General features: G+C 39.4%; 1 long non-coding RNA gene across 3 annotated transcripts; it reads left to right on the top strand.

The window, feature by feature from the left end:
* The first annotated feature begins 13,465 nt into the window (after window positions 1–13,465).
* On the top strand, window positions 13,466–103,654 carry LOC110211726 (uncharacterized). 3 transcript variants are annotated; one of them, XR_013484831.1, is made up of 3 exons: window positions 13,466–13,721; window positions 99,348–99,427; window positions 102,132–103,654. It is a non-coding gene; the product is annotated as an uncharacterized LOC110211726 (long non-coding RNA). The 3 variants fall into 3 exon arrangements; XR_002325482.2 differs by lacking the exon at window positions 13,466–13,721 and adding an exon at window positions 93,500–94,220; XR_013484830.1 differs by having other exon boundaries at window positions 99,348–103,654.
* The last annotated feature ends 40,525 nt before the right edge of the window (window positions 103,655–144,179 follow it).

Here is a 144,179-nt window from a genome sequence, read left to right on the forward strand (position 1 = left end):
ACCCCTTGCTCTTGCCATGTAACCAGCCCATCTTTGTCTTTTTTGATCTTTTGCTGTTGTTGTTCAGTCATTTCAGTCATTGTGACCCCATTTGGGGTTTTCTTGGCAAAAATACTGGAGTAGCTTGACATTTCTTTCTCCAGCTCATTTTACAAATGAGGAAACTGAGGCAAACAGAGTTAAGTAACTTGTCTAGGGTCACATAGCTAGTGTCTGATGTCTGACTCCAGGCCCAGCATTATATCCACTGTGCCATGTAGGTGCCTTATTTTTTTATCTTACAGGTCTTTGATGACATCCTTGATCAGAAAAAGACTTGATTTGCTGGACTGAAGCACCATTCCTGGAGCTAGACATGCACTCTGCCTCCTTGCTTTGGGAAGTGTGCCTTGAAAGATGCTCCAGCCCCATAAATCAGAGGTTGTCTGATAACTCTTGGTGCACTCTGATTCTTCCTCATAGAAATAACAACAACAATAAAATAACACCTTTTGTACAGAACTTCATGGCTTACAAAGCCTTTTCATATCCATAATCTTATCTGATCCTGGTGAGGAAGGTAGACAAGGGCTATTACCCCTATTTTACAGATAAGGATACTCACCTGAGAGAGATGAATGTTTGAGGGGATGTGATTTGCTCAACACCCCACAGTGAATTGTTAGAATCAGGACTAGAACTCAGATTTTCTAAGCCCTGGGCTTGGTCTAGGCCTCCTTTCACTGTATGACATTCATCACTTGTGTATTGTTTTATATATGTCTGTGTATACATATATACACGCACATAGCTGTGTGTATATATACGTGTACATGATCACATACATGTATGTTCAATTATATTGTGTATGTTTATTTGTGTATTTGTACAGTTATCTCTTCCACATTGCAACTTTCCCCGTTGTAATTTTGATATATCATGGATTGCCATAAAAAATAAAATGAGAATTTTGGGGGAGTTTTGCAGATGACAATGAAGGCTAAGAAATGACAAGAATATGCTTAGAAACTCAGAAATGCATAAAATATATGTATAGTATTATAAAATATTAACATATTTTATCTTTTAATACCATAATAATTCAGATTTTGTCTGTGATATAAAAAGAGGGCCAAAATATTTTATGCCAGTTTTCCAGATTGTGGGGGCACCATGTCCCTAACCTCTGTGGTGTGGAGGGGATAACTGTACATATCTATCTATCTATCTATCTATCTATCTATCTATCTATCTATATGTATATGTATATGTATATGTATATGTATATGTATATGTATATGTATATGTATATGTATATGTATATGTATATGTATATGTATGTATGTATATATATATATATGTATATATATATATATATATATATATATATTTAACTACATACACACACACACACACACATATAACCTGGAAGGTCATTGGCTCAATCTGATTCGATTGCTTAATTTCTCCTAAAGAGGCCTGGAAAGTTTAGTAAGGCTGGAGGTTTATGAGATATGTCTATACATCATGCAATAATAAAATTATCTTAAATTTCATAATACTTCACCTTTTTTAATGGTGTCATTTTCACATCCATTTTCCTATCACACATCCCAAGGAGTATGGAGGTTTAATCACTGTAGACTGGCTCTGAGGTTAGACTGTGCTGGGCTGGGTCTATCAACAAACCATAACTTTTAGGTGAAAGGAGTAAGTGTTTCCCTGGTGAGAACTAGAAACTGCTTCCTTTTTGCTTGCTTACGTTGTAGGTGGGGATAGCTAATGAATATTTTAAAGGAAAGATTCTAATTGGTTCAATTTTCCTATTCCTATTCCTATCCTTATGCCAGTGTTCACTTTATACATGGTCAAAGTAGGCAGTTAGCCTATGAGTTGGGCTATCAAGTGTGCCAGAAAGCACCGCCAGTCCTAAAACATCTCACTCCACCAGCCTGTTCCAGGGCCTGACATTCCTCCTAGAACAACAGAATCTTAGGACGCTGGGTGCTAGATGTATAGTCAGAAAATCTTAGAATCGTACAATCGTATGATTGTAGTATGAAAGGGGCCTCAGAAGCCATTTAGTGTAATCTCCCTCCAGTACATTTGGTCTAACTATTTAGTCCAGCCACTTAGCCTAACCTCCCCACGGAACTCTGAAAAGTAGTCATCTGGCCTTGGCTTATATTCTTACCAAGGACGGAACAATTCACTACCTAATCAAGCATCCTGTTACATTTTGGAAAATTCTTTTTTTGAATAAAAGGATTGCAGGAATGTATATTGAAATTTGAGTCTAGTGGAGGAATAGAACTGAAGACAAATTTCAGTTATTTCACAGTTTTGGCTAAAGCCTAGGCATGAGAGCTATGAGTGCTCCTTGAATAGCTGAAGGAATATGTGGTGCTCATGGCTGAACCATGACAATATAACAAAACATAACATAACGTAACATAACACAACATAATATAATATAATGTAATATAATATATGTATGATATAGTGTAATGTTGAAGTTAATTTATAGTTTTAATGTTATGCCAATCAAACCCATCAAAGAGGTGCTTTACAGAACCGGGTAAAATACCAACATTCATTTGGAGAAACAAAAGATCTAGAATAGCAAAGGAAATAATGAAAAGAGGTAGGAATGAGGAGGAGTAGTATTTCCAGTCTGTAAACTATATTTTAAGCAAGAGGCATTAAAGACATTTGGTATTGGTTAAAAAAATAGAGAACTTGGGTCAATGGGATTGATTAGCAGGGAAAATCAGAAACAATAGAACCTAAAAATCTATGGTTCTATTAACCTGAAAGTATAAATTACTAAGGAAAGAAGTCTATTTTGTTAGAACTGCTGGGGAAAATGGAAAGCAATGTGGCAGAAATTAGACTTAGACCAATATCTTATACCATATTCCCCAATAAATTCGGGATAGATACATGACCTTAACAACTATCATAAAAAAATTTAGAAGAGAAGCAGGTCTTATACCTTTCACGGATATGGGTAGGAGATGCACTCTTAACCAAACAAGAAATAGAGGGAATCACCAAAGATAAATAACTCTAATTGCACAAAACTGAAAAGCTTCTGTACAAATAGAATGAATACATCTAGGTTAAGAAGAGAAGTGGTTGAATGGGGGAAAAATCTTTCTATCAAATTTCTAAGTAAGGGTTTGGTATCAAAGAAAGACGATACAAACACATGTTTGTGTGTGTGTGTGTGTGTGTGTGTATACTGCACATGTATTTTATATATATATGATTATGCACATGCATTATATATACATTCAAACATAAAACCAAAAGTCTGGAATGTACTCCCTCCTCACTTCTACCTCTGCCTCGAGTTTTTGGAGGGACATCAGCTGTGTCTTATTTCACTCATTACTTGAATCTCCAGATGTCTCCTCTGGGGGCCATCTAGAGATGGTGCAGTGGATGGAGTGCTGGGCCTGGAGTTAGGAAGACCTGAGTTCAAATCCTACCCCAGAGACTTATTACCTCCATGATCCCGGGTAGGTTGCTTAACCCTGTTTGTTTCAGTTTCCTTGTCTATAAAATGAACTGGAGAAGGAAATGGCTAACCACTTCAGTATCTTTGCCAAGTGAACCCCAAATGGGGTCACAAAGAGTCAGATACAACTGAAATGACTGAAACAACAAAAATTACTCTTTTACCTCCTCCTAGACAAATGCCTTTTCACCCAGGAGATACCTAAAGTCCCACTCTCATGTAATCTGATTACTTGCCTGGACTGCTTTTTCCAGAGGAGCCCCAGCCTTGACACACTTCACCCACAGCTCAACTCTCTGGACTTTTCAGCTTCCTCTTTGATAGCTCCCTTGACCCAATATGGCGACATTCCATTCCATTCCTGCTCCCTTTCATAGGTTGTCTTCCACCATTAGAATGTATGCTTCTTGAGGGTAGGGACTGTTTTTCTTGCTTGTATTTGTAATCCTAGTGCTTAGTGCACCATTTGGTATGTAAGTGATTAATAAATGCCTCATATATCTATCTTAGAATCTCGTTTCCTTCAAAGTTTAGCTCAAGCATTAACTTTTATCTAGAGCCTTTCTTTTTCCCTCCAGCTACTAGTGCCTTTTCCCCTCCCTATCCAAATTACCTTGTATTTATTTTGTGTATGAACATATGCATGCATTCTCTTCCTTGAATGAATATAAGCTCCTCAAGAACAGGGACACTTTTCCCAGAACTTAGCACATTACCTGAAATATATTCAGTGCTTAATAAAGATTAAATAAGACAGTTTCTGCCATGGCGGATCTCACAGTTTTGCATAGAATCCATTGTTCAGGGAAGAGACAAATGTCCTAGAACAGTCCTAAGCATACAGTAAGCAATCAGTACTTGTTGGTGTTGACCAACTGATGGATTATTCACAATAACTCTCTAGCCTAACACTTAGGCACCTATAATAATGGAACTGTTTCTCCTCTTCTCCTGACCATCTCAGCTGACAAAAAAAGTAACTTGCCCTCTTCTGGACTCCAAAAGTGTGTGTTCTTCTGGAAGAATGAGGGCTGGAATTTTATCCATATGGATTGTATAGGATTGGCTATCATTGGGAAATTGTCCTGCTTTCCCCCAAAGATGCTGAGCTCAGGAGAGGGAAGGAGAGAGAACTTGGTCATATATTGTCAAAGTAGCTGCTTTTGAGTTTCAAAGTGATGACAGCTGCTTTTGTCAGGGACTAAACATGAGCTGGCATTCCCAGTTGTAATGTGAAACCACAGGCGATATGGATCTAACACATGGCATCTTGCAGAATTCTGGGGGTATTTCTCCAAGGAGGGCAATTGGAAATATGGTTTGTGTTAGAGGACCCTTGTAAATTACAGCCCCAATCTTGAGTGTATACAGAAGTACCATAATATTGTGTGTGGGGATGTGGAATGAGCCGAGAGTTCAAAAACAAGAAAAGAAAAGAGCATGTTTGGGAGCCTGGAACATCTGGATGGGATTGGGGAAGGGTCTGGGGGTCTGGGAAGAGCTTTTGATGAATAAACTTGCTGATTTCATAGGGAGGCAAGAGTAGGGTCAACTACCCAATATAAGGTTAGTTAAAGACGGGAACCAGGAATCTTAACGATGACCCCATTTAGTCAGGGCAGCAGAACCAGCTGAAGCATCAGGTAAGTGGGGAATGGAAACTGATCCCTATTTACCTTTTTTTAAAAAACATTTTAAATGGTTAAATTGAACTGAATTAAATTAAATACTTATTATTAAGCCCCTAACAAGGTCTACCCTAAGTAGGCCTGTCCTGAGACTGTCCTGGGAGAGCTCACTGGAGAGAAGGACATGTACCGGTGATAGAAGAGAGAATAACATGACAGAAAGAAGAGGTATTCAAGCAAAGTGCTAGGAGAAATTTGAGGAAGGAGAGAGGACTTCCACAGATTGAGATGGATACAAGTTAGGGATGGTGGTGGATGAAGCAAGGCATTTTATGCATGGAGGATGTTGTAAGCAAAGGCATGGACACCAAAGAGGGAAGAAACAAGAATGAGAGACTGACCACAGTCCAGATTGACTGGGGCATAGAATTTGTGAAGGGGAATAATAGGAGATAAGAATGGAAAGACAGGCTGGAACCAGAATGGAAGGTGTTGAATGCCAGAGTTCAGAACCTTATGCTATTTGCTAGGCAATGGAGAACCACAGGAGGTTTTGGAGTGGAGGAGTGATATTCCTTCCCCATGCGATCCCTCCTTTTCCATTGTCCCCCAACGTCCCTTGCATTTACTTTCCTCTCTCTTTCCTCACTGCTAAAATGACCCTTCGGCCTTACCCCACCTTCATCTCCTATCTACTTATTCAATCTTCTCCTGCCTCTCATCAACACTCGTATATAGCCAAATTCCAGTCCCACCATCACTTTGAAGCTTTCTCTGATCACGATGGCCAAAATGATCTCTGCTTCTTCTAAATCAAAGCTTCAATTGGCTTGTATCACTATTTATCTTTCCAATACACAGCCTGTCTCCCTGGCCAGACTGTAAGTTCCTTGGAGTCAGGAACTGTGTGTGTCTTGCGCTCGTTTCAACAAGTTTTTTTTTTTCCTGGAGCAGGTGCATAGGTGCTCAATAAGTGTCTGTTGGTTATTTGGTAAGAGAGACTATTGGCGGAAGATTCTAGGAAGCTCCCTTTTTAGCCTCCCACTGGGTTTCAAAGGATGGGTCAGAGGTTAGTACTCACTTAAATGTCGGAATCCTGAATTCTATTTTTATCTCCATCACCAACCCAAAGAAGATTTCTGTCTTTCCCTGACCTTGAGATCCTATAATTCACATTGACCTAGTTCTCATAGATGTTGGAGAAGTCCTGTTGGGATAGGCAAAGCGTGATTCTTTAACAAAAGGGAAGCTAGGTGCTGGTTTCCCAGCATAGTTTCTGTTCCAGCAAACCATAACAATGGAAAGTCTCAAGCAACCAAGAAACAGCACCCTTATGGGAGAGAGGGCCAAAGACCTATGGGGGTAGAAAAGAAAGGGGCCTCTACTCAAACCTGATAAGCCTTTACCATCTGATGTTTTCACCTTATCTCTCCAGTATCTACCACATTTTACAGCATGAACACCTCCCAGATCTGATGGTTTTGATCTTTCCTAACCTGTTCACAAATGTGTGTATTTCATAACAGGCCTTGCACTGATGATAAGAATCGGGCAGAGTCTCGTCTGCGAAGTATCTTGCAAACAATTCAAAGGCAAGCTACATAGTGAGTGTGAGAAGACCCTCACCGCAGGCAGCCTTATGAGCAGACCAAGATTTGACGTTACTCATATCTTCCAGTACCTGCCTAAGTTCAAACAGGAAACCTGGTTTTTCCTCTAATGTCAACAACTTTTTTTTTCTCTTTATTTCAAGGGCTTTCTTGAGAGGTGATCTTCTCATCAGTGAAAGTCCTGTCCACCTGCTCACCTATGTCACTGGCACTATGGCTGGCAGCTGTGTTTGAGGCTCCAAGTACTAGAAGTCATCACTTCTGCTCAGGGGCATTCATTCTATAGTGCTTGGCACCTGAAAGGGCTCAAGGAAGGAACATGGGTTTCTTTATTCAGCCTTGACAGACCTGTTTTCACATTTAATCTCTTTAAAATCATCTCCTTTATGGTGCTCAGGATAAATGCCATCCCTGCCATGCAATTAGGACTCTGAAGAGCTAAAAGTCAAGTGTACTCTCTGCAGCTTAGATGTTAATACTAGCTTATGTGTGTACAAGGATTGTAGTGGTAGAGTAAGTTCCCTGAGGTTAGGGTCTGGGTTTTTGCTTTGTTTTTATGTTGGTTTGTTTTTGTATATCCCCAGTATTTAGCACTGTGACTTACTCTTTCAATATTCAAATGCTCCAATGAGTCTGTGATCTCATTCATGTTGATTTTCTCTCTATTGAGATAGATTCAGACTGAACCATTCCTCTCCACCTTATGCCTCTCTTGTCCTTGTTCTCCCGTAAGTTTGACTCTTGAGGTCTCTTCATTGTGTTGGACACTTCCCTCACTTTTTTCGATATTAAGATACCAGTACAGCCAATGGGCTTATTCCTCGATCTCTCTATGTGAGCAGCCCATCTTTTTTCACTCATGTATTTCTTTGAAGACATTGTTTATTCCATTTTTCTTTCATATTTCCTTATTTATAAGCAGAGGGCTTATTCCCAACCTCTCCACTGCCCTTTGGGTGATTCTCATTTTCATTTCTTTGGTTTGTAGTGTTTCAGGACTCCTAGCCATACAAAGACTTTCACACAGGAGGCTCATTGAGTTGAATGCTTGGTTTCCAAAATACTTTCATGTACATTATCTCATGTGACCTTTACAAGAGCCCTTGGAGGGAGTGAAGGCAGAGATTGTTATCCCCATTTTACAAAAAAGGAAATAGTCCCAAAGAGACAGAAAGGAGAAATAACTTGACTATGGTCTTCTAGTAAGAGCAGGGACTCAGATCTCTTGATTTTCAGCCTACGACTCTTTCTCTGAAATTCCAGCAGCTCACCAGCTTTGTGGTGACATCGGATGGGATAACATTCCCCATTTCTTCTCTCTAGGCAAAGACAAGAGATGTCTATTTTAACTAAGAAGTCAAACCTACCTCCTTGACCTGGGCCTTAGTTTCCTCATTTATAACAGAGTGTGTTTGATCAAATAATATCTAAAGTGCTCTGACTTTCTATGTTTCTCAAGTCTGAGATCCTGGATTGGCTGTTCAGACAAAATCTGAAGCAATGGAGTGTTTGTTGGGAAAAGTTTGGCTGTAGTCAGAGGAATGATATGGAATCTGCTCACCATGACTGGCTGTTGAGGAATCCTCTCTTTGTGCAACTAGGGTGGTTTGAAGGAGTCGGAGGGGGAAAAGGTAGAAGAACGGGAGAAAGAAATACACAGATACACATGGGAGGCCTCCGAGTCACTTTTATCTTGCTGTGTTCTTCTGTAATTAGGCTCTCCTCTGCTCCTGTAATTAGGGGGCAAAGCAGATGGGAAATGTCTGCTTTTTGTGGAATATTCTCTTGAAGTTCCAAAGACCATTTTTTGCTTCTCAGACTTCACTGGGGGCCCTACCCTGGTGAGAAGAAAAAAAGTGGGACCCAGGGATCTGAGGAGATCTTGAGAATCACTTTGTGATCTGTTTCAGAAAGTTTTCCCTGCTCCACTTGAGAACTGGGCCCTCTTCTTTAACTCTGGCTCCTCTACCAAAGGAGCATTGTTCTGAGCAGTTCATAAAGCTGCCTCTGTGGAAGGAGCCCAGCCTGGGCGGGAGAACTTTAAAGAGTAAAATCTCATTTATTTGGACCCTAGTAATTCAGAATTCATGACAATTCAGATGAGGCTGAGCTGGTTTACTTTGGCTCTATGTAGGAAAGAAAGGTTAACCAAGGAATAGCAAACTAAACAATGTTTCAGGGTAGTTGTTTAATCTACTCCAGGGAGTAAACATTTTAAGAATTAGAGAACCACTCATTTACAAACAAAAAATGGATATACTAATTACAGGTCATTCTTATCTGCTCGTTAAAGCAGACCTCCCAAGGACCTATACTTGCCAAGACAAGTTAGCCTCCTGCAATTACTGTACGTACTTGAAGGTAATACAACTTCATTTCTTAAAAATAATTAGGTGATGGTCAAGCCTTATCTCTAATTCAGGCTGACCTTCCCATTCCTAATGGATATTCTTGGACTAATAGGCCTGTTCTTGAACGCAGCCCCTCAGTGACTCTTTGTCTTCTGCTTCTCAATCAGTGGACCTCCTTCCTCTGATTTATAAAGGTTTTCCTAGACAGGCTACTACCAATGGTCACTGCTTTGGAATCATCAGCTGGACTTCAGGGAACAAGAGATAGGACAGAGACAATGTGGTAGAGTATAAAGAGTGCTGAATTTGGAGATAAGACCTGGTTCCGGTTTTGTCTCTGCTACTTACTGCAGGGCCTTGCACAAACAATTTCTCCGATTTTTTCAAATGACAGAGATAGATTAAACAGTCTCTGGGTTTCTATTATATATTTTTTGAAATAGCCAGGCCTTAGGTCACCCCGTTATAAACCTGGACTTCCTATGTTCTCCTGTGTTTGCTTTTAGGGAGGTTTGCCTATAATAACAATCTTAATGATAAAGGTGATAGGATCATAGGATTTCAAACTGGAGAGTACCTGAGGGATCATCTCGCTACTGAATCACAGGATCTCTCAATTTTGGTCAGAAGAAGACTCCTCGGGGCAGCTAGGTGGTGCAGTAGATAGAGCACCAGCCCTGGAGTCAAAAGAACCTGAGTCCAAATGTGACCTCAGACCAGACACATGACACTTACTAGCTGTGTGACCCTGGGTAAGTCACTTAACCCCAACTGCCTAAGAAACAAACAGAAGAAGAAGAAGAAGAAGAAGAAGAAGAAGAAGAAGAAGAAGAAGAAGAAGAAGAAGAAGAAGAAGAAGACTCCTTGTGCATCTAGTGCAGTCTATACTCAATATGAAAGCTCTACTATAACCTAATGGCAAATAGTCATCAAGATTCTGCTTGGAGATCTCCAGTTAGAATGAAGCCATCACCTCCCAAGGAAGTCCCTTCCACTTTTGGAGAGCTCTAATTATTAGGACATTTTCCCTGCCAGCCTAACCTTGTTTCTTTGCAGCTTCCATTCTCTGCTCCTGGTTCTATCCTTTGAAACCAAACAAAACTTTGTAATCACGTATATTTACCTGGGCAGCTAGGTGGTACAATGGTTAGAGCGTCAGGCCTGGAGTCAGGATGACTCGTCTTCCTGAGCTCATATCTGACCTCAAATACTTACTAGCTGTGTGACCTTGAGCAAGTCACTTAGCCCTGTTTGCTTTAGTTTCCGCATCTGTAAAATGAGCTGGAGGAGGAAACGGCAGACCACTCCAGTATCTTTGCCAAGAAAACCCCAAATGGGTTCACAAAGGGTCAGACGTGACTTAACTGAACAAAGATTGATCTGTGTTCTTATTGTTCCCCCAGGAAAATGTAAGCTTCTTAAATGCAGGGATTCTTTCCTTTCCCAGCACCTAGTACAGTGCCTGGCATGTAGTAGGTGCTCAATAAATGCTTGCTAAATAAATTAATGAATAAATCAACAGCACTTTAAATATTTGCCCTCCCCAAATCTTCTCGTTTCCAGGCTAAACTTTCTCAGCTCCTTCAATTGCCCACTTTACAGAGAAGGAAACTGGTCTGCAAAGTAGTCAAACAGCTTGCCCAGGGTCACACAGTTAGTAAGTGACAGTGCTAGGTTTCAAAGCTAGATCCTTTAGCTCCAATTGCAAGTCCCTTTCCACTGTGCTATGTGGCAAGGCAGAGTCTTTTTTGAAGCGAGTTTCTTTCCAACGGTCTGGTTTTGGGATTCAGTGGGGCTGATGCTGAGGAGATCCTTGGGAGGCAGTGAACAGTCCGACTCGGGTTAAAAGGAAGGGGGGGAGGGGAGAGTCAGGAAGAGGTGTCTTCTGTATATTTCTTCCCTTTCCATCTGTCTCCCAGACCCAGGGCCCTTTTGCTGCCCATGCCCTCTTGTCAGGAAATAAAATTCTCTAAGAGACTCCCTCCAGGTGGGCAGGACTGAATGTGCATCCCCTTGGGGGGAGGGGGTAGAGGAAGAGTGATGTTCCTTTAAACAGAAGGAATGAGACAGTAACAGCAGGGCTCTAGGCATTATTAAACCTTTTTCTCGGCTTGGATTTATTAGCAGAATGGCAATCTCATAGGTTCTAGGACAGTTTGGGTGCAGGCCAGTTGGGAGGCAGATAGATCTTCTTTGGAAGTCCCACTCATGAGGTAATTGAATTTAGAACAATAAGGTCTAAAATCTGTGTTCCAGTTCAGCACACTTTCCCCTCTACCCTATTGCACTATACCACATCCTTCACAACTTGCTGACCCAAAGACTTACCCCATGAAGCTTAACATGAACAACCACAGTTTGGAATGTGGTTGTAACTGTTACAGAAAGCACATCACATTTCCCTTTGCTCTGTGGACCTGGCATTTGATTTCCAGAGATAAGTGGTTTTATGCAGCAGCAGTGTGGTAGTGAGATCAACCAGGAGGTGGGAAGGAGATAAATGACTTTGAGATAGGGTTTATACCTTGAAAAGGTTACAAGCCAATACCAAAGTGGAGGGAGAGTTGGTGTGCAAGTTTTTGTTCACAGATGATTGTGCACTCAATGTAGCCTCTGCTGCTGAGATGCAGCAAAGTATGGATTGATTCTCTGCCGCTTGTGCTCATTTTGACCTGACAGTCAACACCAGGAAAACATAGATCCTCTGCCAACAAGCACTGATGCATCCATATGTGGAACCATTGGTCACAGTAAATGGAGAAATTGTAAATGCTGTGGATAAGTTCACTTACTTTGGCAGTATGCTTTCCAGGGATGTCCACATGGATAATGAGGTTGATGCACACGTTGCCAGAACTAGCTCAGTGTTTGAGAGGCTCCTAAAGGAAGTATGGGAGAGGCTGCATACCATACTAAAAGTCCACAGAGCTGTTTTGCTGACCTCATTGTTGTATGCCTGTGAAACCTGGCAATATATTAGCACCATGCCAGAAAACAGAATCACTGCCGCTTGAATTGTCTTAGGAAGATTCTGAAGATTACTGGCAAGATAAGATACCAGACACTGAGGTCCTTTCTTGAGCTGAACTTGAGCATTCAAACTTTACCGTAGAGAGCCCAATTGTGATGGTTGGCCATGTAGCCAGAATGCCAAATACATGCTTACCTAAAAGACTATTTTATGGAGAACTTGCACAAGGCAGGGGTTCTCTCAGGGTTCTTAAGAAGTGGTACAAGGACATTCTCAAGGTCTCTCTGAGGAACTTTGGAATTGATTGTGAAACATGGAAGATGCTGGCACAGGACCACCCAGCATGGCATGCCCTCATCAAAGAAGGTACAGTGCTCTATGAGTAAAGCAGAATTGCATCAGCACAAAGGAAATGTGAGCTGCACATATCCAGAAACATCTCTATCCCAAATGTTCTAATGGACTACTTGTGGGCAACCTGTGGTAGAGCCTTCTGAATTCATTCTGGACCAATCAGCCACGGCCTAACACTTTGTATCCTAACTCCAACATTGTGATATCACTGGTCCTCTTTGAAAATGAAGTACAAACAACAACATTCTCACAGTTTGATTAAGAGTTACTTAGGTTGATTGAGTTCTACTTCTAGCTTTTTGGGTATGTTCATCTCTCCAGTCTATGCCATCCTTCTGACAATGCTGTGGCTCCCAGCTCCTTCCCCTCCTTAGACACTCCTCTGGGTCAAAAAAGCATTTGCCTTTATCATACAATCTTTCACTTGATTTTATTCAATAAGTCCTTACCAGATTATGAACTCTTGAACACAAGGACCTCGTCTTAATTATCCCAGGAAAGCTCTTATTCCTCAAAATATCTCCCTACCACACTGGATAGTAGACAGAATCCAGGCCTTGGAGTCAGGGACACCTAGGTTCAAATGTTAATCCAGATAACTTGTAGTTGGATGTCTTTGGGCAAGTAATTTCATTTCTCTAGGTTCAGTTTTCATCTGTAAAATGAGGGGGTTGGAGTTCATGACCTTTAAGGTCTCTTTCAACTCTAAATCTATGATCCTATACTTCCCCTCCTTACTTGAAGTTCCGTTAACTAAGAGCAAAGACTTTCAATTCAACAAATATTTACTAAGTATCTCTTAGAGAAATTTAAAATGAAAATCTCTTTTGTAAAGGCTTAACAGATGCCATTTTATCCATGAAACATTCACTGATTTCCCCACTTCCTCCAGCTGGGAATGAGCTCTCCACCCCAAATGGATGAGGTCTTTCTGTTTAACTTCTCTTATGCTTTGAAGTATAGTTATGTGTACACATGTTTTATCCCCTGTTAGATTATAAACTTCTTGAGGGCGGGGATTATATAGTTTTTTTTGTCTTGCAATTTCCCCTAGTTCTTTATAAATGTGTGTTTCACTAATAAATGAGGAGGGAAGACAATGATATTTCACCCAGAAAGGAAAATGATTTACCTGGAAGTCTTTTTGGAGAGCAAGTACAGTGGGCTAGAGTCTAGGAAGGATCCTAGATGAGGCGGGAAGGGGAAACTGAGGATGAGAAGATGGCACAGAAAGGGGAGGCTGGTGTCAATAAAGAGAAATTTTGTGACTCTGTTTGCTGAAGGTTGGCCCTGGCTGACCCCCAGGTAAGACTTTCTTCCTACCTTCCTAATTTCCTTGCTCTTTTAGCCTCCCTCCATCCCAGGTGATAGGAAATTATCTTCTAAAAGGTTACCAGGGTTTAAGAGAGGCCAACCCCTCTGCATGCACATAGAGAAGACTTCCAAGGACTAGAATGGACTTATGGGAAATGTCCAGCATTGTGTCTTCCTGGGATCTGAGGGTCAAAAAGATTTCAAGGAGGGACAATAAGATTGTCAATGCTTATCAAGGACTGGCCAAAAAGTAAATTGTTGTGCCAGCAGTATGATGGTACATTGTAGATTGGCAGTTAGAAGGAGAGAGATATAGGTGCTCCAGTAGGCATTCAGTAATGCAACACTTAGACTGGAAAAGTTCAAACAGCTTGAACTCTCTTCTAGATCCCTGTCTCCACCTGTTCAAAACTTTGAGAAGGGATGTGAAGAGGCAGTGAGGTGTTTTAACTCCTTGTTCTCTTTCCCTCTGCCTGAAGACAGTGGGCATTTATGCCAAAATTTCTCTATTCTTTAGGTTATTCATTATTCCCGATTTTTGTAGAACCTTAAAAATTGGCTTATTCAGTATAAAATTCTGAATAATCATAACTTCTTTGTGATTTATGTGTGCTTTTAATTACAAAAAAGGGGAGGCCTCGGAGGAGTGAATGGCTTGTGGGCATAAGAGTTGGGGAGTGGGGGGGGAATCAGAGATAATTCTCCCTGCACCATTACTAGGGGCTTGAGCCACATGAAAGAGACTTACAAGGTTTTTTTTTTCATAAATAACTATTATAAATCTCCTCAGTAGCGAAGAAATATTAACCACATACATTAGTTTGGCAGTGACATGGAGGGTGGATTGGAGAGGGAGAGCCTGAAATCCAAGAGGCCAGGTGCAGGCTCTTGTAGTAGTCCAGCCAACAGGTGATGAGGGCCTAACTGGGGCAGTGGACGTATGAGTCGAGGTGATAAGTGAAAGAGATGCTATGAAAGTAGAGACAACAAATCATGGGCACTAATTGGCTTTGAGGGATATAGGAAAAAGTCAGAGATGACTCTGAGGTTATGAACTTGGTGGACCAAAAGGATATTGAACTCTGACACAAACATCAGGGAAGTCTATCACCCTCCTGAGACGTATGTCTCTAGATATGATGAAAAAAACGTCTAAAGATAACCACCATCCATTCCTGAAGATATACAAAGGAATAAATTATACTACCAGAAGGACACTAGAGAGTATTTCTGAGAATCATGGAGTCCTGGGAAGAAAACTAAAGTTCTTAGGGAACAGATGATATTTTCTTCACTATTACTGATGGAGGATAAGGGCTTTAGAAGAGAAAGGTAGATTTAGGAAATAAATAGTTGATGAAAAAGATGGTAGCTGAGTATGATATTTAGATTTCTGGATGATAACATAACTATGCCCAAGACTTAAAATAGTACCATGTCTTCACAACAAATATATGATCTCTTTTCTGAACTCTTCATCAAATTTCTCATTCTGCTCAGGTGATCTGGAATCAATGCCTACAACAATATTGCCTCTGTTTCTCTCTTCTTAAGAGTCTTACCCAAATGCTTTCCACTATGATTCTTACCTTATCAGGGTTCCTAGATTTACCTACATTACTCACATCTATCCAGAGTCCATATTTCTATCATGAATCACATCACACCAAGTCTCAGTGATACCTAGAAAGTCAAATTTGGGGGCAGTTAGGTGGTGCAGTGGATAGAGCACTGGCCCTGGAGTCAGGAGGACCTGAGTTCAAATCTGGCCTCAGACCAAACACTTGACACTTACTAGCTGTATGACCCTGGGCAAGTCACTTAACCCCAATTGCCTAAAAAAAAAAAGTCAAATTTGCCTAGGACTTGCCCAAAGTTATCCAGTGAGGCAGTGATAGGGCCGGGAATAAAGCTCAGATTTCTTGAGTCAAGTCAGATTGCTTCAGTTTCCCTTGTTCTTCTCCTCTTGTGTTTCCTTAATCAGATGTAGATTTCAGCAGATTTGTGGGAAGCATCTGCCTGTTAGCCAGCTGAAGAATCCTTTGAGTTCATAGTAGGTTTTAGCTGTTTCTGGCTTGTTGGCCACTTTAATATAAATATACTGAGTCAAACTTGTTTTCATGGACGTTTATTCTCCTCACCACATCGTTCATGTGCTTTGGGGCATAATGAGTCCACTCATGGAGGTTGGAACCAAGTTGTTTATACAACGTGATTTGGAAATGCTTTGGGGTTTTCATAAATGAAAAGACCAGGAGACCACATCCCTGGGAGAACCTCTCTGAAGTTCACCAGGTTTATAGGCACAGAGGGCCTGATTGTTCCAATCCAATGTTCCCCTGGTGACTTCAGGCCACCACAAGTTCACAGAGTGGTTCACTCAACACCTTTGCTCACAGTTGCTGGTGGGGACTGGTGGTTGCAACGTGGAACTTATAAGTTTGGGTACTATGTATATGCATGTAGAGAGAAGTGGAGAATTAAGGCAATAAGATTAATAGATAACCTCTAAATAGTGCTTTTTAAAAATCTCAACCCTGTGAGGAACGCAGTAGAAGACATTATCCCATTTGGAAAATGAGGCAACTAAGTAAGATACAGAAAAGTTAAGTGAATTGCCTACAGTCACAGCTAATAAATATTAGTGAGAGGATTTGAACCTTGGCCTTCTCCACCCTTCCCCAGAAACCTCTTTATACTGGAAGATCACTCAGCTCCCAAGCTCATACCTTAGAAGTACTCTCTGCCCCTTGGGCCCCTCCCTCTCATCGAAAGGTGGAAAGCTCCTACCAGAGTCTCTATTTAAGAAAGTGCCCAGGCCATCCATCTCTTCATCTTGCACCATGCTGCACTCCTAGATTTTTCCATCGTTCCTCCATGCTAGGTACCTTGTCTCCCTGCCTTCCCTCACTCCTCAACTCTTTTCAGTTCTCTTTTAGGTGTTGTCTTCCTCATTAGAGTGTTAGGTCCTTGAGGACAGTGGAAGCAGCTGGGGAATCCTTTGAGTTGATGGTAGGTTTTAGTTGTTTCTGCTGGAAACTCGTTGGCCACTTTAAAATAAATATACAGAGTCAAGCTTGTTTTCATGAATGTTTATTTTCCTCTCCATGTTCATGTGCTATCTTTCTTTTTGCTTGTATTTACATCCCCGGCATTTAACACAGTATCTGACACACTGTTGTTATTGTTGTTCAGTTATGCCTGACTCTTTGTGACCCCATTTGGGTTTTTTTTTTGGTAGATACTGGGATATTTTGCCACTTCTGTCTCTAGCTCATTTTACAAATGAGGAAACTGAGGCAAACAGGGTTGAGTGATTTGCCTAGGTCACACAGCTAGTAAGTGTATGAAGTTAGATTTGAATTCAGGAAGATGAGTCTTCCTGACTATAGACGTGGTGCTCTATCCACTGTACCGCCTAGCTGCCCCACATCTGACACATAGTAAGTATTTAATAAACGCTTGTCTCCTTCCTTACTATAAGCTCTGGGCTATTGCTTTCTAAGAAATGTAGTCCTTTCTCATCTTGGCCACATTCCTGACGTATTTATTTAACTGCCTTTATTAGGGATGGTTGACACATAAAATGGGCTATAACTTCAATTCAATTCAACATATATTCATTAAGTTTCTACTAAGCGCAAGACATGCTAGGCACTGGGGATACAAATGTAGCCTCTTTTTATTCCCTTTGCAAGGAAATATACACTGGGGAGGAAACTTGCTGGCTAAGTTATAAATCTTCAAATTATTTTGATCCACTAATACAACTTTACTGTCCCCTTGCTTTGGAGAATTTTTTTCAAGAGGAAGGATAAGCACTGGGAAAGGGAGTGAGCTGAGGCCCAAGGTATGCAAGTTGGGAGACAGAAACAGAGACAGAGACAGACTAGAGGGTTGTAGAGATGTGGCCCAACTGGCATTTGAGAACATTGCCATGGCTGAATAAATGGCCTGAGGCTGATCATGAGAAAAATATTAGGGCAGACCCATTGTTGCTGAACTGTTCATTAAAGGGAACTGATTCCAGATGGTGAATTTTACCTGTTCTTCCTTCCCCTGTCCTTATCTGAGAAAATTTATGTTGAGTCCAAAGGTTACCTACTCTTTAAAGTTTATTTAGATTTCTGTCCAATAAGTATTAAAAATCCAGGCTAACAACATATAGTCAATCACAATTGCAAATCACAGCAATTTCTGATTTGTACATATTTAATTACTAGGAATGGTATGTGATAAATGGTTAATGACCAGCATGGCATATTAGGAGAGAGAGGGAGATAGAGACAATAGATTATCTGTTGGAAACTGATGGGATTTGTCCTGGTTGGGGTTCTAGAGCCAAGAGAAAGAGAATCTTACTGATTTATATTCCATAAATACCCAAAGTTAGGTAAAATCATGAATCTAGGTTTGTCCCTAGGCAAACAGGCAAGCTGGAAACAGTTTCTGCCTGGGACAGCAGGCTAAACTGGGTCATTTGATCTCCTGCTTTGCTCTATATCACATAGGCTTAAGGACAGTGAGGAAGAGGTAAGTCATGCTCAGTGGGAGGGGAAAGGGAGGAGTTATAAAAGACTGACTATAGCCACACTCCAAGGGTGGTAGCCACAGGGAGAGAGAGTAGGGAGTAGGAGTAAAAATCCTACATTTCCTCTCCTGCAGTCGCCTTGCAGAATCTCTTTTCACTTCAAAGAAGCATATCCTCACAGACATTGCTACATGAAAACAAAAACAAAACAACCCTTGCATTCCTGGAGATTACATTCTATAGGAAGGCTATATGAATACAGACAAGTTTAAATGAGTATGGGGAGGATGGGAGAGCAAAAGAGAGGTCAGAAAGATTTGAGGTAGGTGAAAATTCCAACAATTTTTTTTTTGGGGGGGTATTAGTCAAGGACCTTATGTAACAGGGGACATGAGCTAAACCTTAAAAGAAGATGAGAATTCTTGAAAGACAGAGATGAAGAGGGAGAGAATGCTTTCTAGGCATGATGGAGAGCCTGTGCAAATACACAGGGGGAGAATGTCCACTTTAGGGAAGAGCAAGTAAACCCTTTTGGCTGGAATATAGAGTGAGTATAGGGAAGTCATGTGAAACAATTTGGGAGAGAATTAGAGATAGATTATGAAGGGCTTTAAAAGCCTTCTTAGAGACAGTAGGAAGTCATTGCCAGTTTTTGTTCAGGGAAGTAACATAGTCAAATCTGTGCCTAAGGATGATTATTTTGGTATCTGTGCAAAGATTGAAGAAGAGAGAGACACCAAGACTAATTACCATATTCAATCAGTCAACAAGCATTTATACAGTGCCTATATGCCACGCACTGCTAGAGTTTGCCAGCAGCTGAGCTCAGTGAGAAGCAAAGCCCTGAGTGACCTGCTGGTGGATCAGTATTGAGATACTGGTTTCTGCAAACAAGAGAATCATCTATGCCTCATTCAGAGGTGAACTTGGTGGGGTAATATTCCATAGCAACCACTTTGAGTATTCTTTCCAGGGAACAAGGCATAAAGAAAAATGTACCACCAGTTCACAGGAGATGGGTTTATATTTCTGTTCCTGCTCCTATAGAAACAACAAAATTTGGTAATGGTTTGGATATATAGAGTGATTAAGAGTGAGGAGTCGATGATGACACCAAGGTTGTGGGTCTAGGGAGAATGAAAGTGTCTCGGAGAATGATTGTATCCTAAACAATAATAAAGAAGTTCAGAAGAGGGGGAGGATCTTGGGGGAAAATAAAAATTCTTTATTGGACCTATTGAGTTTAAGATGTCTATAGGATGTTTAGCTTTAGATGTCTAAGAGGCCATTGTAGACATGTAAATATAGCTCAGAAGAAAGAAGCTCTGGGAATCATCTGTATAATGGAGCCCATGGGAGCTGATAGAATCTCCAAGTGAGGTGATACTGCATAAAGTGAAAAGAGTGCCCAGAACAGAACCTTTGGGGACATACATAGTTAGTGGGCATGATATGGATGTACAACCAGTAAAGGAGACTAATAATGAGTGGTTAGAGAGGTAAGAAGAGAATAAGGAGAGGGTATTACTAGGAAAACCCAGAGGAGGGAGAGAATATCTAAGAAGCAAGTATGATGAAAATTATCAAATGTTGTAGAGAGGTCAAGGAGGATCAGGCACAGGTCTGAACCACAGGACTTGGCAGCTGATTGGGTGTATGTGTGTGTGGGGGGTGTTGTTGAAGAGGAGAAAGAGCCAAAGCTCTGTGTGAGATGGTGAATGAAGGGTCCCATGCTATGATCTTAAGCCTCAATGAGATTAATTGACTTCTTCCTCTTGGAACTAGTTCTGAAGACTTTTGCCCTTTACCCCCTAGGCTTTTTTATTTTCTTACTAAATTCCTCTGACTGTGTTCTCTGAAAATGTAACTGAGACATTTTCACCTCTGTATATCCCTGGGTCCTTGAGCTGGACTGGATCTCTAAATTTAGATAGGTACCACACCTGGACGTGACTTATATGTCCCCCTTTATCTTCTACTCCAACTGTATGGTGGCCATTTCAAGTATTCCTTGCCCTCTTTCCATTTTCCTCATCTCCACACAAATAAGATCACAAGAATGTATTTGCTATGGTTTATTTACAAGAGAAAAGACAATATACAAATTTGAAAATGATACAGCAGGGTAAGGGAATTAGAAGTGTGTGTAAAGAAATCTCCCCAGTCCTAGACTACATGGCACCAAACAATGCTGTCTAACTAAATCCTTAAGTTCCCCAGATCTAGAATGGGTAGCAGTAGAGCATGCTGACTGTTCACTCTTTAGAGTAGGAGACTCACAGCCTACTCCTTGGGCTCCATGAGAATGGTGGCATTCTCACTTCTACAACCACACACCCACCTCCCCTCGGCCCCCATCACCACTATATTGAATTTTGTATTTGCCCATCTGGGCTGCCTAGATTGAGTGAGCCCATTGGTCCATTCTCCAAATCACTTTTATTCAATCAAGTAGACTTCTGTTTGCATGGCAAGCTTTCAGTGCTCCACCCAAGTTTTCCTTACTGCAGGCCTGGTACTCTATCCTCTGTGCCACCTAGATGTAAACCTGAAACAGAAGTGAGGAAAGTACTTTCGCGATGGCAGCAAGAGAAGATGAAAGGGGTTGTCACTAAGGTTTCCTGGCCAAAGAACTTAAAGTATGAGGTTCTGTAGTGTAAACCAAATTCCTAGATGCTCGTGTGAACAGTAGATAGAGTGCTAGATTTGGAATCAGGAAGACCTGAGTTTGAATCCTGACTCAGACGCTAGCTGTGTGACTTTGGGTAAATCTGACCTCTCACTTGCAAATTCCTTATCTGTAAAATGTTGATAATTATAACACCACTTCCCAAGGGTTGTTGTGAGGATCAAATGAGAAAATACATATGAAGTGCTTTGCAAATCTTAAAGTAGTATATAAATGTTAACTGTTATTCAGAACTGTTTGTATATAAATGTTAAGGGCACAGTCTCAGGTTGCTTTTTCTCACCCATTTTCCAAAGCTGAGGCTATGTTGAGTCTATGAAGAGAAGGAAGAAAATTGTGTCTTCAAATTTTGATTTTTGAGAGTTTCTCGTCCCTCCTTGGCTGACTTGCTCTGCAGAATTTTAGACCATAGGATTCTACCTATCTTTACTCTTGCTAGGCCCAACTTTCCTTTCCTTCTCTATCACATATTCTGAAATGGAATGGTCCCTTCTTGAAGTTCACATTATAGAAAATGTGAACTAATGTTTCTTTGTTCTCCCAATGATCCTTCCCAAGGAATCCACGCAGTATACTGGAGTCCTCCCTCTAGGGCCCTCAACATCATCTTCTTTTTGGTAGTAATAAACTTTGTGGGTTTTTTCCTCGACATTTGGTACCTTTGACTCCTTCAGATACTTTGAGAATTGTCCCCAAACACCCTCAAAATCATGTCACCTCCAGTACTTACCTCTTCTGGGTATACTTGGTCTGGTCTAGCTTTTTATATCTTTATACTTCTTTTAAAAAAAAGCTTGATATTTATATTTTTATATATATATATATATATATATATACACACACACACACACACACACACACACACACACACATATATATATATATATAATATATATATATATATATATATATATTACTGGGACTTCCCAACAGGTAGGTATGTAGATAGGTAGATAGAAGGATAAATGGATGGATGGATAGAGAGATAGACAGACAGATGGATGGACAGACTGATGGACAGATAGATTAGATAGATAGATAGATAGATAGATAGATAGATAGATAGATAGAGCATTTATTAAGCACGCTCCTTGTGCTGGAGATACAAAAAACCAAGAAAAAATGATACCTACTCTGAAGGAGCTTACAATCTAATAGGAGAAGACAAGATATAAAAGAGAACTAGAAGGAGAAGATAGAATCCCTACACAGTATTGAGGCAGTTCCTAGCAGGTATTCACAAATTACTGAGTCCTCCTCAGAGTAGCATCATCCCCAGGGGACAGGTAGCTGGTGTGGAGATGGAGCAGGCCCAAGGTTACTGCACAGTAGAATGCTCTCATAAAAAAAAGCTGAGCAGAAGAAACCAACGCAGCAGTCTGATAGCATTTAGTCCCCATCTTCAGCTGCTTCTTTACAAAGAGGATGGAAGCGTCAGTCCTCTGCAATCAAAATTGGTCATTACTTGACTCTGAATTGTAATATTTTTAGTACTGTTTTCTCTATATTATTTTCATCATTGTGTACATTGTTCTTTTGGTTCTGCTTTCTTTGCTCCACATCAGTCCATACAAGTTTTCCCAAGTTTCTCCATCTTCCTAATATTCCGTTTCTTTTTCTTCTTGTAGCACATAAAGGTCTATTATATTAGACCCCTGATGTGGCAGCACCCATGTTACTTATGGAGAAAAGAATTCATTGTTAATTTACATCATTTGTCTGTTCGCTTCCTCCTACTACTTTCATCCTTAAATGCTCTTGTGATGATTTGGCTTTACATACCTCACCCAAACTTTCCGCAAGCTTACTTTTCTCTCCATAGCTTTCTGATCTTTTATGAAGTGATGCTTCTCATAATCTTTTTTTAGGTCTTCATTCTTCTCAACTTGTCTGTTGCATTTGACACTGTTGTTTAAAAAATATCAAAAATTTAAAAATCCATGATTTAGGTTTAAATCTTTCAGAAATGGTTTTATTTATGTATAGTGTTGTAATATTAATCTCTATCCAAGCCATTTCTAGGTTGGAGAGAGACATGTCTAAACTGGCCTAGTCTTCTACATTCAACAATAATGGTGTCTAAACTACACATAAGAATCCCTGTGGGCCGTATATTGACTTATACAGCCACATATGTTTCAATAATTATTTTTATTAATACACACAAATCAAATATGAACTCTGGTTCAGGCACACAGACTGGAGTGTTAGGGGGTACATGTGGCCCGCTGGGGATGTTTGACTCCTCTGCCCTACAGCCTCTCTGTCCCAAGATCATGGGGAAAGTCACTTAACCTTGGTCTGACTCAATTTCCTCATCTGTAAAATGGGGATAATAGCATCTACCTCTCAGGTTTATTGTTGAGTATTACATGAGATAATATTCGTAAAGTCCTTAATATAGTTTCAGCACTTGATAGGCACTATATTAATGTTTATTCTCATTTCTTCTAGCAAACACTTCTTTCTGGATTTTTGTGACACTGTACTCTCCTGTTTTTCCTCCTACCTGGCTAACTGCTGCTTTCCTGGTCCATTATCTACATTATGCCCCCTAACTGCCAGGGTTCCCCAAGGTCCTGTCCTGGGGCCTCTTCTTTTTTTTCCTTTTATAATTTCTCTTGGTAATCTCTTCAGGTCTGATGGGTTTAATCATCTACTCTATGCAGATGACTCACAGATCTATATATCCCCAGTCTCTTCCCTGAACTTCAGTCTTGAATCACCAATTGCCTATTAGACAAACTGGCTGTCCCAGAGACATCCGAAACTCAAGATGTCCAAAACTGAACTGATTATCTTTTCCCCTAAATCTTTCCTTTTTCTAGACTTTTCTGCTTCTGTCAAAGCCACCACCTTCCTTCTACTCTTCCAGGTTAATAACCTCAGAATTGTCCTTAATTTTTCACTTTCTCTTATCTGGAGGTGTGTTGGTTTCACAACTGAGTTCTTTGGGGGGAGGTATGTACACACTTTTAAGTTTAATCTGCATTATTAATACTTTCTTAAGTCTAGATAATAAAAAAATTAAATTAAGCCCTGATTTGTAGCAATTGCTGATATCTAAGGTGTAAATGCTCACACTAAAAATTTAACAAAGCAAGCCAATTTTTTAAAATTTTTTTAGGCAATTAAGTGATTTGCCCAGGATCACACAGCTAGTAAGTGTCATGTGTCTGAGGCCAGACTTGAACTCAGCTCCTCCTGACTCGAAGGCCAGAGCTCTATCCACTGTGCCACCTAGCTGCCCCCACCACAGAGACATTTAATAAATACTTGTTAATTAATTGATTTCCCTATCCTCCTTCATGAGATTTTTGCAAATGAGTTTATATCCTAAATTATTTTTTCCTTTGCTACCATCTCTCTCCACCTGGCATGAAAATCAAATGTTTGCTGGCTAAAGGTGGTTGTTTCTGGCCTCCTTTGGCTTTTTTGGCAGAACTGCTTTCAGCTTCTAATGGTGATAGTCTGTGTCTAGCCCTTTAAAGTGCATTGCAAACAGCAAATACTTAATGAATGCCTTTTCATTCATTCAATTATCCATTTCTTATTTTTCCATCTCAATAGCTTATTTAAATAGATGTGGTTGAGCTGCTTTTTTAGTAGCATGTTGTTTTCTTCTCATTTTCATTCTTCTAATTTGATATTTGATTTTAATTCTTGCTATAAAAAGTAGATGATCTGACTATACACAGAAAAATGATTTGGACATAGAATCTTGCATTGATGACTGGTTGTTTTCCATCCAGCATGGCATAGTGTATAGAGACCTGACTCATGAGCTAGGAAGACCTGGTCCAAGATCCAATTCTAATACATACTGGCAATCTGACCCTGGACAAGCCATTTAAATTCTCAGTATCCTAATCAATTCTTTAACACTATAAATTGCAGAGGAGGTGGAGACAAAATAGTGGATAAAAAGCAGCTACTCACCTGATCTCTCCTCAAAACCCCTCTAAACACCTTTAAATAATGCCATGAAACAATTTCTGGAGTGGCAGAACCCACAAAAGGATAGGGTGAAATAATTTTCTAGCCAAAGACAACTTAGAAGGTTGATAGGAAAGGTCTGTCTCATTAGTGTGAGAGTGGAACACAGTCCAGTGCAGGCTGCTCCAGCACAGACCAGGCCCCAGCAAACCAGAAACAGACCTTGGGAGCCATTGAATTTTCAGTGACAGTGGCTGCTTTCAGAGTTCTCAGCCCATAGATTGTGAGGGGGTAGAACAACTGATCAGAAGGGGTTTGCAGGGGTCTCTTTGCTAGCACTAAGGTGGGATTCTGTTGCTTTGCCCATAGTCAGATCTAGATCACAGTCCTGGTTGGTAGTCCCAGGGTGAGGAAGAGCACTAACTCACCAGAGCTTGTGGGCCGTAGTGGAACATGGACCCTTGTCATAGTTTCAGGGCAGAAAAGAGTGCTTGTGGTCACTCACAGATCAGAGTACAGACCAGGAGAGTAGTAAACAACTCTCTTTAGAGATCATACCACCTTGGAAGAACTGAAAACTTGTAAGTCCTTCGAAGTATCTCTGAAAACAACTGCACAAAAACCCTGAAGCTTGGGACAGTGCACCCTCCACCCTGGAGGCAGAGCCCTACTTCAACAAAGAGTTAAAAGTCAAGAAATAGACTAGAAAAAAAATGAGCAAACAATACATAAAAGATTCTGACCATAGAAAGTTACTATGATGACAAGGAAGATCAAAACACCACAAAGAAGAAGATAACAAAGTTAAAGCTCCTATATCCAAAGCCTCCAGAAAAAATATGAATTGGTCTCAGGCCATAGAAGGGCTCAAAAAAGATTTTGGAAATCAAATAACAGAGGTAGAGGAGAAATTGGGAAGAGAAATGAAAGTGTTGCAAGGAAAATAATGACAAATAAGTCAATAGCTTGGTATAGGAGAGGCACATACACACAAATACTGAAGAAAATAACACCTTAAAAAAAAAGTCTAGGCCAAATGGTAAAAGAGGCATAAAAAATTAATGAGGAGAAGAATGCATTGAAAAGCCAAATTGGCCAAATGGAAAAAGAGGCACAAAAATTCACTGAAGAAAAACAATTCCTTAAAAAATTAGAATTGGCCAACTGGAAAAGGAGGCACAGAAGCTCACCAAAGAAAATAATTCTTCAAAAATTTTAATTGAGCAAATGGAAGCTAAGGACTTCATGAGAAATCAAGAAACAATAAAAGCCAAAAATATGAAAAAATAGAAGACAATGTAAAATATCTCATCAGAAAAATAACTGACTTAGAAAATAGATCCAGGAGAGATAATCTCAAAATTATTGGACTAACTGAAAGCCATGATCAAAAAAAAGAGCCTAGATACCATCTTTCAAGAAATTATCAAGGAAAACTGATATTTTAGAAGGTTCCCAAACTAATATGACCTACTGCCCTTTTAAAAAAATTACTCAGCAGCCCCATGGAAATCTACTTTCTTTAACCCTTTAACTTTTTTTTTTTAATTTGTGTCATTTCAGAGCAGCTAGGTGGCACAGTGGATAAAGCACTGGCCCTAGAGTCAGGAGGACCTGAGTTCAAATCTGGCCTCAGATACATAACACTCACTAGCTCTGTGACTCTGGGCAAGTCACTTAACCCCAATTGCCCTCACCAAAAAAAAAAAAAGAAAAGGAAGAAATTTGTGTCATTTCAAAAAATATAATTTTTTTTTAAAAAAAATGATGCATCTGATGTTTAATAACTTATTGTAAATTTGTGGGGTGTTTTTTTTCCTGCATTGAAATTTTGGTGATGCAATATTTCATCATGTAACCATATAGTGTTGCATTGTAAATGAGTCATTACATGCACACATTCCTGCTGATGTAAACTGGGCTTCCTGACAATGTGTGACATACTCACCTGCCAACACTTGCTTGTTAAGACCTTTAGGTGGACTTGCCCACTGATTGGTTATAACTTGCATTTTGTTTGTTTATTTGGAAAATAATGTAACCACTTTACTCTAACTCTGTTACACAACAGATGAAACATGTACCAAGAGTTTTTCAAAATTTTCTTATCTTCTCTTTTTCCTTATGGTTCCACCACCCCCTTATTTTTATTCAACGCCACCCTATTGCTCCCAAGGCTACTACTGACCCCCTGGATTATTCTAGCACCCCACCCCAGGAGTGGTATCACCTACTTTTGAAATCTATAAAGAACCAGAGGGTAGAATTGAAAGAATCCACCAATCACCTCTTGAAAGAGATCCCAAAATTAAAACTCCCAGGAATGTTAGAGCCAAATTCCAAAGCTCCCAAATCAAGGACAAAATACAAGCAGCCAGAAACAGTTTAAGTATCATGGAGCTGTCACAGTTAGGATAGCACAAGATTTAGCAGCTTCTACGTTAAAGAATCAGAGAGCTTGGAATATGATATTCTGGATGGCAAAGGAGCTAAAATTATAACCAAAATCATCTACCCAGCAAAACTGAGTACAGTCCTTCAGGGGAAAAAATAGATATTCAATGAAATAGAGGACTTTTAAGAATTCTTAATGAAAAGACCAGAGCTGAATAGAAAATCTGCCTTCCAAAATATAAGACTCAAGAGAAACATAAAAAGGTAAACAGGAAAAAGAAGTCATAAGAGACTTATTAAGACTGAACTGTTTGCATTCATTCCTACATGGGAAGATGATACTTGTAACTCATAAGAACTTTCTTATTACTAGGGCAGTTAGGAGGAACATATATAGACAGAGGGCACAAGTGTGGGTTGAATATGAAGGGATGATATCTAAAAAAATAAAATTAAGGGGTAAGAAAGGGGAATATACCAGGAGAAATGGAAAGGGAAAGGTAGAATGAGGCAAATTATCTCATATAAAAGAAGCAAGGAAAAAGCTTTTACAATGGAGGGGAAGATGGGAGAGATGAGAGGAAGTGAATGAACCTTACTCTCATTGGAATTGGCTCAAAGAGGGAATAACATGCACATTAAATTGGGCATAGAAATCTATAGGAGGGGAAGATGATAAGAGAAGGGGAGGGTGATAGAAGGAAAGGCAGATTGAGGGAGGCAGTAGTCAGAAGAAAAACAGTTTTGAGAAGGGACAGAGTGAAAGGAGAGATAGAATAGAATAAACAGAGGGGCAGTTAGGATGGAGGGAAATACAGTTAGCAATCATAACTGTGCAACAATTTTGAAGCAAATTTCTCTGATAAAGGTCTCATTTCTCAAACATATAGAGAATTGAGTCAAATAAAAAATAAGAGCTATTCCCCAATGAATAAATGATAAAAAGATACAGTTTTCAAATGAAGTAATCAAAGCTACCTATAGCCATATGAAAAAATGCTCTAAATCACTATTGATTGGAGAAATGCAAATCAAAATAATTCTGAGATACTACCTCATACCTATTAGATTGACTAATAGGACAGAAAAGGAAAATGACAGATGTTGGAGATGATGTGGAAAAAATGAGACATTAATGCATTGTTGGTGGAGTTGTGAACTAATTCAAACATTCTGTAGAGAAATTTGGAACTATGCCCAAAGGCCTACAAAACCATGCACACATTTTGAGCTAGTAATACCACTACTAAATCTGTGTCACAAAAGAGATAAAAAACAAAAAGGAAAAGAATCTACAAGTACAAAAATATTTATAGCAGCTCTTTTCTAGTGGCAAAGAATTAGAAATTGAGGGGATGACCATCAATTGGGGAATGGCTGAACAAGTTGTGTTATATGATTGTGATGGAATATTATTGTGCTGTAAGAAATGATAAGCAGGATGCTCTCGGAAAAACCTGGAAAGACTTAAAGAAGTTGATGGAAAGTGACACGTAGTATGTACAAAGTAACAAAAATATTGTAAGCTGTGAATGACTTAGCTATTCTCAGCAATACAACAACCCAAGACAATTCTGAAGGATTTATGATGAAAAATGCTATCGATCCCCAGAGAAAGAACTGATGGTGTCTGAATACATATTGAAGCATCCTTTTTTTAACTTTTTTTTTTGAGTTTTTTTGTCTATGTTTTCTTTCACAACATAACTAATATAGAAATGTTTTGTATGACTACACATGTATAACCTATATCGAATTGTTTGCCTTCTCAATGCAGGGGTGGGGGGGAAGGAGGAAGGGAGAGAATTTGGAACTCAAAGTTTTAAAAACAAATATTGAAAGTTGTTTTTACACATAATTGGAGAAAAATAAAATGCTAAACAAAAAAAAAGGACTATAAATTACAGAGAAGATGCAAACTTGCATTGATGGACAGAATTTCCTTACCTGGTATTTCCTTCCATCAATGAAATCACAAGTTTAGTCTTTATCCCCAACATGGAGTCAGTTTCATTTTCAATGATATTATTTGGTGTTCATTATGACCAGCCCCTCCCAATTCTCTGCTTGAACAAAATATTCATGACATATAGGTAGGAGGAATATCCATGGCCCATAAGCCTTTTGCCTCTATTATTTCTTTTTTTTTTTTTGGCAATTGAGGTTAAGTGACTTGCCCAGGGTTACACAGCTAGTGTCAAGTGTTTGGTGTGAGGCCAGAGTTGAACTCAGATCCTCTTGACTTCAGGGCCGGTGCTCTATCTGCTGAGCCATCTAGCTGCCCCAAAAACATTTTTGAGAGCTGAGCCAGCCAGGAGTCAAACCTGGAATCTTCTGATCTGTAGTCAGACACATTCTCCATTGCTCCACTGGTCCTAGACCTATTGTTTCTTCATTCCGAAACATTTTTCAATATTTTTTTATTTCCTATACTTAATTAATTTGCATATAGACATCTGAGGCCCTGGGTGTTATGGCTAGCTCTCTTCTTAGGTATTACCTGTGAATTACTGACTCCTTCTACTCGTGTTCTTTCTATTTTATTCTTGCTCTTTGGATAAGCAGACACATGTGATCCGTTTTCCTCCTTCTGTTCTATTTTCAGTTTTAAAGTCTCTTCAGTAGATTCACAAGATACTAGGCAAACATATATATATATATATATATACATATATATATATGATACAGAATATGGATATATTTGTGTGTGTGTGGTGTGTATGTGTGTGTGTATGTGTCTGTATGTGTATGTGTGTATCCTTACTGACCAAGAGATCATTATTCTTATTTTTAAAAATAAATTTATCTAGGAAGGTAAAACACATTCTCAGACCCTAGCTGTTCACTTTTCCAACACTCACAGCTTCATATGGTCATAGAATATATGACACTTAAGAAGTTATGATCCACACACTCTCATTGTACAAATTAGAAAATTGAGACCCACAAAGGAAATGAGACTTTAGCAGTCAACTAGTTTTCAAAGTTGTTTTTAGACCAGTGCTTTTTCTGCTACCTCACACTACCTCTCACTGACACCTGTACACCCCATTAAAATAAAAACTTCCATTTTTATACCATTTAAAGTTTTACAAAACACTTAGAGCCCTGGGAGATATGTAGCATAAGTATTATTATCCCCATTTTGTGGATGAATAAACTGAAATGCAGAGAGTTGAAGGGACTTTTCTAGGGTCACAAAGCTAGTGAATATCAGAACTGGGTCAGAAAAGGACTTCTGGTCCTCATCCAGTACTTTTTACCCTATAGCATGCCACCTTTCTGGGGTATGAAGGTGAGAAGAGGCAAAGACGCATGTAGATGCAATAGGGTAGGGGCTGGAGGGAGTTTCTCCCATAGGATGTTACTACTCAAAACAACACACACTGATAATTAACAATGCATAGTCATGGATGCCCAGATAAGCCAACAAGTGTGGACATGTACATGCAAACAAACGCATGACTACACATATACAGATTGCTGGCAGGCCTGGTCCCTGGTGTCTATTCAGGCCTTGAACAGCCGTGTGGCTTAGGCTATTGATTTTATGGCAGGCCCATACTCCCCCAGCCTGGCCCATTGAAAGGGAGCTTTAGCTAATGGGTCCTCCAATGGGTCCTCTGAGCTCTGCTGCCTGTTAAGTCCTTCTAGGGAGAAGGGAGCTGGGCTCCAGGCTTTGAGAGAGATATTCATATGCAAATAGATCCATTCAAGGAGACTTTCCTCACATAATATGTTTCCTTGGCTTCAAAAGACCCTGGGTTTTACTCAGAAAAACAGGTCTTCCACCCACCCCCACCCCCACATACACACATACACTGTAGCCTACCCCACTCCCACCGCGCCATTCACACACACTCACGATATACATAGATGGAAGCTAGGATCAAGGACAAATTTTCATGAATGCACAAGTTCCATTTCTAGTAATGATAATGGTAATAATAGCTGATTGGTTTATTGTATTTTATAGTTTACAAAGTGCTTTCCACACAACACACCTGTGGGTGTTACGATTACCATTTTACAGAAGAGGAAACTGAGGCTGAGATAGAGACCTGAAGTCATAGAGCCAATAAGTGGCAGTTCTGGTTTTCTGATTTCCAGTTCAGGGCTCTGGATTTGGGTTCAACCCCCAGCTCTTCTGCTTTGTATGACCTTGATTAATTCACCTAACCTCTCCGAGTCTTAGCATAAATATTAGGGAATTATACTAAATAACTTCTGAGGTCTCTATTAGCTTTAAATCTCTAACCCTGTACCATTTAGTCAGTCAACTAGCATTTGTTAAGTCCCTACTGTGCACCAGGCCCTATGCTAAGCTCTGAGGATACAAAGAAAATCAAAACAAAATAAAACAAAAATAAGAACAAGTCCCTGTTCTCAATTAGCTCACAGAGGAAGACAACATGCAAACAACTATGCACAAATAAGAGCAAAACAGATAAATTGGGGGTAGTCTCAGAGGAAAGGCACTAAGATTAAGGAGGACTAAGAAAGGCTTCTGCTAAAAGGTAGGACTTCTGTTGAGACCTGAAGGAAGCCAGGAGGCTGAAGTGAGGAGGGACATTCCAGGCACATGGGACTGTCAGTGAAAGCCTTGGAGGAAGGAGATGGAGTGTGGAGTGGCCAGTGTCCCTGGATCATAGAGTATGGGAGGTATAAGAAGACTGGAAAAAGTAGGAGGAGGCCAGGTTATGAAAGACTTTAAAAACCAAATAGAGGATTTTATATTTGATTCTGGAGCATTATGGATAAAGTTTATTGAAGAGAGGGGAATGTGGGGCAGGTAAGGTTAGGCCTGCGTTTTATGAATATCAATTTGACAACTAGGTAAGGGATGGATTGGAGTAGAATTGAGAGATTGGAGAGATTTAAGGCAGATTGGGGGGGGAGCAACTAATATTATTGCAATAGCCCAGATGAGTTGATGAGGCACTGCACCAAGCTGGTTACAATGTGAGAGGAAACCATGGGGCATATTCAAGAGATGTTATAAAAGGAGAAAAGACAGAACATATCACTGATTGGATATTAGGGAAGAGAGAGAGTGAGGAGTCAGGGATGACACCTGAGGTACCCTCAACAGTAATAGGGAAAGTTAGGAAGAGGTATTAGGGAAGATTCGGGGTAAATATATTAAATTCAGTTTTGGAAGTGTTGAATTTAAGATGTCTATAGGATATCTAGTTTGAGATATCCAAGAGGCAATTGGAGATGTGAGACTGGATATCCCAGAGAAGTGAGATCTGACAGTTGTCTTCATAAAGATGATAACTGAAATCATGGGAGCTGATGAGATCACCAAGTGAAATGGTACAGAGGGAGAAGAGAAGAGAGCCCAACACAGAGCCTTGGAGGAATCCCACAATTAGCAGGCGTGGTTTGCAAGAAGATCCAGAAAAGGAGACAGAGAAGTCAGACAGATAGGAAAACCAGGAGAGAACATTGTGAAAACCTAGAGAGAAAAGAGTGTCAAGGAGGAGAGACACATGGACAGTATCAAAGGCTGCAGAGAGGTCTAGGATAAGAACTCAAAAAAAGGCCATTAGATTTGGCAATTAAGAGGTCATTAGTAACTTTGGAGAGAGCAGTTGATGGAATGATGAGATCAGAAGTCAGATTGCAAAGGGTTAAGGATGAAAGGAAAGGAAGTGGAATCACCCATTGTTGATGAGCTTAGCCACAAAAGGGGGGGAGAGATATAACAGTAACTAGTGGGAATGGACAGTTCAAGTGAGGCCAAGGGTAAGGGAGGTTATTGTCTGTCCCTTTGGGACAGTGATTACCCCCCCCCCATATTTTGATGTCTTCCTCAGACACCTCACATAAAAGGCTATGTCTTTCTCTAATAGGTGCATTGCTTCATTCTTGGGGCTTCTTGCCCTATAGCTGTCTCTGAAAACTATGAATTCAGCTTACAAATAAGAGGATGCTCTACTTTATCCATCTGATCCTTATATTGTGAGATAGCACGGAAGCCTCCCCCAAACTATCTCTTAAGGGACACGATCCTGGGCTGCAAAGGTTATGGACCTATCTGAGAATAAATTGTCTAGGAAGAATTAGTGTAGTGGAAAGAGTACAAGATTTTGAGTCAGAGAATCTGGGATCAAATCTCAACTCTGCTACTTCCTACCTAAGTGATATTGGGCAAGTCACTTTACCTTTCTGGGTCTCAGTTTCTTCATCTGTCAGATGAAGAAATTGGACCTGATCATCTGTGAGTTCCATTCCAGCTTCAAATCTGTTATTATTCTATCATTCAGGGGGAGTGTCTTGTAATGGAAAGGATGTTGGACTTGGAATTAGTTATATGGGTCCTATGTTTTGAATCTAACATGGCTGCTCAGATTATTGTTGTTGTTTGTCCTTCATTCTTGAAGAGGACCATGACATCAGGAAGATGAGGCCATGACTTGCAAGTGAATTGGATTTAAGTGAGGCAGGGCTGTGCAAAGTCACCAGCCTCACTCTCTCCTCTGGAGCCATCTGGGTCCAGTGGCAAGGTATAGATCAGGATGACTGGAAACAGCTTCCATTTGTTTTGGGAAAGTGCTTTGTAGACCTTAAAGTATGATGGTAGTATGAATTTTTATGATATGAGTGGTACACAAAGGGGTGAAACATTTTTGGAATCTTTAGTGTCTCTTTGCCTATGACCTGAGTCAATAACTGTCATACTGAGAGGCATGTGGTAGGTGTCTGTGAACCATGAGAAATGAACTTAACTAGACACAAAAATAAGGAGAATGATACTCTCAGACAGTTTTCAAGTTTAGATCTCCATCTGGGGGCCCAACCTGTGATTTCATTTGGCATCCAAGGTCCCAATGAAAAAACTGCATTTACAAATGCAGAGTTCTATCTTCTCTGTAACTTAAAGTCTTAAGAAAGTTACTTGGGGCACTGAGAAGTTGTGACTCACCATCAAGGATCACATAGCCAGTGCATGTAAGAGGTAGCACTTGAACCCAGGCCTGGCTAACTCTCTTTCATGCCTCATTGCCTCTCATCTATATTAGATCCACATTAGATGTGGTAAGTGTTTGAAGTGTGTAGCAAAGATGGTCAAAAGGGACCATCCCAGGCAGTGTATGATTAGAGTTCCCCAGGAAGGAAGCAAGAAAGGAAAGGAAAAGGAAAGAAGGGAAGAAAGAAGGAAAGAAGGGAAGAAAGAAAGAAAGAAAGAAAGAAAGAAAGAAAGAAAGAAAGAAAAGAAAGAGAAAAGAAAGAAGGGAAGCAAGCAAACAAGAAAGAGAGAAAGAAGGAAAGAGAGAAAGAAAGAAAAGTGACTATTCAGCAGTCCAACAAACTGCCTCATATCCAGATAAAGTTAAATTATCAGTTTCCGGGAGAGATTATAATAGTTGTTATAAGTTAAGTTATTGTGAGTTTTTCATATTTTAGCTTTTTTTTTTTTGGTGTGTAAGGAATACCTGTCCCATACTTGATTTATATGATACACTGAGTACCTTTCTACCTCTTCTTTGAGGACATCTAGAAATGAACCCTAACCTAAGCTATAAGTAGATCATCTCCAATTTGCTGGAGTAGAGGTCCAAAGAATGTGAGAAAAGGGAACTGAGCCCCTCATTCAGTGTAAGTCAGGCTTCCTCTGGACTGAATCTTGTTTGGACTGAATGTCTGGATCCAGAGCAGAGGGGTCCATTAGTAGACAATAGAGAGAGACAAGTGCCCCAGCCCCCTAGGTCCAGTAGTGATTCTCAGTGTTAGAAGTAGATAGTTCACCAATGAATAATGAAAAAAAATTTCCAGGGTATATTTCTTAATGAGTTATTAATGACCTTTTGGAGAAAGTAAAAAGAGAGAAAAATACCTATGCGCTAAGAGCTCTTCAGTATCTGCAAGAGGATTATCTGCATTAAAAAAATACATACATAGTCTGGGATCTGAATTAATGTCCATGACACTTCTCCTTCAGTCATATCAGAATGAGGGAAAAAAAATCTAATTCCTACTGAGAAAGATACTCTGTAGAATGTTCAACTACAATCAACAAATGATGTCAGTGGTTATTTGCTCACTTCCCTCTTCTATTAGTACACGGAACTGAGAGCTAGTTCCCATGTAGTGAGTGTGCTCTGACTCGCTCTTCCAGAGCCTGGAAGGCTCCATTTGCCCTTCAGGGTTCTAGGGTACTCTGATGGATTAGGGTGTCTCTTGTCTATCAGTTTGAGCCTCTACCAGCTATGCTTTCCCCATTGTTAAGAGCCAATCTCTAGTGCTCCACTTGCATTTAACCACTTAAATCAGCTTTTCCAAAATACTGTTTATTTTGAAGTTATGGCAAGAACAAGTGTATTGTAAAATCATTTCTCCTGGTACCTTAGGGGCATATTCTCCCCTATACCAATTTGATCTGTGGGAGAAATAGGATCACTCTTAGTTCAATCTTTACATAACATTGATCTCACTATCGTATCCAAAGACATTACTGCTGGATGAATCCATGTCTCAGTAATTGCTGGGCTGAGGTACCAAAGGTCACTCTGAAGGTCACTCTTTGTTCCTGCAGCACTGCTGTTGCACTGGCTACAAACCTAAACTCTGAAATACTGGGATGTGAGGCACCTCCAGACCATTCAAACTCCTAAGATCAGATGCTCCACCCCCCTTACCAAATAGATAAAAACACCTGCAGAGGACAAGGACTAAGACCTATTTCTTAGTGCTATGTGGCCTTGATGGGGAAATGACGCCAAAGCTTCCCTATAGCATTGCCTCATTCTGAGATTCTGAGCATAAATCTGACCACAAACAGAGAAGTCAAAAGGATTGAGGCAAGAGACCCTGGTGGAAGACAGATGAAAACCTTTCGCGGCCAGTCTAAGAGCCTCCCATTCACCATGTTGTTAGCAGCCTAGAATCAGCTACAGAATGTCTACTCATGCCTTCTCCTAGACACTTCCCTTACATACCATGACAATTCTACCAGTTCCTTGGATTCTCTTTCTTTCTTTTCTTTTCTTTTTTTTAGCCAATTGGGGTTAAGTGACTTGCCCAGGGTCACACAGCTAGTAAGTGTCAAGTGCTTGGTCTGAGGCCAGATTTGAACTCAGGTCCTCCTGACTTCAGGGCCAGTGCTCTATCCACTACACCACCTAGCTGCCCCTCCTTGGATTCTCCATGTGGGAAAGTTGCATCACGTGCAGCCGAGTAAACAGATACACTCAAAGCATGCACCAGAATCCATGACTTATATATGAGATGGATCTGGACACATCTGATATCTGAGGGTCAGGAGTTCACACCACTAGTTCTGGGCAGCCCTACCCTTACTGTAAGTGAGTCTAAGGCAAGTTACCACTGTGCAAATTCATTTTTGGGAAAGTATTCATCTAATTCATTCCAGCATGCATTTATTAACCAACTGCTATTATGTTCTGGGATGCAAAGATAAAATTTTTTTAAAAAACAGTCCCTGCATGACTACACTTGTATAATCTATGTCAAATTTGCTTATCTTCTCAATGGAGAAGGAGGGAGGGCGGGAATTTGGAACTCAAAATTTGAAAAAAAAGTTTAAATTGTTTTTACATGTAATTGGGGAAAAAATATAAACTCAATAGAAAATAAAACAGTTCCTGCCCTAAATGAGTTTACCTCCAATCAATGTAACCAAATCATTTAAGGAGGCAGGAGAAAACACTAGTGCTTGGGAGGATCAGGAAAGGCTTCCTGGAGGAGATGTCTCAAGATGACTCTTAAAGGAATGGAGGAATTCTAAGAGTTAAAGGCTGGGAGGGAATGTATTTTAGTATTGAATTTGGAGAATAGCAAAGAGGCCAATTTGTCTGGAATGTCAAGTACTCAAAGAGAAGTAATGTGTTATGAGTCTGGAAAGGTAGGCTGGAGTCTAACTGTAAACAGCTTTAAATGTTAAGCTAAGACATATGCATTTTGTTCTAGAGGCAATAGCAGGTCACTGAAGATCCTTTGAGCAGGGAGGTCAGGCTTGTGGTTTAAGATGATCTTCACATTTAGGTGAAGGAAGGATGAGAGCTTCTGAGCCCACACAGTGAGATCTTTATATTCTCCATAAAAATGTATTGAATGGAATGATTGCTTCTGCTCTGAATGAGGCTGAGAAAATTAAGAATACTGTTCCCTCTTGAGCAGGGTTTCTTATAGAAGGTGATTTTGAACCCAAAGAAGCTGTTAAACTGGAGTGTTGTTGAAAAAAACAAAACAACAGTAAATATTTTTAAATGGTTCATTTAAGTATGTACTTTGCCAGGGGCAGCTAGGTAGTGCAATGGATAGCACTGGCCCTGGAATCAGGGAAACCTGAGTTCAAATCCCGTACTAAATCCAGACACTAGCTGTGTGACCCTGGGCAAGTCACTTAACTCTGCCTCAAAGGAAAAAAAATGTACTTTTCCAGTTATAGGCCTATTTATTTGACTTTGGATCTTAATTTGGAATCAAACATTAATTCTGAGCAAGAATTCAAACAAACAGCTCCTGGAAATATGTCTATGTTTACATAAAGTTTTAAGAATACTTCCAAACCATCTTGCACATCTTACTAGGTTGGACTAAGATTGAGATGAATGAACTTAAAACACATTAGTCCTATCGGCCTAAAGAACCTGAAGACATTGAGAGGAAGCAAGATTTGTAGGACTTAAAATAGGACTTTAGCTAGCCTGGAAGGAAGTTGATCAATCCAGTTTTGTGGCTCTACCTTGTACCTGTGACAATAGTCTGGATTTAGCTGTCCATCTTGAAAATAATATCAGTCTTTTCCTCCTTGCTTACAGAGATAGGAAGCTATGGACATGGAACATTGAGTATATTTTAAGACTCACCTGTTACTTTTGCTGATTTCTTTCTTCTTTATTAAAAGGGATAGTTTACTGGGTAGGGGAGGATATATTCAAAGAAGAAGGTGATATAAAAACAAAACATATCAGTAAACATTTTTAAAGAAAATAAAATAGCACCAGATTTTTTAAAAAGCATCTTTCAACTAACAGAAATGCATAAGGCCAAAAACCATTCCCCAATAGATTAATAAGTCAAAGAATATAAACATTTCCCAAAAGAACTGCAAATTATTAACAGTCATATGAAAGAATACTCCAAATATCCAGTAAGAGAAATTTAAATTGAAACATACCAAGCAAACTGGCAAAGATGACAAAAATGGGAATAGTCAATATTGGAAGGATTTTGTCAGATTAACTGTTGTTAGTAGAGACATGAATTGGTCCAACCATTAGGGAAAGCAATTTGGAATTATGCAAGGAAAATAACTAAATTGTCTATACTCTTTGACCTAGCTCTTGCATTCTGTAAATACCTCAAGAAGGCAATGAAGAAAATATAGGCCTCATCTATAGCAAAATATTTCTAGCAGCACCGTCTGTAGACAAGAACTGGAAACAAAATAGATGTTCAATGAATCAGTCAGTTAATAAGTATTTATTAAGCACTTATAATGTGTCAGGTATTGGTTGAACTGGGGATACATAAAGAGGGAAAAGACAGTACCTGCTTGCAAGGAGCTTATGACCTGATGGATGGTGGTATATTAATGCAATGGGGTAAGAAATGATGAACATTATAAATACAGAGAAGCATAAGAAGACATAGGAATGGATGCAAAGTGATGTAGAACCAGAAAAATAATGCATACAATCGCTACAATAGTGTAAATAGAAAGCTCGACATCAATAACACAATAAAAAATACTGAGAAATTGTAATGACCAAACTTCACCCTAATGAAGAGATATGAAATGACACCTCTTTCTGTTCCTTTGCAGAAATGGGACACTAGGTGAGTAAGATGCTGCAACATAGTATCAGATTTTTTTGATACGCTATTTAGTTTTGCAGGTTTATTTTTTTCCTTCCTTCCTTCCTTCCTTCCTTCCTTCCTTTCTTCCTTTCCTTCCTTCCTTCCTGCCTTCCTTCCTTCCTTCCTTCCTTCCTGCCTTCCTTCCTGCCTTCTTTCCTTCCTTCCTTCCTCCCTTTCTCCCTCCCTCCTTCCCTTCTTCTTTTCCTCTCTTTCTCTCTCCTTTTCTTTCCCTCTCTCCTTCCCTCCTTCCTTCCCTCTCTTTTTTCTTTCTCTCTTTCATTCTTTCTCTGAAATCTCTGAATCTCTGAAAGAGGATCAGAAGCAAATATGCAGTGGGAAATATAGATGTTACAAAGACAAAAGATACCAATAATATTTTTTAAATGAAAAAGCTTTTTTTTTTGTGTTGGGGGTGACAATCTGTTTGCATCACATGTTCATAAATAGGTCTTTTAGTCTTCTTTTGTATTGTTCTGTTTGTCAGGGCCCAAATGCTATGCTGGATGCAAATACTCCATACAACAGGCCTGCAGTTCACTTCCTAGGAGGAATGATTTGAAAGCCAGAAGCTCAGTAACTGAATGATTTCACAAAGTCATTGTGATTCAGATGGGTATTTCGGATAGAAGGTGGAGCATAGGGGGAAACCACAAATTTTGGTCCCTTCAGAGAACCTGTCATATAACTAGTCATTACTTTCAAGATTCATGTTCCCAAAAACACATCAAAAACACCTCCCCCTGCTCAAAAACCCTTGTAAGACAATGCTGCATGGGGATTTTGGGGAGTGGAAATGCTTGAAATGTTGTTTTTGGTGTGGGTGAGAGGGAATTTTCTCTTATTTGCAACAGTGTGCATTTTTGGATGCAGATACAGAATATCTACCAAGCTGGGCAATGTAGTAGTGCACCTCCTTTGCTTTTAATTTTCTAAGGGGGAAGGAGAGGGGAAATAGTCTGTGGGGCCCTTTTTTAATGCCCTGGTTTCTGCATCAGGGCTCACAGAGCGATTCCCAGGGAGTCTGATACTCCCTTTCTGTTAGGCAAAAATCAAGCCAGCAAGCAAGAAGCATGTATTTAGTTTTGACTGTGTCAGGCAGGCACTGTGCTAAGCTCTAGAAATAAAAAAAATAGCCCCTGGCCTCACTGAACTTCCATTCTATAGGGGAAACAACAGGTACACCCAAAAGTACCTCCCCATCAAAGGGTCCAAAGAGGACTCAGAAGGGGGAGGGGGAGGGTTCGAGAGGGATAAGGTGTTCCTCCTAGTGTGCCTCCTGATTTCCGCCTTTTCTCTCTTTCCCCACCTTCCATCCAAATGGGAGCTGTTTAAAGTGTCAGAACCTCCTGCTGTTTGCATGACTAAATTGGGGCCTGTTGTTTTTGCACACTTTTAAACTGACAGTGGCCAAGAGGCTTTGCATTAGAATAAGAGTTTTCCTCTGGTCATATCTGGGATGGCCAATAGGGTCTTGAGTGTTGAGATAAAAGAAAAAAAAAACAATCTTAGTCCATGGGGGAATCTGCTGACTTGGGGCCTATGGATGTAGGCTTACATCTTTTTTTAAAAATTCAATTTAATTTTATCTTCATTCTTTCCTTCCCATCTCCCCCTCCCCCACATTGAGAAAGCAAGAAAAACAATACTGTTAAAACATGTATAGTCAAAGCAAATTCCCACATTGGCCATGTCCAAAGAAAGTGCCTCAATCTGCATTCTGAGACCTTCACCTCTTTGAGTGAAGGTGGGGAGCATGCTTCATCTTGAGTCCTCTGGAAATGTGGTTCATCATTGCGTTGATCAGAGTTTCTAAGTCTTTCAGAGTTGTTTTTCTTCACATTGTTGCAATTGTATAAATTGTTTGCTTAGTTCTCACTTCATTCTATATCAGTTCATGTAAGTCTTCCCAAGTTTCTCTGAAACCATCTCTTTCGTAATTTCTTATACCACAATAGTATTCCAGTATAGTCATACACCATAAGTTGTTCAGCCATTCTCCACTTGATGGGCACCCTTCAGGTTCCAGTGTTTTTGGCACCAGAAAAAGCTGCTATAAATATTTTTGTACATATAGATCATTTCCTTTTTTCTTTGATTTCTTTGGGATGTAGATATAGGCTTATATCTTTGCTCAGAAATTTTCTTTGCTCCCAAACTTCTCTTCAATGTGTTGAATGACCATCTGGAAAACCTTCCAATTAGAATTACTTCAGTGACAATTAATTCTGATTCATAGGAGCATAGCTTTAGAGCTGGAAGGGACCTTAGAGGCCATCTAATCCAAACCTGTCTTTTTACAGATAAGAATACTGAGGCCGAGAGACTTTCCCAAGGTCACACAACCAGGAAGTGGCAGTCAGGATTGAACTCAGGTCCTCTTGACTCCACTTTATCACACTTCCTTTACCTAGGCTCCTTGGGGCCACAAGGATAAATGGTTAAAAGGGCCTAGGACTGTAATTGGGAGACCTAGCTTACTCTCCTATCTCTTTCATTAACTTGCTATGTGGCTTTGGATAAGTGTCCCTCCCCTTTCTGGACTATATCAAATCTATAAAAATGAGAGGATTGGATTAGCCAATTTGTAAGGTCCCTTAATTCTGACATTTTGTGACTCTATGTGAGAACACTGGCCAACTATGCTATCCCTTCCCCTAATCTTCCTCGGTGACTCAGTGGATGGCATGAAGGGCTAGGAGTCAGGAAGACCTGAATTGAAATCTGATCTCAGATATTTGCTAGCTTGTGACCTTAGGCATATCCCCTCTGACTGCCTCAGTATTCTCAACTGCAAAATGTTGAAAATAATACCTCCCACAGTTATTGTAAAGATCAAATGAGATAATACTTATAAAGCATTTAACATGGTGCCTGGTGCAGAGTAGGTACCTGACAAATGCTTGCTCCCTGCCTTCCATCCTCCCCTAGGAAATATGGATGTTCCCTGCATCTGAGCTCTGATGAGGTTTTGGAGGAGACCACGGTTTTCCTCTCTGATATGACCTCACAGATTGAGGTTGTGTCCCCAAGCTGCTGAGGTTCCTTTAAGAACCCATTTGACATCAAAGATAAACAAAATAACAAGCATTCTGTGTGAAACATGAACCACAAAGGAAAAAACAGAATTGTCAACCTCAGAAAAGGCCTTGCTTGGGTGAGGCCACCAGCCAATCTGGAGAACTGATTTTCATTAGCTTTCTCAAAAGCTCAGATGTGGTAGGGGCAGAAATGCATGTAAGACAAATAGTTTCCTTACCTGAGCTGTGGTTCAAAGCGGGGAACTGCCTCACAGGCATGGAGCATGGCTTGGGAGCAAGACAGGAAAACAGGAAGATGAAAGATACCCACATTTTTGATAGCTCAGGATCAAGTGCTTTGAGGGGGGGAGCATCCATTAAATTTCTACAGTGTTTAAAAAAAAATTCTCCTTTCAATAAAAGTTTTATTGATGCTTTTTATTCTTTATACCACAGATATTTCTGAATGCCCCACCCCCAACCACAAATAGACCTTCCTTTGTCACAGAGAAAAGCAGTTAAGCAAGTAACCAACCTTGTGATCTCATCTGATAGCAAACACAACATTTGGCACCTTGTTGTTGACCACGGCCCTACAGAGAAAAGGGTCATACGTTTAGTTCTCTGCTCTCCAAGACTGATATTGGTCATTAACGCAAAGTTGTGTTTTTGTTTTTGTTTTTCACATATGTACTTAACAATGACTGCTCTTAGCTCAGCTGGGCCTTTCCTGGGTTCGGTTTATAGAAAATGCCTTAGGTTTTCCAAAATTAATCAATTAAAAAACATTTATTAAGTACTTAGCATGTGCCAGGCATTGTGCTAAGCACTGAGGATACAAAGAACAACAAAAACCGTATCTGCTCACAGTGAACTCAGGGGAAGACAATGCATGAATAAGTAGGTACAGACAAGATACATAAAAGACAGTTAAATCTCAGAGAAGTCCCTAGTAGTTAGGAGGATTAGAAAAGGTTTTCTTTTCTTTTTCTTTTTTTTGGTAGAAAAGGTTTTCTGCAGAATGTGGGATTTGTGAAGAGTCTTGAAGGAAGCTGGGAAAACTAGGAGGTAGAAGTGAGGAGCAAAAGCATCACAAGTATTAGGTGTACCAAGTGCAAAGAGGAGAGATGGAATGTATTGCTCGAGGAACGCCAAGGTAGCTGGATTATAGTGTATGTTATAGGGAGTAAAGTTTAGAAAGACTGGAAAGGTAGGAAGGGGCCAGATGGTGAATAGCTTTAAATAGCAAATAGAGAATTCTGTATTTGCTCATGAAAGTAAACAGAGAGCGACTGGAATTTACTGAGTACAATAGTGTTGTGATCAGACCGATGCATTAGGAAAATCACTTTGGCAGTCATGTAGAATCAACACAGATATAAGTAGAGGTTGGAATGGAGTATGAAGAGACTTCAGGTAAGGAGAGCAATTAGAAGGCTATTACAGTAATTCAGATGAGAGGTAATGAGGGCCTGAACTAGGGTAGTGGCTGTATGAGTGGAGAGAAGTGGGTTTATATAAGAAATGTTTTTAATCCACTCTGCTATCTGCTTCCATTTTATGGGTAAGTTCATCCCATTCACATTCACAGTTATGATTACTAATTGTGTATTTCCCTTCATCCCAATTTTCTCCTGTTCATCCTTTTCTCTCTTTCTCCCCTTTCACCCTGTCCTTCCAAGTATTTTGCTTCTGATCACCGCCTCCCTCAATCTTCCCTCCCTTCTATTAGTCCACCCTCTTTTCTTATCTTCCTCCCCTCCTACTTTCCTAATGGGTAAGATAGAATTCTATACCCAAATGAGTGTGTATGTTATTCCCTCTTTGAACCAATTTTGATGGTGGAAGTTTCAAGCGTTGCCTGCCATCTTGCCCTCCATTGTAACAGGTCTTTTGTGCCTCTTCATGTGAGATGATTTACCCCATTCTACCTCTCTCTTCCCTCTTCTCCTGGTGAAATCTTCTTTCTCATCCTTTAATTTTTTTAAATTGTCATCCCATCATAGTCAACTTATACCTGTGCCCTCTATGTATATCCTTCTAACTGCCCTAATAATGATAAAGTTTTTAAGTACCATCTTCCCATATAGGAATGTAAATAACTCAACCTTATTGAATCCCTTATATTTTCTCTTTCGTACTTACCTTTTTATGCTTCTATTCAGTTTTGTATTTGAAGATCAAATTTTCTGTTCAACTCTGGTCTTTTCATCAAGAATGCTTGAAAGTCTTCTGATTTGTTGAATGTCCATTTCCCCCCCCCCCGAAGGATTATATTCAGTTTTGCTGGGTAGGTGATTCTTGACTGCAATTTTGTTTTGGGATCTCTTTCAGGAGGTGATTGGTAGACTCAATTTATGTTTTATCCTCTGGTTCTAGGATATCAGGGTAGTTTTCTTCAATAAGTTTTTAAAAAAATGATGTCCAGGCTTTTTCTTTTTTTGATTATGGCTTTCAGGTAGCCCAGTAATTCTTAAATTATCTTTCCAGGATCTATTTTCCAGGTCAATTGTTTTTTCCAATGAGATGTTTCACAGTTTCTACTATTTTTTTCATTCTTTTGATTTTATTTTATTGTTTTTTGATGTCTCATGGAGTCATTAGCTTCTGTTTGCCCAATTCTAATTTTTAAGGAATTATTTTCTTCAATGAGCTTTTGTATTTCATCTTCCATGTGGCCAATTCTATTTTTAAGGAGTTCTTTTCTTCAAATGAATTTTTGTACCTCTTTTTCTATTTGTTGTGCTTTCTTCACCAAGCTGTTGCCTCTTTTTTCCCCCATGATTCTCTTGCATGACTCTCATTTCTTTTCCCAATTTTTTTTTCTACCTCTCTTGTTTGGTTTTCAAAATCTTTTTTGGGCTCTTGCAGGATTTCTTTTAGGGCCTGAAACCAATTCACATTTTTCTTTGAGTGTTTGCATGTAGCCATTTTGACATTGTTGTCCTCTTCTGAATTTTTGTTTTGCTCTTCCTTGTCACTATAGTAACTTTCTATGGTCTATTTTTTAGTTTAGTTTTTTGTTTTGTTTAATTTTCTAGCCTATTTTATGACTTTTAACTTTATGTTAAAGTTGGGCTCTTCTCCTGGGGTGGAGGAGGCACCATTCCAAACTTCTTGCCCAGGGGTGCGGGGCCTTACTACTGGCTTTTCCTGGGGCTTGAGGCCTTCCTGCTGGCTTTCTGGGGCCATAGCCTGCTGCTCACTTACCTAGATACCACCTGTACTTTTACTCCTGCGAGATAGACCTTTCCTGCTGACCTTTTAAGTTATCTTGGGCTGGGGGATTGTTTTCACCTCATTCTTTTGTTGGTTCTGCTGCTCCAGAATTCATTTTGAGGCATTATTTTATAATTGGAGTTGGATTTGGGAGAGTTCAGGATCTGGGAGCTGAATTTGGGAGAGTTCAGACGAGTTTCTGCTTTACTCTGCCATCGTGTCTCCACTCCACCCCCCATGAGAGTGAGGAGTCAAGGATGACACTGAGGTTGAGAACCTGGCTGACTATGAGGATAGTGGTGCCCTTGACAATAATAGGGATGTTCTAAAGAAGGGAGGTTTTAGGGGATGGGGTAGAGGAAAATAATGAGTTCTATTCTAGATATGCTGAGTTAGGGATGTCTATAGGATATCCAATTCAAGATGTCTAAAAAGTGTTTGGTGATGCAGGACTGAATCTTAGGAAATAGACTAGGGCTAGACATATAGATTTGGGAATCATCTGCAAGGATAAGATAATTCAACCCACAGGAGCTGGTGAAATCACCAAGTGAGAGAGTATAGAGAAAAGGGTCCCAGGATAGAGTCTAGGGAGACATCCATAGTTAGTCGATATGACATGGTTGAAGAAAGAACCAACAAAGGAGATGGAGAAAGGGTGATCAGGTACGGAGGAAGGAAATCAGGAAAAAGCAGTATCATGATGACTTAAAGGTGAGAGAAATGATCAGCAGTGTCAGCTGCTGCAAAGAAGTCAAGAAGAATGAGGACTGAGAAAAGACCACTAGTTTTGGTAATTAGAAGATCATCAGTAACTTTTTCTTCTCTACCCCAGTCATTTGTTCCTGACAACTTGTTCCACAATTACTGAAAAATAATCTGTTTCAGACTTACTTAGACTAGAATAATAAAGCCAGATCAGGAAGGGATCTAATCTAACCCTTTCATTTTCAGATGAGGAAACTGAAGCCCAGAGAGATAACTGACTTGCCCAAGGTCACCCAGGTTGCTGAGTAGCAGAAAGAGAACTAAGAATTCAAGTCCTCTCCCTCTCAAACCAGAGCTCTTTTTGCTGCCTCTTAATTGACCTTCCTGTCTTCAGTTTCTTTCCTCTCTAGTCTGCCCTCTGCAGAGCAACTAAAATAATTTTCTCACAGCACAGTTGTGATCTTTAGTGACTTGTCCATGTTTAGGTCAGCCTTTAAAGCCATCACAGTTTGCCTCCAAACTCCCTTCACAGTCCTCTATTTCTCCAGTCTCCATTATAAGCTCTCCACTCTCCTTCCTCAAATTGAGAGGCAGCAAGGTAGCACAGCACATATAACATTGGACTTGGAGTGCAAAGGCCTGAGTTCAAATATGGCCTTAGAAAATAGCTGTGTGACCCTGTGCAAGTCACAGGGTCTGCCTCAGTTTCTTTGTCTACCTCAGTTTCCTCATCTGTAAAGTGAGGATTAAAGCAGCACCTGATTCCCAGGGTTGCTGTGAGGATAAAGTGAAAAAAAAATTTGTAAAATCCTTTATAAATCTTGAAGACATATAAATGCTGGATATTATTATTCTTAAAAAATTGGAATCCCGGCCATTCCCTTATATCAGTCTTGCTTTGGTGCATCAGTACAAGTCACCTCCCACCTCCTCTCCCATGCTAGGAGTATATTTCTTTCTTATTGGCACCTGATGAAATTCTCTTCCTTCAAGGTCCAGATTAGGGGTCATCTCCATGACGTCTGAAAGTGTTTTCTCCCGCCTCAGATTTTCCTAGATCACTTTGTCTCCTTTGTCCCCATCACCCCTGTCCTGGTGTCATATTTGTCTGTGGGTTTCATACCTTCCCCTGACCCCAGTAGACTATAAATTCCTTGAGAGAACTGTGATGTTCACCTTTATAATCCCAGTGTCTAATATGGCACCTTGCACGTGGTAGGTACTTAATAAATTTTTACTGAGATTAATTGAATTTTATTATAACATTTTAGAAAAATAAATTTTAAGCTGGTTTTTGGTATGATTTTTTGTAAGTGGCTAGCATCTGCTTGATAGATGAAAATCTTTGTAACCTGCCTGTGCTTCTGGCATCAAGTCATTACGTTCCTGACTTTTTGGTGGGCTTATGTTCTTCATTCAGAGAACAAGCGAAACTTTGGGATGATTCTATAACCAGGCACCTGTTAGGGAAATACCTTTGCATTAGACTGAGTAAGAGGATGTCAGAGAGTTAGACATCCCAGACGGCTTCACTAAAAATCATACCCATGCAGACTTTAGTGAAATTCAGGACATGGACACAGAAAAATGGATTCACAGTAATCTTATTGCTTATGAAAAGCACTGACCCATCACTTCTAGGACAGCATTCTTAACCTGCGGTTTACAGATTCTTTAGATTTTAGGGAGTTTGGATGTGAACTTGGATGGGAAAAAATAATATCCTTATTTTCACTATCCTTTGGTTTCCTTTGTAACCCCATGCATTGAGAAATATTATTCTGAGATAAGATTCATAGGCTTCATCAGACTGTCAAAGGGGCCCATGAAACACAAAACAACATTAAGAACCCCCGCTCTAGAGAGAAAACTTTTTGGACAGAAATTTGCAGGGTTAGAGCTTATTGACCAGCTGTGATGGATAGGTCATTAGCTTTGTAGGCAGGCAGGACTGAGTTCAAATCCCACCTCAGGCACTTCCTGGCTGTGTGATTCTAAGTCAGAACTTCTACTTGCCTCATTTTCCTACCCTGTAAAATGAAGGGGTTAGACTGCATCATCCCTAAGATCCCTTTCAACTTTAGATGTGAGGCTTCTTGGGCAAGGAAGGATACCAAGGGGGGCTGCTAGGTGGCGCAGTGGATAGAGCACCAGCCCTGGAGTCAGGAAGACCTGAGTTCAAATGTGGCCTCAGACACATAACATTCTTTAGCTGTGTGACTCTGGGCAAGTCACTTAACCCCAATTGCCTCACCAAAAAAAAAAAAGAATACTAAGCAAAAGAGCCTATGGGATTCTGGTGAAGAAAGACCCCTTTAGGGTATTCCTGTGCCACTGGGGTTGATAGCAGAGGACCAGACAACCCTGTAAGCCCTCATATAGAGAGTGCAGTTTCAGGGGGTAATGGGCCAGTAACTTCTAGCTTTTCATTGATATTTTTCTTAATTCCACGCAACAGTTTGGAGTACCCTGGCACATGAACTCTTTGAGCCTAGCATTCGGCTTGCTCCATGATGGTTGCCAGGATCAGAAGACCAGAGGGAAGTACAGCAGTGACCCATCAATCCATGAATCAATCAACAAGCATTTATGAAATGCTATGAGTCAAACTCTGTACTAAGCTCTGAAGATACCACCACCACCACCACCAGCAATGACAACAACAGTTCCTAGACCATCCAGAGAAGCTAGTAAGAGGGTGGGGTATGTGCACCTGTTTTATTTTAAGTGAATCTTAACATGAAATGCAATGGGGCTAGATTAGGTGACTCAATATCCATTCATTCATTAATTTGTTCATTCATTCAGGAAATATTTATCAATCACCTACCACATACACAGAGAGAAAGCCGTGTGCTGGACATTGGGCAAGACATAAAATTTAGATAAGTCAGTCCTTGCCTTCATAAAATTTATAATCTAGGATGGGATTATAACATATACATAGATTATAGCACTATGCAGCATTACCTAATAGGAGCATTTAAAAAATACAAAACAAAATGCTTTGGGATTTTCCTTTCAGCATTGAAGGTCAAAGCTTCAGTAAAGTCATTTACTCTAATGAGAATCATTGACAAACTGGCCAGTAAATAGCATTTCAGGGTTTTCTAAGATCTTTTCAAAGCCTCCCATTGGAGCCTCCTAACGATCTAGTGAGGTAGGTGCATTATTATCACCCCCAATTTACTGTTGATTAAGCTGAAGCCCAGAGAGGTATGCTAGAACCACAGATCATAGATTTAGGGCTGGAAGGAATATTAAAGGTTGTCTAATCCATCTGCCCTTCTCATTTTACAGATGAGGAAACTGAGGCCAAGCAGGTCAAGTAACTTGCCAAAGTTCATACATCAAGCATGTGACAGAATCAGGGTTTGGGTTCAAATCATCTTGACTCAAAAATTTCAGTTTATGGAAAGTTGTTATTGCCTGAATCTGGTTGTAGTACATTGTTTAGGAAGGACATTCAGCATGGGCCAAATTCACTCACCACTTTGGTTGCTTTGTCTGAAAAGTCCACATCAGCCTAGTTCTAGCTTAACCTTGGTCCTCCTCAGCTTTAAATGCCCCCCTCAGTCACCTTTGGTACCATCATAAACTTTTTTAAGACAAAAGAAAAATTTTTTAAAGGCTCACACAATCAGTGTAACATTTTAGACTGCTGGCTTTGAGAAAGTTTGGCTGGGGGTGTTGACTTACTTTCATGGTTACCACAAGAAAATGGCTAAGTCTTTCAAAAAATCTAAGAACACGTGGTGAGTGAGATCTTCATAGAGAAATGCTGCCTGGTAATTGTGTCAAAACTGGAGGCAAACTCTAATTCTTCTGCTTGGCTAAGAAAGATGAGGCTAAGCACCCCAAGAGTATCCTTGTACTATTAGAGAACTTTTGAGATCATGGATCACTGAGTCAAAAAAATACCTCAGAGGTCAAGGATCCCAATCCTACCATTTTATAAAGGAAGAACCTGAGTGCCAAAGACAGTAAGTTCCTTGCCCAAAGTCAAAGTATGTGTCGTGGGAGAATTGGAACCCAAGTCTTCTCACTTCAGAGAAGCTATTTTCCCACTATGCCATGCTGACTCCTCCAAGTGCAGACATAATCCTGTGTGCTAGGCTCTATTCCTCCAGGACGAAGAGAAAGACAGCACTTTGGTTCTGACCCCTGATTCACTTGACCACCCCTCCTCCCCCTGACCTCAATTGGCCATGATGCTGAGGAAAACAGAAGTAAACCTTGACTTTCCCTGGGACGCTCCCTCGGAGTTTCACTTTGTGTGCCAAAGCACCTAAGCACTTTGCTGGTTAGTTTCAGAAAAGCCCAGAAAAGTGCTGTCAGAAACTGGAGTTTCTCCTGACTTGGGGGTGGGGAGAGGGTCATAACCACAAGCCTCCTGTCCTGGGAGTATAGTGCTGGTGGAAGGAGGGTATTCAGAGCCTCTCAAGGAAGACTTTCTCAGCTTCTTGAAACCTTGATCTGATTTTACCCAAGTAAATTGAATTGGATTCAATTTACTAGAAGAAAAGAAATATGCAAAAAATGTATACAAATAGGAAAATGAAAAATGCATACAAAATAAGTACAAAGGGATTGGGTGGAAAGCTGTAACACCTGGGAGAGGGGGGACTTGGATCAGGAAAAGCCTGATCATCATCAGCTTCCTATACTAATAGGAAATGGCACTTGAGTCTCACCTACTTGTCGAGTATGGTGGGCTAGGCCTCCAGTCATCAAAACTACCCTTCCTATCTCCCCCTACCAGTGAGCCTGAAGGCTTATTGTCCTAACATTCCTACCTCAGCCAATACAAGCTCCTCAAAAGTGTTTCCTTACTTGTCCATCCATCCTCTTCCCCCCCCCAATCTATTCTTTGTAGCCTTCACATCTTTGCCTAATTGGCTGGCAAGAGGTTGGTTTGGGTACAGCCCTGTAATTTGTGACTCATTCCTCTCTCCATAGACCAAGGAGACAGATCATTCCAATGACTGGTGACTCATTTGGACATGTCTGTTCTAGCCAAAAACTTTAAAGAAAACTGCCCCTCTCTCCTGTACCTTCTCACTCTGACTCAGGCTGTTATAAGCTACGCTTTTGTCTGAGCCTTTTGGTTGAGGTTGGGAGGCCTGTGGGGAGTGACTCTTGGGTGGTACCCAAGCTCAGTCAGGGCTGCTGGAGCCAATCTGTCCTTGGTATGGCCATTGCAATACCTCTCTGGTGGCAAATGCTTGTGTGAAAGGCTGAGGTCAGGGCAGGTGTTATACACATTTGGATGATTATAGTGAATGGCGCCCATTGTCCAGGTGGAGGTTCTCCCCACCCTCCCCTTGCTGGGGTTCTGTAGCAAAGTTGCTCTTTATCCCTCACCATGCTCTGGCTTAGATCATCATCATCATGGTCATAATGGGGTTGGGAAAAGATAGAGCACCTTTCTTTCCAGACCCAGCCTAACTAGAATAGATCCTGAGGTAAGTAGTATGGGGTAAGGGAAGGAGAGTTGCCATTTTAGATATCACCTTGCAGTTCAGTCAGAAGCAGCAGGTTACTGGATGAGGTGTCTTCCTCTTTAGAGAGGACCTGCTCCTGGAGTACAAGGAATCTTTTCTTTTGGGGTTTGTACTCCTAGTACTTAGGATGGTGCCTGGCTCCCAGTAGGTGTTTAATAAATGCTTTTGAAATGGTCTAAACCTTTCATGCATAGACTGTCAAAACTGGAAGGAGCCTTAGAGACCATCACATCCAAAGCCTTCAATTTATGGACTAGGAAGCTAAGGCCCAGAGAAGGGAAGATCACATTTTTCTAAGGACCCTTAACTAGTCTGACTAGAGTCAGATCCAATTTCTGGGGCTTCAGTATTATCAGCTGTTTTGCCTCCTGAAAGAGCAACGCCTTGGTAGTAAGGAAATCCTGGGTTGGTGTCCTGGTTCTGACATTTATAAACTGTGCTATAAACAAGCCATGTCACCTCTCTTTGCCTCTTTTTCTAAATGAATGAATAAATGAGTGAATGTATGATTCAAAAAGCATTTATTAATCACTTATTATGTGCCAGGGACTATAGTAAACTCTGGGGATACAGATACAAAGCAGAGATGTTCTCTGCCATTGTAAGAGGGGCAGATGTCATTCCTCAGTTGACAAATAGTCAAAGGGTATGAACAGATGGTTTTCAGAAATCAAAGTTATCTATAGTCATATGAAAAATTGCTCCAAATCACTATAGATTAAAGAAATGCAAATTAAAACAACTCTGAAAAAACCTCGTATCTATCAGATTGGCTAATATGGCAGAAAAGGAAAATGGCAGATGTTGGAGGGGATGTGGAAAAATAGGGATACTAACGTACTATTGGTGGAGTTGTGAACTGATACAGCCATTCTGGAGGGCAATTTGGAGCTGTGCCCAAAGGCTATCAAACTGTGCATACCAGCAATACTAGGTCTATATCTCAAAGAGATCTAAGAAAAAAGGGAAAGGATCTATACACATAAAAATATGTTAGCAGCCTTTTTGTGGTGGCAAAATATTGGAAATTGAGGAGAGTAGCTAAACAAGTTGTGGTATATGATTGCAGTGGAGTACTATTGTGCTATAAGAAATGATGAGCAGGATGCTTTTATCTATTTTTAATAGTTATTTTATTTTCCCCCCAGTTACACGTCAAGAAAATTTTTAGCATTCTTTTTTATAAGGTTTTGAGTTCCAAATTTTTCTCTCCCTCCCATCCCCTCTTCTGAAAATGGTAGGCAGTTAGATATAGTTTATACACGTACCATCATGTAAAAATATTTCCACAATAGTCACCATTGTGAAAGAAGAAAAAGATCAGAAGGGGAAAAAAACATGAGAAAGAATAAAGTAAGTAAAAACAAATATGCTGTGATCTGCATTCAGAGCCCATCAGTTCTTTATGTGGATAAGGATAGGATTTTCCTTTGTGAGTCCGTTGTAATTGTCTTAGATCATTATGTTGCTGAGAAGAGCCAAGTCATCCATAGTTGATTATCACACAGCGTTGCTGATACTGTGTATAATGTTTTCCTGGTTCTGCTAATTTCACTTTGCATCAATTCATACAAGTCTTTCCAGGTTTTTCTGAAATCTGCCTGTTCATCATTTCTTACTGAACAATATGGGCATTCCCCCAATTTCTAATATTTTACTACCTCAAAAAGGACTGCTATAAATATTTTTGCACATGTAGGTCCTTTTCCCTTTTTTTTTTTTAAGGCAATTGGGGTTAAGTGACTTACCCACACAGCTAGCGTTATGTGTCTGAGGCCGGATTTGAACTCGGGTTCTCCTAACTCCAGAGCCAGTGCTCTATCCACTGCACTACCTAGCTGCCCCTTCCTTTTCCCTTTTTTATGATCTCTTTGGGTGGCAGACCTAGTAGTGGTATTGCTGGATCAAAGAGTATGCACAATTTCATAGCTCTTCGGGCTTTGTTCCAAATTGCTCTCCAGAATGGTTAGATCAGTTCACAACTCCACCAACAGTACATTATTGTCCCAATTTCCTCACATCATCTCCAACATTTATCATTGTCCCTTTCTATTATATTAGCCAATCTGATATGTGCGAAGTGGTTGTTTTAATTTGAATTTCTCTAATCAAAAGTGATTTAGAGCACTTCTTCATATGCCTTTAAGATAGCTTTGATTTTTTTATCTGAAAACTTCCTGTTCATATCCTTTGACCATTTATCAATTGAGGAATGGTTTGTATTCTTGTAAATTCGACTCAGTTCGCCATATATTTGAGAAAAGAAGCCTTTATCAGAGATACTTGCTGTAAAGACTGTTTCTCAGCTTTCTACTTTCCTTCTAATCTTGGTTGCATTGGTCTTGTTTGTACAGAAGCTAATTTAATATAATTATAATTGCTTATTTTGTGTTTTGTAATGCTCTCTATCTCTTGTTTGGTCATTCATTCTTCCCCTCTCCATAGATCTGACAGATAAACTATTCCTTGTTCTTCTAATTTGCTTATGGTGTCACCTGTATGTCTAAACTGTGCCAAAGGTCTGTCATATCTAACTTTTCTAATATTCTATTTACCTCCTTAGTTTCTCTCTTGTTTATTTTTGGTTGGCTTTATTGAGTTCTGAGAGGGGACAGTTGAGGTTCCTCATTAGTATAGTTTTGCTGTCTATTTTTTCCTGTAACTCACTTAACTCCTCCTTTAAGAATTTGAATGCTATACCACTTGGCGCATATATGTTTAGTATTGATATTGCTTTATTGTCTGTGGTACATTTTAGCAAGCTGTAGTTTCCTTCCTTATCTCTTTTAACTAGGTCTATTTCTGCTTTTAGTTTGTCTGAGATCAGGATTGCTACCCTTGCTTTTTTCTTTTTACTTCAGCTGAAACATAATAGATTCCACTCCAGCCCCTTACCTTTATTCTGTGTGTGTCTCTCTGCTTCAAATGTGTTTCTTGTAAACACCATATTGTAGGATTCTGGTTTTTAATCCACTCTGCTCTCTGCTTCCATTTTATGGAAGAGTTCATCCCATTCACATTACAGTTATGATTATTACCTGTGTATTTCCCTCCATCCTATTCTTCTTCCTGTCTGCCCTTTCTGTCCTTTTACCTTTTCCCTCCTTACCAGTGTTTTGCTTCTGTCCACCACCTCCCTTGATCTGTCAGTCCCCACTCCTCCTACCCCTGCCTTTACTTGATCTCCTCCCCTCCTACTTCCCTATTGAGTAAAAGAAATTTCTATATTCAACTGACTGTTGAATTCCCTCTTTGAGCCAATATTGATGAGAGTAAGGTTCAAGCAAAGTTCATTGCCCACCCTCCCATCTTCCCCTCCACTGTCTCTTGTGCCTCTTCATGTGAAATGATTTACCCCATTCTACCTGTCTCTTCCTCCTTCACTCATTGTACTCCTCTTTCTCATCCCTTTTTTATGTTATTCCCTGAAATTCACCTTATACCCATACTCTCTGTCTGTGTATAGTCCTTCTAGCTCTGCTCTTAGTAATATATATTTTTTAAAGAATTACAAGTATCATCTTCCCATGTAGGGATGTAAATAGTTTAGCTCTATTGAATCTCTTATGTTTTCTTTTCTCTTTTTACCTGTTTATGCTTCTCTTGGCTCTTGATATTGGAGGTTAATTTTTTTATTTAGTTCCAGTCTTCTTGTGAAATCTTTCTATTTCATTGAATGACCATTTTTTCCCTTTATGTATTATGCTTAATTTTGCCAGGTAAGTGATTCTTGGTTGTAGTCCTAGTTTCTTTGCTTTCTGGAATATCATGTTCCATGACTTCTAATCCTTTTATGTTGCAGCTGCCAAGTCCTGTGTAATGTAATCCTGATTGTGACTCTCTAATATTCGAATTATTTCTTTCTGGCCACTTGTAGTATTTTCTCCTTGACCTGATAGTTTTGAAATTTGGCTATAATGTTCCTTGGAGTTTTTGTTTTGTGATCTTTCCTGAGATGATAGGTGGCCTATTTTGGCTCTGGTTCTAGGACATGAGGGAAGTTTTCCTTAATAATTTCTTGAAAGATGCTGTCCAGGTCCTCTTTTTGATTATGGCTTTCAGGTAGTCCAATGATTCTGGTATTGTCTGTCCTAGATCTATTTTCCAGGTCAGTTGCTTTTCCCATGAGGTATTTTACATTTTCTTCCATTTTTTCATTCTTTTGAATTTGTTTGATTGATTTTTGATGTCTCATAGGGTCATTAGCTCCCACTTGCCCAATTCTAACTTTTAAGATGTACTTTTCCTCAATTAGCTTTTGTGCTTTCTTTTCCATTTGGCCAATTGTATTCTTTAAGGAGTTGTTTTCTTCAGTAGATTTTTGTATCTTCTGTTCCATTTGGCCAATTCTACTTTTTAAGCAGTTTTCCAAGCTGTTGACTCTTTTTTCATAATTCTCTTGATCACTCTCATTTCTTTTCTCATTTTTTACCTTCTATCTCTCTTATATGATTTTTAAGCTCCTTTTTGATCTATGAGTTCTTTCTGGGCTTGAGACCACTTCCCATTTTTCTTTGGGGTTTTGCTCATGGGTGTTTTGACATTGTTGTGTTCTTCTGGGTTTGTGTTTTGGTCTTCCTGTCACCATAATAACTTTGTGTGGTCAGATTCTTTTTGTTATTGTTGTTTTTTGCTCATTTTTTTGGGGGGGTGCTTTATTCCTTTCTTTTAAATTTGAGCTATGCACCTGGGGTGGAAGGTGCACTGTCTCTGGCTCTTGTGTCAGAGGCTGCAGGCCCTGGTGCTGCCCTGAGACCTGTGGAAGGTGTTAGTGTCTGGTGCTGTGCTGAGGGAGTGGGATGAGGGGTGGCTGTCACTGCTGGAGGCTGTAGGAGTCTGGTAGCTTACCTGGTGTTGAACTGGGGTTCTAGTGGTGGTGTCTGGTGTGTGCTGAGGCCTGGTGGAATGTTTCTGTGTTTCCCTTGGGCTACACCAAAGCAAGTGGAGGTCTGACTACTTGAGAATGGCTGTTTGCCTGGGGCTACACTGAAGCACTGGGAGGTCCTGATGTTGGCATTTGCCTGTTCCACCGCACTGAGGCTCAGGGTCTCCTGCTGGTTTGCTGAGGTGAGGTTTGCTGCTGGTTTGCTGGGATGCTTCCTATCCTGGAATGCACTCTCCTTTTACCTGAGTGAAATGGACCTTTCTTGCCAATTTTCCAAGTTTCTTGAGCTAAAAGATTGTTTCACCTCATCTTTTTGCTGGTTCTGGTTCTGCTGTTCCAGGATTTGTTTTGGGGCACCATTTTATGATTGTTCAGAGGTGAATATGGGAGAGTTACAGCAATTTACTGCTTACTCTGCCATCTTGGCTCCCAGAAGTGTGCAGGATACTTTTGGAAAAATCTGTAAAGACTTACATGAACTGATGTAAAATGAAATGAGCAGAACTAGGAGATCATTGTACACAGTAATAGCAATATTGAATGATAATCACCTGTGAATGACTTGGCTATTCTCATCAATACAATTGATCCAAAACAATTCTGAAGGACTTATGATGAAAAATGCTATCTGCCTCTGGAGAAAGAATTTATGGCATCTGAATACAGATTGAAATATTCTTTTTAAACTTTATTATCCTTGTTTCTTTTGGTCTGCATTTTCTTTTGCAACATGGATAATATGGAAATGTTTTGCATGACTGCACATGTATAATTTATATCAGGTTGCTTGCCTTCTCAAGGGGTGAAGGTAGGAGAGAATTTGGAACTCAAAATAAAAAAAAAAGAATGTTAAAATTTTTTGTTTAGATGTAATGGAGAAAAATAAAATAAAAATTACAAGTAAAAAGGAGGAGGAGACAATGTATATAAGGGAGTCATGGCTAGGGGCAGGTGTTTTTTTCTGAGCTGTCACAGGGATAAGGAGTGAAACTATAGGATATTCTCATTCACCCTTTTCTGAAGCAATAATAGGATTAATTTGATTACTATTCCAGAGCAGGAAGTAAGGGAAGATTTGAGTGTGCCTGGCTGAAGTGCAGGAAGGTGATCTGAATGAAGCATGGTTGAGGGGTGGGAGTTGGTCTAGCTAGATAGTGAATTCTGAAAAATCAGGACAGCACTGCACCAAGATCTGAAGTAAGCATACTTGAATTATATACCCCAAAGAATCTTTGTGAGAAAAGTGCTTCACCAACCATAAAGTACTACAGAAATAGGAGCTATTAGTGTTATTTATTTAAATGTAATGGGGCATTGCTGTGCATGCCTAGATCAGCTAAGAGGTGGCAACTATGTTGGAGATAACAGGGCTGTGCTTCTTATAGAAGACATCTGTATTCCTCTATTATGTAATCTTTTACTTCATAAGTGAGAGAGCATCCTCCTTCTATTTGCTGAGTAGCCAAAATGGACTACAGTCTGGGATACTCTCACTCTTCAGCAGTACTTGGGGAAGACGGATGTTCTGTTCACCCACAACATGGGCACCCTGAACTAAGCTGGGTGGGGTTAAAAGCTATCTCCCTCCCCACTTCAGTCCCTTTAGGCCCTGTGGCTCCAAGAAATGGGCTTGGAGTTTTGGTCTTTTTTATTTATCCTTTTCAATTCTAAGCACAGGCAGCATAGTCCTCAGAATGGAAGCTTGAGCCATGGTGACCTTGGAAGGAGTATTCCAGGTTCAATATTGCAGCCTGACTAGCAGGGAAACCCTAAGAAACTGGAGTGCTGGGCCTAGAGCTGAAAAGGACAGACAAAATAGACAAGAATTCTAAGTCTTTTTTATTTTAGGGTGACAGGGCCTAAAGCTGGCAAAGTGGAAAAGAGGTGGATTTTCCTTCTATACAGTTCAGTACATGATGTTCATGTTGTGAGTGAACATGACTTTCCTCTTCTGGATGCTATCAGAAAGAGAATAAGACTATCCTAGTCTGAAAGAATTAAAGATCCAGACTGTCCTAGCTATGCAGCCAATGGAAAGAAGCTACTTCCACCTACATAGTAGGCAAATGCAAGATATCTTCTCCCAGAAGCAGATCCTTGACATTTCCCATGTGGATGCCTCAGTCTTAGGTGATCTGGGCATCACAACAAAGCCCCATTACATAAAATACAAAAACATCTTTCATTATTTATCATGAGAATATTTAGGCTATTTCCTCACCCCCAATATTGGATTCACATTTACTAAGAAACCTTATGAGCAAGATGTCTTTTGTTTTCTTCATAACATGCCTAGAGCAAAGTCAGACACAAAATAGACAGCAAAGTCTTTCTATGAGAAAATTACTCTTTGCTATGTTTTTAGGGGCAGCAATGGCTATACTAGTCACCTAGGAGAAATAGGGTACAGAATGGTTAAGAAATATGGTTCTTATTCTCAAAGAGGCTTCTTTGTCAATAAGACCAAGAATGAGGAATCATAAAAGAGGCTAAAATCCCTATCCTCTGGCCATGTTCCCTAAGAAGCTATGTCCTGCCAATCTGGAAGAGGACTTGTGCTCTACTCCAAATTAAATCCTAATGGTAAGTTCTTGTCAATCATGTAAAGGTAAGGAGTGCAAGTGGGAGGCAGGAGAGAATGAGGATGGACTCCAATGTATCTCTCTGATGTATTTTGGAGACACTCATTCCATTGTCCTTCTTCTATCTGTAGAGTTTTTAGACCTATAGAAAAAGCAGGTGAAACCCTGAGAATAGCAGCATACTTTCTTGGACCCTGATTGCAGAAAAACTTTTCTATGCTAGAATTACAGAGAATCGCTCATTGGGTTTCCTGGCCACAGTCTGACTCAGATTCCTAACCTGTCCTGAAAATCCATTGATATAGGTCTTCTATCAAATCTTATGTATGGAGATTACTGCTAGAATGGAATCAGTGCCAGGTGCTTTGCCATATGAGAGGAACTTTATGGTGTTCAATACCTCTTCTTCAGTTGGAAGTTCAGGTAGAGAGGCATTGACTTTGACTTGAGGCATGTGGTCAATTGCTTCAGCATTGGTTGATGACAGTCTGTTGAGAACACTATGTTCATCCCATCTCTCCAGGATCATATCCTTATCACTGATCAGTGTGGCTCTATCAGTACTGAATAGTTGAGATGTATCAGTGTTCTTTGGCCCATAAATAGCCACAGAGCGTTGTAGAAGTGCTTTCGGTTACTGCTATTGGCAAAAAATGGAATCTCATCTGCCTTCTTACTGAGCCAAGATTCCTGCATCTCTCTAAGCTCCACTTGCATTTTACTTTTGATGGAGTTAAGCATTGTCTTACAGATGGACAAACTGTCTTGCTGGTAAATCCTGTGGAGGTCTCGTTTTTTCATTTAGTAGCTTCTGAATTTCCTCAATATTTTCATCAAACCAATCCTTATGTTTGTGAGTGTTCTGGCCCAGATGACTAAATGCAATGCTATACACCAAATCTCTGAAAGCTGCCCACTCCTCCTCTGCTGCACTGTTGCTAACTGTGTGCTCCCTCCAGGTCAGCAATAAATTTGAGTCTCCTGATGGCCATCTTGCCCTGAAGCTGTTGTTTTTGTTGAATACAAATGTTTAGCTTGGAGATGTGTCTATGATTGGTCCAGCACTCTGTGCCACACATTGACTTCATTACTCTCACATCTTGCCTGTCTTTTCTCCTTACAATGATGTAGTCTATTAAATGCCAGTGCTTGCTGTGAGGGTGCATCCATGGCATTTTGTTGCATTTGGGTAAATGAAAGATAGTGTTAGTGTTGAGTAGGTCTAGAGATGCACAAGTCTTCAGTAGTAAGTAAGTGTTGCTGTTGTTGTTTCCTACACCATTCCTCCTGATGGTCTGTGCCTACTCTGGCATTAAATCTTTAGTTTAATACTTTAATTAAATTAAATGTAATAAATTAAATTTAATACTTTAATAACTTTAATACTTTAATTAAATACTTTCCAGGAATGTCCACATAGATGAGGAGGTTTATGCACACATTACCAGAGCTAGCTCAGTGTTTGGGAGGCTCCTAAAGAAAGTGTGGGATAGTAGAAGTATTAGGCTCTATACCAAACTAAATGTCTACAGAGCTGTTGTTCTGATTCCATCATTGTATGTGAAACCTGGACATCTGCTAGCATCATGCTAGAAAATTGAACTGCTTCCATTTGGATTGTCTTAGAAAGATTCTGAAGCTCACCTGGCACGATAAAGTCCCAGACACTGAGGTCTTCTCTTGAGCTGAACTGCTAAGCATTTAAACTCTACTGCAGAGAGCACAACTCTAGGCTGGCCACATAGTGTGAATGCCAAATTTATATTTACCTAAAAGACTATTTTGTGGTGAACTCTCACAAGGCAAGCGCTCACACACAGGGCAGAAGAAGTACAAGGGGGGTCAGCTAAGTGGTGCAGTGGATAGAGTACTGGCCCTGGAGTCAGGAGGACCTCCATTCAAATCCAGTCTCAGACCAGACACTTGACACTTACTAGCTATGTGACCCTGGGCAAGTCACTTTAGCCCCAATTGCCTCAAAAAAAAAGAAGAAGTACAAGGACACTCTCAAGGTCTCTCAGAAGAATTTTAGTGTTGATTGCAAGACATGGGAGACATTGGAACAGCCTACCTGAGCATTTCACAAGAAGATTATCCTCTTTTTAGCTGTGACAGCCTATGATAAATAAACATGCCCCTCAGACTTCTGTGACCTCATTCCATTTTCACAGAGGTGAAGGAAAAGCAGTAGAAAATTCTTATAATATCATAGGTCTATGGCCATTATTAAAGACCTCAAAGCCATTTAGCCCATTTTATGGATGAGGAAATGGAGATCCAGGAAGGTTAGGAAACTTACCCAAAGTTGTACAAGTAGTTAAGTGTTAGAGAACACCTATAAACATTATTTAACAGTGGTGACTCTAATTATAGGGTTCTTGTCTAATGACCAATAAGCTGGTATATTGCTGAAGGAACTTAACCACATCAATATTGTCATTTACCAGAAATGATGAAGGAGATGGTTTCAGAAAAACCTGGGAAGACCTATAGGAATTGATGCAAAGTGAAGTGAGCAGAAACAGGAGAATGATCTATATAGTAACAGCAATATTGTAAGAGTAATCAACTGTGAAAGATGTAGTAACTGATCAGTGCAGTGAGCCACCACAGCTTCAAAGGACTCATGATATAAAATACTACCCGCTCCAGAAGAGAACTGATGGACTCACAGTACGGATTGAAGCATATTTTTTTCCTTTATTTTTCTTGCCTTTCTTTTCAGGTAGGGGGGAATCATGATTAATGTGGAAATAGGTTATGCATGACTGTATATGTATAATAGGTATTAAATTTCTTGCCATCTCAATGTGGGGTTGGGAAGGAAGGTGGAAGAAGGGAGAGAATGTGGAACTAAAGAGAGAAATAAAACTTTAAAGAATAAAATAAAAACAGTTTAAAAATATTGCCATTTACCCTAAAACTAAAACCAGAATACATGAAGAAGTTGCAGGTAAATTGGAGGCTGGCTTCCAGGTTCTCTTTGGAGAGGCATTGACTTCATAATGTGCCCAAAGTCAATGAGAAACATGATTTCATGGGACACTTGGCTATCTCATATTTTAGTCCCCAGGATAAGTAAAGGCAGGGGCACTACTTAGCATGTAAATTTATTGCAACATATGTGCTGATGTGTGTTACCAAGGATGATGGAATAGGGAAATTCCACATTGAAGTGAATGATGTATTCCAAACCAAATTAATTCACATTTTGATACTCAGTGACTTTGGTACAAAAGTAGGCACAAGATGGTTGAGGGGGAGGGGTGTAAATGGTAAAAATCCCAGTATAATTTGGGATTAAGAAAGAAGCAAAGGTTTATGGGTCATTCAAAAGTTTGGTGCTTACATATCGTGAACTGTATCTTGGAGGTTCGTGGTTATTTGCATATTGGCTGTCCCATTAGAATGTGAGCTCCTTGAGGGCAGGGACTGTATTTCAACCAATCAATCAATATTGATTAAATACCTACTATTTGCTGGGCACTATGCTAAGTGTTGGAGATACAAAAAGAGGCAAAAGACAAACCCTGTCCTCAAGGAGATCACAATCAAATAAGGGAGACAATAAACAAATAAATATATGTAAACAAACTATGTGTGTGTGTGTGTGTGTGTGTGTGTGTGTGTGTGTGTGTGTGTAGGATAAATAGGAAATAATTAACAGAGAGAAGGCCATAGAATTAAGAGAAGCTGAGAGCCTCCTGTAGAAGATGAGATTTTAGTTGGCGAGCCAGGGAAGTCAATAGACAGAGATGAGGAGGGAGAGCCTCCTAGGCATGAGGGACAGCCAGAGAAAATACCCAGAGCCAAGAGATAAAGTGCCTTGGTTGTAGAACAGCAAGGAGAATAGCATCACTGAGTTGAAGAGTACTTATCAGGGAGTAAGGTATAAGAAGACTGAAAAGGTAGGAGTGGGCTAGGTTATAAAGGGGTACGTATGCCAAGCAAAAGATTTTGTATTTGACCCTAGAGGTGATAGAGAACAATGGACCTTATTGAATAGGGGGGATGATATGGTCAGGCTTGTGCTTTAGGAAAATCACTTTGGTGACTAAACATAGCTTGGGTTGGAGTAGGGACAGACTTGAGGCAGGCAGACCCAGAATAGTCTATTTGAGATCCTGTCCTGGAGTGGTGGCAGTGTCAGAGGAGAAAAGGAGGTGTATTCCCCAGATATTGCAAAGTTGAAATAGGCAGGCCTTGGCAACAGAGTGGATGGATATGTGTGGTGAGAGATAGTAAGGAATCCAGAATGACTCCTAAGTTGTGTGTCTGCAGGACTGGAAGGATGCTGTTGCCCTCTATAGTAAAAGCGAAGGTAGGAAGTGGGGAGGGTTTAGGGGAAAAGATATTGAGTTTGTTTTTTAACGTGTTGAGCTTAAGACATCTACTAGGTCTCCAGTTTGAGATGTCTGAAAGGCATTTGGAGATGTGAGATTGGGGGGTCAGGAAAGAGGTTGGGGCAGGATAGATAGATTTGAAATCATTAGGATGGAGATGGAAATCAAATCCATGGGTCCTAATGAAATCACCAAGTGAAGTAGTATAGAAGTAAAAAAGAAAAGGATCCAGGACAGAGCCCTGTGGGACATTTATGGTTAGCAGGCATGGTCTGGATAGGATCCAGCAAAGGAGGCTGAGAAAGAGTGGTAAAATAGGTAGGAGGAAAACCAGGGGAGAGTAGTTTCCTGAAAACCTAGAGAGAAGACAATATCAAGGAGGAAAGAGTATCAACAGTGTCAAAGGTTTAAGAGGTCAAGATGAATAAGGATTAAGAAAAAGCTATTGAATTTGGCAACTAAGAGATCAATGGTAACTTTGGAGAAAGCAGTTGTGGAATGATAAAGTTTGAAGTTGAATTGTGAGAGATTAAGAAGAAAGTGAGAAGAGAAAGTAGAAGCATCTTTAGTAGAATGCCTTTTTGAAGAGTTTATTCACAAAGGGCAGAATGGATATTAGATAATAACTATTAGTGACGGAAGGACCAAATGAGGGCTTTTTCAGGATGAGGGAGACATGGCAGTAGTGAATGAGTCAGTAGTCAGGGTGAAATTAAAAATTAGTGAAATAACAGGGATGACAGAACGAAGAGGAGACAGAAAGGAATGGGATTGCTTGAGCACCTAGAGGGGGTTACCCTTGGTAAGGAGTAATGCCACCTCATCATGTGAGACAGGGTTGAAGGAGGATGTAGTGGCAGAAGACAACTATGTGATAGGAGATGAGGAAGAGGGGGAAGGAGGGAGCTCACTGTGAATGCCCTCAGTTTTTTCTGAAAAAAATATGAGGCAAAATTCTCAGCTAAGAGGGTGGGGGGGAGGACGAGCCAGGGGATGTTTGAAGAGGGATGAAAAGGTTTGGAAGAACCACTATGGAGAGTGGAATAGTGAGTTGATAAGGCAGGTATAGAAGGACTGCATAACAGCAATGAGGGCCAAATTGAGGTTGTGTAACATTAATTTGTAGTTGACCCAGACAGAATGGTTGCGTGACTTTCTTCACTTTACTGGCTGAATGGAGAATTGATTAGAATGAGGAGATAACTTGAGGCATGCAGACCCACCAGCAGGCTATTGCAATAGTCCAGATAGGCAATGATGAGGGTCTGCACTAGAGCAGTGGCAGTGTCAGAAGAGAGAAGGGGGCATATTCATGAGATATTACAAGGTAAAGTCAGCAAGCCTTGGCAACAGCTTGGATATGGGGAGCGAGAGATAGTGACAATGCAAAACTGAATTGGTTTACTAAGGGGTTGAGATGAGGAAAAAAGGAGAGAGTGACTAGTACAAGAGGGATGACCTGGGAGATAATTGAAAGGTCAAGGGGTTGGAGGTCATGGTTCCAATGAAGAGTAGGGTTTTGTAAGGTAAAGCAGAGGGAGAAGTGAAAAGTCAATAGGTTATATTCAGATAATGGGATTTGGGAATTCTTGAACATGGAGATGGTATGTTTGTGGGTAATGGCAAGATCAAAGATATGACCATCTTTGTGTGGAACTGAGGTGGGGTGGAGGAATGGATCATGGGAAGTGAGGAAGATGAGCAACTAAGTGGTTTGGGTATTTGAGGGAAAGTCAGTTTGTATGTTCTTTCTATCTCCAGTGTGTGGTACAGTGCCTGACACATAATAAGTGGTTAATAAATGCTTGCAGACTGACAAAAAGGCTTGGAAGTTACTGTGACAGGTACCAAACAACATCCTACCAAATGAGTTGACTTATCCTGTAACAGACAGGAAGCACCTGGTGGGAGCCATTTCAGAATCAGCTGTCTGTGGGCAGTCAGGTTATTCAGTGGTTAGAGCAGAGGTAAAAGAAAGGCTAAAGATAACAAGAAACAACAGCTCCAGCCCAACCTAATGAATTCAGCAGTTAACTCTGAAAAATTGGAAGTGGATTAAAGTAGATACTGGCTCTGATTCTTGACATTTCTTACAGAAAGTTAATGAAGGGGCAGCTAGGTGGTGCAGTGGATAGAGCACTGGCCCTGAAGTCAGGAGTGCCTGAGTTCAAATCCGGCCTCAGACCAAACACTTGATACTTACTAGCTGTGTGACCCTGGGCAAGTCACTTATCCCTAACTGCCATAAATAAATGTAATTTTTTTAAAAAGAGAAAGTTAATGAGTGTCAAGCAATCACCATGATGAATAAAAAGAAAAGAGCCACCTTTACCAACAAATACTTGCTCTCCAGGCCAAGCAGAAAGATGGTAGGCAAGGGCAAGAATAGTTTACAACAAAAACTCATTTATAAGATATTATGAAAGAGGATAGAAGAAGCAGAGCAGTTAGGTAGATGGAGTACTGGATTAGGAATTAGGGTGGCTTGGGTTGGAATCCTGCCTCAGTCATCTACAAAACTAAGGATTTGAATTTAATTACCTCTAGGGTCCCTTCAAGCTCTAATTTTACTATCCCATGATGCTATGATTACAGTATTATTAGCTTAAGAATCAATGGAAGGGAAAACTAACATTCATAAAGCTTGACATGAAAACCAAATAGTTCATCCTAAGTGTATTTATAGATGAAATTAGAAAGAGGGCAATAAATAGGTATGTTTTTACAGTGGTCTGTATTTGGAAACAGAAATAGTTGCTGAACCTGATCAAATACATAAAAAAAGAAATCTGTACACAAGAAGACAAAATATTAAAGTTTCTACAGGATTGATTTTCAAGGTTTCTCAGAGGGGAAAGATTCCAAACTAATGGGAAAAATCACAGATTTTGTTATTACCAAAAAAAAAAGTCAACTAAGAAAACAGATATGACTACAACCACATATGCCTACTTTCTTCTATCTGTAAAGTCGTTATTAGAATTGTCTATGTACACATCAAGGATATCCATGATAAAAATATGTGAAAGGAACAGGCAGTCTTCTACAGATTTTTTTTTTACAGAAACCATACAGATGACTGAAATACGGAAAATATAAGTAAGACTATTTTTTCTTTGCTGATTTCAAAAAATAAAGCATTTGACTCAGTTTAGAAAAACAGCTTTAAAAAGTCACTTCTAACAAACTGTGTCCTATCCCTACAGTTATATCTTACGAGAGTCCTTGGTAGATACAATCCCAGACAAAACTTTGCTCAGTGAAGCTCTGATTATCAAGAGCAGTACTTAAACAGAGAAGCATGCTTGCCAAAAGTGTTAACCACTGTTACGGAGAAGGTCTTACTTAATGCTAAAATGAAAAATGGATTCTTTATAAATATGGAATAAGGTTCTCCAGATGTTGCTATTTGTATATGATATGGTGCTGATTGCACAAGCCCTCGTACATTACAATGCCTTCTTAATGAATTTCAAGACCGCTTTAAAAAAAGTAGGTTAGTAATCCATCCCCACAGAAAAAACCAAATGAATCAAGAATGCATATTTCCCAGATTATGATGCGCAGTTGAATCTGTAGCCCCTTGAATTACTCTATCAGTACATATGTCCAGGACAGACAGTATATAGATGGACAATTATTATATAGATGGACAATAATTAAGAAAAAGACAGAAGGTTGGATCACATTTGGGACATTCTGGAGCACTTTCAATGATTATTAACTTACATTTAAGTATATACTTTAAAGGTTTTTTTTAATCACTTCACATATATTATCTCACTTGAACTTCATAACACCATGTGAGATGGGTCCTAGAGAGAATAGACTCTCAATAAATGTTGATCAAAACTGTGAATGACTTAGCTATTCTCTGCAATACAATGATTCAAGACAATTCTGAAGGACTTATGATGAAAAATGCTATTCATCCCCAGAGAAAGAATTGATGGAGTCTGAATACAGATTGAAGCATGCTTTTTTAAAGCTTATTTTCTTTTTTTGTTGTCTGTTTTCTTTTACAACATGACTAATATGGAAATATGTTTTGCATGACTACATATGTATAACCTCTATTAAATTGCTTGCCTTCTTAAGGATGGGAGGAAAGGGAGGGAGAGAATTTGGAACTCAAAATTTTAAAAATGAATGTTAAAAATTGTTTTTACATGTAAACAGGGAAAAATAAAATACTAAATAAGAATTTGGCAAATGTTAAAAAAAAAGTAGAGGATGAGAGAAGTGCCTCATGACTGGACAAGGACGAGGAACCGCTAATGCTGAAATGTTGCTGATCTTCAATTGACTACAAGAACTATGGTCGCAGAGATAAGAGCAGGAAATTTGGAAAAGTGGGGAATTATGGGGGCAGAATGGTGTCTGTCCATTAGACAGTCATTTTATCATTTTTTTTATTAGAGAAGAATAAATGAAAGAGAATGTGTTGGAAAATAATTCTGATATAATAAAATAAAATTCATCACTGAAAAAAGTAAATGTTCATCAAATAACCACGTAAATACGAAGCCTTCCAATCATAAACCCAACAGCCAGCAACGATGTTTCTCTCTATCCTCTATGACAGATTACTCAGAATTCAATTAACATGTCTAAAAATAATAAGATCTCAATGAATCAATGTTGTTAGGAATGTTGCAACTTCCCATAAATTAAAAACAGAAAGGGAAAATTGAATAAAGAATCATTTACTTTTTTTTTTATTATGGTGGTTATTCATCAATCACACAAGCATTGCTGAGGAGTTAGGATACTAACCTACCTAACAGAGGAATAAATAGCAATTGGATCCCTGCAGTGAAATATTTCAATTGTGGAATTTCTGAAATATCAATGCTCATTGGTTACAGATAATTGCCAAATATTTCTTGTCATCTCTAAACAAGACACCTTCTCAGTATAGTAATTTTCTGAATGAATCTACCTTGAAAAATAAAGTCCTCTGTTTAGCTTTTAAAGTCCTTCATAACCTGGCCCCTTTCTACCTTTCCAGTGTTGTTATGCTTGATTCCCCTCCTTGCACTTGACCATACAGCTACCCTGTTCTTCACACAAGACATTTCATCTGAAGACTCCAAGTATTTTCACTGGCTCTTCCCTAAATGCCTGAAATTCTCTTCTCATCTCCATCTTCTGACTTCCCTGACTTCCTTCAGGGTCCAGCTGAAATTCCACCTTCTACAAGAAATCTTCCACAATCCCCCTAAATCCTATGACTTCCTTCTGTGATACTCTCCAATTTATTCTGTGTATATCTTGTTTTAAATAGGTGTTTGCCTGCTGTCTCCCTGATTAGATCATGAGCTCCTGGAGAGAAAGGAATGGTTTTTGCCTTTGTTCATATACTTAGTGCCTGGCATATAGTAGGTGCTTAATAAATAATTGTTGCCCTGAAACATTAATTAGTTTGTTTTTAGTGAGAAATTTGATTCTGCCCACATTGTGGCCAGAAGTAGGTGTGTGGGCAGAAAGTATGATAACTAGCAGGGGAAAGTTAATTTGGCTTAGGCAACTGAAAATATATATATATTTTCATTTCTATCTCCCTTAAATCAGTCTACCAAGAACCAATGCGTTGTTCAGGACCTTTGAATTCTCATACCTTGATCACAGATTTAAAGCTAGAGAGAACTTTAAAGGTCATCTATTCCAAACTTTTCACTGTACAGAGATGGAAAGTTAAGTCCAAAGAATTTTAGTGATTCACACAAAATCATGAGGCAACTAGGTGGCATGGTAGATAGAGTACCAGGCCTGGAGTCAGGAGTTCAGATTTGACCTTACAAATTTACTGGCTATGTGACTCTGGGCAAGTCACTTTACCCTGTTTGCTTCAGTTCCTCATCTGTAAAATGAGCTGGAGAAGGACATGGCAAACCGCTCCAGTATCTTTGCCGAGAAAACTCTAAATGGAGTCACAAAGGGTTGGACACGACTGAAAAGGGACTCAACAACAAAACAAGGTCACTCAGGAAGTAAGTAGCAAAACTAGCTTTTAAACTTTAATCCTTTCAATTCCAATCCAGCGTTCCTTCCATGACACCATGCTACCTTACTTCAATGAATCATATCATTGACATCAAGGTTCCCTCCACCAATACAGATCATAATACATTTATGACTTCTCAATCCTGCAAATCTGTCCATGTCTTTCCATCCATCCTCCATAAAAGATCTCCTAGTATTTGAATCACTAAGCATGTGGTAAGCATTCACAGGTACTGTTCAAAGCACTAGGGATATGAAGACAAAAATCAAGTGGTCCCTGTTCTCAAGGAGCTTGTCTATTGAAGGAAACAACATGTACACATGTGTGTATGTAAATATTTGCGTGTGTCTATGTATATATGTATACATAGACACACACAAAGTAAATATGAAATAACTTGGGAGACATCAGCAACTGGGGGAGGGTCAAGAAAAGCTTCAATTAGGAGGTAACATAAGCTGAGATTTTAAGGTACTAAAGGATTTTAAGAGATATAGGTGAGGATGGAGTACATTCCAGGAATGGCAGACAACCTGTGCAAAAATACAGTGATGGGAGATGGAATGTCATGAGTTAGGACTAGTAATAAGGCTGGTTTGGTGGGCTAAATAATGTATAAAGAGAAATAATGAGTAATAATCCTGTAAAAGTAGGTCAGAGTCTGGGCATGTAGTACTTCAAATGCCAAGTAAAGTTTATATTTGATTATAGAGGCAATAGGTAGCTCCTGGAACTTCCTGAATAGGAGAGTGACATGATCAGATCTGCAGATTAGTCCTTTGAACACTGTGTTGAAGATGGATTACAGAGGCAAGCAACTTGAGGCAGAGAAACCAGTGAGGAGGCTATTACAACAATCATGGTGAGAGGAGGTGAAAGCCTAAACTATGGTAGTGGCCATGTGAGTAGGGAGAAGATAAATGTGAGGGGTGTTGTAGAGGTAGAATTGATAGAACTTGGTAACTAATGAAAACGTCAGACAAAAGAGTGAAGAGTTGAGGGTAATTTTGAAGTGAATCCTAGATAACTGAAGGATGGTGATGCTCTTGACAGAAATAGAGAAACTAAGAATAGAGTTATGTTTTGGGGAAAAGTGTTCTCTTTTGGATATATTGTTTGAGATGCATATGAGATTGCCAGTTCAAAATACCCAATAGGAAGTTGATGATATGGGACTAGAGCAGGGGGAAAAGAAGGAAGAGGAGAAGGAGGAGGAGACAGAGAAGAAGAAGAAAGAAGGAGAAGAAAGAAGGAGGAAGAAAAAGGAGGAAGAGGGTGTGGAGGAGGAGGACAAGGAGGAGGAAGTGGAGGAGGAAGAGAAGGAGGAAGAGAAGAAAGAAAAGAAAGAGGAAGGGGGTCTTGTATATAATTTTATCCACAATTTGGGTTTATTCTGTACTTTTCATGTGTGTAGGTCTCGTTTCTCTGAGACTGACAATCGTCAAGGACAAGAACTGTGTCTTCTCCTCTTCTCATAAGTCTCTGCAGTTCCAGCCCAGGACTGGGCAAATAGTGGGCATTTGAAAGCTCACTTTTAAATGCTACAGAGTGGTTAAATTGATAAACTGAAAGAGGCTTTAGTAATATCATCCAATCCTTTTATTTTACAGATGGGGAGCCTGAGGCTCAGAGAAAGGATTAGACTTGCTGCAGGTCACAGAATAAGTGAGTGACCAAACTGGGATGAGAATCCATGTATCTTGATTCTTCATCTTAGTTCATAAGATTACTTATTGACTCACCTAATTTGTCTTGCTTTAAGCCCTGTACTCGAGAAAGATGTAATGCCTGAACACTTAAAAGGATAATTCTTTTTTTCTTGAAGAAAACCAAAGAATTTTAATGAGGATTGGGAATTGCAATATTATCTTGTTCCTGCTAAAGATTTAAAAACAATTTTTTTTGTTGTTTTTGTCTGCTAAATATTTTTAAGAGATGATTTTCTTGCTTTGTGACACTGCAATACCAACATTAAAGAAATTCAATGCTCATCAGCATTATACCACTCATAAGGATCACAAATATTTAAAAATTGGAGGGAGAGACATGAAAGGTTGTGTTGCAGAAATTAACAGGCAAAAAGCAAAAACAAAGACAATTCTTTCAAGGAGCAATAAGACCTGGAAATAATGCCACTGAAGCAATTTATAAAGTAGCTTATGTATTCAGGAAAAAGGGAAGCCATTTAATGATGTAGAAATTGTGAAAAAATGCATCATCAATGTTGCAGGATGCATAGGCTCCAATAACGTTTCAAAGTGCAAACAACTACCTTGAAAGGATAATTCTTGATCCCACAGAGAGCTTGCACACTTCGTTAGTGAGATGAAATATCCAGGGAATTGACTTTTAATTAATATCATTGTTCTGAAAGGCAGAGTGGCACAGATTAGGTTTTCTTTGGCTTTCCACATTTCTCCAAATGATCCCAATATAGAACCTGCTTCATGGGGAGAAACAATGACTGGAGTATTTTTAGGCTTTCAGCTCCAGGAAGTTTGTCCCAAGTTCAGTAACAGACACTGCACATTTTTTCCCCCAGGAGAGTGGGAAGAGACAATCAGTTTAGAGGCCTCATCCTGCTTCCAGGGATGTTTGAGTTCCTTCCTGGATGTACCATAAAGAGTTAATAGCTTCAACAACCCTAAATAAAACCAGCCAAATCCCAAGATACAAAACTCAAGTTCTTGCCATTTTTCTTGTGGGTCTATAGGTAGGAAATGATTCTTAAAGAACAGAATGGGGAAGAGGAGGACCAAAGAAATGCCAATATCATACTGAAGTGCCTCTGGAGAAATGAAGGAGCAAGTTCAAAGTATAAGTTTCAGGGCGTTGGGAGAAGGAACTGAGTATTTTACCTTGTATCTCAAGAGCCGAATGTACATTTATGCTTTCCACAGAGACACCACAGACCTGAACCACCTTCATATCCAACAGAGATAAATTGAAAATTACAATGGATTTTCTGAGTATTTCCATATGAAAATTCACAGGTCATTAGCGAGTCTTTTTTACCCCATTTATCTTGTTGAAGAATTTTTCTTTTTCTGGAGACACAGGAGTACATCCTGGATATAAGTGTGAGGGAGAGAGATTCTGGTCAAGTGCTTCAAGATGATGCTGTGAGAACATATTAATACAAGCACCATATTTGTTCCTCTTAACAGAAACATAACCCAGTTCTTCATAATTTTCATGGAATTTAATCACCCTCAAGGCCCCAGAACTAGTCCTTGTAACTCTGTTCTGATATCCATAGAAAATGTGGGCAAAAGCCTTAAGAAACTTCCTCCACTTTCCCTCTGAAACCACTCAGAGTTATTCTAGATACATTACGGTTGAAAAAGTGTGGGATTCCCCAGAGGAAGCAGAGACCAGGAGACAGGTGGATTTGCACTGATGTTGAAATGTGTCAGGGAGAAAATTGTATACTCAGTTCCCAACAGGGTCTGACCAACAAAGCTGAGGGCTTCACATCCAACTAGTATAGAAGGCAAGGAGATTTTGCATTGCCCTTCATTGTGCGTTTGTTTCGTGACTTTCTGTCACAATCAATTAGTGTCACAATCATTGCTTAAAGTGTAACCTAGTCTTTCTCCTAGAAGAGAAGATCTGTTTACTTTCCAGATTCTTAGGGAGAATTTAGTGTTCCCTGAATAGTACCAGTTAACATTTATATAATGCAAGGTTATAAAGTTTTGTAAGGCACTTCCATTTGGGGAATTGGAAGAAACACTTCAAGGCCAAAACAGAAAAATTAAAAGGAGCTGAAGAAACAGAAAAAATTCTTGGTTAGTTTCAGGAGACTGGAGGTAAAAAGGGAAGATGATCATTCAAAGCTAAATTACAGATAAGAAACTCTTATATGAAGAGAGGACCTAGTCAGGAGGAAGCAGATACTTAAAATGCTAGGGATAATGTTATGGATCCAGTCATGCTGTCAGGAGAGAGATCACAAAACAATAGTTGGAAAAAGAAAAAGCGGTAGCAAGTGGTGATAATAGTGACAAGTTGCAGCTGAAGAGTGCCAAGAAAGCTGTTTGTAGACCTGATATCACCAATGGAAAGATATGCTGCTTCTACCATAATGTGACAGACAACTTCTCAACATCCCCATCCTGATAATAGAGTGATGGATCAGTAGAATAGATTTAAGTGCACAAGGTACACTAAATAGCCACAGTAATCTAGTATTTGATAAACCCAAAGACCCCAGCTTTTGGGACAAGAACTCACTATTTGACAAATCTACTGAGAAAACTGGAAAAAAGTATGTTGGTATAGACCAATGTCTTACAGCAACTACCTAGATAAGGTCAAAATGGGTACATGATTTAGACATAAAAGGTGTATATCATATCAAATAAGCAAATTAGGGGAACAAGGAATAATTTACCTGTCAGATCTATGGGTAAGGGAGACCAAATAAGAGAGCAAATTACTAATGCATGTAAAATGGATAATTTGATTATATTAAATTTAAAATTTCTTGCACAAACAATGCAACTAATACAAAGAAAGCGGAAAGCTGGGAAACAATTTTTACAGCCAGTGTCTCTGATAAAGGCCTCATTTCTTAAACATATAGAGAACTGAGCCAAAATTATAAGAATACAAGTCATTTCCCAACTGATAAATTGTTAAGGAATATGAGCAGGCAGTTTCCAGAAAAAGAAAACAAAGTTACCTATAATCACATGAAAAAAATGCTCTAAATCAGTATTGATTATAGAAATGCAAATTGAAACAACTCCAAGTTACCACCTCATACCTATCAGATTGGTTAATATGATAGCAAAGGAAAATAATAAATGTTGGAGGGGATATGGGAAAATTGGGACACTAATACATTGTTGGTAGGTAGAGTTGAGAACAGATCCAACCATTCTGGAGAGCAATTTGGAGTTATACGTAAAGGGCTATCAAATTATACATACCCTTTGATCTAGCAATGCCATTACTGGGTCTGTATCCCAAAGAGAGTTTTTTAAAAAGGGAAAAGGATTTATTTGTACAAAAATATTTGTGGTAGTTCTTTTGTGGTGACAAAGAATTAGAAATTGAGGGGATGCCCATCAATTAGGGAACGTCTGAATAAGTGGTGGTATATGATTGTAATGAAATACAATTGTGCTATAAGAAATGACGAACAGGCTGATTTCAGAAAAACTGGAAACATTTACATGGAGTGATGCAAAGTAAAGTTAGCAGGACCAGGTGAACATTGTACACAGTAATAGCAATACTCTATGATAAACAACTGTGAATGACTCAGATCTTCTTGCATTGCTAAGATAAGGTAAGTCTATCAAGTTAGTCATCGCACAGTGTTGCTGTTACTGTTCACAATGTTCTCCCGATTCTGCTCACTTCACTCAGCATCAGTTCACGCAGGTCTTTCCAGGTTTTTCTGAAGTCTGCCTGCTTATCATTTCTTATGGAATAATAGTATTGCATTACATTCATATACCATAACTTGTTCAGCCATTCCCTAATTGATGAGCATCCCCTCCATTTCCAATTCTTGGTCACCACAAAAAGAGCTGGTGGACCATCCACCAATTTAACATCCCATGTAGCCAATGAATAAAACCAATGGTACTTGGGGACTAGCTATACACCATCAAAAGCTACTGCAAGTTGTGGACACAGTTGCCTCTGTCGTAGCAAACATGGCGACTGTGACTGAAACTGTAGTAGCCACACCCAGTGAATAGAATACACTGGTAGAGTAGACCTTGCCATTGTCTTCTTTTCTATTCTCCTAAGAAAGGAGAACCAAGCCCAAAGTGTTTTTACTTGGCAGGGAATGCAGTGTACCTTTACTACCCTGCCCCAAGGACATATTTGTAGCCCGGCCATCTGCCACCACTGAGTGAGATGGACAGTGGTCAAATCTCCAGCTTGAGTCTGACATTAGAGTCTTCTACTATACTGATGATATTATTATAGTCAGATCATCTGAGACAAAAGTGACTGCACTCCTGCCTGTCCCGTGGGCCCAAATGGAACAAGACGTGTGGGCAGTTAGCCCAGATAAAATATAAGAATTGTCCCAACGGGTCAAGTTCCTAGAGACACAACAAGCAGAATCCTAGAGGTACATCACTGAGGTCAGGACTAAACTTCTGACGCTGAAGTCCCCAACAACCAAGTAAGTGGTTCAGGACCTGATTGAACTCTTTGGCTATCGACGTCAGCACATCCCACATCTAGGGATCATTATGAGGCCCTTCTATACAGTGACTCAACATGTCACCCAGTTTGAGAGGGGACTATAGCAACAAAGTATATCAGAAGCTGCTCAATGAGCCGTCCAACAAGCCCCTATCACCTACTGATGTCACAGAGCTCCAAGTATCAATTACTCCAGTGGCAGCAGACTAGAATCTATGATAGAAGGATGCAGATGAAATCCAGAAACTCTGGACTTCTGGACCCAAACAATTATAGAGACCCTTTGAGAAGCAATTACTAGGCCTTGATCATCTGATAGATAATAAAATGTGAAATCACCATACTTTAGTGGGTTTTGACTGAGGCCAGATCCCATCAAGTGAGATGAATGCAGGAGGCATCAATTGTAAAGTGGAAATGGCACTTTCAAAGCTGAGCAAATGGGGCAGCTAGGTGGTGGAGTGGATAAAGTGCCAGCCCTACAGTCAGGAGGTCCTGAGTTCAAATCCAGCCTCAGACATATAACACTCACTAGCTGTGTGACTCTGGGCAAATCACTTAACCCCAATTGCCTCACCAAAAAAAAAAAAAAAGCTGTGTAAAGCCTGGGCCCAGCAAGGTGAGTAACCTGTATAAGTTGGTGACCAGCTAAGCCATTGTAGATGTGCCCAAAGCTATCTCATTGCCTATACTCCTAGGGACTCGGGGCCCCTGTCTGTCTGATCTTAGTGATGCAGAGGTCTGAAATTTACTAAACTTCTTCCATTAAAGAAGGTTGTCTAGCGTAGTATGGTATTGATCAACATTCTGAAAGGTGAAATTCATACTACTCTTGGTAATGGTCAGGGCAGCAAGATTGCACAGTGGATAGAGTACCAGCCCTGGAGTCAGGAGGACCTGAGTTCAGATCCGGAGGACCTGAGTTCAAATCCGGTCTCAGACCAGACACTTGACTTACTACCTGCGTGACCTTAGGCAAGTCACTGAACCCCAATTGACTTGCTCCCCCCAGAAAAGGTAATAGTCAGCCCAATTAGCAGAGTTATAAGCAGTATAACTTGCCCTTGAAATGAGCACTCAAAAGGATATATTTATTGACTGTTGGGCCATGACTAGCTGTCCGGTCTAGTCAGTGGCAGAAAAATAATGGGAAAATCAAGTACAAACTGGAATTGCAGAAATCTGTGTAGGCTGGCATAGCAGCTAAACTAAAAGAACCAACAGCTATACATTGATCTGCCCTAAGGAATCCAGATAGAATGACATGGATGATCATGCCTCAGCAGCACAATGAATCCTTGCCCAAACTGGCCATGGAAATGGCCACACTATGCAGGATTGGGGGTGACTCCAATATGCAAGATACCAGAGAGGTCCCGCTTCATCCAAGAGGAAGCCAAGGAAATGAAACCAAGTTTTATTTTTTACCAAATCCATTATCTTATAGAAAGGGGAATCCTAGAGAAGATCCCTCATGAAGTACAACTGGCCAGATCTTGGAAAGTGGATTATATTGGTCCTCTTCAGTGGCACTGAGTTCTGTGATATATCTTGAAAGCAGTAGATATCTACATAGAGTACAAGGTAGCTACATCTGTCATCCGCACTGATGCAAGGGCTACATACCATCTCAACCCTTGAAAAGAATATCTAGGGCAGCTAGGTGGCACAGTGGATAGAGCACTGGCACTGTAGTCAGGAGGACCTGAGTTCAAATCCAGTCTCAGACCAGATACTTGACACTTACCAGCCGTGTGACCCTGGACAAGTCACTTAACCCCAATTGCCTTGCAAAAAAAAAAGAAAAGAATATATGCCTTCTCTTTGGCAATCCTGATGATAATGGTGATAATAGAACTCCATTTACTGACCCCAAGACTCAGCAGTGGGACCCCAAAAGGATATAAGATGGGTCTTCCATGCTTATATCACCCTCAAGCAGAATGTATTGTGGAACAATGAAATAGGCTCTAGAAACAAGCTCTATGCTTCAATAATAATAGGAATCCCTTTAAACCTGAGTAGATCAGGCAGTTTGTTTTTTGAGTACCCCCATCCTCAACTAGGGCAAGTCTCCATTATCTCAAATGTTAGCTGACCCATTATCAGGGGGTGAAGGGAATAGAACCAAGAGGTTGCAAATAGTTGTGTGTTAACACAACACGGAAGTGGCACATCCAGACTCATCCTTCTTTTCCCATCCAAACCACTTCCAGCAGGAAGGTGGACAATCTACTCTGCAGGCCCCACCAGTTAGGGTGGAGTTGATACCATGTTTTCTTCATTGATGCTTGCTCATCTATGTACTAATAATCTGGCTAGTAAACTAACCATCTTTTTACATTCACCCTGCCAGGGTCCCACTTATGTTCTCTAGGAGAGCAATTTACAGCCCAGGGAATCTGCTGAGATTATACAACTAGTACAAATGGGAATCATAGAAATAGTGGGGGCCCAGGGGACACTGGGGGAGCAATTGGGTAGAAACCATCAGTTAGCGATAAATGGGTCCTAGCTGAGACAGTAGGCCAGGAGACTAGGGAACAGTATACAGTGAACCTGTAAGGTGTTAGAAAGGAAGTGACTAGATCACTAGTGTGATTACTAGTGACTAGAAGGGAGGATGTGGGCTGGCAGGAAGGAGGATCCTAAACTCTGGCTTGCACCCTTTGTGCTCCGAAGGGCCCCCTCCCTTCTGCCCCCACTCCCACCCCCACAGGTAGCATTGAATGGGAACTGGTTGATTCTATTTGCCCTGTTGCCATTGATCTGATTTGCTACTTGGCCTTTGACCTTGCCATCACCTATATAGTAGAGGCAACAAGACCCAGATGTCACCATGAAGGTGCTCATGCTTTTTATGGGAGGTCTCTTTTTTTTTTTGTCTTTTTCCCCAGGTACCATTAGAGTTTCCCACTTCCCTATTCCCTGTTCCTATTTCCCTGTTCCTCATTCTTCTTTCATTATTAGGTAATTTAGAAAATGCTTTCATTTTATAAGTCCTGTAGATAACAAGGCAATCTCCCATGATCATACTGGCTCTTTGTTTGAAATGATACATAAAGTTAGACTCTGAGCTGTTCTGGGCTTTCAACTGGATATTGATACCCCCAACCCCTACCCACATGGTCATGGAGGCTGCATGCTGAGATTCTCCCTGCTAGGAGCAGTATCTGTCCTTCCCTTGTGAGTAGCAATAAAGTTTGTTAAAGCTTAATCTATGTGGGATGACATCATTTCAACCTAAATATCAGAAGGACCTAAGGAACTTCTTGTTGAGGGTGGTAATGATGAAGTTGGAAAAAAAAAGATTTTTATTTTTTAACAACCAATGGGCCCTTTTGTGTGCATTTGGGTGCAGCTGTGGGCCTGATCAACCCAACAGCTAAAAATGCATTGGTTACACCTTAGAAATGTTTGGGCTTTCACGAAAGTGACTATTCCCTTTGGGGAAGCAGCCCCAGCAATAGCTCAAGCACATTTCAGTGGCTCATTAGAGAAGCAACAAAGAGCAGCTTCAGAGGTCAAGTGAGTAGTTACAAGACAGCACCAGCTGCACGGGAGGTGCTCTAGCCACAATGCAACCCTAGGAATATTAGTTCATAGGATCATAAGATCATGGGAGTGTAGTTCGAGAGCTTGAAGGGAACTTAAAATCCATGTAGTCCAATCCCCTCATTTTATATCTAACCACCTGGGGGAAGCTCATGAAAGAGCACTGATAGGTTGCTGGGTTGCTATGGTGATGCTGCTAGGCTAATTGCACATGCTCCGTTGGAACCTTCTCTGTTAGGCCAACAAAGACACATATAGCTCTTTCCTCTCCCCATCTTTCCTCCAGAGATTAACATTTTTAAACACTTTCAGAAAAGCCCTAAGCCTGTCATTTAAACAGCGGGAGTATTCTCTTCTCAAGATGTTTTTACGCTCTTGTGATAAAAGGAATAAATCCAAGGGTTTGAGGTATTTTTTCAAGGCTTGTGCAAGTCCATCACCAGTCCTTCCATTTTACTTCTCTTTATAGTTCATCCCTCAGACTCAGGTCATCCGAACCAAAGATGCTTTTGCCTCTGCTAGGAAAAGCATCTCTCTATAATCCTTCCCCAAGTTTCAAATAATAATGATCTAAAGAGTCAGAATCATTGGTCAAGTACATTTTATAGGTACTTAAAATAGGTAAATAGGTAAATAAGATAGGTAAATAAAAAGTAATAGATAAGGGAAAAAAAAGCTGGCACACCTGGGTTACGTTGACTGACTGTCAGAAAGAACTTAAAAGGCTTTTCTCTAAGGGATGGAAGAATCCTGGAGAATGACTCCTTCAGAAGGGGGTGTATAAGGCAGAGGAACAGTCAGATGGTGCTGATACACGCAAATCTCTCTTACCACCCTAGAGGCTATAAATGACTGGCATATGTCTCTAGTGCCTAGTTGCAACTGTCCTTAATCTGGCAACCTTCTCTTTCTGGTCATCACTGTCCTTCATGCCATGCCAACCCTTCAGCTGTTCTCTCAGCCATCATCATTAACTTTTCCCTCATATCTTCTTTCCCAGAGTCTTCTCATAATCTCACACGAATTTGAAGGAATAATCCTTGCTACTTGGAGAATGCTAGGTAAATCCACCCTGATCAGCAGGGCAGGTACTTGAGTCCCAAGTTACCCAAGTTAGTGCCCCTTGAAGGTGGGGCCAAAGATGGACCACATTCATGTGAGCAAAGTCAGGCCCAACAAGTTTATGGGATCATGGATTTTGAGCTGAGAGAGATTTCAGAGGCCATCAAGTTTAATCTCATTTTATAGGAGAGGAAACTAAGGCATAGACAGGATAAGTGACTTGTCCAAGGTTATAGTCAGTATCTGAGATCCCAGCCTCCCTGACTCCAAGTCCAGTGCTATAGCCACCATGCCAGTGGATAGCCTCAGTCTTTCCACAGTTCTTTCATGGCTTTGATTGGGTCACCAGCTCTGTGCTGGATGATAGAGGGGAGACAAAGGAGATGAGATCATTTCTTCCTTTACCCTCAAGGAATCCATTTAGAGAGATATGACCCACATTCATCAGTGAGAGTACAGTGTATAACCTGGCATATTAACAAGCTCTATCATGGCAATCCTGTGTTGAAACTGGTATCTAGGAATTAATTCGTATCTTTTCGAAGCCTAGGATTCATGGATTCTAAGGAAAGCAGAAATGTTTGGGGCCATCCGCAATCTATGAGGTGATATCAGGAGGGATAGTTCTGACCTTCCCCAAATCTGCCCCTCTGCATAACAACCCATCAGTTAACATCCTAAGCTAACCAATCTAGTATTATTGCCAAGAATACCCCAAATGGGGTCATGAAGAGTTGGACATACCTGGAACAACTCAACAACAACAACAACAACAAATAATGTCTCAGGAAGCCTAGAATCCTTCGTATCTCTAGTAGTTTCCATACTGACACAATGGCATGCATAGTATATATACTTTTGCTGTTCAGTCATGTCCAACTCCTCTTGACCCCATTTGGGGTTTTCTTGGCAAAGATAGTGAAGTGGTTTGCCATTTCCTTTTCCAGCTCATTTTACAGATGAGGACACTGAAGCAAATAGGGTTAAGGGATTTGCCCAGGGTCACACAACTGGTAATTGTCTGAGGCCAGATTTGAGTCTTCCTGACTTTAGGCCCAGCTTACTATCCAATGCATCACCTAGCTGCTCCTAGTATACATACTAGTGTTATCCATATTGACATTACAGCACGTAGTATCCATATTGCTAGTAACCATACTAACATTATGGTATGTAGTAACCCAGGCAGGAAAAGGAGTGAGGTGTATCATTCTTCTGACCAGAATTAGGGGTGGACATTTCACAAAAGGAACAGAGCTAAAGTCACCTTGGTCTTCTCAATTCAATTCCAGAAATATATACTAAGTATCTACTATGGATGTAGTGCACTGGGCTCAGTGCTAAGGAAACAAAAAAGAAACACAACATAATCCCTGCACTCAAGGAGTTCATAATTTACTTGCATGAAATACGTACACAGATAAGTATAATAATAAGAACTAAGACATGCATACAGCATTTTAAAATTTGTAAAGCACTTTTCACATATTATCTTACTATCTTCACAACAAACTTGCAGAGTAAGTACTATAGATGCTCTAGTATACTACTATGGGTAATATCTTCATTTTCTAGATAAGAAAATTGAGTGATTTGCCCATGGCCACACAGCTACTAAGCATCATGGGTCCAGCACTCTTCCTACTATTCAATGCTTCTCTAACATAAAGAGTGACTTGGGGCATGGCGTGGGGGTGAGGAAGGAGGTTGTCAGAAAGAGAGCTAGACAAAATGGTCTATAAAAATCAAAGACGGAAAGATCACTTTCATCTGGGGATATCAGGGAAGGATTCATGGAATAGGTGACACCTTATGTAAACCTTGAAGGAAGAGAAGGATTTTGATTAGTGGAGATGAGGAGGAAGACAATTCCAGGTGCAAGCCAAATGAATGGATGGATGGATGGATGGATGGATAGATGGATGAATTTTTTCAAAAATGTATAAAGTACTTACTAAATACTGTGCTAATTGCTATGGGTACAAACAGAAAAATAAGGCAGTTCATACTTTCAAGGACCTCACATTCTAATAGAGGGAGACACACCAAATGTAGGAAGTTTCAGCTGCAAGTCAAATGGAAAGGCCTGGTGGTCCTTTCAGTGCAGCATCCAAGCTGATGATAAAGCATTTTCTTTAATGCCATTTTCATTAACAAATAAATCTCATAAATCTTTTGACAGTGCCAAGGACTTTGGAGGTAAGAACTTTCTTTTCTGGGACTTCAGTTGAGAAGTCAGGGGCTGCAATACTTACAGAGGAAATTGCTCAATTACATTTCCAAAAGAGTTGCTTCTCTGATGGATTTGGCAGCCAGACTGAAAGCAGGAGTGGGAGTTCAGGAAGGGCTGTTGCTGCTGACCTCAGGGTTCTTGGGTGTTGAGGATGGTAGGATGACGGTCCCTTCTTCCACAGGGGTTGCTCCCTTTCATAATGGTTGTGGGGGCCAGGCTAGCAGCAGGGCAGTGGGGTGTGTGTGTGTGGTGTGTGTGTGTGTGTGTGTGTGTGTGTGTGTGTAATACCTTTATTCCTGGCTCTTGGGCTCAGGGTCTTGGGAAGTCTCCATATAGGAAGGTAATGGTTGAGGTAGTTTGACTTAGATGGTCCATACCACCTTCTGTCTCTGTCTCAAGGAGTCCCACTGTCCCAGACAGACTGGATTTCTTTACTGGAAAGTGGCAGTTGTCAGTATTTGGTGTTGTTGGTGGTGCTATCTAAGACAAGAAGGGTCCCTGTGTACTTAAGGGGATTTCTCACACTTTAAGCTAGTGGCTTATCACCCAGGAAACCAACTGTTGAACCAGAACTGAAGTGCATACAAAAGACTTCAATAGAGAAACTCACCTGCTGAGTTTGTGGCTGGCTGGCCACAAGGCCTAAGGATGACTTGCTGAGCTTGGGAGAGCTAGTGGGAGTGTCCTTCTCTCTGATCTGTGAACTCATTACCCCCTAGGCAAGCTGGTGTCTGGGATGGGACTGCCTCCTGTTTGGGCTTCTTTCTTTTAATACTGAACCTTGTGTGACTTTGAAAGGTCAGAAAAGCAGAGGTCCAGTGACAGAAGCCCATGCCAGAGTTTGTCAGCTGAGTTCAATGCACCAGCAAAGTCCTGAAGAATGATTTGCTTTACCCTGCCCAACATGGGGTCAACCTAGAAGTGGAGGTGCTATGTTCTACAGCAAGGGAATAACTTATCCAGTAGCTATGCTTCATTTAGAAGTGAGCCAAGTGGGTTGAATACTTGAATCAGGAACTATTAGTCCCACAGATGTATATGAATGCTCAGTCACTTAGATTCTTTCCCACAAATATTGTATGAGTCTTATCGTCTCTATTGCTTGAAGGAGGAAAGGAGGTGACGTTTCTCGTTCCTCGCTTCCGTCTTCTCTTTTCCTCTCTTTCTTTTCTTCTCTTCCTCCCTTCTTCTCTCTTCTTATCTCCTTTCTCCCTTTCTTATTGCTATTTCTCATGGTTCAGTGTGGTAACACAGTCGATCAGTTCATAAGACCAGGCAAGTCTCTTTAGAGTTCTCCAGCCTTTGCAGTGCTATTTTCTTGGTGCAAGATAAAGGTTAAAAAACCAAACCAAACCAAACCACTAGCCTTTCCCTCCTCATCTGGTTGTAACTGTTTCCTCCTTGTATCCTTTTTCTTCTCTATATTCTTCATTCTTATATGGACACACATCTTTCCCGTTATTTGATACATTTCTTCCATCTGTCTTCTAAATTATAGTAGATACTGTATACAACGATAACACAAAATACACTTACCTACTATACATCTCATAACATACTAAAATGTACTATATTTGTTATAATATACTACAATGTACTATACATGATACTCATGCATAGTAAATTTGTATATAGTAACTTTATATTCATTCTAGCATTCATTGGTAACAGCAGTTATTTATCTAGAGCTTTAATGTTTACATAGCACTTCACATACTGGATCTTATTTGATCTTCACAACCACCCTGGGAAGCAGATGCTATTATTATCCTCATTTTGCAGATAAGAAAATTGAGGCACAGGTTAAATGACTTGTCCAGAGTCACAACACTAGTAAATGTCAGAGTCTGGATTTGAACTCAGGTTTTCCTGATTCCACTGTTGTATGCATTCTACTATCTAACTACCTCCTAGGTACAAGATAATTTCTTAAGGGAGGCACTAGAAGCTGGAGAATTGAACAGGGAAGGGAAGGAAGGAAATCAGGGAAGCTCTCACATAGGAGCATCTGATCTTAGCTTTAAGGGAAGCCAAGGATTTGAAGAGGGAAAAATTAGGAGAATATTCATTCCAAGAATAGGAGAAACACTAACAAGATAGGTTTGACTGTGTCGTCTGGATCATTTCTCAAGATAACCCCACTCCACCGAATTTTCCCTTCAAGAAAGAAAAATCTAAGCAAAATCCAACCTACAAAGTGACTATATCTATGTTTGAGACTATATGCAACATTCTGAAACTAGGAGAATCCTTGCAAGTAATATTTTGGCAGCATTTTAGCGTTGTTTACATTTACATTATTGTAGCCATTGTGTGGATTGTTCTCTTGATTATACTCTTTTAATAACCACCCTGCTACTGAACATTGATGACAGAGGCCCATGACAGAAGAAAAGGCTCCATAACTAGCACCCTCTCTGGCCTCATTCTCCAACTCCCATTTGTATCCATGCTTGTTTTTTGTAACTTTGCAACATTATTACTTTTTTATTGTTTTGTTATTATTTTTTCCATGTACATTTTAGTAGTTATTTTGTATATTGCTTTCTTGACTTCCCACAAACCCTCCGACATTGATTATTCCCAAATTTTATCATCTTCGTCAATTTCTAGGTAGTGAGGTGAAACCTCAGAGTTGTTTTGATGGCATTTCTCTTATTTTTAGTGAGTTGGAGTATTCTTTCATATGACTGTTAATAGTTTATAATTCTTCTTTTGAGAAATATTTGTTCATACACTTTGACAATTTACCTATTGGAGAATATACATGTAAATACATACATACATACATACATATGTATATATATCTCCATATACATACACACATACATATATAAGTAGAAAATGTAATAGATATATATATATATTTTATATATATATGTATATATATGTATATATTACTTATCTATATATCTTGGTTATCAAACCCTTACCTGATAAATGTGATACCAAGATTTCCCCCCTCATTTGACCGTTTCTCTTATCTTCATTGCATTAATTCTGTTTGTGCAGAAGTTCTTCAATGTCATGTAATCAAAGTTATCTATTTTATCTCTTGAAATTGCCTCAGTCCTTTGATTAAGAGCAGCTAGGTGGTGCAGTGAATAGAGTAGCAGGCCTAGAGTCAGGAAAACTCAACTAAGTTCAAATATAGCTTCAGACACTTATTAGCTGTGTTTCCCTGGGCAAGTCACTTAACCCTGTTTACCTCAGTTTTCTCAATTGTAAAGTGTGTTAGAAAGGAAATGGCAAAACACTTCAGTACTTTCGCCAAGAAAACCCCAAATGGGGCCACGAAGATTCTGACACAACTGAACAACTGAACAATAGCAAATTTGTTTGATTAGGAATGTCTCCTACCCATAACTCTGAAAGGTATATGATCTAGTTCACTTCTAGTTTTCTTATGATATAATTTATAACATTAATGTCATTTATTTATTTGGAATTTATTATGGAATAGGGCATAAGATCTCACCAAAAGCCTAATTTCTGCCAGAGTGATTTCTAGTTTTCCCAGAAGCTCTTATCAAATAGGGAATTCTTTCCTAAACCATTTGTGTTTTCAGATTTATCAGACATTGGGTTATTGACTTACACTATCTCTGGTTTTCTTTCCTTGTTTCAGTTTCTGTTTAGTCCATCTCATTGATTTATCTCTCTGTTTTAAAATCGGTGCAATGTGGTTTTGTTGACTATTACTTTATAATATAGTTTGAGGTCTGGAAGCACTACTGCCCCTTCATCCCCACCTCTTTTCATTATTTCTCTGCATCTTCTTGATCTTTTGTTTCTCCAAATGAATTTTGTTACTATTTTCTTGAGTTTTGTATAGTGTCCCTTTGAAGGAAAAGTGGGAGAGGGAGGGAATAAGCATTCATTAGATGCCTACTATGTGTAAGGCATGGTGCTAAATATTTTCCAAATATTATTTATATACAAATATTATAGTTTGATTGGAATAGCATTAAAATTATAAATTAACTTAGGTAGTTTGTCATTTCTATTATATTGTCATGACCCAGCCGTGAACACTGAGTATTCCTCCAGCTAATTCAGTTCTTTATTTCTTTAAGGAGCACTTTGTAATTGAATCCATGCAAGTATGTTGTGTGTTTTGATAGATTTATCCCAAACTATTTTATTCATTTTGTAGTTATTTAGAATGAGAATTCTCTATTGTTGCCTCTTAGATTTTAGGCGCGCGCACACACACACACACACACACACACACATGTATATATGTATGTATGTATGTATATGCTGTTGATTTTTGAAGACATTGTGTAGCCTGGAATTTTTCTTAATTTATTCATGCCTTTTTCTTTCTGAAGAAGAAGGAAGAGACTATGACCAAGAGCTACCTTGGACAGTGACCCACTTTTCCTCTTGGATCCATTCCTCTAGGCTAGTATCAAAAGACTGGCAATAAAGATTGAGGGGAGAGGCTTCCAGGTCTTTTGATCAGCAAGGTGAAAGAGTCAGTATTTTCTCCAGTGTGCAAGATATCTCAAACCTCTCCAAAATAAGAATTATGCACAAGAGATAACAATTTCAGTTGTCTCCACAAGTCTGATATCAAGAATTCTAACAGAATTAACATGATGAACTAAGAGCAGAGAAAACAAATCCCTAATCTATAATAGGCTCCCTGCAGAGTTTTCTCCTCTCCATCCCTGTCAGCTGTAACGCTCTGGCTGGGCTGCACAATCTTACCTATACACCTGCGCTTTAAGATGTACTCAGCAATTCTCCATCAGCTTCTGAAAAGCTGTCCATCAGACTGTGGTTTCTGGCATATATGAGTCGGATCTCTTTTTAGTTGCACTCAGCTCACAAATGTTTAGATCATCCATACAAAAGCCTAGTAACACACACACACACACACACACACACACACACACACTCTTGGTTCAATTATAGAGATTAACTATTGATTCCTGGCCTTGAATGGTTTCTTGCTACCAGTCCAAGCATTAGTATCATTGGGAGTGACCAATTTAACTATCTTTAATTTCTTCCCATTTCTTTTGTTACTGTCTTTTCTTTCTTCTTCTATCCTGGTTGATTCTTATTTGTTATGAGTAACTGGGAAACTGTACTTGCTTCTCAAAGGCAGCTGTGGTTGAGATAAGAACAATTTATCATTTAAGGTTCCCCTGAGCATCAAAGCAAGCCAATCGTGTTTCCAAGAGTGTTGTTCACCACTTTATTAGGCAGTAACTTTTCTAAACTTTGTATGCAGTTGTGAACTTTTTCACCTTCCTTTTGAGTTGTAGTTAGGAACTTAAAGTAAAAGTACTTAGAACTCTCCATATTTCCAAACTGATTATTTAGTGTCCTTAAGCATTCATGTACTGTAACAGATGGGGTTTCCATTTTGAATGGAGGAAACACATCTGATGCAATTTCTTTGAACCTCTCCTTCAGTCATGTTTTCTTTTCTGTCTGACATGGGAGACTTGTAGGATCTTGAAGGAACATGTTAATGATGGTATAAGTCGTACCTCTTCCTCTGGGTTTTGAGTATTTTTGTTTTAATTGTGATTGTTCTGAGCCTGTGCTTTTACTGATATAGTGAACTGTCAGATTAGAAACCCCTTCTACCAATGCAAGACAACAACTATTATGCAATTTATAGTCTTACAGAGCTTTTGGAATGCACAGAGACACTATGTGAATTGCCCACAGTCACACAGTCAGTATATGTCAGAGGTGGAACTTGAATTCAAATTTTCTTGACTACAAGGTCATCTATCTATCTACCTCTCCATGTTGCCTCTCTTTATGACAATTAATTATGTTATTCCACCCCTCCCCCCTAATGTTGAACCATCCTTTTGATCCCTGGTATCAATCAAACTTGGTCATAATAACTTTTTAAAAATGTTGCTATAGCAAAAATATTGCTTTAGCCATGCTCAGATTTTATTTACCATTTTTACATTAATATTTATTAGTGATTTTGGTCTATGGTTCCCTTAAAGGAAGAAGCAAAGAGCTTTGCACTTCCTTGATTTATATGCTAGGTATTAGGATTTTACTTGTCTCATAATAAGAGTTTGATAGAGTATTTTCTTTCTTAATTTTTGAAACATCTTCCCCTTTCTTCCTTCTCTTTCTTCTTTCCTTCTTTCCCTCCCTCCTTCCTGCCTTCTTTCCTTCCTTACCAGATTTCCTGAATTTTATTATGTGAAACTTCCATCCAGTTTTCCTAGTTCTACCCTCAGGAGCCAAACAGAACAAGTCCAATTCTTATTCCAAATGATAACCCTGCAATACTAGGTCCTCCCTCCCTGACTTTTCTCTTCTCTTGGGTAAAAATCCAAGTTCCTCCAAAGTAGACTCTTTCATTTGACATAGACTCAAGGTCCCTCAGCATCCTGGTTGCCCTCCTCTGTATATTCAAGCAAGAAGTGATGAGGATTCCACATGCACTATTTTTTTATAGCTAGATGTCTTCTGGTAGCCAGACTGGGGATTGTCCTAATTCTCTGGCCAATAGCCATCTTCTCCAAGAGTACAGGAACAGTTGCCAAGGACTTTTTCTGAAGTACATCACTGACTGAGGACCTGGAATATCTTAACTCTTTGCCCATCTCAAGATCAAGTGGACTTGGGATTGGGGGTCAGGGGGGAGGAGCACAACAGAAATGTCAACCAGAGGCTGTGACTCAAGCTCACCTCCCCTTACCACCAACTCTAGCTACCTTATGTAAAGAATCACTTGCCTTTTAGACTTGCTGAGTCATTAGATCTTCCTGCTCTATATCCAATAAAGGATTGCTCCATCACCTCCAAAGTACTCCAAATCTTGCACACATGATCAGTTGGAATTAGGTGAGGTAGCACAGAACATGTCCAAAGGAGAGATTTTCTTGCTCTTTAATGGGTGAGGAGGGGGTAGTTGTGGTTAGTTGTAATAATGTTAAAAAGAAAAAAGAAAAGAAAGTGTCTTTTGTCAATTGTGTCAATAGTGTCAATTGATCATTAAAAAGAAACAGAAGAGAGCTGAAGGAAATTCAAAAAAGGATACAAACAAACCAGTTAGTCAACTAACATTTGTTGAGTTCTTGCTATGTATCAGGCACTGTGCTAAGTGCTAGGGATACAAAGAAAAGTAAAAGATGGCCCCTTCTCTTGAGGAACTCACAATCTAATGAGGGTGAGAACACGCAAATTCCTCTGTGCAAACCAGCTATATACAAGATAAATTGGAAATTATTAACAGAGGAAAGGCACTGGAATTAACAGGGAATGTAGAAAGGCTTCCTGTAGAAGTTGCAATTTTAGGTGGGACTTGAAGGAATCGAGGAAGGCAGAAATGAGGAGAGAGAGCATTCCATGCACAGAGGATAGCTGGTAAACTGAGTAGAGTAGGGAGATGGAGTGTCTTGTTTGAGGTGCAATAAGGAATCCAGTTCACTGGATTGAAAAGTATGTGATGGGATGTAAGGTGTAGGAAGACTGAAATTATAGAAGGAGACCAAGTTGTGAAGGGCTTTGAATGCTAAACAAATTTTATTTTTGAGTCTGGAGGTGACAGGGAGCCCACAGAATTTGTTCAAATATTGAGGGACCACAATCAGGATCACAAAAGATTTAGCAACTATCCCTATAAAGCAAAGAATGTGGAATGTGAGACTCCAAATGGCAAAAATAACTTACTCAGAAAAAGTAAGTATAATCTTACAAGGGGGGAAAATGGATCTTCTATGAAATAGAGATTTTCAAACACACCTGATGAAAAGATTGGAGTTGGATGCAAATATGGAAGTCAAAATGAAAAAGAAAGTAAAAAATGAACAATCAGAATGAACTTTTAAAGGATGAACTATTTAAATTCTAATACAGGCAGAATGCTAAAAGTGTAAACATTTCACAAGGGGTCATAAAAGTAATCAATTGAAACTGAAGATCTATAAATAGTTTTGTTATGTTTTGAAGATGCTGTAAGAAAAAAAGAAAAGGGGGTGGGAAAAGTATATATTGGGAGGAATGGGGGAACGCATTGATACACATAATCAGATTGCTCAAATAGAACTGCATACAAAAATGGAAGGAGTAGGAGAAGTATCACCTGAACTTTGCTTTCATCTAGACAGGTCAAAAGAAGGCAGAATGCGCACACACACACACACACACACACACACACACACACACATGTTTGGTGTAGAAATATGTGCAACTCGATAGGGATACAGACAGGAATATGAAGAGTGAGAATAAGAGCTCAAGAAGGAGAAATTAGTCATAAGTAAAACAAACTCTAAACTTGAATAGGGGATAGTGAAGAGAAAGTTGACAGGAAAGAGTAGCAACTTGAAATAAACATGAACTGAAGAGTATAGGAAGGGAAAGTATAACAGAATATGACGGAAGGAAATAAAGAATTAACTATCATAGCTGTGAATGTGAAAGGCATGAATTCATCCATAAAATGGAAAAGGATAGCAGAATGGATTAGAAATCCAAATCTTACAATATATTGTTTACAAAAAACATACCTGAAACATAAAGACACAGAGTTAAAATAAAGGGTGGGAGCAAAATCTATCATACCTCAGCTGAACACACACACAGATACACACAATCAGGTATAGCAATTCTGATCTCAGATAAGACACAACACCACAAATAAATTTAATTAAAAAGAGAAGTTACATGTTGCTGAGAAGTAACATGTATAATGAATTGATTGTAATACGCTAAATATATTCATTGAATACCATAGCTTTGAAATACTTTAAAGGAAAAGCTAAATGAATTACAAGGAGAAATAAACAGCAAAACTATGATAGTGGAGGAACTCAATTTATACCTATCAATCTTAGATAAATCTAACAACAACAACAAACCAAGAAAGAAGTTAAGGACCTTAGTAGAAATTTTTAAAAACAGGTATGATAGATATCACATTTCTTTCTTTTGTGTGTGTGTCCAACTCTTCATGACTCCAGTGGAATTTTCTTGGCAAAGATACTGGATACTATTTTCTTCTCCAGAAACTAATGGAAACAGAGGTTAAGAGACTTGCCCAAGGTCACACAGCTAGTAAGTGTCTGAGGCTGAATTTGAATTCAAGTCCTTCTGACTCCAGATATAGCACTTTATCCGCTGTGCCACCTAGCTGCCTTTAATAGACATCTAGTAATTATTAAATAAAAATGGAAAGGAGTATACATATATTTCAACTATAATTACACTTTGACAAAAATTGATCATGTGTTAGGTTATAAAAATACACAGCCCTTCTTAATCACAATGCAAAAAAAATTATGGTAAATAAAGGACTATAAAAATACTGAAAATCAATTGGAAAAGAAATTACTTAATTCCAAAGAACTGGTGGGTTGAAGAGCAAATCATAGAAATGGTAAATAATTTCAGTAAAGATGATGGAAGCAATGAGATAATATGCCAACATTTTGGGGATGTAGTCGAAGCAGTCCTGAGAGGACTAAACACTTTTCTTAACAAAAAAAAAAAGGAGAAACAATAAATCAATGAATTAGGTATGCAACTAAAAATACTAGGAAAACAAAAAATTTTAAACCTCATTTAAACACAAAATTAGAAACTGTGAAAAAAATCAAAGAAATTAACAGAATTGAAAATGTAGAAGACCCATTGAATTAATAAATAAAACTACAAGCAGTTTTTTTAAAAAAAAACAATAAACAAGCCATTTGTTAATTTGATTAAAAAGAACAAAGAGGAAAAGCAAGTTACCAATATGAAAAATGAAAAAGAAGTTACAGCAAATAAAGAAGTAAAGGATATTATTAGAAACTATTCTCAGATTTCTTTGAAACATAAGAAGAATTGTATGAACTGATGCAAAGTAAAGTAAGCAGAGTAATTAAGAAGTAAGCAGAAGAGCAATTTATACTGTAATCTCAATGTTATAAAGAGGGACAATTTTGAATGCTTTTATAAACTGACTAAGAAGGAAATGAACAGAACCAAAAGAACAATTTCCACAACAGAACACTTTGAAGACCAATGCCTTTGAAAGCTGTAAGAACTATGACCAAAAAATGACCATTCATGATTCCAGTGGACAATTAATGATAAGACATACCATAGTATGTCACCACCTAACAGAAAGATGATAGATTTAGGCTGCAGAATAAGACATATGTATTTTAGTATGCAGTCAAGGAGAAAAGGTGTTTTGTATTATGTATGATATATACATATATGTATACACACATATAATACATATATACACATACATAAATATGTATTTGTTACAAAGAATTTGTTTTTCTTTTCTTTCTTTTTTTCAATAGAGTGGGATGGAAAGAAAATAGATTTCTATTAATTAATGTTTTTAAATGGGGAATTTAAAATGGGGAAGTAGAGTTGAATACAGATGTAGAATGTAGCATATTCTTCCAAAGGAGGTCACTATATCATTGTTTTTGTTTAGTTGTTTTATGTTGTTATAAGAAATCTCCCATGAAGTAAGTGAGGATAATCTGTAAATATCTGCAATGTAAAAAGACATATCAGTAAAACTTTAAAATTAAATAATATATGTATGTAGAAGAATCTATATATGGTATTTGTACATACACATATGTGTAATTAATTGTCTTTAGAGAGGTAAGAGTTGAATCCATGGGAATAAGCGAGATTACCAAGAAAGAGAAGTATATAGAAAGAAGACCCGGGAAAGAATATTGAAGGATACTGATGATTAAACAGTAAAGAAAAGATGACAATCCAGCAAAAGAGACTGGAAAAACAGAGATCAGACAGGTACAAGAACCAGGAGAGGGCAGTATACTAGAAGCTAAAATAATCCAGAAGGAGGGAGTGGTCAGCAGTGTCCAGTGCTACAGGGAGATCTGGAAGGAGGAAGGAAATTAACTGAGAAGAGAGAGACGAATAGAGCAGTTAAAAGCCTACTGGTTACCTTTGAGGGGGAGTTTCAGCTGCCAGACCATATTCAGATTCCTGGCCTATCACCTTTCTAGTTCAGGTGCCAAATTCTGTAAACTCATCTGGTTTTCCCATTTCTTATTCCTAAGTTTGGTCCCCCAGCATTGTTGTTTTCCTTTTCATTTTCTCAGAGGAGATTCTTAGAACTGTTGCTGTTCAGTTGTTTCAGTCATGTCTGACTCTTTGGGAATACATTTGGGGTTTTCCTGCAATGGTTTGTGATTTCCTTCTCCAGCTCATTTTATAGATGAAGAACTGTGGCAAATAAGGTTAAGTGACTTGTCCAGGGTCACATAGCTAGTAAGTGTCTGAGGCCAGATTTGAATTCAGTTAGATGAATCTTCCCGACTCCAGGCCTGATGCATTATGCCATCTGCTCTGCTTCTTAGCATTGTACCTGTGCCATTATGAAACTCTTTCTCTGAGGCCTGTTGTTCTTGGTATATCTCTTAGTCAGTTTTACAATTGGCTGCTCTGCCTGGCTTCCATAAATTACAGGAACCAGGAGAATCTTAAGCAAATTCCTCTTTCTGTGTCTCATCCCTACCTTTTGATAAATTATCCATGCCCCTCTGCCCTACACTTCCCATTTGATGCATTTATCACATGACTCAGAATAGTTAATTAATCGGTATTCTCTTCCCTTCAGAAGCACATGATGCTTTTCATGAATAAATGTCCCTTTGTTCACTTTCTTGTGACCCATTTCAGTATCAAAGGCTCCATTCAAAGGGAAGTTCCAGGCTGCAACGGTATGTCACCCACTTTTAAGGTCCTGAAGCCTTGAGCTACCTTAAACTTTAATGAGGTTATGGATGTGGATATGGAGACACATATAGGAGTGGACCTCCACTCTGGGCCTACAGGTAACCATTTGCTTTTAAGTCCTTGTTGGGGATGGAAGGTAAAATAGGAACAGAGACAAATCTCAACCAATTTTTCCCAAGAAGAAGTACTGAGAGTCTTTGGAGAGACTTTAAAACATCAAAGGTCTGGTTTTCTTAGTAATTATGTTTCTTCCTCCCTCAAGTAACTTTTTTAGCTAGTGTCTTAGAACCATTTATAATAGTATGTTTCTTTAGGGAGCTGCTTCTTGGAAAATTATGGTATCATGTAAGGGAAATGCCTTGGAAAGACAGAATATGGGAGCTTGCAAAGTTATGGTTTCAGTTGGTTAATCACATATTGAAGAAGAGACATTTTAATTGGATGCAAAGGCATTCAGAAAGTCATGGATACAACACTGAGCCTGGAGACAGGAAGACTTGAGTTCAAATCCTACCTCAGACACTTACTAGCTATTTGACCCCAGGCAAGTTACTTAACCTTTGTTTGCCACAGTTTTCTCATCTATAAAATGGGTATGATAACAGCACCTTACCTTGTAGGGCTGTTGTGAGGATCAAAGGAGACAATATTTAGCATGTGGTAGGTACTCTATAACTGCGTATTTCCTTTCTTTCCCTTCCCCTTCCTGTCAGCTTCCTATTATAGTCTCTTCACCTCAGTGTATAAACCAGACTACCAGGGGCAGCTAGGTGGCACAGTAGATAGAGCACCAGCCCTGGATTCAGGAGGACCTGAATTCAAATCCGGCCTCAGACACATAACACTTACTAGCTGTGTGACCCTGGGCAAGTCACTTAACCCCATTGCCTAGCCAAAAAATAAATAAATAAATAAATAAATAAATAAATAAATAAATAAATAAATAAATGAGTAAATAAATGAATGAATGAATGAATGAATGAATGAATGAATGAACAAGTAAATAAATAAATAAATAAAAGAGATTACTTGTCCATTATACATAGAATATAGAATGTTGGAGCTAGAAGGAATGTTATACCAGGTTATTTACTAGTCCAAACCTTCCTTTACAAAAGAGGAAACTGAAACCCAAAGAGAACTGACTTGCCCAATGTCTCACAAGTAGTTAGTAGCAGATTTAAGAAACAATGAACAGGGGGGCAGCTAGGTGGTACAGTGGATAGAACTCCGGCCTTAGAGTCAGGAGAACCTGAGTTCAAATCCGGCCTTAGACGCTTGACACTTAGTGGCTGTATGACCCTGGGCAAGTCCCTTAACCCTGTTTACCTCAGTTTCCTCATCTGTAAAATGAGCTGAAGAAGAAAATGGCAAATTACTTCAATATCTTTGCCAAGAAAACCCCAAATGAGGTCAGGAAGATTCAGATATGACTGAAAAAATGACTGAACGTGAACATGGCTCAATAAGTTGAAAAGGAAGGGATATATTCAAAAAATGAAACTGATATAAAAGCAAAAGATGCCACTGGGAAAAAATGTAAGTAGTTATGGACAGAGTTGTACTAGACACCCATCCAGGTCTCCTTGCTTTTAGTGTCATGTTGCCAGTGCTATCTCCACTCTACAAGTTTGACTTATACCTAGCTGCTCTTGAGAAGATCATCAAGTCTATTGGGAGAAGGCTGGACAGTCTTCACCTCTCCAGGACCCCATAAAACTTCCCTGCAAGCTGCTCTCCAGTTTTAGGTTTAGAGATACTGTACAAGAAAGAAAGAGCATGGAATGTGGAGTCAAAGGACTTACTTTTGAATGGTAGCTCTGCTATTTAATATCTGTTTGGTGACCTTGGACAAGTCACTTAACCTCAGTTTACTCATCTGCAAAATGATCCTGTTGGATGGGGGTGGGGAACCTGTGTCCTCTAGGCCCTTTGACTGAATTCAAGCTTAGAGGCTGCAGCTTTCCTACCCCTGGACTAGGTGATCCAAAATTCCTCCTGGCTCTAAATTCTATGAACCTCTTTGCTCTGTAGCTGGCCTCCTGCCATCAACCCAGGGCCAAGTGAAGATGTACTAGGTCCTGAGCCAGAAGCTATGAGCCTGAGAGTCCTTTGTTCCCTGCTTGTCATGCATTTGGGGCAACATGACACTAATCTCCATTCTGATCATTTTGTCTATACAGGTACTCACCAGAAACTTCTGTCTTGTTTCACTTTTTAATTTCCACGTTGGCCTGGTCAATGGGTTGCCAAAGCTGAATTTCCCTGGCTAATGCTTTTCCTAGTTTCTAAGTCCCTTATGACAGAGTCAATGATATTGTCCTGCCAATAGTTAGTAAATGACATTGCCAAATCTTGCTTCCTAATCATGCTTAAAGTTTACTTTTTGCAAAAAGTCTGTCTAGACTCATATTCCCCCAAGGCTCATTTCAGGTACATGCCTGAAGAGCAGTTATTGGTTCAATTTGTGTTTTAAACAATCTGTAACTTGGATTCAAAATATCTATGTGGATCTCATTATTCCTGTTTGTTCTCACTCTCAATGAGCTCACAGTCAGCCTCTTCAATTTTGAGTCCCCATAGGGTTCTGTACAAAGGGTATATGTATGTGTGTGTGTATATGTGTGTGTGTGTATGTGTATATGTATATATACACGCACATGCGCACACACACACACACACACACACACACATATATATATATATATATATATATATATATATATATATATATATATATATATATATATGGCACAGGGAAATGACAGAAGTGGTGATCATACTTCATCCAACATTTCTAGCCTTGTGGGCATATGAAGCATTTCATCCAGACCATGTCTTTAAGGAAGTTTCTAACCCTGCTCCCAAAGTGTTGTTTAAATGTACATTGTCCTGACCAAGAGTCAGAAGACTTGACTTTTAATTAATTTCCCAATCAATAACTTCATACTTAAAAAATCTCTCCAATAACATCTTTTCTTTAACAAAGAAAAAATTAGATAAAACTCAGCCATCAAAGCAACTGTATCTACTTGCATATGCTTAATTTCATAGCCATAGTTCCCTCTCTACTGAGAAAAAGAAGGGAACTGTGTTTCTTCTTTTCTCCAGCAATATAATTGGCCAGTGCTAATCTGAGCTCAGTAACATTTTAGCATTGTCATCTTTGACATTGTTATCCTTATTGTAGGTATTGCTTTTTTGGTTCTACTCTATTCATTCTGTTATCAGTTCATGCAAATCTTCCCATGTTTCTATGTGTTCCTCATATTCACCATTTAGTATGATACAATATTCTATAACATTCCTATGCCACAGCTTGTTCAGCCAATCCCCAAGAGATGGGCACCCATTTTGTTTCTGGGGTTCTTTTTTTTTTTTTACTGACAAGTATTCCAACTGACATTTAAATCCCAGGTAAACTACTTTGCTTTCATTTAAAATAATAAGCAATCCTGACCCTGTATGGAAGATGAAGATGTTTTAATTGTGCTAAAAGGTATGGGAAGCACAGGCAGGACAGTGAAGGATGGAGAATTTTTTAGATAAATAGTTTTGCAGCAGTTGGTGATGAAGCTACCCGCGAGATTAGAGGAATAAGATTATTGCCAACACTTGCACTAGCTGGGTTCAGATGTTTCCCTTAGTTAGGCAGGGTTTCTGTTCAGTTGTGAGCGCACCTGCACCTGACAATTGCTGGTAGGGGCTCTGGAAGGAGGAGGAAATAAATAAATAGTGATGTGAGGGGTCTAAGATGAGATAGCATGGATATTTTGGGGCAGTATTGGAATTGAATATGGAGGAGATAAGATGAGGAGATTGGCCTGGTTTTGAGAAAGAGAGACAGATAGACAGAGACAGAGAGATAGAGACAAAGAGAGACAGACACAGAGACAGAGAGAGAAATGGAGACAGACACAGAAATGGAGACAAAGAGATGGAGACAGAGACAGCAACCAGGCTAAAGCCAAAGTCATCTTGGGTGGGAACTATTCTCTTGAGAGGGATGAGAAGGAGGAAAGGAGAGCAGCAGAACATCAAATGAGAAAGTCAGCTAGTATAAGACAACTGAGGGGCCCTAACTCCTGGGATTGTGCTACAGAAACCTAGAAGAGTATTGCACCCACAGCACCCATGGGAAAGGGATTCAAAAGTGGGATGTGTCCAAAATCTACCACTCACTTAATCCCAAGACCCAGAACCCACCCCCAACCAACTACTTCACACTCTAGGGTAAGGGATAGGAAGGAATATAATGTACCAGATCATGGAATTAGCTGTTCAAATTTCTATTCTCAGCTTTCCTTTAAAATCCTTCTTGGTAGTCCATGGTAGTACCAAGGACTAGTATACAGAATGTTCATTGAAAGAATGAGGGTGGGAATCTTTGATTTCCAAAGCTTTTGCTCCTCCCCCTACTCCTGAGTGGTAGGAACAGTGATGTCAATTTCCCAGTGAGCCTCTACTGTGCAAAGCAAGGAGCAGGCTAAAGATTTGGAGTCATGAAAATACCATACTGCCTGAGAGGTGGCTAAGTTCTCTCTCATTGACCTTTGGTATTTACCTGTTATTTCTAAAACAGAAAGGTTTATAAATCTGTGAAATTTTAGTTCATTATCCAGGGCAATATGTCTTGGTTTGACATTTTCAGAAGGCTACTCTCTAGATATAATTCTCTGGTTGTTATTGTTGCCTGGAATAGAAAACTCTAGGCTGGGAGCGGGTCTCTAGGGGCTTAGGCTACTCCTGCTCCCTTCTCCTTCCTGTACTAGGAAAGGACCAACAGAATTGTTTCCTCATCATTAGCATAGTGAGTATACTCTGTCCTCACTCTCCTAAAGCAAGGCCTGATACATCTTCCTTTTGGGGTTCTAGAAGTAACCTAAGAGGTTTAGAAACATCTGTAATATCACCAGCTGTGTTCCATCCACTGGTAGATGCCAGTTAATGACTAGAGCCCCAGTTTCATGTAACCAATTAATATCAATTAGCTTTTACAAAAGAGTTGTTATTTTGAAGATTTATAAGAAAAAAAAACATTTTCCCTCTACAACACTTTGGGGGCATACTCTTCTATTTCATCTGGATCTGTAGGAAGAATAAGTTCAAACTTAGTTTAGTTACTATATGACATTGACCCCACCAAGTTCATATCCAAAAGTATCTCAGTTCTTAATAAGCTGGGTCCCAGAGATCATATGCTAAAATTATTGCTTGTTCCATAGGTCATCAGTGCTGAACTGGCTGCAGAATACAGACTATGGTGCCTGGAGACTCACTTTTCCAACATTTTGTAATTCACAAGGTCAGTCATCAATCCCTTCACCTAAAACAGAAAAGAGTAAATACAGAGACCAAGGACTAAGACCCATTTCACAGAGTCACATATCAGCTGTGATGCAGAAAAGTTTCAAGATCTCTTCCATTATAGCATTATCTCCTCTAGAACCCACCAGCAAAGGAGTCAAATCAAGAGAGAATAGGAAAAAAAAAAGGCTAAGGCTCTGGTCACTAGTCCATTGCGGATTCCTCCACAGCTAGTCAAAGAGTTCCTATTCATCATGCTGTTAGCTGACCAAAAACCAGTTATGGAATGCCAACACATGCTCCAAAGCATCTCCAGGGTACTTCTATTACTCATTATCACTACTGTTCTAGGAGTAGGCTCTCCAGTCTTTCCATGTGAGAGAGATGCTATTCAGGGCATGCTTGCATGTGTCAGTCCTTGTTTCATTAGTATAGTCTTTTGTCTCAAAAATGTTTTGTTACAATCATTGGAAAATATTTTCCCCTTCCTTCCTTCATTCCTTCCTTTCCTTCCTTCCTTCCTTCCTTCCTTCCTTCCTTACTCCCTTCCTCCCTTCCTTCCTTACTTCCTCTTTCTACTACTCTAAGTTGTGTCTCTAGCCCTCAAACTGGAGAGTAATTTGCAGGGAAGAAGTTTTCTGGGTCCCCGAGGAGATGAAGACTGGTCAGCCTCCCTTCAACAGACTTGATGATCTTCTCAGGAGCAACTAGGAATAAGACAAACTTACATAGTGGAGACAGCACTGGCACAAGAACAAGGAGATCTGGACAGGGGTCTAGTCCAGCTCTGTCCATAACTACTTACATCTTTTCCCATTGGTATCTTTTGCTTTTATATCATTTTCATTTTCTGGATATTTCCCTTTCCCTTCTCTTTATTTCTTTAGGAGCACTGGGTAATTGAATCTATACAAGTATCTTGTATATTTTGGTAGATTCATCCCCAAATATTTTATGTATTTTGTAGATATTTGGAATGGGAATTCCCTTTCTATTATTGCCTCTTAGATTTTATCATTATGGAGAAATACTATTGATTTTTTTTGGGGGGGGCTAGGCAATGGGGTTAAGTGATTTGCCCAGGGTCACACAGTTAGCAAGTGTCTAAGGCTGGATTTGAACTCAGGTCCTCCTAACTCCAAGGCACTATGCTACCTACCTGCCCCTGTGTTTATTCTTTTGTATTCTTCTTCTTTTTGGGGTGGTGGGGTTAGGCAATTGGGGTTAAGTGACTAGTGACTAATGAGTATCATGTGTCTGAGGCTGGATTTGAACTCAGGTCCTCCCGACTCCAGGGCCGGTTCTCTATCCACTGCGCTACTATTGATTTTTGAGAATGTATTTTATAACCTGCAACTTTTCTGAAGCGATCCATTGTTCAGTTAAAATATTTTCTAATTCCCTTGAATTTTCTAAGTAGACTATCATGTCATATGTAAATAGGGATAGTTTTATCTTCTCTTTACCTATCATTGTACTTTTAATTTCTTTTTCTTATCTTATAGCTATTGATAGCATTTCCAAAATCACCTGCTTTTTTGGATTCATTTAATGCATAATAATTTTCCCCCCAACCTTTCATTTTTATTCTGTGGATAGCTTTGTTTTTTAGATCTATTTCTTGTAAGTAATTTTAAAATTTTGTTTTCTTATACAATATGTCACTCTCATGTTATTGGATTATTTAATCCATTCACACCTAAAGTTATGAGTTAGGTTTACATCTTCCTCCATGTGTGTGTATTATTGGTTTTTTTCTGAATAAGATTTTTTATTTGTTTCTTTTCCTCTGTAATAGTATGTTGTCTCTTCAGCTGTTTTTGCTTAATCTACTTAAGCCAATCCTTTTCCCACCAGAGCTTTCCCCCTTACTCTCAACCTCCTTCCCAATTTGTCACTCCTTTCCTTGGTTTTGGAGTTTTCTACATCAAAGCCCTGTTTATTATGCCCACCTTTTGAATCAGTCTATTAACAAGCATTTATCCTAGGAAGAGAGAGTAATTTATGTTTCCCAGTACCTGTATTTATCTTCCCTAAGTCCCTCCCAATACTCCTAAATAAATTCAGTGGAAAGGGATACAGATCAAAATTTAGTCGGTGTTCATATTTATGTTAATATAAATTTAAAGCTATTCCAAATATTTTTACTTCCTTTTTCAAAGTAAATCTAATTAGTTATAGCTGTCTTTCTCTGACTCCGATTTCTTCTAATAGCCAAAAAAAAAAGGGCAACTTCAAAGCAGGAAACTTCACTAATCAAGACACATGAGACAAATCTAGAAGCTCAAAGGCTATCTCATTTTAGAGCAAAGCTCATTTTAAGTAATTCCAACTAATTCAAATTATTTGTGTTGTTCCTGTCTTTCTCTGTATGTGTATGCATGTTGTCTCTGTGTCAGTGTGCATGTGCCTGGCAGTGGGCTTGTGTGCATACATGCCTCTGGATGGAAGTGTGCATGTGGGAAGAAACATAAATAATTTTTTTTTCTATTATAAAATCTTGTTTGGAAGTTTTGAGAGGTCAAGAGGAAAAGAGAAAATGTCCAGTCCTTCATCTTGTTGTTCATGTCCAAAATTGTTGTGTATTTTTTAGTGTTTGAAGATACTTTGTTCTTACATTTCTATTACTATTCACTGACTTCCTCCAACAAATAAAAGCTTTCTCTTTTAACAAATAATTACTTTATCCTCTTATTTTACAGATGAGAAAACTGAGGCCTAAAGCGACATAACCAATGTCATACGCATGGCAAAGTTTTTATTCAAATCCAGGGTACTCTGGCTCCAGATTTAACACCTTCTGCTGAATCCATTCTGATTTCCTTCCTTTTTTGGAATATACAATTTCCCTTGATATACTTAAATTTTGTTTTTCCTTATGCATTTTTTATTAAATTACTTCATTCTGTGAAGGATCTCATGGTTATGTTGACTGATAGTACAGAAAATATGAAAATTAATTTGGTTTCTAATACTACCTTTATTACATTTACTCTAGCTATATTAACTGAATCTCCAGTTATTTAATGGCTCCTTTATTTCTGAAAAAAATGTTTAAGAGCAATATTCATAAAGGTCTTATTGTATCTTGATGGCTAATTAATGCCCTAATATTTTATGTATTTTATCATTGCTGAAATTAGTATTCATCAGTTTTGGGGGGTTTTGTTAGTGATATACAGAAATGTTGGTAATTTTTGTGAATTTATCTTATATCCTTCTATTTTTTAGAAGCGATTTATTATGCTAATTTCTTTTTGTGAAATCCTCAATTTTACTGGGAAGTTTGTTAACACTTTCCCAGTATAAGTAAAGGAAAAGTGTATAGATTCCAATAAATACTTTTCATAATAGTACAGAAAAATCCTTCCATTCCCATGAGTTTATATAACCCAGAACTAGAACAAAATGAATATAATAGATTATTGTTTGATAAACCTAAGATCACAAAACACTGGAGAACAAATTCATTATTCAATAAAAGCTGTTGGGAAGGTTTTATGAAATATCACAATTACTTCCAAGTGGATCAATAATCTAAGTCTTTTTGAAATAATAAAAGATTAAAAGATGATGGAATCTTACATTGTGAAGAGGTGCGAAATTCCTAGCTATTCTGCAAGTAAAAGGAGACAAAATAGATTAATTTTGTTATAAAGAAATAAAGAATTGCCATGGTCAGGAATTCATCACCAAAAGCTTTTGTACTGTATCCATTACATAGATAGGCTGGCCTTTGGAAAGCAGCTTGTCACTGGTGCAGTACTTGAAGTTCTTCCAGTGTAGTAGAACTTACCACTACACCATGATGAGGCAGAAGAGTACATAACAAAACACAATGTACCCAATACAAAAAGAAAAGAAACAGGGTGGGGAGAATGACTAAAAGTTTGCTAAAAACTTTTCTTAGAAAAATTTGACTTCAAAATCCTTAAGAAGAAATTGATACAACTTTACAAGAAAATATTCATTTCCTGATAAATGAGTGGTCAAAAAAAATATTAAACAGATAGTTCTCAAGAAAAGAAACACAATATTGTGCTTTAAGAAATGAGAAGCAGGATGATTTCAGAAAAACCTGGACTTAACGAACTGATACAGAGTGAAGTGCACAGAACCAGGAGAACATTGAACACAAGCAACAACAATATTGTATAATGAACAGCTGTGAATAACCTAGCTATTCTCAGCAATGCAATGATCTAAGACAATCCCAAAGGACTCATGGTGAAAAATACTATCTGCCTCCAGAGGAAGAACTGATGGTGTCTGAATACAGATCAAAGCACACTAATTGTCTCTTTCTTCCTTCTTTTTTCCTTCTTTCTTTTTTTCTCCCTCCCTCCTTCCTTCCTTCCTAATATGGAAATGTTTTACATGATTGCACATGTATAACCTATATCAGATTGCTTACTGTGTGAAGGAGTGGAGAGGGAGGGATGGAATTTGGAGCTTAAAACTTCAAAAAAAAGTAACAAATGCTAAAAATTATTTTTACATGTAGTTGTGGCAAAATAAAATATTATTAAGAAAAAATATGTTGATTGCATTTTGAATTTTAGTTAGCTCAGGCTATTGATATTACTTCCTGATTATCTGAGTAAAAAGCAGCTTTCAGGAGCACTAAAACTGATCTGATGCTTGGCTAGTAGATCTTGAAGGACAACTCATGCAAGGGAGCTTTGCTTTGCTGAATTGACCCAAGATGTCCTCAGCGCTCATCCTTGTTGAATTTCCTTCTCTGCTATAATAATATGAATATTACTGTTAGCATTTTTCCATGCCTAAATTCTAAGCAACAGACTCCCTTAAGGGGAAACTGTCAGGGTGATCTCAAGACCACCAAGCCTTATATTATAGTAGCTATATCTAAGTAAATCTTTTTTTGTTAAATGTTGAATGACCTACAAATATCTCGTTTTGTGGCAATGCTGAAATTAAATTACCAGGAACTGGCCTGAGGCCTAGCCTGGAATACTTCTCCAGCATAAATTTACATGATTGTAATATGGATTTTGGCTGTGATCTGAACAGGTATTTCCTTAAAAGAAGAGCATGAGATGCACTTTTTTACATGGCATCATGCACAAGAGTATTGTACTGAAGTCAGCTTGAACTAGCTCAAAGGAGCCAATTGTTAAATTTTCAGCATTTACACCTCAGGAATCCACAAATGCTACAAATCAGTGTTTGTTGTTTTGTGGATTGTCTAGTTAAGAAAATTTTAATAATGCAAATTAAATAAAAAAAGAAAAGCAACACAAATTATCAACAATCACATGAAAGGGTGTTCAAATTCCCTAATAATCAAAAAATTCAAACTAAAACATTCCAGGATACAACTTTACACCAATTACATGGGCAGCAATGGTTAAAAATGATAAAATTCAGTACCAAGACAATCATATTTTATTCTATTGGTTTAGCTGTGAATGGGGACAATCTTTTTTGTAAGATAATGGCTACAAAGCTATCATGCCCTTTGGTTCACTGATCCCATTACTGAGACTGTACTCTAAGCATATTATTTTAGGAGGGGAAAAAATCTATCTGTGTAAGAATATTTCTAACAGCATTATTCTAATAGGAAAAAAAAACTAGAAACAACCTATGTGTCCAAAGATTAGGAGCAGTTAAACAAATTTTGGATATTAATGTAATGGAATATTATTGTACCATAAGAAATGACAAATATTAAAGTTACAAAGAAATATCCAAAATACATATGAAGTAATGCAAAAACAAAATAACAACACACATGCTGATTATACCTATAATAACCATAAGCAACAAAAATCCAGGAAAATATACTGACAAGAAAAAGAAGTTAGGAAGGTATCGTGGAAACAAGACAATTTGGTTTCTAAGTTTTAAAGTTAATAAACATATTTCACATCAAAATAAACTAAAGACAATGGAAAGTTGCTATTTCAACATAGGCATTTAAAATAATTTTTGCTTTTGTTCGTATTTGAATATTTGCATTTTATTATGCATGTTAAGTTTATAATGATTTTTAAAAAAAGAAACATAAGAGGTTCTAGCTGAGGTAAAGAGAAGTGCTTCATGGTACTGTTTTCCTTCTCCTCCTTCTCCAGGGCTTCTAAGCCAAAAGAAGCCCTTCATGCACATATTTCATCTTAAAGGCAGTTGAGTTTGTTTTCACTGGGAAGTAATTAAGAGCCTCCTGAGAAGTACAACTTCCCCACCTCGTGGCTAAAGCCTAAAACTCCACTGTCTTCAGTTCTTTTCCTTTAGTTTAAGGCTTTGTTCCATATCAAGTTCTAAGGAAATGTCACATTGCAACCCTTAACTTTTACTGTTTTGAGATGAACCTCTCTTTGTAGAGCACTTGGGATTGTCCAGTACAAATATAGAATCACAGGGACTGCCTGGTTTTGAATCTCTCCTTTTACACATGAGGAAACTGTGCTGAGAGATATGGCCTGTCTTAATCGAGGTCTCACAGTGAGTTAGCGACAGAACTGATCTGAGTACCCACGTCTTCTGACGTCTGCTTCAACTCCCTGAGGGCACTTACTAGTCAGATTTTGCTTTTGTATCCCCAGTGCCTGGCACATAATAAACATCCTGAAAATGCTTGTTATATTAGGTGGGGAAAAGAATATGTATGTAACAAGTATGATATGGGCTCATTATCACAGAATAAACCTGCTGTATCTTTCCTCAGGATTCTAGGTGTACTCTGAAAGTGTAGGGTGTCTTTCCTTAATGCCATTGGCTCAAACCCTTACCAGTTATTCACCCCACCACCACTGTTAGCCACCAGTGACCAGCTAGTACTCAAGTTCTATTTAACCACTCAACATTAACAACTTTTACAAAGGGATATTTACTTCAAAGATATAGCAAAAACAAAAGTGCAAATATGATAACTTCTAGAAAAGTGCTGACTGGCCAAAAAGACCCTGGGATCTGTAGTCCCTTCTAGCTTGGGAAGAGAGGAAACTAATGGGATAGTAGCCCTCAGATTAGATGTATTTTGGGTACAATGTACAGCTAGAGTCGAGAGAGAGAGAGAGAGAGAGAGAGAGAGAGAGAGAGAGAGAGAGAGAGAGAGAGAGAGAGGGAGAGAGAGAGAAAAGAAGAAGAAGAAGAAGAAGAAGAAGAAGAAGAAGAAGAGAAAGAAGAAGAAGAAGAAGAAGAAGAAGGAGGAGGAGGAGGAGGAGGAGGAGGAGGAGGAGGAGGAGGAGGAGGAAGAACTTTTTTTACTTTGTATGAATGCTGAATTATAGAAGTTAGTAGAACAAGGGGCAGCAATACCCAAGACTAGGAATGAGACAAGTTGGAGTGAGTTTGTGTAATCCTCAAATACAAGGATTTCATTAGAATACAGTCAAGTAGCCAAGATTTTAAGTGGAACCCACCTAGATTTAGAATTATGAGACACTCTAAATGACACAGAAAATAGGCTGAAGGGTGTCTGGAAGGATACCCACTGGGAAGTCCCATATACAATTAGCCCAGGAACTCATGTGAAAATGTGGATCAAAGATATAAAGTAGAATAATTACTCTAGTGATACAAAAAATGAAAAAAAAGCTCAGAGGAAAGCTTCTGAAAGAGAATATCAGGGGTAACATTGCTATCCTTTGGCAAAGTCCTGAACTGAGGGCATAATATCCTTACATCATTGTCTAAGGGAGATAAGGGGAAGCAGACAACTTCTATTTCAACTCTGGAGAGAAAGGGAATGCACAGGTTAAATGCGCTCAAGAAGAGATTGGGACCTTAGTACATCGGAGGTTGAGGACAACAGGCCCTGTTATAGTGAAAAGGAAGTAAAATCAAGGCAGGAGATTGTCTTGATCCCAACAAATACTGACAATGATCTCATCACTGATTCCACTGGCTCCTTTTGGGGATGGAGCCAAGATGGCGGAGTGGAAGCAGTGACTTGCTTGAGCTCTCCCCCAAACCCCTCCAAATACTCATAAAAAATGGTTCTAAACAAATTCTGAAGCAGCAGAACCCACAAAAAGACAGAGTGAAACAAATTTCTAGCCCAAGACAACCTGGATGATTGATCAGAAAGGTGTATCACGTTGGGCTAGGAGTGCAGTGCAGCACGGCGTGGGCGTGCAGGCCCCAGCGAACCTGGAGCAGGCCTCAGAGGACTGTGGAGGTTTCCAGACTCCTCAATCCACCAATGCCAAAGACAATTTAGAAGGTCAGTGGGAAAAGTCTGTTTCTGTTGTGCTGAGAAAGGAAGGTGGGGTCTCAGCTCCATTCCCCAAGAGCGTGGCCCTGAGGGGGGAGGGCAGCTGCTTCCCGAGCTTCTGGCCCACAGACTGAGGGGGAATCCAGTGGCTGATCAGAGAGGGATTGCAGGGATCTCTTTGCCAGTGCTGAGGCAGGAATCTCTTGCTTTGCCCTTGTTTGGATCTGGGTCACATCTGGACGGGGGTCCTGGGATGAGGAGGAATGCTGGCATGGTGGAGCTTGTAGTGGCTGTGCAGAGGAACCCCTCCTCACAGTTACAGGACAGAAAGGAATACTTGTAGTATTGGAGTAAACACCTCGCCCCTTATCATACCACCTTGGAAGAACTGAGAATTTACAAGTCCCTACAAGTATCTCTGAAAACAGCTGTACAAGCCCCCGAAGCTTGGGACAGTACATTCTCCACATTGGAAGCAGATTCACACCTTAACAAAGAGTTTAAAACTCAAGTAATTGGCCGGGATCATGAGCAAGCAGCGCAAAAAGAGTCAGACTATATTATCTTACTTTGGTGACAAAGAAGATCAAAATATACAACCGGAAGAAGACAACAAAGTCAAAGCTCCTACATCCGAAGCCTCCAAGAAAAATATGAATCAGTCCCAGGCCTTGGAAGAGCTCAAAAGGTATCTTGAGAAGCAAGTAAGAGAAGTAGAGGAAAAACTGAGAGTGATGCGAGAAAATCACAAAAAATAAGTCAACCACTGGCTCCTTTCCATGTAGACTCATAGAGGAAACTGTAAAATTGAGAATGTAGGGGCAGCTAGGTGGATAGAGCTCTGACGTTGGAGTCAGGAGGACCTGAGTTCAAATCCATCCTCAGACACTTGATACTTATTAGCTGTGTGACCCTGAGCAAGTCACTTAACCCCAACTGCCTCACCAAAAAGCAAAAAAAAAATTGAGAACGTGAATTGCATTGCCATTCTAACTAGTAGAAAACAAGCTTTCAGTCATTTTATGAGAGATGTTTGAAAAAAACAATTATACAGCTTCTTGCAGGTTTCAGTTTTGGAGGACAGAGTGAGAAAAACTACCCATAGTTGGGATGTCCATTTGTTCAGACCTTTTATGTGTCAATGGAGCTAGTCTGTTCAGAAAACTAACTGAATACTGCAACCCACAAGCTGGGGCTCCCTATCTCTACCTTTTAACCATCCATACAACTTGTTTAGAGGCACACAGGAAGAGATCATCATCACTGTGGTGACAGTGATCATAAGGGCAAAGCTCTTCCATGTCTGAACATTTCAATAGCACTTTGATGAACGTTAGGAACAGATACCAGAACAAAAATCTCAGTGAAGTCAGCCTTTTTTTTGTACATCTGTAAAACTCTACCAGGAACGATGCCACTGGCTTTTTACCCTACTATTGTTTGGGCATGAGCCATGTCTACTTAACAACCTACGTTTGGAGTCTCTGAGGACAGAGACATAGAGACTGAGGACATGAATACAGATATTCATTACCAGTATTTTTTCATTTGAGAAAGAAACTTAGCACCTACCTAAATTTTCATCCACGAATAACACCGAAGGAAATAAAAGCTGAGAGTGTTCGTCGTCAGGACCTTTGACAAGGTGACAGTCTTGCTAAGAAATCTTGTTCATGGGACACACACGTTAGAAGACCAATGGCAAGCTATCCACACCTTGCTGTGGAGAGGCCAAGCAACTTGTCTGTTTACAAAGTAGCCCCTGACACTGGCCCGTTAAGGACAATTCATTACAATCACAATCGCCAGTTGCTGAGTTTGTTGGCTGGAAGTTGAATTGAGCCTGGGAGACATTCACCTCAGCGGACTTTAAGGAAGAGTTCATCAGCCAGCCATGCAAAGACTGTCTTATCCAGACAAGGGATTAGAAACATGTTTTAAGTGAAGAAGATCCTATGTACTGTGCCCCATAATCAATTCAAACGAGGGGAGATGACTGAATCTAATGGCAACACCTTTTCTGCCTAATACTTCAGCTGTACGAAGTACACACAATTCTCTCAGAACATTACTAGCTAGCCTGGGCCCCATATTAAGTCAGATGTGGTGGGCAATACTATAGTTCTGATCAAGATTACAGTTATCCCTTCCACATTGCAACTCTCCCCGTCATGACTTGGCTATATCACAAGTTGACATAAGAAATTAAATGGGAATTTTGGAGGAGTTTTGCAGAAGCCACAGAATAACACACAAAAGCCAGCAGATAACACAGAAAAAATTTTAAAAAACTCAGAAACGTATAAAATATGTGTATAATATCAATGCATTTTAATCTTTTAATACTGTAAACACTCCATAAAAGAAAAAAATTTCAGACTTCTTCTCTGGTACAAAAAATTTTACATGGACTTTCCAGATTGTGGGGGTGTTGCACCCTTAATCCTTACCATGCCGAAGGGGTGACTCTATTATCAGCCCATACCATTGACTAGCACAAGCATGGGGGCAGATAGAGTAGCAGGTCACAGGAAGGTTAAGACTCTCTTCCCGGTGATTAAAACAACTTATGATAGACCAGGCAAAACTGGGAAAAAGTTGACATGTGCAGCATGAGAATGCCAATATTTACTCTTCTAAAGTTAAATTTGAATGTAATCAAATATGTTCATAGATGTACACGGACTTTGAATATGCTCTTGCTCATTAGATTTTCATGTCAAGCTTTTGGTTTTTTATTGGAATTTTGCCTGTTTTGTCATTCCATTTATTTATTAACTTTGCTTAGCTAACATGCTATTTGGTAGTGTCCCATTTTCATTGTTTCTATGCTCATTTGCTTTTATTTTGTGAACATGCACATGCTATTGTGAGATATACTGTAGGTAATTTAGACTGGCCAAACGTTGATCCACAACTGTCATATATATTGCTGCTGGGTTTTGGTATTTTTTTCCTCTGCATGGTGCTCTAAAGATGCTGTTAAGATGTTCTCCAACAACTTTTAATCTATTATCTGTTGCTATGTTGTATACATGCATAGGTGACAAGCCTGTTGCTATTGATATTGCAAGAGATTGCAAATTCCAATCCCCAGGGAGGATGTACATCCTCTGGCAATCTGTTGACTGGCCACAAAGACCCTGGGACTTTTAGTTCAACTCTAAGCCCATTGTATTTTGCTATATAGCTGGAGATATAAGAACGGGACATTTCACAACTACACTTCCAAGTTAGAACTACTCTGAATGTGTTTCAGATTTTGTAAATCTGCCCCATAGACAAGAGCCTTAGTGTAACTAAAATACGCCCCCAACACCCCAGGAACACACTCTCCCCTATCCCACCTCAGTCTCTTGGGAGATGGCTCAGACTTAGCTCTATTACTATACTACACTGGTCCCACAGAGTTCAAGGTCAGCATCACTGCTGGATGAATCCTTGTCTCCACTATGGATGAGCTTGATCCCAAAGGTCAGTCCAGCACTGCTGCTGGGCTGGCTGCAAAACCTAGATTCCAGGATCCTTGGAGGTTCATTCTCCTGACCTTTTGAATCTGGCCTCAAATACTTCCTAGCTGTGTGACCCTGAGCAAGTCACTTAACCTCAGTTTGCCTCATTTTCCTCATCTGTAAAATGGGGATAGTAATAGCACCTACCTCTCAGGGTTTTTGTGAGGATCAAATGAGATAATAATTATAAAGTGCTTAGCACAGAACCTGGCACTATATAAATGTTCTTATTATTATTAGTTATTATTATTTTCAAACTCACAAGGTAAATGTCTTCAATCCCTTCATCAAGAATAAACACAGGGGCAGCTAGGTAACAGAGTGGATAGAGCTCTGGCCTTGGAGTTAGAAGGACCTGAGTTCAAATCCAGCCTCAGACACTTGCTAGCTGTGTGACCCTGGACAAGTCACTTAACCCTGATTGCCTCACCAAATTATAATAATAATAACAAATAGTAGTAATAAATAGTAATAGTAATAATAATAAACAATGATAATATATTATATAATATATAATAATAAAACACAGAGACAAAGCACTGAGGCCCATTTCATGGGACGCATGCCAGCCTAAGCTGGAAGAAGGACAAAGGCATTTTCCTTTGCAGCATTGTCTCCCATTGGATGCCATCAGTGAAGGAAGGAGTCACATGAAGAAAGAATAGCTAAAGAGAGAGATGACAGAGCATGACTTAACCCTATAAGCTAAGAGGACTATAAAGCCTCAGGATTCAGACCTTTGAGGGCATGGGTTTTTGCCTTTTTCTTTATATCCCCAGCATATAGCCCAGTGTTTGACACAAAGGAAGTGCTTAATAAAAGGTTTCTTGATTGGTTTACAAGCTCAGGGAGAGAGGAGCAAGCAGAAATGTGCTAGAATGAGGATTGGGATTGGGAAGGGCTTGTTCCAGTTTTTCATGGGGCTGTAAATAGAAATTGCATCACCATGACTGGTCCACTAGGTCCAGAGCCTCTCTTACATCAGATGTAAGCTGTTCCTTATTATTGCCTTACGTGGATATTTAGCTTGTGTATGGTTAAACTTTTCACTTTGGTATCCTACCTTTTCAATGAGACTGTGAATGAACAAAGAATAGCTAGGGGAGTCATGTCCAGGCAAGGCAAAACAGAAGGAATGATGGGAAGATGTTTCTTCAAGGCCTATTTAACCAGAGAATTCTGTTATAAGAAGGAGTTGAGGCTCTCCCCAGGCTGCCTGATAGGAAAGAAGGGAAGGAAATGACCTTCTGGGAGTTGAAGAATTAAAACATTCCTGGCCATAGGTCCCTGGGGAGCAGGTGTGAGGGAGAGCAGGACAGAAGGGATGGATGTATCTAAAGCACCCTTTGGGGATGCCCAGAAAAGCTCAGAACAAAAGCCCAGGAAGAGTCCTAAGCATATTATTCTGGCTACTGTGAAAGTTCTACTTTGTATTTTCTATTGGCAACCTGAGGACACGTCGTTCAGAGTTCACTCATTTTGACCTGTATTTTCTATTAAATAAGAAACTGGAGTTTCTTTTTAAATAAGGAACTTCAATCAGAAACATGATTTTCAAAAAAAGAAATATAATTAAAAACCCACTCAATGGGGAGAGATAGCCACCATTCATAATGTTATGGTGACTGTGGAATTTTAGCCTGGTGCCTCAGAAGACATGCAAATTTCTTTGAAGAGGATAAATCCGCTGAGGATTTGCCTCTCAGGGATTAAAGTACAGATATTTTAAAAGCAAAAAATATGATTATAATATTTTTCTACCTGAATATATTTTGATGGACTCTTGTCCACCAAATGCATGTGATATGCTAATACATTTCTAGGGAAGCATTGTGACCTCTTAAAGAGAATACTGGCCATGGAGTTAGAAAGAACTGGGTTTGAGATTTGCCTCAGACATTCTCTCTCTGTGTGAACCTAGGCAAGTCACTTAACCACTTAAAGCCCCTGTGTCCCTGTTAACAGCTGGCTATGTGAAACTGGGTAAACCATACCCTTTCTGAGCCTCAGTTTCATTGCCTATAAAATGGAGATAATAATAATATATGCCTCACAGAATTGTTGTGAGGAGCAAATTAGATAATATATGCAAAGCACTTTGTAACCCAACAGTTATTAGCACTCTCTTTGTCTTAAAATTACTTAATACTTGCTTACTTATATTTATATTCTTTCTCTCATACACCCCTCTGCCCAGTAGAATGTAAGCTCCTATAATTCAGGGATTATTTCTTTTTTGTCTCCTTATTATCAATGCTTTGCATAGTAGGTGCTTAATAAATACTTGTTGAATTATTGAATTAAAAGTGCTATGTAAAAATCTCTCCATCTCCAAGGTTACCTTGTGTTCACTTCATGTGTTTCACATAGGTATGTATTCTCTCTCCCATTTGAATATAAGCCCTCTTGTGGGCAGACCCTCTTGTGCTTTTTCCTTTCCACCTAGCCTGCCACATAGTAAACATAAAAAATGTTTATCTGATTCGGCTATAATTATTACTTATGTACGTATTTGGACATTAACTACAAAGCAGAGTCAGGGTGGGAGGGAAGACAGTTGTCATCTCAGAGCTGTATCAGTACTGAAAGATCCCTGACAGATCATGTAGCCCAGAAGTAGCAAACATGCTGCCTGTGGTTTGCAGGGTGCCCCCACAACAATCCAAAATGTGCTTGAACCAGATTAAAATGTATTGGGGAAATATTTAACAAAATAAATTAAAATACAATGAAACATAGCTAATATTACATTTTAAAACTAAGTCAATATGCAAACTGTAAGGATCCTTCTGTATAGATTAAAAGCTCCCATTTCTATTTGAGTTTGACACCACTGGTCTAGGTTACTTGTAACCCACGTTTTATAGATAAGAAAGGTGAGGATCAGAGAGGAAAATACTAAGGGCTATATAGGCCCACTGTTTGGTATGCTCTGATCATACTCTATGTGTGGTATTATGCACAGTTCTGAGCAGCAGGAACCTTGAGAAGCTGAAGCCCCAAGGAGAGTGACCAACTTGTCTAGAAGGCTAGAGACCATGGCCGATTGATGATTATTTGTGGGAACTAGAGACATGTTCAGTTGGAGAAGAAAAGGCTTAAGGGAGACATGATCATCTTCAAGTGTTCTGAAGAACTGTCATTTGGAAGGCAGATAAGACTTGTTCTCTTTGCTTCCAGGAAGCAGAACCAAGAGCAAAGGGAGCGAGGGGAGCAGATGCAAGTTTCAGCTCAATGTATGGAAGACCTAGATAAAAAGAAAAAAAATCAATCCTGGCTGTTCTCTTAAATTTGGATATCTCAAGGGACTTGCTGCCACCTGGTGGTATATATGTGTACTACATGCTATGATTAAACAAAATTTGAAGGCCAAATGGACACAGTTGGGTGCAGGACTAATATCTGTGTTGTATCAAGTAATTATTTTATGCAATTAGGTTTCGGGGATCCAAATTGACTGGTGATAAATTATCTTCTCTTTTTTCTTTTTAGAAGGGGTCGTGGAGGCTGGGATCTAGACCTGTGATTTTAGCAACTCATCTGCAACCTGAAAGTTTCAGTGACTTGCTGAGGGGTGGGGAACCTATGGCCTTGAGGCCACTGTGGTCCTCTAGATCCTCAAGTGCAGCCCCTTTGACTGAATCCCAACTTCAATCCAAACCTCTGGACTTGCTGTGGCTATGCAACTAGTACAAGTCAGAGGCAGAACTTACACCCACGGCTTTATTCCATGGCAGACTTCTATATACCACACCTCTCAAAAGAATTATGTGTTATTTATTATTAAAAATAAAAGGAATAAACATCCCCACATTGAGCCAATCTATAACAGAGTGGCTAGGCAGACACTGCTGGGTAAGTTAGGTGGTGTAGTGGATAGAGTACTAGGCTTGGAATCAGGAAGACTCATCTTCATGAGTTCAAATATGGCCTCAGTCACTTACTAGCTGTGTGACCCTGGGCAAGTCATTTAACCCCAATTGCCTTTAAAAATAAAAAGAACAGATACTGCAGTTATTCTGGCTGACTTACTGCTTGACAACTTAGCTAACAAATTTGTTGCCCTCAACAGAGCTGTTCTAATACCTAGAACATCTAGTCTGTGGTAGTGATTGGTTTTTCTGCCTTCAGTTTCTCCCATCCTTCCTCCACACCACCAAAAAATATCATCTTCCTTTTGTACTACTCCTGTCATAGCTTCCTTTTACTCCCATTGCTTTCAGCAATTCTCCATTGCCATCCTAGTCCCAAGTTTTCCCATATGCTCTTGTACAACTGAACTCATGGAGTAGTGGAAAGCATAGAGAGTAGCTGGGTCCACATCTTAGCTCTGCCATTTACTCTCTGTATGACTTCGGGCAAGTTGTGCTGTCTCTTTGGGCCTCAATTTCCTTAACTATGAAATAAAGGGGTTGGATTAGGTGACCTCTAAGACCTCCCCTTTCTGCATCTGTGCATCGGCTCATGCCCCTCCACCACATGCTTAGAATGGACTGTCTTCCCCACCCTTCTTGTCTGCTAGAGTCTCTGCTTTCCTTCCTTTAAGGACTAACTCAGATTAATCCCTTCCAAGAAATCTTCCTTTACTCTCACAGGTGAATGTTATCTCTCCCTCTCTCATTTCTCTTAGAACTTTGTCTGAACCCATCCTTTTGAACTTATCTTTTTCCCTTTTATCATAATTAGGTATGTGCTCATCCTCCACCCGCCACCTGCCTGATTATAGACTTCTAGAGAGCAGAACCTATCATCATATCTATCTTTATATTCCCAGCATAGGACTTTATACGTAATAGGCACTTAATAAATGCTTATTGGAATGAATTTGTTTAATTAAATAGGTCTGGCATGTTGGTCCGATCTGTAAGATCTTAGGTCATGTTTTTCCCCTCCAGTCACTACCCCTAACGCCTCCCCCTCCAGCAGTCTTGGAATAGACTTGACTTCATGAAGATAAATCAACAAACATATTAAACATCTACTATGTGCTAAGCAGTACTTAGTGTTGGGAATACAAAGACAGAAAAGAAACAATCCTTACCCTCAAGAAGCTCACATTTTATGGAGGGAAAAAATAGTTATACATATTAGAAAATACAATACAATATTAAGTATATGTAATAATAGAAGATGTAGCCCCACATTCTGGAGCCATTCCCTCAATTTACACTCAAACTGGCAGATCAGATCCCCAGAAATTAGCTTTCTTCAGGGTTTATAGGGGCTACTTTTTTTAGTACTGATGTTTATTAGCTCCATCAGTATGTTCCCCGTTATTGAGTAACCAGTTAAATCCCAGTAGCTTTTAGAAAAGGAATTTATTGAGAAGATAAGGCAAGAATGATAATTATATATATACATATATATATATATATGTACTCATGTATATTTTTTTCCTCACCAAACCAGGGATGCATTCTCCCCTGTGCACACAAGGTCGGGGGACAAAAGTTCAATGGTGGCGAGGTACACATATAGAGGATGCATGTGTAAAAGTGGTATTTCTCCGTTAAGAGAGTGCTCATAAAGATTTCCTTAAGTGTACTTCTTTGCTAGGTTTGAAATGTCAGTGATTCTTTGGAGTCTGCCACTGTTACTGCTCTCTGCCACAAGAGGTCTCACTCCCTGAAGCTGTCACAACCTGTGGATCACTGTCTTTCCACAACCGTTTGTAGGTGCTTCCTGTGTTGTTGGCCAATACTGCTTCACTCTCCATGCTAGGATCTCTGTATCTCCCAAACTCACCAAGCCACCTGGGCTCTCTCATTTTGAAACTTTCATACTCTGAACATCAGGAAAAAAAAACACACATGCATGCACACATACACAGATGCCATGTGCTCATGGATATATGATAGATAGCTAGGTGACAGAGTAGCTGCCCTTCCCCTCCAGCTTTTTTAGGACATCAGTCCTGAGGCTTGTCACCTTCTAGGAAAGAGGCTTGAGAACAGAGGTATTACCTCTCCTTTTCTTGGGAAACCTCTTATTTGGTCTCAGTATATTTCTCTCTGTTCCCAGTTGGATGTTGTCTCTTACTGGTTCATCTTTGATCACAACATGATCAACAGGAAAGGGGGAGGAGGAGAAGGAGGAGGAGGAGGAGGAGGAGGAGGAGGAGAAGAAGAAGAAGGAGGAGGAGAAGAAGAAGAAGAAGAAGAAGAAGAAGAAAGAAGAAGAAGAGAAAGAGAAGGAAAAGAGAAGAGAAAGAAGGAGAAGGAGAAGAAGAAGAAGAAAAAGAAAGAAGAAGAAGAAGAAGAAGAAGAAGAAGAAGAAGAAGGAGGAGGAGAGAGGAGGAGGAGGAGGAGAAGGAGAAGGAGAAGAAGAAGAAGAAGAAGAAGAAGAAGAAGAAGAAGGAAAAGAAGAAGAGAAGAAGGAGAAGGAGAAGAAGAAGAAGAAAAGAAGGAGAAGAAGAAGAAGAAGAAGAAGAAGGAGGAGGAGGAGGAGGAGGAGAGGAGAAGGAGAAGGAGAAGAAGAAGAAGAAGAAGAAGAAGGAGAAGAAGAAGGAGAAGGAGGAAAAAGAGAAACTCTCTTTTCCCTAATCAAAGGCCCCAGCAGTGGCTTGACTCTAATTCTTTGGTTTACTACTCCATGGAGTGACTTGACCAGGCTTGCTGTTTTGTACATGGACCTTTCAGATAATTACATAATGTTTCTTGTATAATATCTTCATCTAATAATCAATGTTATTTTATTCCTTTCAAATTAATTAAAAACTTGTTCTCACTTAGTTTACATTTTAAAAATTGATTCAGTTCTGCTGTCTGAGCTTTCTTTAATTACATTAATTGGTGCATCAGTAGAAACTCCCTCCTTTACAAATGTAATTTTTTTTGGGGGGGGGGAGAGTACACACTAACAGCAGGAGAAATCATAAAAGGCCTCATTTTGTGACATAGTTGAACTTTGAAGGAAGGTAGGATTTCTAAAACATAGTTGCAAAGAGGGAATACATTCTACCCACATCCAAAGTTTATATAAAGACAGAGAGAAGGAAATGAAAAGTTGCTTGTGTGTGAGAGGGAGAGCAAATAAGCCAGTATGGCTGGAACTTAGAGTAAATGAAAGGGAACAATGTCTAATAAGCCTGGGAAGACAGACTGCAGAGAGATTGTGAAGGGTTTTAAATGCCAAACAGATAAATTTATATTTTGTCCTAAAGGCTTCTTAAGCTGGAGAATGACTTGGTTAGATTTATACTTTAACAACCTCCCTTTGGTATCTGTGAGAAGGGATGGACTAGAAAAGGGAAAGATTTGAAGAAAGGAGGCACTCTCTGGTGATAGTCCAGAGCTGGTAAAAGGTGATGACAGCGTGAAGTAGGGTGGTTGCGATGTGAATGGTAGTTGTGGTATTAATGGAGAGAAGGGATGTGAGAAATGGTGTAGAGGTAAAACCAACAACACTCTCCAGTCTGGGAACCTTGCTGTTTCCATTCCTAGTAGAAGCCTGAGCTTAAATCTGGTCAAGAAGGAACATAAAGATGTGACCTGGGGGGTCATATCTTTATAATGTGGCTATAATAATAACAATCAGGAATGTAGCTAGAACCTAAAAATTGTGTGGGACAGCGACCCTAACTCAATTAAACTCAGAGACTTCTCAAGGTGGAAGCAAAAGTTATTCTTCATTACCATCTCGTGAGAAGGGGCGTCTGCTCCGAGGCACAGAAAGCAAAATGAGATTATATACCCTAACTCAAAGAAACCTCCACCCACCACTATCCCTTATTCCCATTAGCTGGGAGGTGGGCTTACATTCTAGGCGTGAAAAAAGAACAAGGAAACAGGGTATAGCCAATCCAAGCATACAAGTCCTTATTTAGCAAACCTAGTGTTGATGTGGCAGTGGTATGACAATCAGGAGGGGGTTTAGGGCAGAATTCCTATAGGTTTAGGTAATTTAAACTTATGGCCTGTTTGTTCTCTCAGAGCCTTTCTAGTTTTGAGACAGTCTTTTCACCACCACCCTGAGAAATCTTCACAGAGGCTATATCTCACTCAAAATTATTTCCCCAGATGAATAGTATTTAAGGGAGAAGATTTCATTCTAACCCAGTTAACCCCCTTCTCCTCACCCCTCAGGAAAGCAGAGTAGCCAGCTTCTGGCTCCAACTTCCTGCTTGCCCTCCTGGCTGGAATCAACATCTTCCTTGGAGAAGGTGGTGGAATACTGTATTCTTGGCTCCCTGTGAGCCACATCTAAACAGACACATGTGGGTATGCAAAACCTATGTGGACACAATAAAACAACACACACATATGCACATATACACCTATACACCTTACACAATCGTTTCTTAACTGCTTATTATGTGACAGCAGAAAAAAGAAAAAGATGGTGTCTGCCCTCAAGGGCTTACATTGTAATGAAGGAAGCTGAAAGCAGGAGGGGAAAGTGGAGGAAACTGGAGGTAGGGTTTTGAAGTCAGATGATGAGGCACGTGGCTCAGAGGGTAATGAAGGCAGGTCAACCTAGCCCCCCTGCACAAAATGGAGGCTCTGGAAAGAACTCAGTCATGGGAGATAGAGGTTAAACATGCAGAGGAATGTTTAGGGCAAAAAGGCCCTAAGGCATGAGGGAAGTTCCCGGATGATACAGCCACTGAGGCACGATTCAGAAAGTCAGGGTCACATCCAAACCACCCCTTGGAAGGAGATACTGCCTAGCCTCTTACTTTTCTTTCTTTCTTTCTTTCTTTCTTTCTTTCTTTCTTTCTTTCTTTCTTTCTTTCTTTCTTTCTTTCTTTCTTTCTTTCTTTCTTGTGTATATGTGTGTGTGTGTGTGTGTGTGTGTGTGTGTGTGTACTTGAGGGGAAGCTTTATAAATGAATCTGTACAGGTTATGCTAGATGGCTAAAGTCTTACTAAATTGGAGATGGGAACCTTGATAAGGAAGCACCAATTCCTCGGTCTGGAGTTAATGCATGGATTAGGCCTGATTTGTGTTTGAGACTCCTCAGATAAGATAAAGGAAGAGAAAGGAGTGGGCTGGTTCTCAGGAATTCCTATCATGCATAATCAAAAGCAGCTATTTGCCCAGGGGGCATTTTCTGATTCCTAGGAGAGAAAAGGGTAGACAGAATCTCTTAATCTTCTTACATAATGGCCAAGGAAGAACTTGTTTTGTAACTCTAGAGCACATGCTTACAGCAGGCTGCTAAGTTTAGAAGAGAACTTGAAACGTTTGAACTTCAAGGCCTTTCTGACACAGCTGCCTGTGGTGTTTCCTTCCCTTGGCGCCCCATTCTATCCAGCATCCAGAGGTACCTTTATGACAGAATGTTGGGGGTTGGGCTCTCCCGATCCTCTGCTTTACCCCCTCAGTGTTCTCCTTTCAAACCCTATTGGGAAATAGGGGCTTTGTAGGTACTTTTGGACTTCGTTCCCCTAAAGTACACCAAACTTTTCAAAAAATGCCAATTTTCAAGGGAACTGAGGACTGAGAAAGCCCACCTTCTTGAGTGTTCTTTCCAGTCCTTTCCCATCACTTCTTCCTAGAGGAATACAAAGGAGCTGCCCATTGGACTGGACCCATGATGGCCCTGAATCACTGTCCTGTTCAGTGCAGTCGCTGATTTTGTGAATTTATCTGGAGTTGGTCATGGAAGGTGGCTAATGTTTTGCTGTGTCATCCAGTAGATAAGTCATAGTGATGGGGAGCTTGGGTGCTTGTACTCGGACCCCACTTCCAAGATCATATTTCTCCCTAGCCTCAAAACACTATCCCTGATAGTTTCCCTCCAGCCCAAGGAGCCTATCTCTGGCAGTGACTCATGAGTGGGCCCAGTGAGGCAAACTATCTTTCCCTGTTACAAAAACAAGCTGACCTCTGCAGAATTTCCCTTGTGGGAACAGGACTATCTCGTACTAGCACAACTATCAAGTCCTGATGCCCACAGTTACTGTATACAATCTAGAGGTCAAGCTATGGACATCAGCTGCTGAAACTATCTTGGTTCAAACATCACAGACCAAAAACACAGCCCTTGGGAAACCCCCCTCCCTAGTTTACAGTAGTGAATGATGTAGTTGTATGTTATGACCTAATCAGCATTCTTGGCACATAATTCACTGCTTTTCCTATATACATTTAGCATCATTCCTGTTAGGTTGCAAGTTCCCTAAGGAGCTCTGCCCACCGTGGCAGAATTCCTTGAGGACCTCTGCCCGCTGTATAGTGTAACAATAAATCTTTGCTAGCTTGAGTTCAAGAATGCTTGAATCTGTGAATTCATTCCTGTCCTATACTTTAGTCCTTTAGGGGTCTAAACCTCTCAGACGGCAACAATAGGAACCTTAATAAGGCAGCACCTACTCCCAGGTGGGGCATTACTTTTACCAGAGTCATTGCGCTTTCCAGATATCCGCTTCTCTGGCTACAACTTTTTCCGATCATGTCCATTAGATCAAACCTCTCAGGTTTACCTTGTTAACACAGCCAGGCCCTGGGAGCTTTTTTCACTCAATGGCTAAAAAACTGTAAGGATTATCTGAGGGACTACCCAAGGAAGCTCTCCAAAGCAGCTAAGTAATACAAAGGGTAAAGCACTAAACCTGGAGTTGAAAGAGTCGAGTTCAGATCCGGTCTCCGATATTTACTAGCTGTGAGACATTGGGCAAGTTACTCAATTTCTGTCTGCCTCAGATCCCCTGACTATAAAATGGGGATAATAACGACATCTACTTCAGAGGGTTATTGTGAGGATCAAATAAGATGACATTTGCAAAACAGCACAGTGTCTGGCACATAGCAGGGGCTAAATAAATGCTTATTCTCTTCCTTTCTGCTTCCTGGCTTCTGCTGACAGGGTCTTGTATGCATAAGACTGTTGCAGTTTGGGGTTCTTGGGAACCCTGAAATGCAAGGGTACGGGGTTCTGCCTTGAAAGCATTTGACCACTCAAGCCTTCTTTCAGTCAGAGTAGTGAGGTTTTATTATAATGCCGGTAAGGCAAGCAAAATTCCCAGCAAATCTGCTACTGTATTGTTGGGTGGAGGCATCAGTGCTCTATCTGGGCTACTGAAATGTATGAGAAAATTCAGGGTCCAGGTCCCATCACCCCAAAGGAATGTTCTCACTACCCCTTTTTGACTTTTGAGTCCCTCTCCATGCTTTAAAACATAAGTTAAGTGCTTCACCTTCCAATAGCTTTTCATGATGTCCCCCAGTTAATAATTTAATTAAATTTTTATCCCATTTGTTGAACCCTAATAAATTACAGTCTGTTCTAAGAAAGAGACAAATGAAATTAGGGTGTATGTGTCCACAGTTTAATTTCTCTCAAGCTGATTTGACATGTATTGCATGGGAGTTCAGTCCAAAACTGGGTTCCTCTAAGGGGGCCAGTTCAGAACTAGCTCGATTTGGGATTTGGGAGTACAGGGTTATATACCCTTCAAAGAGTAGGTATTTGCAAGGGATGCCAATCAACTCTGATTGACCAAAACACTGGGAGGTGGGTTGTATTAAAATGGGGTCTTGAGTGCCTAACTTAGGTCATCCACCATCCAGACCCCAGTCTTTGAGCTATCTAGGCAAAAAAAAATCTGTCTCCACCCAAACCAGAGTAGGATAAAATCAATTCAGGCCTGGGTTGCAGTTTGACCAGGATAAGAAGATTCAATGCGATCTCATTATCAGTAATGTACTTCTGAAGAACTTTGGAGCAGAAGGGGGGCTGGGAACTCTGAGTCTCCAGGACACAGATTACAAAGAGAAATCATTTTTCACACATTCAATGAGCATTTATTAAGTGCCTACTATATGCCAGTTACTGTGCGAGGTGCTGACTGTAAAAAGATAATAACAAAATAAGTCCTTGCCTTCAAGGAGTTTGTATTCTTCTGGAAGGAAATCAAGTACAGAGGAAAAAGCGAATATTTATAAAGTAAATACAAAATAAGTGGGAAGCACAAACATCAGAAAAGGTCCCATGTAGGAAGTCATCCTTGATCTGAGCCTTGAAGGAAGCCAAGGATTCTAAGAAGCAGAAATCATTCCAGGTCTGAGGGAAAGACTATACAAAGACATTGAGATGGTAGATACAATGTTCTAGATAAGGAACAAACAAGCTAATTTGCCTAGAACATGACTGAGCAGGGAGTGATATGAAAACTGTCTGAAAGATGGGTTGGAGCCAATTTGTGAAGAACTTTAACTGGCAATGAAAGGCTCTGTAGATTATTCTAGAGGCACCAGGGAGCACATGGTGGGTTTTTTTTAAGCAGGGAAGTGATGTGGTTAGGCTGGGTTTCAGAATGTCACTTTGGCAGTGGCAAGGAGGATGGATAAATGTGAGGCAGGGAGATCAATTTGGAGGCTATTGTAGATTATAGTAGTTTAGGCAAGAGGTCATGAGACCTAGAGTGGTAACCATGTGAATAAAGAGAAAAAGGGGAGCAAGAGATGTTGTGGAAGTAGAAACAACAATAATTGGCAACTTTAAATTGGATTTGGGAGAGAGGGAGAGTGAAAGGTTTTGAGTGTCTGATTAGAAGGATGATGGTGCCCTCAATGTGAATTTAGGAAGGAGGGTGAATTTTGGGGAAAAAAGTTTAAGTTCTATTTAGGATACTGAATTTGAGATGCCTAATGATCTAAATGGCAATAACTGTAATAGTAGTGACTCCCTTCAAATCTCACGTAGTCAAAAAGAAGATGTACATTTATTAAGTGCTAAGTGGCAAGTGCTGTGAAAAAATGTAGTCACTACCCTCACAGGGCTTACATTCTAAATGGGGAGACAACATATAAATAACTAGTTACATACAAGAAATACACACAATATACACAGTAGATGGAAGGCAATCTCAGAAGGAAGACACTAGCAGAGGGCATGTGGAGAGGGAACTGGAAAAAACTTCTTGCAGAAGGTGGGATTGTGGAGGAATCCAGAGAAACCAGGATAAGATGAGGAGGGACAGCATTCCAGGAAGGGAGGACAGTCATTCAAATGGAGTACATGTGGTATTGGAAAGGAGTAGGTATGGAGTCCAGAGATGTGTCCAGTGCCAAAATCAGAAAAAAGTCTAGTTACTGGGTCTGAGTATGGAGAGGGGAGACTGGAAAGGCCTGAAGGTTGTGAAAGTCTTTAAGAGCCAAACAAAGAATTGTTATATTTTATCCTGGAAGTAATAGGAACCACTGAAGTTGACTGAGCAGAGAAAAGTGACAAGGTCAGACCTGTCCTTTTATGAACAACACTGATGAGTGCAGGATGGACTGGTGGGAAGAAACAGGCAGGGAGGCCAATGACACGGCTGTTTCCTCAAGCTTTGCACCTGTCTTTGTCACTAATCAGGTATAGTTATTATTCATGTGTAAGGGCATGCAGCCAAGCCCTTTTCAGGCCTTTATGCTTCATCTGCTTATAAAAGGTTCAGGCTTGCAATTGTGCAGGTGGAGGAGGCAATGACCTGGCTTTCCCTTTTCTCTACCTACCCACGTGTGCAAAACAAAAGAGGCTTAGGGTTTGAAAACTGGAGAACCAGAACCCATAGAGGCATTTGGTAGTAATTATGCAAATGACCATTCCCTCCCATGATAGGACTAATATTTACTAGGATCTTACCTCACCATTCCGATGAACATGGACTAGGAAAAAGCATAAAGTCAGGACTGATATGTCAGGGAATGGAACAAGATTCAAACTCTGCCTTGGTTGACAGAGCTTTCTAGTAGTCTCTGGCCGTGTAGAAGTCATTTCTTGATCACTTAGAAACTTGAAGTACAATACACTTGGGATCAGAGCCTGGACCTTTCAGAGTTAGTGGATGTCTGAAGACCTTAAATATAATCACATGTACCCCTACTGATCAGACAGATTTCCATGTGGAGATGAAGAGAACTCCTGTGAAAATTGACGCAGTTTTATGGTGAGTTGTGGCTCAAAGAATTCATAATCAGACCGCCTCTAATCCAAGTATAGGTATTTATTGAGGATTGATTCCCCTCAGAAGCAGACTAGGTTCCAAAAGGAACCAGAAACTTAGTAAGACAACACAGGCAAATTTATAGTGTAATGATGCTGATCACACAACAGAAATTATGAATATTGAAAAGGCAGGAGGGGGATTAGGTAATAAGGGAGGGTCCCTTCTATGGTTTAGTGGTCGAATATCCTGGTCATGCTGCTTTCTGATTGGCTAGTTATTATGGTCCTGTCTGGTCAAAATGGATAGTTAGGTGTTGTGGTCCTGTCTTAGGCTAAATGGAAGATGTGATTGTGGTTGAGTACAAGGACACACCTGTTCAAATATGAGAATTGAATCTAGAGGCAGTGGCTAGCTGGGGAAGTGGCTATATTGAGTCTGAGTGCCTGCGGTGTGGTTAAAGACAGATTGTGTGGCTAAATCAGAATGTGCCTGTTGTTTAGTGAGGATCATAAGGAAATTAGAATATTGGGGCTAGGGGCAACTTTATTAGGATTCCATCAAAAATAGAATGGTTAATGACTTTACTAATCACCTTGTTCTACTTGAGCTTCCTTACTATCCAGAGAAGGCTGAACTGACCTGACAATCAGGATCAGGAGGCAAATTTAGTATCCCTCAAGCTTGACATACCTGAGACACTTGCAATTTGTTTGCTGAATCCATAAATTGCTCCAAAGCACTGTAACAAACTGATTATTAATGACCAATATCTTGGGGAAGTTCAGAGGGCCCCCCCTTTTCCAAAGTTTTGACTTTCAGTTCAGTTTTTCTTCAGAAGGACCTTAAAGATAATGAGATTCCATGACTGTCCTTATCCTGGTCAGACCCCACCCAAGTTTGCAAGTAATTTAATCTAAAATGGGGAGGTCCATTGTGTCCTACTGAAGCTTGGATGGAGATGAATTCTTTTGTCAAAATAGTGAGGCATGGGTCCTGTCCAAATGAATGCAACCCAAGCCTTCTTTCAGCCAAAGACAAGGTTTATTAAAGATTCAGCATATTGGCCAGACTCTTAAAGAATCTGAACATTTGTGATGCTCCTACTGACAAGCATTGTAGAGTAAATCTCAGCCATTGCCTAAATTTTAAGAATCTGAGCACTTTAATGGAGACACAGAAAGACTGTGGGAGGGACCTAGGAGTGGTCAAGTAGTTTAGGGTGACTGTGAGGAGGGGTCTGGGAGAAGAGGTCTAGGGAAGATCTTGATGGGAGTGGTCAGTAGGCTGGGGTGACTAGAGGAGGTAGAGTGGGGTCTAGATAGGATCCAGGGTGGGAAGTGGCCAGCAGTAGGGGGGGAAAGTAACAGACAGTGAAGATTGGGCTGGGCCAGATGTAACAGAAGTGGGATATTGGGCATTGACACAATGAAAGGCTATTTGAGAAGATTATGGGGATGATGCCTCAGGCAAACACCAAAGACTTGACCAAGTGGGAGAAACCTCAAGGAGAGTTGTGGGGGAGAGGGAATGTTTCCCAGGGCCCGTATCCTGTCAGGAGGGACAACTATATCATTGTTGCAAATTCTTATTATGTTAGGACTAAGGTAAACTCTTTTTGCTAACTTATTTAATGATTTATGAATGCCTCATTTCATCTTAACATCAGACCTGAAATGACAGGTTGCTAGAGTTGGGCCCTCCCCTAACACCTGGCTTAGCCATAGTTTTCAGATATTAAAATTGGGAGGTATATTCATCATAAGTGAGGTGAGTTCTTTGACCCAAGTCCCTGGATGGGAAAAAGATTAAAGTTTGAGGGCATTAGCAAATTGGTAAAAACTTGGGACCCACGACTAAAATTTTCTTGCTACATTGATAAAAGACATCAGTAGGTAAGTCTTTAAGAAAACAAGACAGAAGAGCCTGAGGAAATAACTTTTTCCTGGTCCCAGGAAAGGGATTTCTGCTTTTTTTTCCCTTTAAGAAACATTAGATTTGTATATTTATTCCTATAAAAGAATACTACTGTGTTGCTTGGTAAAACTAATAGCAAAATTAAATATATTGTCACATATCATTGAAACAGCTGAAATAATATTTGTATTCTCATGACAAAAGAGTGATCAACATAAATTCCATTCATTAAATTTACCATATTGCTGCAACACCAGGGAAGCAAGCTTGCATATTAGTTCAGTACTCTTTATAAACTTCAAAAGGAAGATAACTGGCCTTATGAAAACCAGAGGCCAATAAAAGAGAGAGTATATGATTCCACTTAGCTAGGAATATGCTAAAGTTGTCATACTTAATCACCTCCCAGAATCTTCATATAAAAACCCATTTCATATGATAGTAGAGGTCCACATAAAAAAAAAGAAGGCAATCAAAAGGGGGGAAGAGAAAGGAATGTGTCTAGTTAATCTGGAAGCTTTTTGCATTTAACTATGGCAAAATATAGAACTGGCCAGTAATTTGAATATGAAATTTCTGATCCACAAATCTTGGAGCAACAGAGAACAACTTAATGCATTTCTTCAGCATACTCTGAAAGAACCTCAGATCAATAGGTATCCTAAGAAACACAGTTCCATCTCCCTAACTTTTTCTATTACTTGTTTTATGATACTATATTACTGTTATTAAAACAAATACTCAATCCCTAATATTTGAAAAATAGTCTTTGGACCACTGAAGAGATTCTAGATACTTCTGGGAAAAAACCAACCACAAAACTCTTAGGAAACACAAGAGACTGCTATATCTGTAATCATTAGAGTCAGTGATCCTTGTAAGTAGTTATTGAAGGGAATGAATAGCTAATGAGTTTCTAGATTATATAACTACTGCCTAGGCCCAGGATCACTCTCCTAACCCCAACTAGTACTGAAAGGTTGAGTTCCCAGAGTTTGGCTACTTCTCTGCTTGTGGTGCTATGAGCCCTGAGGGGTTAGAACTTTCTCTGATACCATTGCCTATGAGTCTTCATATGGTCAATTGACACCTCCCCAATATCAAAATTAACCAATTAATATAAATTAGCTTTTTACAAAGGAATTTTTACCCAAAAGGTGTAGCAAATAACAAAGCACAAAAACATCTCAGTCTTGGAGTGCCTGGGAAGAGTGGGTTCAGACTCAAAATGGTTATTACAAAACATTCTTCACTTCAAACTAGAGTGGAGGTGATGGGGTATAGTCCCTGGAAATTCTCCATTCCCGCCCCCCCCCAAACTTTCTCAGAAGTCTCTCACAGAGGCTCATCCCGGTATAATCCTTTCAACTATCCTTGCATTTTGGCTTTGACCCTGCTCCAATCTCCAATACTTTGTTACCTCTAACCCAGCCTGGCCTTCATTGTCTGCACCTGGCCCCACCCTAGACTCCTACTCCTTGTTTTCATCTAGATCCCTTCCACATGGCCCAGGTCCCTGGCATTCACCAGGGGCACCATCCCTTCTGGGTCCTTCTCTGTTACCTTCTAGTCAGTCACCTAAGCTATTGGCCAATCTTTGACCACTGTATATAAGTGTCAATCTGATCCCCATCAAATCATTCAGATTCCTTAAGAGTCTGGCATGCTTGTGGGGAACAGAGCCAACATGGTGGAGTGAAAGCAATGACTTGCTTGAGCTCTCCTCCAAACCCCTCCAAATACTCATTAAAAATGGCTATAAACAAATTCTGAAGCAGCAGAACCCACAAAAAGACAGAGTGAAACAAATTTCCAGCCCAAGACAACCTGGATGATTGATCAGAAAGGTGTATCACACCGGGCTGGGAGTGCAGCGCAGGCGTGGGCGCACAGGCTTCTGGGAACCTGGAACAGGCCTCAGAGGACTGAATCGCAAGCAGCTGCGGAGGTTTCCAGACTCCTCAATCCACCAAGGCCAAAGACAATTTAGAAGGTAAGTGGGGAAAGTGTGTTCCTGTGGGTGCTGAGAAAGGAAGGTGGGGTTTCAGCTACATTCCCCAAGAGCGCGGCGCTGGGGGAGCAGCTGCTTCCCAAGCTTCCGGCCCACAGACTGAGGGGGAATCCAGTGGCTGATCAGAGAGGGACTGCAGGGATCTCTTTGCCAGTGCTAAGGCAGGAATCTCTTGCCTTGCCCGTGTTTGGATCTGGGTCACAGTTCTGGGCGGCAGTGCTGGGGTGAGGAGGAGCACTGGCGTGGTGGCATGGAGTGGCTGTGGAGAAGAACGCTTCCTCACGGTTACAGGACAGAAAGGAATACTTATGGTCACAGGCCAGGAAAGGAGTAAACACCTCGCCCCTTATCATACCACCTTGGAAGAACTGAAAATTTACAGGTCCCTACAAGTATCTCTGAAAACAGCTGTACAGACCCCCCCTAAGCTTGGGACAGTACATTCTCCACATTGGAAGCAGATTCATACCTTAACAAAGAGTTTAAAACTCAAGTAATTGGCTAGGATCATGAGCAAGCAGCGCAAAAAGAGTCAGACCACAGAATCTTACTTTGGTGACAAAGATCAAAATATACAACCAGAAGAAGACAACAAAGTCAAAGCTTTTACATCCAAAGCCTCCAAGAAAAATGTGAATCAGTCCCAGGCCTTAGAAGAGCTCAAAAGGGATTTTGAGAAGCAAGTAAGAGAAGTAGAGGAAAAACTGGGAAGAGAAATGAGAGTGATGCAAGAAAATCAAAAAAAACAAGTCAACAGCTTGCTAAAGGAGACCCAAAAAAATACTGAAGAAAATAACACCTTAAAAAATAGCCTAACCCAAATGGCAAAAGAGGTCCAAAAAGCCAATGAGGAGAAGAATGCCCTAAAAAGCAAAATTGGCCAAATGGAAAAGGAAGTCCAAAAGCTTACTGAAGAAAATACTTCCTTAAAAATTAGAATAGAGCAATTGGAAGCTAGTGACTTTATGAGAAATCAAGACACAGTAGAACAAATCCAAAAGAATGAAAAATTAGAAAACAATGTGAAATATCTCATTGGAAAAACAACTGACCTGGAAAATAGATCCAGGAGAGAGAATTTAAAAATTATTGGACTATCTGAAAGCCATGATCAAAAAAAGAGCCTAGACATCATCTTTCAAGAAATTATCAAGGAAAACTGCCCTGATATATTAGAACCAGAGGGCAAAATAGAAATTGAAAGAATCCACAGATCTCCTCCTGAAAGAGGTCCCAAAGGAAAACTCCTAGGAATATTGTAGCCAAATTCCAGAGTTCCCAGGTCAAGGAGAAAATATTACAAGCTGCCAGAAGGAAACAGTTCAAGTACTGTGGAAACACAATCAGGATAACACAAGATTTAGCAGCTTCTACATTAAAGGACCACAGGGCATGGAATATAATATTCCGGAGGGCAAAGGAGATAGGATTACAACCAAGAATCACCTACCCAGCAAAACTGAGTATAATCCTTCAGGGGAAAAAATGGTCATTCAGTGAAATAGAGGACTTTCAAGCATTCTTGATGAAAAGACCAGAGCTGAATAGAAAATTTGACTTTCAAATACAGGACTCAAGTGGAACATGAAGAGAAATCATAAGAGACTTATTAAGATTGAACTGTTTACATTCCTGCATGGAAAGATGATATTTATGACTCATGAGACCTTTGTCAGTATTAGGGTAGTTGGAGGAAAAAAATTATATGTATGTATATGTAGATAGATAGAGGGCACAGGGTGAGTTGAAGATTAAGGGGTCATATCTGGAGAATAAAATTAAGGGATGAGAGAGGATTATACTCAGAGAAGAAGAAAGGGAGAGGTAGAATGGGGTACATTATCTCACAAAAAAACCAGAAAATTCTCTTGCAGTGGAGGGGAAACGAGGGAAGGTGAGAGGGAATGAGTGAATCTTATTCTCATAGGATTTGGCTTAAGGAGGGAATAACATACACATTCAATTGGGTATGGAAATCTGTCTTACCCTACAGGAAAATAGGGGGAGAAGGGGACAAGAGAGCAGGGGATGATAGAGAGGAGGGCAGATTGGGAAAGGGGTAATCAGAAGTAAATACTTCTGAGGAGGAACAGGGTCAAAAGAAAGAATAGAATAAATGGGAGGGCAAGATAGGATTAAGGGAAATAGAGTTAGTTTTTCACAACATGTCTACTATGGAAGTGTTCTGCATAACTGCACATGTATAATCTATATTGAGTTGCTTTCCTTTTCAATGGGGGTGGGTGGGGAGGGAAGAAAAGAGAAAATTTGAAACCTAAAGTTTTAAAAACATATGTTTAAAAAATGTTTTCACATGCTACTGGGAAATAAGAAATACAGGAAATGGGGTACAGAAGTCTATCCTGACCTATAGGAAAATAGAAGGGGAAGGGGATAAGAGAAGGGGAGAGAGACAGAAGAGAGGACAGAATAGGGGAAGGGATATTCAGAATGCATGCCATCTTGGGGTGGGGGAAGGGGGGTGATGGGGTGAAAATTTGGAATTCAAAAATTTGTGGGAGTGAATGTTGAAAACTAAAAATAAATAAATTTATATTTAAAAAAAAGAGTCTGGCATGCTTGTCAATACAAGTGTCACAAAGGCTCAGATTCCTTAAGAATCTGGCCTGGTTGTATTCTCATTACAAAGGCTCAGATTCTTAAAATCTGGCCAATAGTGAGGATTCTTAAAATCTTGACCACCTCAATTGGTGTTTTAATAAACCTTATCTCTGACTGAAAGAGGGATTGAATTGAATTCATTTGAGGCAGGACCTGTGTCTTTTGCCTTTGAATTTTGGGGTTCCCAGCACCCCTATACCTCAACAGAAGTACTTTCTAGCCCAGGGAATCTTGGAGTCTCCAACAACTTAATGTATGGGTGTGGCATAGCCTATAGACAAAGTTACTCTTTTGCTTGAGGACATGGTGTCTTGGTTGCATGGCTAGGCTGGGTGAAGAAGGTTTATTCTTAGGTTGGATCTTCACTAGAGTTGAGTATGATTGCTATCTACTCCCATTGTTAAGGGGACCTCTTCTGATCTTTGGAAACTTACAAAGTGGTAACCATTTTCATGCCATTTCCAACACTCACCTAATATCAGGAAAGAATAAACACAAGAGACAGAAGAAACAGTGGTACCACATTTTCATAGGCACAAGGTGGCCAGGTGGAATTAAAACTCATATCAGTTTTTTATATTGAACATTTGACAGCACAAGGACTTTGTTGACAAGGGCTTTATTTTTTGGGTCTTCAAAAGATGAGTCTAATGTACCTGCACTAGTGGTTGCTAGGGTGTATCTCCACTGGGTTACTTCACAGAATGAAGAGCTACAAATATTTGGCTGGAAGTATTACTATTCCAAAGGTTCTTGGGTTCATGGTCCAAGGCTGTCTCCTTCAGCATCTGAGGGGACATGGTAGTCAAAGTGGTATTAGTGGTTTGACTTGCCTGGCAGTAGCTAATTCCAGTCTCTCCATCAAAGTGTCTTGCTGTCAGCTAGGCTAGCTTGCCTGCTCTGTGGGTGTCAGTTGATTAACAGTTGGTGGGGATGTCTAGCCCTTTCTCCATAGGAGCTGCCTCCCTGGATAATAGGTCATCACCTTCTTTCTGACTTAGATAGTTTTAAAAGGGTATGCTAGTGTACTGAGCAGTTAAATGGCTTACCTAGTATGTGTCAGAAGTGGGATGTGAACATGGGTCTTCCTGGCTTTGTGGACATCTCTTTATATAATACACCAGGCTATTACAGGGAAAAAAAAATTTAAACCAAAAACCGAAACCCAAATCAGAGAAAGAGGGCAGTAATAAAGGAAATCATGAATTCCAGCTATTTAATTATGAATGTTACATTCATCCTTAAATAAATAATATTGTTTGAATCACTAAGGTGGATCAAATGACTAGAACACCAAGAAAGCACCAATTTTATAAATTCTTCCATTTCTTTCATAGAAGATCTTCCATGCCATGTAATCCAGAATTACTCTAATGGTTTGAGTAGTGAAAGAATTGGGGGATGTGGAGTCCCTTCTCAAACCCTGAGGCTTTTCCTGGGATAAGCAGAATAAAAAGAGCTTCCAGAGCCCCAGATATTCTAGCTATAGAAAGCTCGTACTCCAAGTAATAATAAATCATAATAATAGCTAGCATTTATATAGCAGCTACTATTTGAAGGGCACTGTGCTAGGCACTTCACAAATATCATCCCATTTGGTGGGAGGTAGGTCCTATTATTACCCCCATTTTATAGTTGAGGACATTGAAGTAATAGAGGTTTAGTGACTTGCCCAGGATCACAGGTATCTAAGTACCTAAGGTCAAATTTGAACTCAGATCTTTCTGACTCCAAGCCCAGCAGTCTATCCACTGTATAAATTTCCGCAAAAGGAAGCCAGATCAAAGATAATTGGCCCAGCCACCTCCTGTGAAACACTACCTCCCCAGAGGTCTCCATGGAACAGGGCAAATACAATTTCTACACCATAAAAGAATGTCATCTATTTTCAACTGCAGTTAATACCAAAGCTCTGTCTTCTTAATCCTTGGACTCCTCCATCTCCATTTCGTTCTGAATGTGATTCTTAGCATACAAAGTTACGTAGTCCTTTTCCCAGTCATTTACCTAATGGAGGTATTCCTCAGCAGGTTACTACAGCAAACCCAAATTGTCTCATAAAATAAAACTCAGCCTGCCCTCCTCCTTTCCCATAATACTCTCTTTCCTGAAAGTCTTAGCAAGCTTCTTGTTATGAAGGTAATAGGCAACTGAGTGTGATTCAAGTCTTCCTTCAGCACAGCAGTTTAAATATCTCATGTCTATCACTAATATGTTCCCACCCTCTGCCACACTTATCCTTTTTTTTTAATCAATTAATTTATTTTTAGTTTTCAACATTCACTTCCATAAGATTTTGAGTTCTAAATTTTCTCCCCCTCTCTTCCCTCCCCCCTCTCCAAGACGGCACGCAATCTGATATAGGCTCTATATATACATTCATAGTAAACATATTTTCACATTAGTCATGTTGTAAAGAAGAATTAAAACCAACGGGAGGAACCACGAGAAAGAAGAAACAAACAAGCAAAACAAAAACAAAAACAAAAAGAGAGAGCAAATAGCATGCTTTGATCTGCATTCAGACTCCATTGTTCTTTTTTCTAGATGTGGAGAGCATTTTCCATCATGAGTCTTTTGGAGTTGTCTTAGATCCTTGCGTTGCTGAGAAGAGCTAAGTTTATCAAAGTTAGTCACTGCACAATGTTGCTATTACTCACACCTATCCTTCTTATGGGTTGGGTACTTGCACTGTGTTAATATGCAGGATAGTGGCTAAATCTGCCATTTCACCTTTCAACGCTTTGTTTGTTTGTTTGTTTCTACCTTGTAGAAACTCACAAATTCTCAGCTTCTGTCTGTGCCCATCTGTGCCGTAACTCTGACCCTGTATAATAAACATGCCCAACCCATTTTCCCCTTCAGTGACCTTTGGCCTTAGTCATGGCTTTAATCTGAAAAATGGGATGATGCCAGCACCTGCTCTTCCTTTGCTGATGATATCATCACCTGAATCAAAAGCTAGAAGCACCAGTGTCCTGCAAAGCAGCATCAAGGGGAGACCATATGTTCAGTAGAATAATAGTGGAGGATACTACCCACCCGGCATCCAGAAGGGCCACTAATATCCATAGGAGCAATATGATGACATAAGTAGAAGATATCAATGACCTTGCAGCCCTAAAGGCATGAATTACATTTCCATCAATGTTCCTTACGTGTGCCTATACTTCTTAATACGTAAATTTTGTAGGAGAGGCTATGGGGAATGTACTTGATTGCTTTTTTGAAAATGTCATTTCCTTAAATTTTTAAGATTTGAATTAATTGTGTCCTCTGACTGACTACTAAAGGCTCATACATCAGTGAGGGCTCATGAGCTCTGATTTTGATAGATGTAGATCAATAGAACCTTGGGAATGGAGAAAAGCCCCAGGCATTATACGATAGGACACTGCAATCTCCAAAAAATCAAAATTGTTGATGACTCAAAAGAAAATGAAGACATTAGGGAAGGGGGGTGGTGGTGGTTAAAAGGGCTATCATATTATCTGTGATGCTTTGTGCACAAGTAGTAGCATGAAAGTATCACTCAGAATTGATAAATGCTGGAGGAGATGTGGAAAAATAAGTAAAATAATGCATTGTTGGTGGAGTTGTGTACTGGTTCAACTATTCTGGAGAACAATTTGGAACTATGCTCAAAGGGCTATAAAACTGTGTATACCCTTTGACCCCAGCAATACCACTACTAGGTCTGTATCCCAAAGCGATCAAAGAAAAGGAGAAAAGACCTATATGTACAAAAATATTTATAGAAGCTTTTTTATGGTAACAAAAAATTGGAAATTGAGGGGATTTCCATCAATTAGGGAATGGCTGAACAAGTTGTGGTATAAGATTATGATAGATTATGATGGAATACTATTGTGCTATATGAAATGACAAGCAGGATGGTTTCAAAAAAACCTGAGAAGACATTTGTACTGATCCAAAGTGGAGTGAGCAGAACAAGGAGGCCATTGTGCACAGTAACAGCAATATTGTAATGATGATCAATTGTGAATGACTTAGCTACTCTGATCAAGACAGTGATCCAAGACAATTCCAAAGGACCCATGATAAAAAATACTATTCAGCTCCAAGGAGAAAACTGATTAACTCTGCAGATTGAAGCATACTTTTTTCAGTTTATTTTCCATGTTTTATCTTTTTTTGGTAACATGGCTAATATGGAAATATGTTTTGCATGGCTTCACAATGTAAAATTGATATCATATTGCTTACCTTCTCATTGAGTGGGGGAGGGGCGATGAAGATGGAGAGAATCTGGAACTTAAGTTTTTAAAAAATGAATGTTAATAATAAATAAAATATATTTTTTAAAAAAGTATCATCAAGGACATTTAGTGGGCTAGCCATGTAGTAAAATCTAGGCACAGCAAATGTTCCATCTGATTCCTGTGTGTTTCCCATAGGATGGTTAAATATCTACAGAAGGGTGACTCCTTTATGGAGACTATATGGGAATACATGGACAACAAAACAAGATTAGAAAGCATGAAAGGATAGGATACAATCAGGACTGCTGGAGGAGACACATGGAGGAATGAGATCATGGCTCCATTATCCATTTACTGGACTATATAAGCTTCATGAGAAAAGGGGACCATGGCTTAGCTAATCCCTCTACCTCACCATCTAGTATAGAGGGCTGAGCACAAAAGGTGCTCAGTAGGTATTTAGTGATTTATGGTTTCAATCCCCCCACCCCTTTTCTTCTGAGCTAGCCCTATAGATTTACAGAAGTTTGAACAAAATCTCTGCTATAGTGATTATGTAACCTTTTTCCAGGAGCAAGTGTGAAAAAGTGGAAAGTGTTGAAGTTACCTTTGAGGTCAGTACTGTCAAACTCAAATAGAAGTGGGTTTTAAATTAACTTAGAAAATGACAAATTAACATTCTCTATGTTACATTGCATTTTTTTTTGTTAAACATTTCCCAATTACATTTTAATTTGGTTTCAACTGCATGTTAGAGTTTTGCAGCCTGCAGCTGAGGGTTCTGGTTTGCCACCTCTGCCTTGGTTATTGGAAGAATAAAGTGTTTCTTGAAAGAATGGAGGAAAGGCTCCCAAAGAAGAAACAAAGAAGAAAAAGCATTCGAGTCCTAACCTAAGTCAAGAAATGAAAGGGTTTAGGAAGGTGATTCAGAGAATTAAGGGAAAACTCTTTAAGAGTCAAATGAAATTTTGCAGTTTGGGCCACAATTTGGAGTAACAGCTGCAACTGTCACTTGCTGAGTGACAATGCTTCTTAGAGTATCGAGGAGAGTATATGTTTTTATTTTTGATTGATGAATATTTGATAGAAAATCCCTTCTGGTTAGAACCCAACTGGTATTTTGTGAAGGAACTTCGTAAAGAGAATTGTTAAAGGGTTTGAAGAATTTGCAGTTACCAGTGTATTCTGGAGATGTTACCTCTGATAGCGAAGACAGACAGGCAGAGCATTTTAATATTAAGCACAAGCATTGTGCTAGGCACTAGGGACCCCAAATACGAGCAAGTCAGATGGGTCTTACTCTCAATGAATTTACAGTCTAATTGGTGAAGACAACACATAAAGGGAAACTAGAAAGCTGGGGGTGATGGTGGTGGTGGAGTTGTACCTATGCTGGGACAAGGTGGCTGGTGGGAGGATGTAAAGAAGAAATTCACATTTGAATCAGACATGAAGTGAAGCACGACTGGTGCTCCTCCTGCAATAGTGGTGAGGGGCAGGCACGTTCACCATTCAAAAGAGCAGGTCCCCAGAGTAGAAATTTCTCCAGAGTGGGAAGGTGGGTGCAGAAGAGTAGAAGTCCAGACAGTCCAGCTGAGAATGAAGTGAAGCATTATCGGTGCCCCTCCTGTAATAGCACAGTAAAGAAAAATCACTAAAATAGCCCATCTCAGAGGCTGAATTTAAATCTTATCTGGAGGAGAAATATGAAAAGGATCCCTGAGAGACTTTAATCACTGTCTTAAATGAATTAAATGGTGGGATTGTGTTTCCAGAAGTGAAGGAAAATTATCTGGTGTTATAATGAGTGTTTGAGGTAACACTGACTGATCTTTCTCCTAGTTAAAGTACTGTAAATAATTATCTATGTGTTTATTTTACTACCGATTCCACTTGTTAAATTATATATTTATCAATTTTAATATTTATTTAATCATAAGAGATTAGAGAATTTATATATAGAGAGATGTAATATATTGGAAAAGTTTTTTACAACATATTTAATAAATAACATTTAATAAGCTAGTATGGGAATTTGAACTGATAAAATGAGAAAAAGGTCACGATTTTATTAATTATTAAAAAAAATCAAACATAACCCTGGATTAGTTTAGACTAGCACTTGGAATGATAAAATTGCACATGGGACAAGTCAAGTGGCAGCTTTGGGATGATCTACAAGTGGCTGTGGTCAACTACATAATACTAGCTAAATGAGTAATAGGTGTACTGATGTATGATTTAATGAATGGAACTAGGTAATCTTAATAGGAAGCAACTTCTGTACAGAATAATGATGTAGAACTGGAACCACCAAGAGAGGGGTTATCATTTAAAATTAATAATTATAAATTGTTAATTATTTATAAGTTAATAATAAATATTATTAATAATAAAATAATGAAACATAAATGCTTCCATGTTTATCCACCATATTCAGCAAATCGGCAGAGATGATAGCCAATGTGAGTTTCCTTACCTCAAGTCTCTGCCCATTCCATTTTCCTTTCAGCTGTCAAACTGATTTTTTAAGGTGCAGGTCTGACTATATTACTCGCCCACCTCCCCATCATTCAGTAAATTGTAGTGGTTTCCTATTGCTTCCAGGATAAAATATAAAACCCTCTGGCTTTTAAAGCCTTTCATAACCTGACTCCTTCTTACCTTTCCAGCCTTCTTACATCTTACTCCTTTCCATAAAAGCTGTGACCCAGAGACATTGTGATCCTTGTTGTCCCTTGCACATGACAATTCATTTCTGGACTCTGGGCATCTTTATTGGTTGTCTCTCATGCCTGCAATTCTCTCCCATCTCATTTCTACTTCCGAGCTTCCCTGGCTTCCTTCAGATCTCAACTAAATTGACACCTTGTACAAGAAGCCGTTTCTAGTTCTCCTTAATTTTAGTGCCTTCCTTCTGATGCTAATCTCAATTTATCAATATCTGTATCTACTGGTGCCTATTTTATCATATCATATCATATCATATCATATCATATCATATCATATCATATCATATCAATCTACTTTGTGCATAGCTGTTTGCACGTTGTCTCCCCCTTTAGACTTTGAGCTCCTTGAAAGCAAGGACTGTCTTTTGCCTTTTTATCCCCAGGGCTTAGCACAGTGCTATGTAAATAGTACAGCTAGGTCTGTATTAGTGCAAATTATAGAATTTCCTGAAGCAGTTGCATTATTTAAATTCAAGTTGCATAATCCCATTGGACTGGAATACATTACCATATTTTACAAAATTATAACTTTGAACACACATGACTAACTCAGGGGATTCATCACTTGCACTAATTAGATCATAGCTGGAGCTTTCTAAATGCTAGTGGACAATGACTAGACTAGGGGCAGCTAGGTGACGCAGTGGATAGAGCACCAACCCTGGATTCAAGAGGACTTGAGTTCAAATCTGGCCTTAGACACATAACACTTACTAGCTGTGTGACCCTGGGCAAGTCACTTAACCCCATTGCCTAACCAAAAAACAAAAAACAAACAAACAAAAAAGGCAATGACTAGACTAGGAAGGATTTGTGAAAAAAAAAGCACATTAATGCATTGTTGGGAAAACCAACAATTCTGGTAAATAATTTGAAACTATTCAAGAAAAGCCATGAATTGTTCATTCCCTTTGGCCCAGTGATCCCATTACTGGAAGTAATTTCAGGAGGTGAGATGCAGAAGAAAAGGCTTTGTTTATACCAAAATATTCATAGTAGCACTTTCTAGTAGTGGCAAAAAATTAGAATGAAAGTGGGTGCTCATCAACTGAGGAATGGTTGAACCAATTGTGGCATTTAAATATAATGAAATAATATTGTATCATAAGAAATGATGAATATGAGTAATTCAAATAAATGTGGTATCTGTATGAACTGATGCAGATAAAAGAAATGAAAGACAAAAGGACAAACACACACGTTGACTACAATGACACAGATAAAAGCAGCTAAATTTGCATTAAAAATAGTGACTAATATTGGGACCAGAGAACATAGAATGAAACACATTTCCTTTTCTCATTAAAGAATCAAAACCTTGGGGCAGCTAGATGATAGAGTAGATAGAGCATCAGTCCTGGATTTAGGAAGACCTGAGTTCAAATCTGGCCTCAGACAGTTGACACTTACTAGCTGTGTGACCTTGGGCAAGTCACTTCACCCCATTGCCTCACCAAAAAAAATTTTTTGAGACCTTATAGGCGTCAAATAGTGTACATGCTGTCAAATGTTGTTTCTGTGCCAATTGGTTTTTCTAACTGATTTTTCTTTGTGAAAAGGGAGGCTTCTGTGGTGAAAAGGTAGAAAATGTATGGAGACTGGAAATGTCTGTGGTACATATAGAAGGGATTAGGGATGACATCCTAGATGAGGTCAATAGCAGCATCATTAACATCATCATGGACGTCAAAAGTCTCTGTTTCTCAGTCACTGATGGCTCATTTTCTTACTCATTTTTATTTTAACACCAAGGCAATCAAGGGACACATTTTGATATTTCCTTATAGATTACTAAAATTGGAACATCTTTCTCATTAATTAATGTTAGCTTTGAGCCCCCACCTCAGGTTATGAAAAGTTATTTATTTAACAAAATGGAGAAACCTCACAAGCTTTTGCTCATCTCTCTATATCAAGTACTCTAATGTTTTAGGCTCAAAATTAACATCAAGTTTACTGGTTATACAATTTGTTAATAGTGTGATAATATGTTAAGTGTAACAATATACAATGGTGCAAAACCAAAAAAGGTAAGTAATTATTTACAATGTATATAGAGTCATCTCTATTGCTGCTATTAATAACTTCTCAGTTCTGAAAACAGTTCCAACTTTCACTTCTCTCAGGATGACAGCCAAAGTTTCTCAAGTATTTTCTTAATGATGTTTCTTTGCAAGACAACAGACTCATCTCTTTCAGGAAAGAAATTCTATATGTATCACTAAAATGTGCATAGTCATTGATTCAGAGATATCAGTATTAGGCCCATGCCAGTGAAATCAAATAAAGAGGAAAAAGACTCATATGTATGAACATATTTATAGTAGCCCTTTTGTAATGGCAAACAAGTGGAACTAAGAGGATGCTCATCAGTTGGAGAATACGTAAACACGTTATGGCATACTCAAAAATAAATTCCAAATGAATACATGACATATAGAAAAGATGAGATCATAAGCAAATTAGAGAAGCAAGGGAAAATTACCTTTCTGATCTATGGTTGGGAAAGAGTTCATGACTGAATAAGAAATAAGAGAAAATCATATAAAAATAAAATGAACAATTGTAATGATATAAAATTTTTTGCACATACAAAGCTAAATTTATTTTTTTTTAGACAATTAGGGTTAAGAGACTTGCCCAGGGTCACACAGCTAGTAAGTGCTAAGTGTTTGGTCTCAGGCCAGATTTGAACTCAGGTCCTCCTGACTTCAGGGCCAGTGCTCTATCCTCTGTGCCACCTAGCTGCCCCTTAAATTTAGTTTTTTAAGTGGGGAGAAATCTTTATCTCTCAGATAAAGGTCTTATTGTGCAATATACATAAAGAACTGATCCAAATTTATGAGAATAAGATTAATTTTCTAATAGATAAATGGTCAAAGAATATGAGAAGACCTCTTCAAAGGAAGAAATCAAGATTGTCAACAAAAATTATATAAAAATTCTCCAAACCACTAATTATCTGAAAAATGCAAATTAAAGTAACTGTGAAGTTTTACCTCATGCTTGTCATATTGGCAAAGATGACAAAAACAGAAAGTGATAAATATAGAAAGGGCTGAATGAAAACGGTACATTAACGTATACCATTGTTGGAATTATAAATTGGTCCAGCCATTTTGGAAAAAAATTTGGGACTGTGTGAAAAAATTCACTAGATTGTGAATACCATTTGACACAGGAATACCACTAATAGAAGAGGGAAAAACCATATATGAAAAAATACTTACAGTATTGCTTTGTGAAATAGCAAAGAACTAGAAACTAAGGGGGTACTATCTATTGGGAATGGATAAACAAAATTTGGCATATGAATGTAATATGATATTTTTGCACCATAAGAAATGAATAAAAGGATGGCTTTAGAGAAACCTGGGAATATATGTTTGAACTGATGCAAAGTGAAGTGAGCAGAACCAGGACAGGAATTTATGCAAAAACATTATAAGGAAAAACAAATTTGAAAGACTCAAAACCTCTAATCAATGAAATAACAAAAAAAAAAATCTCAGAGGAATGAAGATGAAGCATGTTGTCCACCTATCAACAGAAAGGTAATGCTCTCAAAATACAAAATGAGAAATAAACTTTTGAACATAGACAACATGAGAATTTGTTTTTCTGACTATGTATGTTTGTAATGTGGGTTTTTTCTTTTTCTTTTTTCTTTTGTTTAATTGGGGTGGGTAGGAAATAGAGAAAACAAATGCTTATTTTTTAAAAAATAAAATAAAATTTAAAATATTATAGTGTGTGAATATAATGAAACTCTGTTGTGCCATAGAAAATTAAGAAAGGAATGGTTTTAGAGAAACTTGGGAAGATGTATGGAATGATGCAAATTTAACTGAGCAGAACCAGAAGAATAATTCATACAATAACAGCAACATTGCAAAGACAAACAATTTTGAAAGACTGAGGACCTATGATCAAAGCAATGACTGACCATGATTCCAGAGATGAGGAAGCATGCTACCCAGGAGATAAGTAGTGGACTCACAGCATAGAAGAAGATACATGCTTTTCAACACGACCAATGAGATCGTTTTGTTTACAGTTTTTTGAATCACGTATGTGTTACAAAGTTGTTTCCGCCTTCCACCCCTATTAGGAGAGATGGGAGGGAGAGTAAAGAAATGCTTGTTAATTGAAAAAAAAAGTTTATTAAAGAAGAATTTCTCATCATCTTTTCTTTCTGTCCTCTCAGTCTCTCTCCAGCCATCAGAGTTAAAACTCCAAGATGACAGTTGAATTGGAAGTCTTCTCAATTATAATAATCCTAAGAAACAAAATCAGAGCTGGCATGGTGGCACATGCCTATGATCCCTGCTACTAGGAGAGGCTAAAGCTAGTGGATTACTTGAGTTCTCAGCAGCAGTAGGATTAACGCTAATCTGGTATCCATACTAAGTCTGGTACTAACATGGTAAGCTTCTGGGGTGGAGGAAAGAGAGTCAGGCCACCATAGGTGCCTAAGGAGGGGTGAACCTAGCCCATGTCAGAAGTGGAGCAAGTCAAGACTCAATTGGATTGGTCACATGAGGAGACATAGCTTAGGCAAGCTAGAATGGGTGACCCAGTCAAAGATAAAGAAAGAAAGCAAGAAAGAAGAAAAGAAAAAAGAAAGGAGAGAAGGAAGGAAGCAAGCAAGCTAGGGAAATCATTGCCTTCTCGATCACTGAAATAATAGGAATATTGATCTCCTATCCTTCTCTCACTGCTTCCTCTTCAATTTAGATTTCCATTGATACTTTTGAAGGAGAGTAGTCCAAGAGGAATGAAATAGGAACTTGGTTCTTCACTTTCTGATTGTTAACACAGAACTGTATTGTTACATAACTTGATTTTGTTTCTACCCCTTTTCTCTCTTTTTTTCCTTTCTTTTTCCTTAACATTCTATATTAATTAATTCTAATATCTCCTTATCCATCTTTCCCCATTACTTTTCAAAATATACTATAATTGGCTCATCATAAATATAGAATCCTCTGCATCATACTTTAATAAAACAAATGCAGCAAAATGGTAAGATAAAGGGGACTATTCCACCAGCTGTAATGTGCTATAAAAATGCTATAACAGCATAACATATTGCACGAAAGGGTTGGGGCATTGCTTTATACGTATTTCATGTCTTCAGGAGTACAGAAGGAGACTGAGCAGAGGGAGTTAATAAAGACTTGCTGTTGGACATCATACACATTCTATATGAATTTGATTTTCTAATCCTTTCACTTCCTGGACTTCAGTCAGAAGGTTATTCAGATTAGCAAATCAATTTGGGATCAGGTTAGTACAGTTAAAAGACATCTGAAAATTCAGAGAGATAAATTTTGCGGGCCAGTAGATCGTATGATTAGCTATGTGAATTCCTGTGTACAAGAAAATGGATGTCTAGGTTACTAACACTGGTTTCCTCACTAGAGTTATCATTGTTCCATAATAATTTTAAACCAGTTACCATATTTTCTATTCTTTGGCAGCCAAACAGATTTTTACCATGTACTGTAATTGTGAATCCTAATTTCAATTTTTCTGCATACTCTAACTGGTGTGGTTATAACGGCCAGAAAGTTCACTGATTTCCAATTCCACACCAAATAGCTGATGTTAATCACAATGGATTACCCAGTCTCACATATATCTTACCCAGGGACCTGGTAAGGCCATGTAAGTT

Source organism: Phascolarctos cinereus, unplaced genomic scaffold (genome assembly GCF_003287225.1).
Source record: "Phascolarctos cinereus isolate Bilbo 61053 unplaced genomic scaffold, phaCin_HiC Scaffold_2;HRSCAF=192, whole genome shotgun sequence".
In the NCBI taxonomy this organism is placed as follows: Eukaryota; Metazoa; Chordata; class Mammalia; order Diprotodontia; family Phascolarctidae; genus Phascolarctos; species Phascolarctos cinereus.